This window comes from Oncorhynchus clarkii, chromosome 13 (genome assembly GCF_045791955.1).
Source record: "Oncorhynchus clarkii lewisi isolate Uvic-CL-2024 chromosome 13, UVic_Ocla_1.0, whole genome shotgun sequence".
In the NCBI taxonomy this organism is placed as follows: Eukaryota; Metazoa; Chordata; class Actinopteri; order Salmoniformes; family Salmonidae; genus Oncorhynchus; species Oncorhynchus clarkii.
In genome coordinates, this window is record NC_092159.1 from 36,830,321 (window position 1) to 36,945,736 (window position 115,416).

At 43.1% G+C, this 115,416-nt stretch overlaps 4 protein-coding genes across 9 annotated transcripts; 2 read left to right on the forward strand and 2 right to left on the reverse strand.

The window, feature by feature from the left end:
* The first annotated feature begins 19,496 nt into the window (after positions 1-19,496).
* LOC139364611 (syntaxin-1B-like) lies at positions 19,497-46,228 on the forward strand. Its single transcript, XM_071101496.1, has 9 exons — positions 19,497-19,565; positions 21,931-22,030; positions 26,364-26,438; positions 34,801-34,874; positions 41,406-41,514; positions 42,881-42,954; positions 43,226-43,363; positions 45,440-45,550; positions 46,103-46,228. Exons 1-9 carry the CDS (start codon positions 19,545-19,547, stop codon positions 46,181-46,183), a joined length of 783 nt encoding a protein of 260 aa, XP_070957597.1. The 5' UTR covers positions 19,497-19,544; the 3' UTR covers positions 46,184-46,228.
* Positions 46,229-56,011: 9,783 nt separating this feature from the next.
* LOC139364612 (zinc finger protein 208-like) lies at positions 56,012-80,773 on the reverse strand. Of its 5 annotated transcripts, none has more exons than XM_071101497.1 (7): positions 80,535-80,773; positions 68,976-71,759; positions 68,359-68,433; positions 67,052-68,170; positions 64,997-65,904; positions 59,928-60,314; positions 56,012-59,808 (listed from the first exon to the last, which is right to left on the reverse strand). In XM_071101497.1, the coding sequence occupies exons 2-7, from the start codon at positions 71,561-71,563 to the stop codon at positions 59,330-59,332; spliced, it is 5,556 nt and encodes a 1,851-aa protein (XP_070957598.1). In that variant the 5' UTR covers positions 71,564-71,759; positions 80,535-80,773; the 3' UTR covers positions 56,012-59,329. The 5 variants fall into 5 exon arrangements, 3 of the variants coding, with proteins under 3 accessions (XP_070957598.1, XP_070957599.1, XP_070957600.1); XR_011626487.1 differs by lacking the exons at positions 56,012-59,808; positions 59,928-60,314 and adding exons at positions 63,867-63,980; positions 64,197-64,298 and having other exon boundaries at positions 80,535-80,720; XM_071101498.1 differs by lacking the exons at positions 56,012-59,808; positions 59,928-60,314 and adding an exon at positions 61,349-64,298 and having other exon boundaries at positions 80,535-80,720.
* A 13,337-nt stretch (positions 80,774-94,110) lies between these two features.
* Positions 94,111-105,978, forward strand: LOC139364613 (MBT domain-containing protein 1-like). 2 transcript variants are annotated; one of them, XM_071101500.1, is made up of 17 exons: positions 94,111-94,288; positions 95,311-95,512; positions 95,734-95,867; positions 96,737-96,851; positions 97,079-97,161; positions 98,249-98,366; positions 98,663-98,797; positions 98,950-99,038; positions 99,274-99,508; positions 99,756-99,811; positions 99,914-100,018; positions 100,142-100,289; positions 100,463-100,545; positions 100,951-101,185; positions 101,644-101,715; positions 102,293-102,487; positions 102,731-105,978. In XM_071101500.1, the coding sequence occupies exons 1-17, from the start codon at positions 94,268-94,270 to the stop codon at positions 102,853-102,855; spliced, it is 2,151 nt and encodes a 716-aa protein (XP_070957601.1). In that variant the 5' UTR covers positions 94,111-94,267; the 3' UTR covers positions 102,856-105,978. The 2 variants fall into 2 exon arrangements, 1 of the variants encoding a protein (XP_070957601.1); XR_011626488.1 differs by having other exon boundaries at positions 94,112-94,288; positions 101,834-102,487.
* Positions 105,979-106,915: 937 nt separating this feature from the next.
* On the reverse strand, positions 106,916-109,656 carry LOC139364614 (nucleoside diphosphate kinase A-like). Its single transcript, XM_071101501.1, has 5 exons — positions 109,458-109,656; positions 107,915-108,044; positions 107,701-107,802; positions 107,410-107,522; positions 106,916-107,165 (listed from the first exon to the last, which is right to left on the reverse strand). Exons 2-5 carry the CDS (start codon positions 108,038-108,040, stop codon positions 107,048-107,050), a joined length of 459 nt encoding a protein of 152 aa, XP_070957602.1. The 5' UTR covers positions 108,041-108,044; positions 109,458-109,656; the 3' UTR covers positions 106,916-107,047.
* Positions 109,657-115,416: the final 5,760 nt, after the last annotated feature.

Below are 115,416 nucleotides of genomic sequence, written 5' to 3' on the forward strand. Positions count from 1 at the left end.
CTCTACCTGCTCCAACGCATAGTGCCAACTGTAAAGTTTGGTGGATAAGGAATAATGTTCTGTGGCTGTTTTCCATGGTTCAGGCTAGGCCCCTTAGTTCCAGTGAAGGGAAATCTTAACGCTACAGCATACAATGACATTCTAGATGATTATGTGGCAACAGTTTGGGGAAGGCCCTTTCCTGTTTCAGCATGACAATGCCCTCATGCACAAAGCAAGGTACGTACAGAAATGGTTTGTTGAGATTGGTGTGGAAGAACTTAACTTGGTTGCACAGAGTCCTGACCTCAACCCCATCAAACACCTTTGGGATGAATTGGAACGCAATATTGGAATGTTCTTGTGGCTAAATGGATCAAGTCCCTGCAGCAATGTTCCAACATCTAGTGGAAAGCCTTCCCAGAAGAGTGGAGGCTGTTATCGCAGCAAAGGGGGGACCATCTCCATTATAATGCCCATGATTTTGGAATGAGATGTTCGACGAGCAGGTGTCCATCTACTTTTGGTCATGTAGTGTAGCATCCTCAATCAAGGCTTTATTTACATCACTGGGCAAATCTAGCAGAAAAGTCTAAACGGAGTCCTTGGGATGTCCTAACTCTGAAGTCACCCCATTGAAATATACATTTTAAACGGTTAAGGTACGGTTTAAGGTTATGGTTAGGTAAGGATTATGGTTACGGTTAGGGTTAGGGTAAGGGTAGGGGTTAAGGTTAGGGTTAGGGTTTAGGGAAGGGAAGTGCCAAGGATACTTGATATCACTAACTCAAATCTAGCCATAGTAAATAACATGGTAACAATAGCTAATGGTAACAATAGCTAATGACTTTAATTAGATTGTGTAAAATACTGTGGATTAAGATGAAAATGTTATTGCATTGAAAGTGTAAAAGAGGGTGTTAATGTGCAATGTGCTACAGAATTGTCACGGGTGTCGTTGGAAGTAGACCAAAGTGCAGCGTGGTTAGCGTACATTTTCCTTTTATTTTATCTGGCCAAAACAAAGAAATACCAAAACATAGGAAATAGAACATAGACTGCCCACCCCACATCACACCCTGACCTAACCAAATAGAGAAATAAAATGTCTCTCTACGGTCAGGGTGTGACAGTACCCCCCCCCCCCCCCCCACCAAACCTGAACCTATAGGGGAGGGTCTGGGTGGGCATCTATCCACGATGGCGGCTCTGGTGCGGGACGTAGACCCCGCTCCACCTCTGGCTCACCCCACTTTGGTAGCGCCTCTGGTGTGGGGACCCTCGCCGCCAACCCCGGACTGGAGACCCTCTCTGCGGGCCCCGGACTGGGGACCATCTTTGCGGGCCCCGAACTGGGGACCCTCGCTGCGGGCCCTGGACTGGGCTCCCTCGTTGCGGGCCCCGGACTGGGCACCCTCGCTGCGGGCCCCGGACTGGAGACCGTCACTGGCTGCTCCGGACGGGAGGCTGTCGCTGGAGGCTTCGTGCCATGACTCCTCACTGGAGGCTTCGTGTCATGGATCATCACTGGAGGCTTCGTGTCATGGATCATTACTGGAGGCTTCTTGCCATGGATCATCACTGGAGGATTCTTGCCATGGATCATCACTGGAGGCCTCGTTCGTGCAGCAGGCACAGGACTCACCAGGCTGGGGAGAACCACAGGAAGACTGGTCCTTGAAGCAGGCACAGGACTCACAGGGCTGGGGAGACCCACAGGAGGCCTGGTCCTTGAAGCAGGCACAGGACTCACAGGGCTGGAGAGACACACAGAAGGCCTGGCGCGTGGGACGGGCATCGGATACACTGGACCGCACTGGCGGTCTCGAGCGCAGAGCTGGCACAACCCATTCTGGCTGGATGCCCACTTCCACCCTGCAAATGCGGGACGCTGGCACAGAGCACACCGGCCTGTGAATGCTCACTCGAGACACAGTGCGCATCACCCCATAACACGGTGCCTGACCAGTCACATGCTCCCCACGGTAAGCACGGGGAGTAGGCTCAGGTCTAAACTCCGACTCCGCCAATCTCCCTGTGTGCCCCCCCAATTTTTTTTTAAACTCCCTCTCGGGCTTCCATGACCGGGTCTTGTCCTCTGCCATTCTCTCCTCCCCGGTCCAGCTCGTCCTCCAGGTTGGAGCACGCTACTTGGTCTTTTGGTGGTGTGTAGTTCTGTCACAGGTTTTGTTGGAAGTAGACCAAAGTGCAGCGTGGGTAGGCGTACATTTTCCTTTTATTTTAAAATGTCGCCAACAAAACAACAAACGAAAGAAACAACCATGAAGCTTACAGGGCTAAGTGCCACTAACAAAGATAACTACCCACACTGAAAGGAGGGAAAAAGGGCTACGTAAGTATGATTCCCAATCAGAGACAACGTTAGACAGCTGTCCCTGATTGAGAACCATACCTGGCCAAAACAAAGAAATACTAAAACATAGAAAATAGAACATAGACTGCCCACCCCACATCACACCCTGACCTAACCAAATAGAGAAATAAAACGGCTCTCTACGGTCAAGGCGTGACAAGAATATGTTTTTTATTTCCACCAGTAGCTAGTGAAGTTAGCTAGCTAGTGCTAGCAGATTGCTAGATAGTAAGCTAGTTAGCCAGCTAGTTGGTCAACAAAATGTTGCAGTTGCAACATCAACTAATTAGCTAGCTAGCTAGATACCTGACTAACTAGCCATTGTTACTGTCTTCCTTTTTTCACAGCTGTCACAAATCCTGGTGTGCTCCAGAAACCTTTATGTTGTAAAATTCTATTTGCTTCCATTTTATTAGGACATTTTTGTGTTTTGGCAAGTTGTTGGTATTATAATGTTTCATTTTTATATCTGGAGTGCAGTTTTTCCAAAAAATCTACAATCCTAAACACGTCTGTGCTCCCATTTGCCACAAATTTCTTGGAGATCCTTTGAATGGTAACGTTGGGTGATTCTCAACTGATCCTGTGGAGCAACCACACCCATAACTGTTTTATAACACCTCAAATGAAGCTCACTTTACTTCCGGTTGTCTGTGCACACTCTATCACGGCATATGACACGGTTATGACGCCCGTCATTCCATTCAATGTAATAATGTGAAACAGAGGTTGGTAAATGACATAACACCCTGTAATATCATCTGGTCTGTAGACTCTTATGAAGCATGTAATAACACATGACAGAAGTGGTCATGCAGTTGTTATTAACAGTGGACATTAGAGCATATGACGACAGGATGAAGTATAATCTAGGTAGACACTAGTTGTAAGATGGAACACTCCTTCCTATAGGTTCCTAGGCTACGTGATGCAAGATATTTTAGAACAGGCATTTGTTAAACCCTCCCATCATTCACCATTTTACATATTGATTACATGGCTCAATGAATTCTGGGAATTGGTCATGTACAATGCCCCAAAAATGTCTTGGCAGCGTCACGAACCTGTCTCCATTTCTCAGCTGTAATCCCCTGAGGGAGACCACAGACTTGGTTAAAGTAAGTCTAAATGTATTTTGGGGGCTTTGCATGCAGTTCAGAGAAGGTCTAAATTGAGTTTTAACTTAGCACCATGCCACATGTTTCCAAAAACACCTCGGGCAATATTTCTACTCCTCTTATCATACTTGTTGATAACACACAAACTTCTGATAAAAACTGATAGTGATAGTCATTAAGTTTTTATTAATTCATTTAAAGGGTAATTTGAAGATTGTCATTTTGTGTTAGGGTTTTAGAGATATGGCTCAGCCGACACTCAACCTTTCGATTAGCCCTCTTTCATTAGTTACTTTAACCCCTAACCCGTTCCACAAAATTATAAATTATAAACTGGGTGGTTCGAGCCCTGAATGCTGATTGGCTGATAGCCGTGGTATATCAGACCGTAAACCACGGGTATGACAAAACGTTTATTTTTACTGTTCTAATTACATTGGTAACCAGTTTATACTAGCTGTAACGGCGTTCGTCTATAGGAGGAGAAGAAGCGGACCAAAGCGCAGCGTGGTGGTTACTCATGTTCTTTAATTAATGGAAACTGAACGATACATGAAATAACTTAACTCTACAAAACAACAAACGGAACGTGAAAACCTATACAGCCTATCCTGTGACAACACACACAGTGACAGGAACAATCACCCACAAACAAACAGTGAAACCCAGGCTACCTAAGTATGATTCTCAATCAGAGACAACTAATGACACCTGCCTCTGATTGAGAACCATACTAGGCCGAAAACATAGAACTGCCCCAAAACATAGAAAAACAAACATAGACTGCCCACCCAACTCACGCCCTGACCATACTAAATAAATACAAAAACAAAGGAAATAGAGGTCAGAACGTGACAGTACCCCCCCCCAAAGGTGCGGACTCCGGCCGCAAAACCTTGACCTATAGGGGAGGGTCTGGGTGGGCGTCTGTCCGCGGTGGCGGATCTGGCGCGGGACGCGGACCCCACTTCGCCATTGTCTCAGTCCGCCTTATTGTCCGCCTCCGTGGCTTACACACCATGCCCACCCCTCTCAATGACCCCACTGGACAGAGGGGCTGCTTGGGACAGAGGGGCAGCTGCTCGGGACAGAGGGGCAGCTGCTCGGGACAGAGGGGCAGCTGCTCGGGACAGAGGGGCAGCTGCTCGGGACAGAGGGACAGCTGCTCGGGACAGAGGGACAGCTGCTCGGGACAGAGGGACAGCTGCTCGGGACGGAGGGGCAGCTGCTCCGGGCGGAGGGGCTCTAGCGGCCCCTGGCTGACTGGCGGCACTGGCGGCCCCTGGCTGACTGGCGGCACTGGCGGCCCCTGGTTGACTGGCGGCACTGGCGGCCCCTGGCTGACTGGCGGCCCCTGGCTGACGGGCGGCACTGGCGGCCCCTGGCTGACTGGCGGCACTGGCGGCCCCTGGCTGACGGGCGGCACTGGCGGCCCCTGGCTGACGGGCGGCACTGGCGGCCCCTGGCTGACGGGCGGCATTGGCGGCTCCTGGCAGACGGGCGGCACTGGCGGCGCTGGGCAGACGGGCGGCGCTGGCGGCGCTGGGCAGACGGGCGGCGCTGGCGGCGCTGGGCAGACGGGCGGCGCTGGCGGCGCTGGGCAGACGGGCGGCGCTGGCGGCGCTGGGCAGACGGGCGGCGCTGGCGGCGTTGGGCAGACGGGCGGCGCTGGCGGCGTTGGGCAGACGGGCGGCGCTGGGCAGACGGGAGGCTCCGGCAGAGGCGCCGGACAGGCGGGAGGCTCCGGCAGAGGCGCCGGACAGGCGGGAGGCTCCGGCAGAGGCGCCGGACAGGCGGGAGGCTCCGGCAGAGGCGCCGGACAGGCGGGAGGCTCCGGCAGAGGCGCCGGACAGGCGGGAGGCTCCGGCAGAGGCGCCGGACAGGCGGGAGGCTCCGGCAGAGGCGCCGGACAGGCGGGAGGCTCCGGCCGAGGCGCCGGACAGGCGGGAGGCTCCGGCCGAGGCGCCGGACAGGCGGGAGGCTCCGGCCGAGGCGCCGGACAGGCGGGAGGCTCCGGCAGAGGCGCCGGACAGGCGGGAGGCTCCGGCAGAGGCGCCGGACAGGCGGGAGGCTCCGGCAGAGGCGCCGGACAGACGGGAGACTCCGGCAGCGCTGGAGAGGAGGAAGGCTCTGGTAGCGCCGGAGAGGCGGGAGACTCCGGCAGCGCTGGAGAGGAAGGCTCTGGTAGCGCCGGAGAGGCGGGAGACTCCGGCAGCGCTGGAGAGGAGGAAGGCTCTGGACGGATGGGCCGGAGAGACAGCCTGGTACGGGGAGCTGCCACCGGAGGGCTGGGGTGTGGAGGTGGTGACGGATAGACCGGGCCGTGCAGGCGCACTGGAGCTCTTGAGCACCGAGCCTGCCCAACCTTACCCGGTTGAATGGTCCCGGTCGCCCTGCCAGTGCGGCGAGGTGGAATAGCCCGCACTGGGCTATGCAGGCGAACCGGGGACACCGTGCGCAAGGCTGGTGCCATGTAAGCCGGCCCAAGGAGACGCACTGGAGACCAGATGCGTAGAGCCGGCTTCATGGCACTTGGCTCGATGCCCACTCTAGCCCGGCCGATACGCGGAGCTGGAATGTACCGCACCGGGCTGTGCACCCGCACTGGGGACACCGTGCGCTCCACAGCATAACACGGTGCCTGCCCGGTCTCTCTAGCCCCCCGGTAACCACAGGAAGTTGGCTCAGGTCTCCTACCTGGCGTAGCCATACTCCCTGTTAGCCCCCCCCCAAGAAATTTTTGGGGCTGACTCCCGGGCTTCCATCCACGACGCCGCGCTGCCTCCTCATACCAGCGCCTCTCCGCTTTCGCCGCCTCCCGTTCTTCCTTGGGGCGGCGATACTCTCCTGGCTGAGCCCAAGGTCCTTTACCGTCTAGTTCGTCCTCCCATGTCCATACCTCCTCGCGCTGCTCCTGCTGCTGCTTTCTCCTTTGCCCATTACCACACCGCTTGGTCCTGTTGTGGTGGGTGATTCTGTAACGGCGTTCGTCTATAGGAGGAGAAGAAGCGGACCAAAGCGCAGCGTGGTGGTTACTCATGTTCTTTAATTAATGGAAACTGAACGATACATGAAATAACTTAACTCTACAAAACAACAAACGGAACGTGAAAACCTATACAGCCTATCCTGTGACAACACACACAGTGACAGGAACAATCACCCACAAACAAACAGTGAAACCCAGGCTACCTAAGTATGATTCTCAATCAGAGACAACTAATGACACCTGCCTCTGATTGAGAACCATACTAGGCCGAAAACATAGAACTGCCCCAAAACATAGAAAAACAAACATAGACTGCCCACCCAACTCACGCCCTGACCATACTAAATAAATACAAAAACAAAGGAAATAGAGGTCAGAACGTGACACTAGCAATAAGGCACTTTGGGGATTTGTGGTACACTACATGACCAACAGTATGTGGACACATGTTCGTCGAACATCTCATTCCAAAATAATGGGCATTAATATGGAGTTGGTCCCCACTTTGCTGCTATAACAGCCTCCACTCTTCTGGGAAGGCTTTCCACTAGATGTTTGAACATTGCTGCAGGGACTTGATTCCATTCAGCCACAGTATTAGTGAGGTTGGGCACTGATGTTGGGCGATTAGGCCTGGCTTGCAGTTGGCGTTCCAATTTATCCCAAAGGTGTTCAATGGGGTTGATGAGGTCAGGACAGTCAAGTTATTCCACACAGATCTCAACAAACCATTTCTGTATGGACCTTGCTTTGTGCACAGGGGCATTGTCATGGTGAAACAGGAAAGGGGCTTCCCCAAACTGTTGCCTCAAAGTTGGAAGAACAGAATCGTCTAGAATTTCATTGTTTACAATAGAGTTAAGATTTCCCTTCACTGGAACTAAGGGGCCTAGACCGAACCATGAAAAACAGCCACCGACCATTATTCCTCCTCCACCAAACTTTACATTTGGCACTATGCATTGGGGCAGGTAGCATTCACCTAGTATCCGCCAAACCCAGATTCGTCCGTTGGACTGCCAGATGGTGAAGCTTGATACACCACTCCAGCCAACGCTTTGCATTGCGCATGGTGATCTTAGGCTTGTGTGCGGCTGCTTGGCCATGGAAACCTATTTCATGAAGCTCCCAGCTAACAGTTGTTGTGCTGACATTGCTTACAGATACAGTTTGGATCTCGGCAGTGAGTGGTGCCAACCAAGGACAGACCATTTTTATGCGCTACGCGCTTCTGCACTCGCCGGTCCCATTCTGTGAGTGTGTGTGGCCTACCACTTCGTGGCATAGCCATTGTTGCTCCTAGACGTTTCCACTTCATAATAACGTCACTTACAGTTGACCGGGGAAGTTTTAGCTGGGCAGAAATTTGACAAACTGACTTGATTGGAAAGGTGGCATCCTATGACAGTGCCATGTTGAACGTCACTGAGCTCTTCAGTAAGGCCATTCTACTGCCAATGTTTGTATATGGAGATTTCATGACTGTGTGCTCGATTGTATACACCTGTCAGCAACAGGTGTGGCTGATATAGCCCAATCCCCTAATTTGAAGGGCTGTCCACATACTTTTGTATATATAGTGTGTATTGCCAATATACCATGACTAATGGCTTTATCCAGGCACTCCACGTTGCGTCGTGAATAAGAACAGCCCTTAGCCATGATATGTTGGCCATATACCACACCCCCTCAAGCCTTATTGCTTAAATATAAGATTAATACTTTCCCATTTCTCACTAATTATATTTCAGGATTTTTGGGGGATGCACAGTGCAGTGCAGTGGATGAGTATCTTACAGTGTAAAATACTCTGGGAAGAGCGGTTGATATGACTGTGCATCGTATTGATGAATTAGTGAAGTGCGACCCGATTCTCCACACTTCTCCCAGCATGTGCACTTCATGTCATGGATTTAAAAGCATTGGAGTGGTGTAAGCGTAGACTGGAGGGAGTTTCCGCCATGGTGAGTGTGCAAGTGCACACTTCGGGAGAAGAGAGAAGAATCAGGTCGAAACCTGTGTCTCTCTACTGGAGCCTAGCCTCACGTCCGGACCTTGTTTGTTACTTCACTTAAGACACTCCCCTGAGTTTCTCGCTGAGTCAGTCTGGAAGCCACAGCATCTATTTCTATCTAAACATCCCCTCCTCCATCCTCCATCCATCCCCCTTCATTATGAGCCATATAAAAGATGGCTCGCTTCCATTTTCTCCCTTAGCCCCCTTAAAGCATCAGAATGACGGTTGATAAAGGAACATGGACAATCTATGCTTTTTGTAGCCCTGGAAGTGGAAAAGCGAACATGGATTGACAAAAGATGGACATGAAGTGGATGATGGTTGACGAGTGTATACATCAGGGCGTCTTTAGTTAATCTCTCCCCTCTCCATGCCCTCGACCTCTGCTGCCACCACTCAACCCCCCCCCCAAGTCTAACCCTAACCCCTGTGTACTACATTGGGACATTAGTTAATGTTGTTACCAGGCCCCAAAGACGGGCAGTAATGGCGGACAGGGGGTGTCTCTCTCTCTCTCCGATGGCTTCTTCCACTCTCAGCACAGATGGACTAAGGGTTGGGCAAGGCGCTCATGACATTTGTATTCACCCTCACACCTGAGGTCACCCAGGCTTATGTAACTCTCCCTGACAGAGAGTTGTGTGGCGTGGATGCAGAGGGATGGCGTTGGGGGTGGGGTGACATATGGAATGGGCGACCCCTGGTTGGGTCACAATGGCTGTTTGATCCACTGTGCTGGGAGCAATGAGATTTTTTTGTAGGTGGTGACAGATGCTGTTTAACCTGCATCATGTGTGTTAGCTAGCTACAGACTCTCTCCTCTTCCCCTCCCCCACCCTTTTCCAATTTCCCTCCCTCCCTCTCTCCATCTCCGTCTCCCTCTCCTTCTCTCTCTCCCTGGATCTCACCCTCCCTGTTCCTCCCATCCCCCACTCTCTCTCTCTCTCTCTCTCTCTCTCTCTCTCTCTCTCTCTCTCTCTCTCTCTCTCCTCTGTCCCCTCCCCCACAGCCGCTCTCTCTTTTCTCTTGACCCTTTCTCTCTATCTCTCTCTCATTCTGCCTCACTCTATCTCTCTCATGCCATCCCCTCTGCTCCTCCTCCTCCTCCTCCTCCACACTCACCATAGCTCCATCTTTGCCGCAGGGCTTTAGCTGTCAAAGTGCAGTCAGTCAAATTAATCCAATTAATATGCACATAAACACACTCCTATACACATGTGTACACATTTGCACAAATAGGTTTATAAGCTGTATGACCAAGCATCTGCACATACATGGGCCCGATCAATCCATCCAACCTCCCAGCAGCCCATTTGTTATAGCATCAGCAGCAGGGATCGCAGCAGTATGCATCCGTCCTCTGTGGTTGAACTGGTACACTGTTTGTTATAGCATCAGCAGCAGGGATCGCAGCAGTATGCATCCGTCCTCTGTGGTTGAACTGGTACACTGTTTGTTAGCTGTCTGGATGCTACTCACATTATTCCTGGTGGATCCAATGCTGTCCGCAGGCTAGCAGGCGATCACGGATGCTGTTTGCTGCAATATCTCCCATAAAACCTCAACTGGGTCTCAGTTGTTTTTTAAGCTGCTGAATGGATCAAATTTAATATGATTTACTCAGTATGATCATTTTGCGAGCCTTCAGTTTCAAATGGTTTTCAAGAACGTTGCAAGAATATAATTCTGCATTTCAAATGTGCTTTGGCTGTTTTCTCTAGGGTGTGTGTTTTTAGGAGATAATCAATACTTGTGTGTTTAGGCAATCTCAGAGATCCAGTTTTGTGAATAACACTTCACACAGATACACATCCACATAAATATTCACTTGCAAGACTACACATATACACACGTACATAATACTCACATCCTGTGCATCCATAATCTCTTCCCCCATCCATCCACTCAACCATCCGCTCATCCATCCACTCACAAAAGCAAAGCAGTGGGACATGTTATATTTTATGTAGACATTTTTACTGCAGGGCCAATGTCATAGCGTCATGTGATCCATGGACAATGGCATTGTAACTTCCCTACTCCTCTACCAATAAAACAAAATAAATAGAGGGAAGCTCCCCTGCCACATGATCCAAAACAGCTGGTTAGGCTGTCAACGGCTTGATGAATAAGCGATAAATGAAATATTTGCCTATGTAATAGCGAGTGAGAGGGTGTACATTGTTCAGCGTTTACGTACGGCCCAAATTTGTAGTGTTGTTCTAACGAGGCGAGGATCATTTAGTATGGGAGGTAATTAATTGCACTGTTTTAAAATGTTTTAGCGTACATTTCAGATGATTTGCCTTTCGTATCATTATAGTGCTCCGTAAGGGTAACATTGCCTGTAGTAAAACATACTGTACAGTACATAGTCATCTCTCGGGTGTGAGGGATTAGCCTATTGAAGGTTTTTAAATGAATACGTTTTCATCGATGGCTAGCTTTTTCTTCTTTCTTTTTTGTTACACGATATCCAGAGATACAACTTTAGAATGCATGCTTCCTTCCTAGCATTGCATCTCCATGACTATAATGAATGAACTACTTAAAAAGGCGCGTTACAGTCTGCGAGCAGATAACCCCCACGGCTAGCTCTGAGGTCGTTAATAGTTTTGTTGTGTCGCGAGTCTCTGGCATGCATCTGGAACGGGGGCTGGCTACTTAAAGGGGGTGAGTGGGACACAGACAGGGCGTCTTCATGTGGGTTACCCAGTTGAAATGCGATTATGTATGTCTTTGGATCACATGCAGAGTACACACACTTTTAACTAGGGCGACTTTTTAGATCCCTAAACAGTTTAGAACCGTGTACTGTTCTATATTCTATAGCCAGAATTACTGAGACTCACATGGCAGGTGTATTAGGCCTGCCCTACATTGCTCAGAGCGACACACCAGCATTTCCCTGTGGTGCCCTCAAGAGGATATTCTCCCAGATGTGCAACGCTTTATGTACTGCTCTGAACACTATGAGGTCGCATTCACACCTAGCAAAGAATGTGATTTTGAATGTTCTGGTATATCTGAAAGGAGGGAAATGGTGGAAGTACTGTGCATCCATTACATTACTGTCAAATCCTTTTTGCTGCTTGTTGTAAGTCAGAATAGTGTGTACAGTGAAGAGTAGGTTGCCTGGAGTTAGTTTGAGCTATAAGCTCTACATTAGCTATCGTCCCTACTTAACATTAGATGAAATATGATTTGGTTCGAACCCTGATTAACCAGTCTAGCAATTTAGCCTGTCCAGTGTAACGTGAGTGCTAGCGTGATGTTTTGTTTAGTCCAGCTGTTACAACAATTCAATGCCACAAGCAAGTGAGCGGTACACTAGGTAGGTACATTGGTTATGCTCAACTGTGTATGACATTTCTGTGGATTGTTCTGGAACCCCATCTGATTCCACCAACCATGTCCAACCGCATTCAACCATATCTTATCTCACAGCATCTTTTGATGTCTATTCTCTGCTAAATAATTAGCATTTAATTTCCTCAAAAACCTTTCAAACAAACCAGTGTCTACGTTGTACCATTGTTGACCATGTGAATTTGAACACTGGATTGATCTATCTGGTACCCGTTGTAACACAACCTAAAGATTTGAATTCTGATGTTACTGCAGCAAACCTTTCTCAAACCTTATCTCTGCAGCCCAGACATGCTGTGCACTATTGTAGTCGCATTCCTATCGTCAGTTGAATTCCACCTAAACCCCGTTCCATTAAACACATAGTCCTAGCAGATTTACCTGCTCATATATGCAACTATTCACACCTACCTACCACATACATGCCTTCTCTCCTCCTGGATATCTGTTGTCATGGAATAATTTGCCCCTTGTCCCCTTATCATTAGTGTGCACATGCCTCTCATATGGAAGACATGGGCTGTAAAACTAGCTTGTTTGCCCATTGGCAAGCAAGGGCTAGAGAGGCTGCCATTCCCCCGTCGGGTGAAACCGGATGCAGGTGGAGTGCTGGGAGGAGTAAAGGAAGAAAACAGCCAAATATAGCTACAGAGAGTAGACGACACACACGGAAATGTAAAAATGCTGACCAGTTCAAGATGAGATAGCCGTAGCCTAGCCGACCTAGCTGCAGCTTGTGATGAGGATCCCCTCAGAGGCATCTGGCAACAGAGCTAGCGACGAGTTAGCATTTAGCCCTGCTGCTCGTTTCACTACACATTTTAATTCACATGTTGGGTGATTTCTGTCTGACTTTAGGTAGGTGCCAAAAGTAGTGATTGCAGATAGATATCAGCATTTTTACCTTGTAGTGACACCAGGGGGTGAATGAGGTACATATGCCACTTACATCGTAACATAATACTTCTGCATAACATTTGCCATATTTAATTAATAATTGGTACGGGTTCAAACAGAGGTGCTGCCTGACCTCGAGTCATGAAGGGCTACAGTGGCTGCTGGTTTTCATTCTTGCTTTTTTTAATCAGTGGCTGATTTAGACCTGTGTTACTAGGTGTGTGGACTCTCTGGGCAATCAGTGACATTAGCTGATTAATTATGGGCAAGGGCGAAATGGAAAACCTGCGGCATTGCAGTCCTAGAGGACTGTTATACACCCCTGTGTCACGCCCTGACCATAGTTATCTTTGTTTTCTTTATTATTTTGGTTAGGTCAGGGAGTGACAAGGGTGGTAGGTTTAAGTTTTTGTATTGTCTAGGTGTTTTTGTCCAGTCTAGGGTTTTTTGTATATCTATGGGGTTTTAGTATGTCTAGGTATATGTAGGTCTATGGTGGCCTGAATTGGTTCCCAATCAGAGCCAGCTGTTTATCGTTGTCTCTGATTGGGGATCCTATTTAGGTTGCCTTTTTCAATTTGGGTCTTGTGGGTTATTATTCTATGTATTGCCTGTTTCGCACTAGTCGTATTGCGTCACGGTCCGTTTTGTTATTTTGTATAGTTTTGTTCAGTGTTGCATTTGTTTAATAAAGAGAATGTACGCTTATCACGGTCTCCTCCTTATGACGACCGTGACACCCTGGGTGAAAAGCATGATTGGTATCCTCCTCTTTTCTTGGCTAAACACATAGTATAAAGCCACCATGTATGCACGCACACATACTCAAACAATGAATAGTGGTGTAGGGTGATAGCTAGCAAACAAATGTAGCTATTCAAGCGCAGCTATTTACAGCTGTATTGATTTAGAAGGGGCCTGTGTTAGTGTGTAGGTAAGTGTGCTAATGTGATAAGAGATCCATATTGTAAGACAACACTAACACAGACCCCTATTTCTCCAACGTGTAATACAACACTGACATTGTGAAATATGAGAAGACATTGCCTCTCTGAAGAGGTGAGCTATCTTGGATATTCTGAATATCTTTGTTGTTACCTGACTCGTTTACAATCAAAGCTACTTGTAATATTAGATTTTTCTGCGATCACAATTTATATTTTTAAAGTCCGGAAATATATATTTCTCACTTAATCTCTGTAACATATCAGGATTAAGGTTCATTTATCCATTTATGTGTGTTTGCCTTTTCAAATAAAGCCAACATGCTTTTGTGTGATACTGCAAGTGTGTGTGCTTATGAATATTTGTTTGTGGTTTACCACATACAGTGCCTTGCGAAAGAATTCGGCCCCCTTGAACTTTGCGACCTTTTGCCACATTTCAGGCTTCAAACATAAATATATAAAACTGTATTTTTTTGTGAAGAATCAACAACAAGTGGGACACAATCATGAAGTGGAACGACATTTATTGGATATTTCAAACTTTTTTAACAAATCAAAAACTGAAAAATTGGGCGTGCAAAATTATTCAGCCCCTTTACTTTCAGTGCAGCAAACTCTCTCCAGAAGTTCAGTGAGGATCTCTGAATGATCCAATGTTGACCTAAATGACTAATGATGATAAATACAATCCACCTGTGTGTAATCAAGTCTCCATATAAATGCACCTGCACTGTGATAGTCTCAGAGGTCCGTTAAAAGCGCAGAGAGCATCATGAAGAACAAGGAACACACCAGGCAGGTCCGAGATACTGTTGTGAAGAAGTTTAAAGCCGGATTTGGATACAAAAAGATTTCCCAAGCTTTAAACATCCCAAGGAGCACTGTGCAAGCGATAATATTGAAATGGAAGGAGTATCAGACCACTGCAAATCTACCAAGACCTGGCCGTCCCTCTAAACTTTCAGCTCATACAAGGAGAAGACTGATCATAGATGCAGCCAAGAGGCCCATGATCACTCTGGATGAACTGCAGAGATCTACAGCTGAGGTGGGAGACTCTGTCCATAGGACAACAATCAGTCGTATATTGCACAAATCTGGCCTTTTTGGAAGAGTGGCAAGAAGAAAGCAATTTCTTAAAGATATCCATAAAAAGTGTTGTTTAAAGTTTCCCACAAGCCACCTGGGAGACACACCAAACATGTGGAAGAAGGTGCTCTGGTCATATGAAACCAAAATTGAACTTTTTGGCAACAATGCAAAACATTATGTTTGGCGTAAAAGCAACACAGCTGAACACACCATCCCCACTGTCAAACATGGTGGTGGCAGCATCATGGTTTGGGCCTGCTTTTCTTCAGCAGGGACAGGGAAGATGGTTAAAATTGATGGGAAGATGGATGGAGCCAAATACAGGACCATTCTGGAAGAAAACCTGATGGAGTCTGCAAAGGACCTGAGACTGGGACGGAGATTTGTCTTCCAACAAGACAATGATCCAAAACATAAAGCAAAATCTACAATGGAATGGTTCAAAAATAAACATATCCAGGTGTTAGAATGGCCAAGTCAAAGTCCAGACCTGAATCCAATCGAGAATCTGTGGAAAGAACTGAAAACTGCTGTTCACAAATGCTCTCCATCCAACCTCACTGAGCTCGAGCTGTTTTGGAGGAAGGAATGGGAAAACATTTCAGTCTCTCGATGTGCAAAACTGATAGAGACATACCCCAAGCAACTTACAGCTGTAATCGCAGCAAAAGGTGGCGCTACAAAGTATTAACTTAAGGGGGATGAATAATTTTGCACGCCCAATTTTTCAGTTTTTGATTTGTTAAAAAAGTTTGAAATATCCAATAAATGTCATTCCACTTCATGATTGTGTCCCACTTGTTGTTGATTCTTCACAAAAAATACAGTTTTATATCTTTATGTTTGAAACCTGAAATGTGGCAAAAGGTCGCAAAGTTCAAGGGGGCCGAATACTTTCGCAAGGCACTGTAGAGTGCATTCGGAAAGTATTCAGACCCCTTCCCTTTTTCCACATTTTGTTTTGTTACACCCTTATTCTACATTTTATTAAATAACCCTTTTCCCTCATCAATCTACTCAGAATAAGTAAAAACAGGTTTTTAGAAACTATGGTCGCTAAATTGAAAAACAGAAATTCCTTATTTACATACGTATTCAGACCCTTTGCTATGAGACTCAAAATGTAGCTCTTGTGCATCCTGTTTCCATTGATCATCCTTGAGATGTTTCTACAACTTGCTTGGAGTCTACCTGTGGTAAATTCAATTGATTGGACATGATTTGGAAAAGCAGACACCTGTCTATATAAGGTCCCACAGTTGACAGTACAGGTCAGAGCCAAAACCAAGCCATGAGGTTGAAGTAATTGTCCATACAGCTCCGAGACAGGATTGTGTCGAGGCACAGATCTGGGGAAGGGTACCAAAACATTTCTGAAGCATTGAAGGTCCCCAAGAACGCAGTGGCCTCCATCATTCTAAAATTGAAAAAGTTCAGAACCACCAAGACTCTTCCTAGAGCTGGCCAAACTGAGCAATCGGGGGAGAAGAGCCATGGTCAAATCTGCTATCTTAATTGGAAAGTATCTAGGAGTAGGCCACTCTCTTATCAAATAAATTATTTACTTGCAACACTGCAGTTATATCGCAAGCATAGTATATTACTATGTCTGCTATATGGTTTTTACTTGCTTCTTTACACCTATAAAAGCATCTACCGCATTATCCAGATTGGTGGTATCTGTATGCCTAATATTTTCAATACTTTGATTGTCTGTTGTAACCACACCCGTATCACATTTCAGGTAAGACCAAAATGCAGACTGTGTTGAAGTAAAAATGTTTATTACTGCAACAGGGGCAGGCAAATGACAGGTCAAGGCAGGCAGGGGTCGATAATCCAGAGTTGTGGGGGAGCGGTACAGGACGGCAGGCAGGCTCAGGGTCAGGTCAGGCAGAGTTCGGGAATCCAGAGTAGGGGCAAAGGAACAGGATGGCAGGCAGAGTGGTCAGGCAGACGGGCTCAGCGTCAGGACAGGCAAGGGTCAAACAGAGAGACTGGGGAAAAGCAGGAGCTGAGACAAAACGCTGGTTGACTTGACAAACAAGATGAACTGTCAACAGACAAACAGAGAACACAGGTATAAGTACCCAGTGGATAACGGGGAAGATAGGTGACACCTGGAGGGGGGTGGAGACAAGCACAAGGACAGGTGAAACAGATCAGGGCGTGACACTTTTACAATGAAAGCTTAGAGGACAACACAATGCGTGTATGACCACAGTCACTTGATTGTACACAGTCAGTCGTGTTCATATCTTACTCCAACATGCTCCGGTCCAAGGCCTTTTGAATGAAACGGACCACACAGATGAACCACAGTTCCAGATCTGTAGCCTTTGATAAAAACCAAGGGAACATAAACTGATTGTGACGAGTCTGTCAGAATCGCTGTTCTCTGTGGAAGCCTGTCGGTTGTTTATTCTGATTGAACATTCTATATATCTTTCTCTTTGGTGATCATTGGTCATTAACCCAAATTTGAGCAACATGTCATTTAATCAAATAACCGCAGCATATTTTTTTTTGCATAGCTATGGCCATTTAAATGGAGCTGGTACTAAATACTTCAGAAAATAATTGCTAGAAATTGATACGAATATGGTAGGTCATTGATATTGCCTGTGTGAATGTTAGCACAAATGTGAGTCACCGTTCGTTAGCCTGAACGCTACTGTGAAAACTCAACACATCATATTCTCTATTATGTGCTTAAATGGTGCAAGAAATTAACAAAATGGCATGTCATGACATGTTTTTCAGAAAAGCATTTAAATGACAAATCTATCCAACGAGGTAAGAGAAAAAAACATAACAACAACAAAGTGGCTAAATGGTGCCATGTCCTCCAAGAACTGCAGTGTGTATCAATATCAAAGCTCCATGCACTGAAGTCATATTAATCCTTTGTCACACACACCCCATATACACTAACATCACATTACATTGGACAGTGAGTGATCCAACCAGGAACCGTCTCTCAGCATACCATACAAGGCAGAGTGGGTGACTGTCATCTGAGGGCACAGAGGGCAGGAACATGAACTGCACAGCCTCGAGGTGGAGCTAGCTAGTTAGAGGTGGGCACTGGAGGGAAATGTTTCAAACCCTAACCAAGGCAAAGCCAGCCCCAACAGCTGGAGACATAGTTAACTGTCCGTTACAATCAGGGAGCCAGCGCTCAAGTTCAACACTCAGCAACTCGACTAGGCCTCCCAACGCATCCAGCCTCTCCCTTGGAGCTTTTTTTCCCTCCCATATGCGCCTATGAAAAAACGTTGTCTCCCCGACACACATGTCTCCTGCTGTATGTTTTGGCATGAGATGCGATTTAGAGGACTTACATCTCCTGTCTTTTTCTGGCCAGAAGACATACAGGAAGCAATGGAGAGTGAAGGGAAAAGGTTAACTAGAGTGTGCCCAAGTACAGGGCTGCCATTTTGTAGATTTCTCTGTTTGCCAACAGTTATAGATAGCTGTCCACTAGCTGTGTTTATGACTAAGCTGTTCAGCAATGACTGTTCTTCTGTTGTGGACTTCTTTAGAGGTCTTGTCGGTTTGTTATTTTTCCCCAGGTGAAATGGATTTGTCTACCCTTCTCCCCCTCACAATGTGATTCAACATGGCTGCCATTAGGTCACAAAACACTCTAGGGGCTCGATTCAATCCATATCGCTGAGGTTCAGCGTGATAGTGTAATTGAAATGTATAGGTAATTTCCGATTGAGCCGGCATATGTAGCGTTTACTGTGAATGCAGTCTCCGCTAACGCGGGAACATTGTCTTTTAATGTCTATCGCGCTATAGCACAGCTCTTCCGCACTACGGATTAAATAGAGCCCTAGATCTAACTGCTGCTTGCTGTTATTGCTTGTCTGTTTATTGAACATAAACACTATGCCCTTCTCTGGCGTAAATAGGCAAAATACCCATCAAGCTGTTGCCTAAACAGTTCATCAATTTGATCATACACACACGGTGATCTATCTCTGGCCTATCTATTGCCTTTTTTGTTGGGTGTATCATTTCTGGTGCCCCTAATATCAGCAACAGAATGAGCTGTGTGCTGCCCTATGGCAGACGGCCCACGCTCCACCTTGCCAACACTACACACCTCAGGCCCTCTCCATGGGCCTCTGGCAATTCATCAACGCTAAGCGCGACAAGAAGCCGAGGACACATCTTTATTATTTTAGCACAAATGTAAGGTGTTCCATCGATTCTCCTGCCATTTTCAACACCTTCGTATACAGCCTTTCTTTCTCACTGTCTCTTAGTCCTTGACCCTGTTGAGGTCAGTTTACACAGCCCGCATCGCTCTAAGCCGAGGAGGTTTTGTGTAAGACGCTGAGGGTCATTCCCTTCACTCCCGTCAAGGGTCATTCCTTTCATACCATGAACTGTTTGAAGTGACAGCGCAAATATAACACACATATTTCAAAGCCTTTTTTGTAGCTTTATCTAAAATGGTTGCCATGCAGGTCACCTAGCAGTATGGATACAAGGGTTTTCCTTTTTTTATTCTCTACCCCTTACCCTTCCATCCTTACTCCTTACCCTTCCAACAGTTAGGAGAGATCTATAGCCACGTGTGGTACTGTGTTATCTGCGGTTTGCACAAGTCACAAATACGCAATCAACAATAAATAGCAATATGCCAGTGTAGTGCATGGGGGACTGATTTTGTTTTTCATTTGTTCTGTTTTAGGCTAAGGATAGCGATGATGATGAAGAAGTTGTCCAGGTTGATCGTGATCACTTCATGGATGAGTTCTTCGAACAGGTCAGTGCAACAAAACAACTGTAATACATGCCATTTTTGGCATGCGAAATATCCTAATGACCATTATTACAAACTTAACCTGGTAGTTTCTTGTATCCACACGTCTGCAGGTCATATTTAATAAAAGGGTGCAAATTGACTAATTAAGGTCTATGCATAATGCCATGAGGTCATAATTGGCAATTAACTGGTAGTAAATGCCTTATAAGTGCCATATCTCTAAAGTTAAGGTGTTACTGTTTTACGTGTTACCCATTTACTAGTGTTTCCAAGTGCAGTGTTATTAATGCCATATTATAATGGGGGCCATCAGGCCACATAATGTAAACACACGAAAAGAAAATAGGCCTACTGGCGACATTACCTCCAGGTCATGTTCCCTTCAGCTTTATCTTTCAAAATTGAAAGTGCTTAAGCATAATTTCTTTCCACATTCATCCTATGCAACAAGGAACATGCCATGAGAGGAAAAAGAGAAGGGGCCGGATATGCAAATAGAGCAACATTATGATTGGTGTGTTCAAACACAAGAAATCGGAATGATTTGCATACTAACTGACGATCCAATGGTGGGGGAAAGCTACTAAAAGACCAACGTGTGGAGGATGCAACAGCTTTTAAGTCCCTCCCCCTGGGTTTCTTGTGATTTATTTTGCCTAATATGCCAAAATTGAGTGACCTTTCTCTTCTTCCTACCATAATAAGACTGCAGTCAATCCATCAACTCTATCAGTGGAGGTATATTTTATACTTGGGAGATGCTGCCAGAACTCTTTATCGCTGAGTGTTAAGTCTTAACGAAGACATTAACACCCTGGATGTTTGACAATATGGCTACAGAATGTCCCAGCATTTCTGGGAGTACAGACAATCTGTGGCTTAACATTTCCAGTAGTTCATTTTTTGTGTAAGACCGCTCCATTTTTTACACAGAGGAATTGTTTTCTCTCTTTGGAAAGGCTTTTAAAGCAAAAACCTTGAACAGATACCCAGTTATCTGCAATACAGCACCATGAATCGCAAACAAAATCCCCAACTCTGGTCCTTGTCTTTTGATAGGCATCTTATCAAGCCTGGAAGACCAGGTAGACACTGTTAGTGGGGCCCCGAGGGGCTAGCTGGGATTGAGGACACCTGCCTTTGAAGAGCTCTGCTGCTGCTGCAGGCAGGGTGCAGTCATTGAGCCTGGCTTAGCTGTGCTCCTCACTACCTTATGGGCCGTGGCTCAACTCCTCTGTCCTAATGAAAACGAATCTGTCTGCTTTACAAAGCTTTCCTCTAAAACTATTAAGTGAACACTATAGGGGAAGGGGAATTGGCTCAATCTGGGCTAAACAATGATTCACTATAAAGCATGAGTTTATTCGGTATGCCTTAGCTTCGTTGCGGAAGTAGCTCACAAGCCATTGTCGTTGAACTCTCTGTCCCATAGAAAGAACAATAGGAAGAGCTATTAATAATGGAGAAGAGAATGAATAGGAATGCAGAGCACATAGATGCTCATATCCATACAGTCATTGCAAAAGTATCTGCATTTCCACAAACAGTGCCAAGAATAGGGGGACTTTGACACGTCTGTATCTGCCTTTGACACATCTGTATTGGGAATTGGATTACATAACCCATTCAGATGGAGAGGTGGAATGAATGCAGAATGTGTGGTTAGGCTGCTGAGGCTGACTTTGCACAGGATTCCAGGGGATAGTCAGAAGTTCTTGGAAATGTATTATCTGCAGGCGCCTCTGCACATTCTGTGGGGTTTGGAGAAGTTTGAACACCCACCATTGAAACAGCGGCCGTCTTGTATCATACAAATGTTAGATAGAGATATTGATCCCCAACACGTGACGATACATAGCTAATACTGTAATAAGGTATTACAAATCAAATCAAATTTGATTTGTCACATGTACGTGTTTAGCAGATGTTATTGCCGGTGTATGTATGTATGTTAACAGGTTTCGCTGTGATGTCTCAGTATGAAAACCATTTAGACTAAATAACATTCCTAAATTCCCCCGACGATGGCTAAGAATCAAGCCTCCCAACCCTAAACCAGCAGATGGAGATGGCCCTGCTCTCCCACCCATCAGAAAAGTGCTTCCATTGAGTCGTCATGTCAGTCGATGATTGAGTGTGTGAGGCAATCCGGTCCATGATGAGGTTCAGAGGCCTCAGCTCTCCCACACCATACACACATCCTCTCCATGGGTGGCTGTGGTTGGTCAATTCCATAGAAATAGAATTACTAGAACGAAAAAGCCCCTTAGACCACGGCCATTTGACAGTACACTCATTTATAGAGTATAGGAATTAAGCCCTCGTGTATGTTGCCTCTGCCCCCTCCTTCTCCCTCCCTGTGCAGGTGGAAGAGATCCGAGTCTGTATAGATAAGCTGTCAGAAGATGTGGAGCAGGTCAAGAAGCAGCATAGCGCCATCCTGGCAGCGCCCAACCCTGACGAAAGTAAGTCTCGGTGGCCACGAGCCACATCCATGAGTTTGGAATGGATACTTTTAAGACGGGACCCAATTCCATACCAGTTCCATACGGCTTTCCCTCAGTCCTCATGGACTGCACTGACAGGACTGGATAGGTAGACGTAATATGCCAGAAAATTCAATATTGCTTTCCAGTTTAGTATTGGTGTCAAATCCTTTCAGGTCCCTGTGAGGGGGAGTAAGTAAGGGCCTGAGGATAGCGGAGACAGATTGGTTTAAGTGTGTGTGTGACCCTGGCTATATACCTGTGGGAGATACTCCACCCACGCACTCAGTGAATGTGACCCCACCCACTCATCTCTTACTGAGTCACACCCGGCCCACGCACGCACACCCGGCCAACACACACGACTCAAATGAATTTGCAAGGGTGGGACTCCACCCACTGGTTGACGAGGGTTCACCACCACACTCACTGAATACTCAATGAAACATTTTTTTTTGTGTGTGTTTATTGTGACAATATTATCATTATTATAACACATTTTAATCTTACGGCCAATGAAGACAACACATACATTTGCCCTAACATGAAATGAAGTTGTTTGGAGGCAGGCTTCAAAAAAAAAGAAGGGCACTAAAGTATTATCATGGATAACACTTATGAGTATGGTATAAAACAGACATGAAGATGTGTGTAAATATTTAAATACTATGGTATTTTCACCAATAATTTGATTGAAATCCAATCCTGTTAACCTTCAACCACTGCTTTTAGGCCCTTATGACTGTCTGGCATTTTGTCAAAACCTCAATAGGGCCCAAAAGATGCCACAATCAGTCAGCCAAGAACGTACAGTGAAAGACGTTTCAGTAAACGGCCCCTTCATTGTTGCCGTGATGCTGTAGGGCCGTGCGGTTGTTAGGAGATGAGTGTAGTATGTTCTTTAGAGTTCACAGTGACCCAGGCTGCTAGTGACTCAACTGGAGTGAATGAATGTTTCGTTGCTAATGTTTAGGCCTTGTCAGACAACCTCTAGTCTGGGTTAACCCAGAGTCTCAGGGCAGGCAGTGGCACAATACCTACTGTACCGCCCTCACGGAATCCTTCAGATTTCACTTCCTTTTCTCACACGTTCACATCACTTTTATTGTAGGTCCTCAATGTGTTTTTGCATAAAAATTAAAAAAAATTGCCTTATGATTTCAATATTGGATTTCAATTTCTACACGTGCATGTTTTATCTTATGTAATGTTGTTGGACTGTTTCTGTCTTTTTCTGGCTGTCTGTCTTTTCTTCCTTTCCCCCCCCCCATTTCCCCTCCTTTTTTTTCTTGTGATGCATGCTTCATGAAGGACTTGCTCCAGGGGACTTGTTGTTGGAGTTCAGTTTTTGTGAGTGAGCTAACTGGTTACTAGTTATCCACCCAGGTGGTTTAACTAGTAAGTATGTGGTTGCTATGCTATGTGTGTGTAGGTTGTCTGATTTCTTTATGTGATACATTTGGGGAATCTGGTCATTTGGAACATTTCTTTGTTACTAAAGCGTCTAAGTAGGAAGATCATTGCTTACATATATTCACATAAACATAATATCTTTAGATTCACTGTTATTATTGATTATATTACATTTTCCAGCTCAGACAGTAATGTACGTTGTCCCTACAGAATTGCCAGCATATTTCTGTTTCTGTTGTTTTTTATGATATTCATGCTAGCTTAATCTTACATTTATGTCCTCAAAATGAACCAAAAGCTTAAATTTGGCCTCTCCCTATGTCAAGCCAATCCAAATCGTTTGGTCGTCAAGCCATTCCAAATCATGTTTGGAAGTCAGTGGATGATACAAAATGCATTCCAGTGTACTTCCTTGAATAGTGCATGCTGGGAAGTGTAGTTGTTTACTGAAGAAATCTGTGTTGAAAAATCATCTTCAGTTATCATCACTTGGAAACTCAACGCTGTAGCCTGTAGTTATTCAGATTGCCCTGTCACACTTTGCTATTTTCAAATGAATTGTGAATCGTACAAGGAACAATCATTCTTGGACTTAGCAACGGAACATGTTTAAATCTCATGCCTCTCTCCAATCATGGCCGAAGGGCATCTCCATAATGTATAGTGAAATCCTGAGGAATCACTCCATTTCAGTTAGCACAGAATTCACTTATCACGTCACACACAGGGTGAACACAAGGACAGGGAGGACCTGTCAACAGAAGGCAATACAATACACGGCAGCCACGGCAGCCAACTTATTTAGTAAGCTATTTAGTTGTAGTATTTATGCATTTACACTTACACATATAAAATGCCTTATCGGTAAAGGCCTTATAGGAAAGGGCCTTTCAGGAAATGGTCTTAAAAGTAAAGGCCTTATAGGTAAGGGTTAGTTTTTTTTTCTTAGAGGCCAAAAGCGAAATCTTTCAACTGAAATGGCTTTGTGTTGTAGCCAGCTCTTGTGTCTTGAAATATAGATCACGGATGCTAGTCCCAGACAACAGTATTGACCCACAAAGAGGTGTCGTTGTGTGCAAATATGAGTTGCCAGTTCAGTGACATAGGACCCTTTTTGCTTTGGGAGAATCAATAGACAGGTCAAATGCAGAGGCGTGGAGTAGCTACCGGACACCTTAAATACACTAACATTTAGACATAATCTCAGAAAAAACAGCACAGTATTGAAAACACAACGCAACCCAACAATCAAGGCATCCAGTGTTAACCTATTAAGTAGCAGACAGGAGCTTGTTAGCATCTGATTGGTTTGTTGATAGCACCTAAAATGTGCCCAGTGATTACAGGTTCATTTGCACTAATTGACTCTAAATATACCCCAAACAAATATCACAAATCTACAATGGCTTTCCTTGCTGATACAGTACTTTGAAAGGTAATTGACCTATCTGTGTTGTCTGTATGCAAATGACTGGTTATCCTAATGTTCCTGTAAATATATCATTGACTTACTTGTGATGGACAGAACAGTCCCTACATTTCAATGCATATAATAACGCCGTAGAGCAGTTGTAGAATACTGTATCATTGTAGTAGCTTACTGTTGTGTATGATGAATATCCTTTTCTACCACAAAATTTGATTTTAAATGATATTATTTTAGTGTGTTGAATGATTTATTTTAAACCTTTCCGGATCTCAATAGTGCTAAACTACACTCTTATAAAAAAAAAAGCATTTCAAAATGGTTCTTCAGCTCTCCTCATAGGAGAACCCTTTTTGGTTACAAGTAGAACCCTTTTGGGTTCAATGTAGAGCCCTCTACATGGAACCAAAACGGTTCTATCTGGAACCAAAAAGGGTTATTCTATGGGGACAGCCGAAGAATCCTTTTAGGTTCTAGATTCTTTTAGGTTCTAGGTACTTCCTAGCGTCAGAATTAGATATGTTTCTTGATGATTCTTGAAGTACGAGGCACATGTTTTAAGATGAACCGGCGGATGTAGGTGCTGCACTCTTGTGAAAACTCTTATCTGAGGTAAAGCACAAACTATCTTAATGAGCCGACAGCCAAATTACAACACGAGAGAAACATGCCGGCAATTAACTCATTAGTTATCTATAATCATGGGTAGACGTTATACATTTGTTGTAGATAAACAAATTATGCATATGAGTTTCTATTACCAGTTAATGATGTGTTAGGAGATGGTCCTCTTGTTAGTGGAGTGCTCTGGAAAAACAGACTTTTGCACTAGACTAGATGAGAGTGTTGGGGTGTTTGCGGAGGTGGGCGAGAGAGAAGGGAGGGATTGAGGGAATTACAGGTGCGAAGGAAGGAGAGGATGAGGTTGGAAGTGAAGTATGTGGGAGGGAGGGAGGGAGGGAGGGAGGAGGGAGGGAGGGAGGGAGGGAGGGAGGGAGGGAGGGAGGGAGGGAGGGAGACAGAAAGGGCTGAGCTGGTTTCCAGTGACTGAATGAATGGCACTGCAGCGGTAATAAATCAGCCCAAACACTGCAGCTGAGTCCCACAAACACACACACACACACACACACACACAGGCTTAAACACTGTCACACACACTCATCCACTCCAACCTACACAATCCCATATTCTTTGTCTAGATAATAAACTGATGAATAAAACTGATTTTCACATACAATACCACTTTTCATTCACCCACTAGTATGTTTGCACACTGTTATACATACATGAGAACATTTGCAATATCACTCGCATACAATACATTCATCTACTGACAACCTAAGTTGTTTTACCAGTGGTATTGTGATTGACACAGGTTGGGAATTGTGATAACTGAATATTGTTGCCATAATGGTATAATAGGGAACACAATGTTGAGCATGGCATAATTTTGTCTCTCTTTCTGTATCTCAGAGACCAAGCAGGAGTTGGAGGACCTCACAGCTGACATCAAGAAGACAGCCAATAAAGTTCGCTCAAAATTAAAAGGTAATATAAAATGAAAATGGAAAATGTTGTGTGAAACACTGGAAAACACCATGTCAACCAACGCTGCACGGCGTTAAGTTGTCCACGCTAGATGTTGAACACAAGATTAGAACCTCTTGGCTACGAAGGAAATGATGTCAAACCTACCCTATTTATCCTTTCCATTTTCATACTGAACCCGCTACTTAAACACTTGCTCAGAGCCAGAACACTTGCTTCATTAGATTACCTGACTAGAACACTAATGGTCAGAAAAAGCCAATGAAGTCATTTATGTAAAGGCAACACAGCAGACTACTATAGCGCAAATAAAAACACAAGACAATGTTTAGTCTTTATCAGACCCTTAAATCCGAGAGTGTTTGTCCTCAATGGAGTCCCCATGATTTCAGGCCCAACATCCTAAAACAAAATGGTTACGATGAACAAAAATGACGATGTTTGCTACATCTAGTGGCCCCTTGCAATAACGTCAAATGAGCGTCTCAGGGACTTTTGTTAAGGACAAGAGTCAACTGGGGTCAGAGTATCATCTACAACAATTGTATTTTTAATGAGGGGAGAATTATAGCTAAGAGCAAAGCTTAGGCGGGCTAATGTTAACTGGATTGACAGGGAACAATTCAAGCCATGATGGTTCAAGGGCATTGCTGCATGAATGTGTGACGGTCGAGCAGTGAAACCATCTATCGGGGAGTTCCATCCGACCATTCGCCCCAACACACATCCCATTCACACTCGCATATGCAAATGCACGATGCAGACATGTTATAATTGTCCGTCCGTATCTCGAACATACGGACAAATATTTGCACGCGTTGAATACACGGATCACACTGCAGTCTTGCAAGTACGTGTTTGAAACGTATCTGTGATGTCGTTTGTTAATACAATCGTCTCTCTCTCGCGGGGTAGATTTATAATATAATTGAGTAGGACGTAAAGATCAAAACAGAGAGCATTCAAAAATCTTGGGTGCTCTTTGATTCGACGTTATACAGAAAAAACTGCAGAATTTGTCAGTTGACTCTCAAATGATATTTTTTTTTTTTTTACAGTAGCATTACTATACATTTCAACCCTACCCACTGTGAACACATGAATATATATAAATCATTTGGCATTTAAATCAGCTCGTCAGCTGCCTAGTTACGTGTACAGTGGAGAACAGAGAATATACTTCTGGGGGTTTTGCTGTAGAAAATAGGTTGTCTCTGGTGATCCCCCCAAGGGGCATATTGTAAAAAACAAAGCCGCAATGGAGCTGACATCACTATTGTCATCCAAACGCCTTCTGCCTCCAGCCTCTGCCCTCAGACTGGCAGCATGCCAGGTCGCATATCAGTTGACGCCTGGATCTAGGTGCAATATGTTGCTTTGCTCGCCATTTCCTAATAACTAATAAAGTGAGAATTGAAAAATGCCCTTTAAAAACTGTAATAGGACTTGATGGTGTAGCAATTTATATTTTAGGCTTTGCGTTCTTCTTAGGAATACTCTCTTGTGCCTCATATGATTCAATAGCATTTTATTGAAAATTATAATTTTACAATGGAAGAACTACCATTTACAGTTGCTCACCAGTCTAGTTTGTAAACTAAGAAGCTACCTCTTCAGCCTCCAAATACACTGAATAGTGCATTAAACCAGCAGCATCAGTACAGAAAAGGTAATCACATTCAGATGAGTTGAATGCCAAGTGCATTATACACTGTGCTCCAAAAATGCAACATTTTCCATCAGACCTCGTGTGAAAGATCGCCTCAGGTTTACAGGCGACCGCTACACTATGCTACGTTATGCTACTACTCTGCTTCCTTGTACAGTATGTCATGCGGTAGCTTTGCAGTCCAGGAGAGAGAAGCAGCTCCTGTCTCATCCAGTCAGACAAAGTGTTTAACCAACAGAACAACAATGATCAATGACCTTTCAACCAGCCATGTAGAGTGTTGATATTTACTGAAAGACAGGTAAACCCCTTGTTTAAGACCACATGAAGGAGACCCCCTTGGCATTATTATGCAAATCAGCTGAGTCATGACACAGTGAAAAATGAAAAGGCAGTAGGCAGCAAGCCAGAGGAAGTGCCTCCCTGGGGAGCGCTGCTATACTGTAGGTAGGTAGCCGACCAACCATAGATCCACCACTATAGATACAGTTGAAGTCAGAAGTTTACATACACCTCAGCCAAATACATTTAAACTCAGTTTTTCACAATTCCTGACAATTAATCATAGTAAAAATTCAGTTAGGATTACCACTTTATTTTAAGAATGTGAAATGTCAGAATAATAGTAGAGAGAATTATTTATTTCAGCTTTTATTTATTTCATCACATTCCCAGTGGGTCAGAAGTACACTCAATTAGTATTTGGTAGCATTGCCTTTAAATTGTTTAACTCGGGTCAAACATTTCGGGTAGGCTTCCACAAGCTTCCCACAATAAGTTGGGTGAATTTTGTCCCATTCCTCTTGACAGAGCTGGTGTAACGGAGTCAGGGCTTTGTGATGGCCACTCCAATACCTTGACTTTGTTGTCCTTAATAAGCCACTTTGCCACAACTTTGAAAGCATGCTTGGGGTCATTGTCCATTTGGAAGACCCATTTACTACCAAGCTTTAACTTTCTGACTGATGTCTTGAGATGTTGCTTCAATATATCCACATAATTTTCCATCCTCATGATACCATCTATTTTGTGAAGTGCACGAGTCCCTCCTGCAGCAAAGCACCCACACAACATGATGCTGCCACCCCCGTGCTTCACGGTTTGGATGGTGTTCTTCAGCTAGCAAGCCTCCCCCTTTTCCTCCAAACATAACGATGGTCATTATGGCCAAACAGTTCTATTTTTTGTTTCATCATACCAGAGGACATTTCTACAAAAGTACGATCTTTGTCCCCATGTGCAGTTGCAAACCGTAGTCTGGCTTTTTTATGCCGGATTTGGAGTAATGGCTTCTTCCTTTCTGAGTGGCCTTTCAGGTTATGTCGATATTGGACTCATTTTTACTGTGGATATAGATGCTTTTGTACCTGTTTCCTCCAGCATCTTCACAAGGTCCTTTGCTGTTGTTCTGGGTTTGATTTGCACTTTTCGCACCAAAGTATGTTCATCTCTAGGAGACAGAACGAACGCGTCTCCTTCCTGAGCGGTATGATGGCTGCGTGGTCCCATGTTATTTATACTTGCGTACTATTGTTTTAACAGATGAACATGGTACCTTCAGACGTTTGGAAATTGCTGCCAAGGATGAACCAGACTTGTGGAGGTCTACAATTGTTTTTCTGAAGTCTTGGCTGATTTCTTTTGATTTTCCCATGATGTAAAGCAAAGAGGCACTGCGTTTGAAGGTAGACCTTGAAATACATCCACAGGTACACCTCCAATTGACTCAAATGATGTCAATTAGCCTATCAGAAGCTTCTAAAGCCAGGATATCATTTTCTGGAATTTTCCAAGCTGTTTAAAGGCACAGTCAACTTAGTGTATGTAAACTTTTGACCCACTGGAATTGTGATACAGTGAATTATAAGCTAAATAATCTGTCTGTCAACAATTGTTGGAAAAATTACTTGTGTCATGCACAAAGTACATTGACTTGCTAAAAAAAAACAATAGTTTGTTAATAACAAGAAATTTGTGGAGTGGTTGATGAACTAGTTTTAATGACTCCAACCTAAGTGTATGTAAACTACCGACTTCAACTGTACGGTAGATTCTCTAGATTGATCAGGAAGTTATGCAACGATAGGGAAACCATCATGCATAGATATTGTATGACCTCGCAGATGCTGTGGGTAAATACGCTATAGATTCCCTGCATTATCCACATTACCACAGGTGCACTACACAAGATACAAGACCGCAGATAGGTCAAGAATACATAACATAAAATCGATCATTTCAGACACAAACTAAAACAAATCATACTTATTATATGTAGTTGATATCAAAATACCTGAAGCACCACGAGGCAAACATCTCAAACATCTCAAACATCTCAGTGTCCAACACACTCGCTGCTGATAGACCACCACTAAGATACTATACAAACGTGCACAAGAGGTCTGATTTTGGGGCGTGAATTCAAATACCAGTAGGAGTTTTAGACTAATCTCCTTTGAAGTATAAGCTCCCTCTGAAGCCAGATAGGAAACCACTCACTCGATGGCGCTGAGTCACATTCCTCTAGCTTCGTTCTTTATTTTAGTCCAATAATCTAGACGACTCCCACTCATCTGGTTGTTTCTTCTAAATTGCATTATAAAAGACTTTGCTGCCGAGAGAGGGCTTCCTCTATCAAAGGTAATGAACGGTGATGGGACATTGGGCACCATGCAGCAGCAACAAAACATCCAATCAGCAATATGGAAATCTCCTTTGCTTTTGATCTAAGGTGGGTCCAAAGTGGGCCTAGCTTATTGAGACACCAGCGGAGCACTGTGTCTTTCACCAGGGCGCACAGTAGTCATAAAGAAAAATTACAGGAAGAGTATGCGCAATATGGGAAGACAATTCATCTGGAATATTTATTTTAATTTGTTTCACCTTTATTTAACTAGGCAAGTCAGTTAAGAACAAATTCTTATTTTACAATGACGGCCTACCCCGGCCAAACCCTCCCCCTAACCCCAAACGATGCTGGGCCAATTGTGCACCACCCTATGATACAGCCCAGGATCAAACCAGGGTCTGTAGTGACGCCTCTAGCACTGAGATGCAGTGCCTTAAACCGCTGCGCCACTCGGGAGCCCAAAAGAGTTTGAGAGGAGGGAGATATTGTGAGGAGGGGTTGCGCAGTTACATTGACAATCTTATGAAGCTTAATGAAGCCCTTATAAAGCCTACATAGATGATTCACAAATGCAAATGTGCAGTTATAAATTTTTACACTTTGGATGGTGTTTCAATATATATATATATATATATGTTTTACCTTTATTTAACTAGGCAAGTCAGTTAAGAACAAATTCTTATTTTAATATACCCACTCACTACAAAGATAAAGGCACCCTTCCTAACTCAGTTGCCAGAGAGGGAGGATACCGCTCACGGATTTCACCTTGAAGCCAATGGTGATTTGAAAACAGTTACAGAGTTTAATTGCTGTGATAGGAGAGAACTGATGATGGCTCAACAACATTGTAGTTACTCCACAAAACTAACATAAATGACAGAGTGAAAAGAAGGAAGCCTGTACAGAACAAAAATATTCCAAAACATGCATCCTGTTTGCAATAAGGTACTAAAGTAATCCTGCAAAAAATGTGGCAAAGAAATGTACTTTTTGTCCTGAATACAAAGTATTATGTTTAGGGCAAATCTGAGTACAGTACCACACTTCATATTTTCAAGAATGGCGGTGGCTGCGTCACGTTATGGGTATGCTTGTCATCTGCAAGGACAAGGGATTTTTTTTAGGATAAAAAGAAACAGAATAGAGCTAAGCACATGCAAAATCATTGAAGAAACCTAATTAAGTCTCCTTTCCAACACCACTGTGAGATAAATGCACCTTTCAGCAGGATAATAACCTAAACATAAGGCCAAATCCACACTGGAGTTGCTTACCAAGAGGCTCTAACGGAAAAACCATGTACATTTCACGTGAACATACGTGAAGTGCTACAAAAACACATTTCCATGATCTTGTGGGAAGTTAATGTGATAACGTGACAACATGTAAAGCAGCCTGTGATACTCGTGAAAATGTGATCACAGGTGAAGTGTTCCATGAACACAGGTTTTCATATGATTTCACACATGAAATTTCCTGTGAAATCATGTGATTTTCCACATATTTTTTCTTCAAGGGCGACATTGAATGTTCTTCAGTTGCCTAGTTACAGTTTTGACTTAAATCGGCTTGAAAATCTGTGGCAAGACTTGAAAATGGTTGTATAGCAATGATCAACAACCAATTTGAGAGAGCTTGAATAATTTTGAAAAGAATAAGGTGCTTACATTGCACAATCCAGCTGTGGAAAGCTCTTAGAGACTTACCCAAAGGTGGTTCTACAAAGTATTGACTCAGCAGTGTGAATACTTACTGTATGTAAATTAGATATTTCATTATTTAATTTTAAATAAATGAGCAAAAATGTCTAAAAACATGATTTCACTTCATGTTTTCACTTCATTACGGGTACATTGTGTGAATTCAAGCTTGTAACACAACAAAATGTGGAATACTTCAAGGGGTGTGACCTCTTACTTCTACCCCCTCCTTTTTCGAACATTCTGTTAAAAATCGCGCAACTTTTCAGCGTCCTGCTGCTCATGCCAGGAATATAGTATATGCATATGATTAGAATGTGTGGATAGAAAACACTCTGAAGTTTCTAAAACTGGTTAAATCACGGCTGTGACTATAACAGATCGTGTGTTTCATTGAAAAACGCAAGAAAAACTGCTCTCTGAAAGCTAAAAATAATTTCCATAAGTCACTTCCATGGGTTGTTAAAAAGGGACAAGATTTAATATCGACCTGCATGCAATTCATACAAATTCCACACGATGTCGCCATTGTCGTCATTTTCAATTGAATTTTTTGTTGGAAAATCCAACTATCTGGCTTCCGTTTCTTCCAGTCTCCACCAGGATGCTGTAAATGTGGACATTGGCAGCCATTGATTTGCAGACGAGGAGCTATTGAATATACATCGCCCTGTAATCATTTTGATAGATTATAAACGTTTACTAATACCTAAAGTTGGATTACAAAAGGATTTCGAAGTGTTTTGTGAAAGTTTATCGTCAACTTTTTTAATTTTAAAAAATGACGCAGCGTTTAAAAACGATGTTTTTTTCTGAATGACACAGCTTCCATAGAAAGCTATTTTGGGTATATATGGACCGATTTAAACGAAAAAAATACCCAATAGTGATGTTTATGGGGCATATAGGAGTGCCAAGAAAGAAGCTCGTCAAAGGTAATGAATGTTTTATATTTTATTTCTGCGTTTTGTGCTGCGTCGGATAAGCAGAGTCTTTGTTTACGTCGCATTCAGGCATTGTGAGGTGTTGCATGCTATCAGATAATAGCTTCTCATGCTTTCGCCGAAAAGCATTTTAAAAATCTGACTTGTTGGCTAGGTTCACAACGAGTGTAGCTTTAATTCAATACCCTGCTTGTGAATTTTGATCAAGGTTTGAGTTGTATACAGTTGCACTGTATATTTATAATCCCCTAATCCAAACGGATGATTAATTTACCTAGGTCTTATCAATAGCTCTTATAAATTTCTAAGTGATAGTGCATGGAGATTGGTGTTATTTCTATTTGTAAAGTAGACATCTTTCCACTTGGAACAGACAGTTTGCTCGACCTTATTAATGATGTCTTTGCGCGTAAAGGTGGTGGAATCAAGTCAAGATCAGAATACAGCGTACCGGTAGACACACCTCTGCCACACCTCCAGTTCTTTGATCTCCACCCCAAACGAATAGCTGGCTGGCACATACTTTACCTCATACTTATGTTCAAGGTCACGATAACGCCTAGAGAGAAAGGTGCATAAAAAGGGATTCGGTTCCATTTACGCGCATAACTCGGGTCTGAATTCCCCTATCGGGTTTGGTACTGTATGATGACTCATTAAGTAAAATGCCCCTTTTTTTTTACAAATCTGTTGTAAAATAGTAGGATTGTATCATTAGGCCTGGGCCTATATGTAATTGTAGCATTAGCATATTGCACATGACATACAGTACTCGTTGCTCCACCCAAGATGACATAATGTTAGCATATTAGCATGCTAGCTATAGTACCAGCAGCATACCACCCTGCATACCACTGCTGGCTTGCTTCTGATGCTAAGCAGGGTTGGGTCCTGGTCAGTCCCTGGATGGGAGACCAGGTGCTGCTTGGAGTGGTGTTGGAGTGCCAGTAGGAGGCACTCTTTCCTCTGGTCTAAAAAAATATCCCAATTCCCCAGGGCAGTGATTGGGCACTGCCCTGTGTAGGGTGCTGTCTTTCAGATGGGACGTTAAACGGGTTTCCTGACTCTCTGAGGTCATTAAAGATCCCATGGCACTTGTCGTAGAGTAGGGGTGATAAACCCTGGTGTCCTGGCTAAATTCCCAATCTGGCCCTCAAACCATCATGGTCACCTAATAATCCCCAGTTTACAATTGGCTCTTTCATCCCCCTACTATTCCCCAGGTTGTTGTTGTAAACGAGAATTGTGTTCTCAGCCAAATTACCTGGTAAAATAACGGATAATAGAGAAAGAAAGTACCAGACTCCGGTGGAGAGGTTTACTGACTGAAGTTCAGTGGAAATTGGGGGAAATCTCCTTTCTGTTTGTTTGGTGGTTCCATTGTTTATTTCTCACAGTTTCTTGCCTCTTTCCCAAGCAATCGAGCAGAGCATTGAGCAGGAGGAGGGGCTGAACAGATCATCTGCAGACCTGCGAATTCGTAAGACACAGGTGAGTCACTCGCTCGTATCTTCTGCACATCCACTGAGGAGATGCCAAGTACCCAAAAGGTGTTGATCAAACACAAAGCTGCTGGTGTATCATAAAGACGGAGAATACATGGCTTCACCACCAGTTTAGCCTTCTGCCAACTACACTTTTGCAGACTTGGCTTTCAAAAAGAAACGAAAACAAATACTATTTGAATACAAGTCTGACATTTAAAGCTATATTGTTATTGTAACCATGTGGTCTGATGCCTACCCAGAATACCACCAATTAGGCGTAGAGTATAAATCTTTATATAGTAGGAGACTTAAGGGATACCCCTATGAAGCGGGAATTCCCAAGGCCTTCATGACCATGGACCGTCATGCACCATTGAATGTAAAAGCTCATTGACATACATTTGTCTTTTGACATGATAGAAAATGTGTTAGATTGATCATGTCATTTCAAGGATGAAGTAAGTAATTATGTAGCACCGAAGAATGAAGCTATGAAAGATATATTCAAATGTACTTTTAAGATTAAACAACTTGGCATATAGCATGAGTTTTAGAAAAGCCATGTGAGAAATGTGCTTAAAAACGAACAATTAAAGATTAGGATATATGTTCTGCTGGCTTGGGGTAGGTCCTCCCGCTTGGGTTGTAGCCAGTTCTCAAATTAACCGGGGATAGTGAATGAAGCTTCATTCTCAAATAAAGATTCATTAGGTTATGACGTCTGTATGAGGACTAATTATCTTTCCCCTAGGACCACATTTAAAAGCCTTGGTTAACCTTAGAGTAACACAAAAACCAAAGGTATGTTCTTTGAATATGAAGTGAAATTATGACGCCACCACATTCTCTGAATAGAATTGTGAAAGATTGTCAGTCTGCTCAATTACCAACCGTTATAAATTGTGGCACAAAGTGTTTGTTGGTAGTTAAAACAAATATACTTTGAAACCAAAGTATACACCTCACACACACATGGTTATGGGCTTTAAAAATGAAGACACTTGTACCATGTCAGATATAGAGTTGAAATGTATTACATTTTGAGTTTGCACCCCAATATTACACTTTATATACAGTTGAAGTCGGAAGTTTACATACACTTGGGTTGGAATCATTAAAACTCGTTTTTCAACTACTCCACAAATGTCTTGTCAACAAACTATAGTTTTGACAAGTACGTTAGGACGTCTACTTTGTGCATGACACAAGTACCCTAGCCAACCCTAGCCATGGGTCCCAAATGGACGGGAGATTCCGGCAGCGCCAGACAGGTGGGAGACTCCGACAGCTCCGGAGTGAAGGGCGATTCTGGCATCGCCTGGCTGACTGACGGCTCTGGCAGCTCCTGGCTGGCTGACGGCTCTGGCAGCTCCTGGCTGACTGGCGGCTCCTGGCTGACTGGCGGCTCTGGCAGCTCCTGGCTGGCTGGCGGCTCCAGGCTGGCTGACGGCTCATGCAGGTCCTGGCTGACAGACGGCTCTGGCGGCTCCTGGCTGGCTGATGGCTCTGGCAGGTCCTGGCTGACAGACATCTCTGGCGGCTCCTGGCTGACTGGCGGCTCTGGCGGCTCCTGGCTGACTGGCGGCTCTGGCGGCTCAGGACAGACGGGAGGCTCTGGCGGCTCACGACAGACGGGAGACTCTGGCGGCTCAGGACAGACGGGAGACTCTGGCAGTGCTGGAGAGGAGGAAGGCTCTAGCAGCGCTGGACAGGCGGGAACACCTGTAGGCAGAAGACAGAGAGACAGCCTGGTGCAGGGGACTGCCACTGGAGGGCTGGTGCGTGGAGGTGGCACTGGATAGACCGGACCGTGCAGGCACACTGGAGCTCTTGCGCACCGAGCCTGCCCAACCTTACCTGGTTGAATGCTCCCGGTAGCCAGGCCAGTGCGGCGAGGTGGAATAGCCCGCACTGGGCTGTGCTGGCGAACCGGGGACACAATGCGTAAGGCTGGTGCCATGTACGCCGGCCTGAGGAGACGCACTGGAGACCAGATGCGTAAAGCCGGCTTCATGGCACCTGGCTCGATGCCCCCTCTAGCCCGGCCGATACGAGGAGCTAGAATGTACCGCACCGGGCTATGCACACGCACTGGGGAGACTGTGCGCTCCACCGCATAACACAGTGCCTGCCCGGTCCCTCTCGCTCTCCGGTAAGCACAGGAAGTTAGTGCAGGTCTCCTACCTGGCTTCGCCACACTCCCCGTGTGCCCCCCCAAGACATTTTTTGGGGCTGCCTCTTGGTCTTCCAGCCGCTCTGCCGTGCTAGCTCCTCATAATGCCGCCTCTCTGCTTTCGCTGCCTCCAGCTCTGCTTTGGGGCGGCGATATTCCCCTTTGCCGACCAAAATCTCCTCCCAAGTCCATTTCTCAAAAATATCGCTGCCTCTCCTGCTGCTGCTGCTGTCCTTTACCACGCCGCTTGGTCCTCTGTTGGTGGGTGTTTCTGTAACGGCAGATCTCCTCTTCGTCAGAAGAGGAGTAAGGATTGGACCAAGATGCAGCATGGTAAGTGTCCATAATGTTTTTAATAAAGACAAATGAACACTCGAACAAAAACAATAAACGATAACGTGAAATCTACAAAAATCGAAACAGTACCGTGTGACGACAAACACACACACGGAAACAAACACCCACAAAACAACAGTGAAACCCAGGCTTCCTAAGTATGATTCTCAGTCAGAGACAACTAACGACACCTGCCTCTGATTGAGAACCATACTAGGCCGAAACAGAAACCAAACATAGAAAAACAAACATAGACTGCCCACCCCAACTAACACCCTGACCATACTAAATAAAGACGAAACAAAGGAAATAAAGGTCAGAATGTGACATGCAGACAGATTACTTCACTTATTATTCACTGTATCACAATTCCAGTGGGTCAGAAGTTTACATACACTAAATTGACTGTGCCTTTAAACAGCTTGGAAAATTCCAGAAAATTATGTCATGGCTTTAGAAGCTTCTGATATGCTAATTGACATAATTTGAGTCAATTGGGGGTGTACCTGTGAATATATTTCAACGCCTTCCTTCAAACTCAGTGCCTCTTTGCTTGACATCATGGGAAAATCTAAAGAAATCAGCCAAGACCTCAGAAAAAAATTGTAGACCTCCACAAGTCTGGTTCATCCTTGGGAGCAATTTCCAAATGCCTGAAGGTACCATGCCCATCTGTACAAACAATAGTACGCAAGTTTAAACACCATGGGACCGGTCAGGAAAGAGACGCGTTCTGTCTCCTAGAGATGAACATACTTTGGTGCGAAAAGTGCAACTCAATCCCAGAACAACAGCAAATGACCTTGTGAAGATGCTGGAGGAAACAGGTACAAAGAACTGTATCTATATCCACAGTAAAACGAGTCCTATATCGACATAACCTGAGAAAGGCCACTCAGCAAGGAAGAAGCCACTGCTCCAAAACTCCATGAAAAAGTCAGACAACGGTTTGCAACTGCACATGGGGACAAAGATCGTACTTATTGGAGAAATGTCCTCTGGTCTGATGAAACAAAAATAGAACTGTTTGGCCATAATGACCATCGTTATGTTTGGAGGAAAAAGGGGGAGGCTTGCAAGCTGAAGAACACCATCCCAACCGTGAAGCACGGGGTTGGCAGCATCATGTTGTGGGGGTGGTTTCTGCAGGAGGGACTGGTGCACTTCACAAAATAGAAGGCATCATGAGGGTGGAAAATTATGTGGATATATTGAAGCAACATCTCAAGACACCAGTCAGGAAGTTAAAGCTTGGTCGCAAATGGGTCTTCCAAATGAACAATGACCCCAAGCATACTTCCAAAGTTGTGGCAAAATGGCTTAAGGACAACAAAGTCAAGGTATTGGAGTGGTCATCACACAGTCCTGATCTCAATTCTGTAGAAGAAGTGTGCGCGAGCAAGGAGGCCTACAAACCTGACTCAGTTACACCAGCTCTGTCAGGAGGAATGGGCCCAAATTCACCCAACTTATTGTGGGAAGCTTGTGGAAGCCTACCCAAAATGTTTGACCCGAGTTAAACAATTTAAAGGCAATGCTACCAAATACTAATTGATTGTATGTAAACTTCTGACCCACTGGGAATGTGATGAAATAAATAAAAGCTGAAATAAATAATTCTCTCTACTATTATTCTGACATTTCACATTCTTAAAATAAATCGGTGGGGTACCTACATTTTTATGAGGATGAAATGTCAGGAATTGTGAAAAACTGAGTTTAATTATATTTGGCTAAGGTGTATGTAAACTTCCGACTTCAGCTGTATATATACTAATCAAAAATATAAACACAACATGCAACCATTTCAATAAAGTTGCTGAGTTACAGTTCATATAAGGAAATCAGTCAATTTAAATAAATTATTTAGGCCCTAATCTATGAATGGGCAGGGGCGCAGCCATTGGTAGGCCTGGGAGGGAGCCAAGCCCACCCAATGGTCAGCCAGGCCCAGCCAATCAGAATTAGTTTTTTCCTTCAAAAGGGATTTATCACAGACAAAAATACTCCTCAGCACCCATGCCCCTCCCCTCAGACGATCCCGCTTGTGAAGGACGCGAATGGGGAGGTCCTGGGCTGGCGAGGTTACACGTGGTCTGCAGTTGAGGCCTGTTAGACATATTGCCAAATTCTCTAAAACGACGTGGTAGAGAAATGAACATGGAATTCTCTAGGAACAGCTCTGGTGGATATTCCTGCAGTGTATCATGACAAATGCACGCTCCCTCAAAACTTGAGATATCTATAGCATTGTGTTGTGTGAATAAACTGCCCATTTTAGAGTGGCCTTTTATTGTCTTGTGTAATGTGTAATGATCATGCTGTTTAATCAGCTTCTTGATATGCCACACTTGTCAGGTGGATGGATTATCTTGACAAATGCTATAATGCTCACTAACAGGGGTGTAAACTAATTTATGCGTAACATTTGAGAAAAACAAGGCTTTTTGCGGATATGGAACATTTCTGGGACGTTTTATTTCAGCTCATGAAACACGGGACCAACACTTTACATGTTGTGTTTATATTTTTGTTCAGTGTACATCACAGAAGACTGAAAAATAACAAAACCATTTGACGTAGATTTTCAGCAGGTTTAAAAAATATATATGTTTAGGAATGATGAATTAATGAAAAATATGAATAACATTTCACCCATGAGGCCGCGAGTCACAAAAAAAAATACTTGTTGAACAAAATCATCTCTTTCGCTGAGCAATTGTATTAGTATAAAATAATACAATTCCCCCTATTTTTGAGCATATAATAGCTCAGTATTTGAATTATTATCAAATACTGAAATAATAATTCCCACCTAAACAGTGCACTGAATTGTGCCTTTTTCAAAATGACACTTTTCTTTTAAACCACCCAAATGTTCATTCATTTGAAATTCAGATAATCTCACTCTGAACCAATGTTCTTCAGAGGTGGCCAGAAAGGACATCTGTCATTTGAATATCTTGACTCTCTCAACCACCTGATCCTCTGACTCACTGCCACAAATTCCAGCCTCTCTTCCATCCTCACCATAGCTACACTTAGAAAAAACGGGTTCCAAAAGGGTTCTTTCGGCTGTCCCCTTAAGATAACCCTTTTTGGTTTGAGGTAGAACCTTTTTTTGTTCCAGGAAATGATAGTTACTGCTGATGCAGTGTGCAGTCTTCATTTGCACTGCAGATGAATTAACATATAAAAATGTGTTGTACAAAGAGTTGATAATAAAAAAGAAATGTAAAAAAGTATCATTTTAAGACAGCGGTTCTTACTTAAACTACTCAAGTAGTTTAAAACCTCTGTTTTGGTCCCCACCATGACCAGGTAATATGCAGAGTCGTTGATAGCAAACATTAGAACTATTTTTAACTAACCATCTGTGTAAAGGGAACTACATGGAACTTAAAAGTATTCTACCTGGAACCAAAAGAGTTCTACCTGGAACCAAAAAAGGTTCTTCAGAGGGTTCTCCTGTGGGGACTGTCAAAAGAACCGTTTTAAGTTCGAGATAGCACTTTTCTAGATAGCACTTTTCTAAGAGTGTACCTCTCCCTTATTCTCTTGCCCTGCATTGTTAGTGGGTTATTCAGGCAAGCCGAGCAGGAGACACAGCTTGGCTGAATATCAGGCCTTCCCTCCAGGACACAGAATTGAGCCATCCTTGCTTTGACCCCTGCCTGTATTATTTTCGGCAGTAATTCAATGCACAAGGCTCAGTGATACTCAATGATCCCCTCTGGTGGACGGAACGTTCAACTGCCACTGTCATTGACTTTGCAGCATCAGCAAAATCTCTAATGCAGCAGCCACTATTTGAATTCAGGTGCATGTGTGCATACATATGAAGGCGTTTCTGCCATTTTCATCAAGGCCATGATTGATGTGCACTGCAAATGGCCAATTAGGCATCATCACATTATCAGATGGTGTTGATTGACCTTATTTATAATTTTCTTTGCTCCAGTGGCCACTCCCTAACCCCCCCCCCCCCCCCCCCCCCATCTGATCTCCCTGTGTCTGTTCTTTTAGCACTCGACGCTGTCACGCAAGTTTGTAGAGGTGATGACCGAGTACAACACCACGCAGTCCAAATACAGGGACCGCTGCAAGGACCGTATCCAGAGACAGCTGGAGATCAGTGAGTATCTGTAGCCCACCACCATCATAGGGCACAGTTAATGCACCACTGACATTTGATACTATACTCTATATCATGGATCATTGGGGGGCCAAATGAAAAAAAATTGGGGGGGCCAAAATGATTCCACCCGCGGGCCAAATTCGGTCCGTGGGCCACCAGTTGGGGAACCCTGCTCTATATAGTATCTATGTATGGCAATACTTTTCAAGTACAGTACAGTTCGTAGAGCATAGAACCATCCAGTACACAGACATTACAGTATATTGACATTACCAACCTAGATTCTCTCTTTTAAGGTGGGTTAGACCCAGACTTCATTTAGCGTTCTTTGTCAATTACTTTGTCAAAAATGGCTGCACAAATATAATCCAATTGATTGATTGGATGATTGATTTTGTGATTGGTAATACATCAACAAGACTAATACCATGCACTCACAAGGAGGTACGGAGGTATCTTACACAAGAAATAGCCAGAGTTCTTACTAAATATACACTGATACCCAACAGCGCAGACACAAAAATGGGTTTTGCAGACGTAAGGATATTTTCAAGGCAGCCCCACTGACCTTCATATGAGACAGACTGTAATTCACAGACAGTGAGTATCCTTTTAATACTGAAGTATTAGATAATACTGAAGTACACAGATACAGACACTGGCAAGCGTTTCATACACAACTCACAGCCATAGTGACATCTGAGATCCGGACATCAACTAGTATTATGCACAGACGCAGTATTTTTCAAAGACTGGCGACAGACTAAGCAGTATAGATGCATTTTAAGTTTATTAAGACGATATTAAGTAGACAAGGGGGTTGAATGGCCACATATGACCACATATTAGCCAATGATAAGTTGTGTAGTCATGCAGTTTGCAAAAACAAAAGACTTTCCTTATAGTACAGTGATAGCTTGATTGTAATTCAGCTCACACATTTCATTTAAAAGCTGTGTTTTCTTTCATATTATTTCATTTTGAGTCATTTTTTAGGATACCTTAGAGCTTTAAATTGATCTAGATTATTCTAGACATCTGGTTAGAGATACATGGTCTTTTTTAATTACTACCCAGAATCTGTGTTGTGCCTCAAATTGGCACTAAAACAGTGGGAATGTATTGATTTAAATAACTAAACTTTAAGTGCATCAGGCAAAGCATTATGATCATTTGTTGCCAATATATTTCATTGCGCGCGCGTGTGTGTGTGTGTGTGTGTGTGTGTGTGTGTGTGTGTGTGTGTGTGTGTGTGTGTGTGTGTGTGTGTGTGTGTGTGTGTGTGTGTGTGTGTGTGTGTGTGTGTGTGTGTGTGTGTGTGTGTGTGTGTGCGTGCGTGCGTGTGCCTATGTGTGCTCGGCAGCTGGGAGAACAACCACCAACGAGGAGCTGGAGGATATGCTGGAGAGTGGCAAGCTTGCCATTTTCACCGATGACGTGAGTACAACACCTGAGCCAGGCCATTCCCCATGGCAGACATATATCCACAGTGAAGGCATGGGGACCACAGATGCTAATGACCTGTGTGGCTAGTCATAGCTAACTCGCTACATCTGTCATGTTTGCGTTCAATGAACTACCGCTATGTCCTGATATGAATTTTACCAGAAGAAGAATGTTGATTATTACAGGTGATAAAGGAACACATCGAATCCTCTTCTATCCTCATCCTCGGTCTCCTTCTCAACCCTCTGTTTTGGGTCCTTAGATCAAGATGGACTCTCAGATAGACAAGCAGGCCCTGAATGAGATTGAGACCCGACACACCGAGATCATCAAGCTGGAGAACAGCATCCGTGAGCTGCACGACATGTTTGTGGACATGGCCATGCTGGTCGAGAGCCAGGTAAAGTTGTGTTTGTATTTGAAATGTTTTTAAAAGATGAATGAATTCATGAAAGCCCAGTTTTATGCCATTAGCCTTGTGTTGAGCACAGATTACAATCAAATAGGTTACAATCGGGCCTACTCATGCCAATATCAAGGGTGTGGTTTAATTCTGCACCAATGGCATCAAGAGTCCTTTTGTGATGTTAAAATGAAAACATTGTAGATTCTATGTATCTTCAAACTGTGCCTCACGTCTTCCATAATGAAATCGGTCCAACTGTGATTTCGTTTTTGACACAATTGTCTGAGAACAGGGCAGATATTTGGAGCTGAACATATGAACGTATGACATTTAGCCTCAGGCGTGTGGGTTCAACAGGCATATTTGAGTGATTGTGCTTTGAGACAGGACAAATGTTGCATGCTGTTATCGTTCTATGTTTAGATTGAGACTGTGAGTAAAGACACGGTTACCTAAACTAGTTCCACGTCAATGAGCAACGCTGTGTAGCCATTCAGAAAAGCTCAGGCTACAACTGTAGCCTTTTTATATCCTGGTTTCATCAGTGTAGCCGGCTCTCTGCTTCTAGGTTTCAGTTATCTTAATTTGTCAGGTATCCCCAAGGAGACGTGGGCGTGGAGTCAGGCGCAGGAGAAACAAGTTCTGAATGAAAAGGGGCGTTTATTTAAACAAGTTCAAAATAACAGGACACCGGACTACAACAGTAGCCACAAAACCCCACTCAGACACAGTCCAAGGGAAAAAAACGCCTGTTAAAAATGAACTAAAGAAAACGCAACCCAAAACTCACTGACAGTCAAACGAAAACAATCCGCACAAAAACCCAAAGGAAATGGCGAGATTAAATACCCCCCCCCCCCCCCCCCCTCCCCTCCGTAATTAACCAAAATGAACCCAGGTGAAACACAAAACAGACATAACCAAAAGAAAAGGGATCAGTGGCAGCTAGTAGACCGGCGGCGACGACCGAACAGGGAGAGGAACAGCCGCCGAACAGGGAGAGGAACAGCCGCCGAACAGGGAGAGGAACGGCCGCCGAACAGGGAGAGGAACAGCCGCCGAACAGGGAGAGGAACGGCCGCCGAACAGGGAGAGGAACAGCCGCCGAACAGGGAGAGGAACGGCCGCCGAACAGGGAGAGGAACCACCTTCGGTGGAAGTCGTGACATAATTAATGAAGGGTTCTTGCAGTACGTTCAGGGTTCTGGCTGTACATTGTGGTTGCACTTAAGTTGAAATGGTATAGCAAATACTTGCACCTTAAAAATGCATGAGAAAAAACCTCACTTAAATACTGGATGATATTCTAGAATTGTTGTCTTACATGTGTCGTTAACATACTACAGTTTATTCCCAAAACTTACCTTAAGTAAGTTACATGATCAAATATTTTCATATTTACAGAACATTTATTAATATTACATCTCTATACATTATGTGAGATACAATATGAGAATACTATGATGCCAATTTCGATTCTCACTGTGAAGAAATGACCGTTGACATCCCAATAAGAGCCTATGAATCTCATCAGGACGACCTAAATTAGGAAATTGCTTCTGGGTAACAGGGAAATATGGTTTCTAAGTTTAGCTCATGCACTATAAACCGTTTGTGAGTTGGATTATTTCATCCAAAGTACAATAGGGGAGAAAAAGCTTTTGAGTGACAATTCTTCTCTTTCTCTTGAGGGCTTTTCCTCATTGTGTGTGATGAATAAACATAGGTACTTAGCTATGCTCATCTCATTTATGTATCAATACTTTTGTTAATATAAAAAAATCCATCCTTTGCATGGAAGACAACATTTAGATGCTAAGTGGCTGCATCAATATCACTTACAGTACTTTATAACTGGAATAAAAATGAATAGAAACAGCATATATTTGTGCTAGAAGCTTTGTTTGGATTCAAAATACCAGAAATACAATACCACACATGAGCCTTACACAAACATGGGGCAGAAACATATGCCTACAATGTGGTTGAGGCTGACTTTAAGTGATAATGGACAAGGTATTCTCCTCAGTCCCTTGGCATTTTGATGACGGTGCTTTTTGCTGTTTACAGGGAGAGATGATTGACAGAATTGAGTACAACGTGGAGCACTCCGTGGACTTTGTGGAGCGGGCGGTGTCTGACACCAAGAAGGCTGTCAAATACCAGAGCCAGGCTCGCAAGGTAAGTCACAGGCTCTCCGTAGAGCAGGGCTAACGCATGTATTGTGCATACACATGTTTTATCACTGTTACTTTGCTGTAACCCACATCCTCGACCTACATGAGGATGTATACATACATGTATACATTCTAATATACACACTATACGTATGACATCATATAAACAAACATAGGCACACATACTAAAATAGGCACAGCATCCTCCTACAATCAATCACACCACAAAAATGCCCACCACCCCCCCATACTATATTATTAAATAGTACACACACACACACACTCTTATAATAATAATATCCACCACCTCTTCATGTACAGTGCATTTCCTCTTGGGCATTCCACCCTCATTCACATAGTACCTCAGTGATTACCAAGCGACCAACCTCCTCAGGCGTGATAGCTTTGGACACAATGTACACACTAATGTGTTGTATAGATAAATGGCATTGTCCCTTACCGTAAAACTGTCCCGTAGCATGTATACAATCACAAGCCTCCCTGTGTCTCACTAACACCATCACCACCTTGCCCCCCCCCCCCCCCCCCCTTGCAGAAGAAGCTCATGATCATCGTCTGCTGTACTATTCTGGGAGTTGTCTTGGCGTCCACTATCGGCGGATACCTGGGCTTTTAATGACGACGACGACAACGATGAAAGACGGCCACAAGAGGAAAAAAACACAGAGAGAAAAATATCATATACAATATCAGATAAGGAAAACGTTCTAAAAGTGGTTGGGTGGGGTTGAAAAAACAAAGACAAAAAAAATATGACAACAAACATACAAATAAACATAATATTTGCAATGTACATGTAAATGTATTGAACATAAGAAACAGCACATGGGTTAGCTACCTGGAAAGAAATATGACGTAAAATATTTTTTGGGGGAACGTTTCATTCTTTTTTGGGGGATCTCCAGGACAGTGCCAATGACTGCTAAATTGTGTGTTGTTCCAGCAAAGGTAGTTGACTTGGAATGCGATTTTAGAACATAATGCACAAAACTGTAGAAGGGAATTGGGATGATCGGTGTACCTTATTTCATAGATACAATAATCACGTTTCGTTGGGAGACACTGACTTTGGTTTTGGTCTTTTAGAACCTTCTCATGGGTTGATTATTCCTGTCAATCAGGTTAAACAGCCAGTCAAATTAGTGTAGTCAACTTGAGTAACCTGCCAATGGGCTAATCAAATCTCCTAGATAGGCATTCATTTGCAACAATGTCTTTACTTCGACCAATAGGGACAGGAGCTTACACCCATGGAGCTGTTACAACGGCAGATGAAAGGCGTGGCACTGCAGTAGCAGAGTTTAAGAAAAACAACTGACAGTTTGCAGGTGCTCCATCAAAGCCCTTATCTGCTCTTATCCATACAGTAGGAGCATGGAGAGAGGAATGTCTCAGGGTCTTCAGCTAATTCGATATGCCTACGGCAGAAACCAAATTCAGAGAGACAGATTAGAGAGGTGATTAGAGAGGTGAGACGGGAGGGGGGGATGCAGTTTTGACAAAGAAAGCCGATCAGCTCGAGTTTTCCCAGGGATGTTAAAAGAGAACAGACAGAGTAAAGATACACCAGAGAGGGAAGGAAGAGAGGGAGGTGAAAGAAAGAGAGACCTATAGCCGTCACGCCTGTTCTACAGATTTTGCAAAAAAAATTGGAACATGTTAAAAAGTGAAGATGAAAATTGAACAACGGAATCTCAAAACTTGAAATGCTGGCTAGCCCTGGTGTCGAGTCTCATGTCTTGCTTTGGAAGTGGTTAGTTCTACTGTGGTCGTGTAGTGTGTGACGTGTCCTGTGACAAATAGTCTGGCCTCATATTTCCAATAATGGACCTTTAGCTATATTTAGCATTTTGCAGTTTGCTTTATTTTAAAAACATATAAGCAAATGGGTACTTTGAATGGAACGAGTTTGTGTGCCCCTCTATGTGAAATTGTATTTTTTTCTAAGCAAAGATATAATCTTAAAAAACACGCAACTATAGAATCGATTCATAAAACATGTTAGGTATTGATAATCTATCAATCGGTAGGTCATGTTGAGTTTTAAGGGTTTTAACCCTCCGCTTGAGTTGTTTGGGTGCCATTTCATAAAGATGGGCGTTTCCCTCTTAATAGCCCATTGGTGGTGCTGAACTAGTACCAGTTCAGAATGACAAGGTCAGGAGAGAATACTGTGCTCTATGATTGCACAATCTACAAACCAATGCCATTTGAGTTCAGGCTAAGAACAGATATGAATGCTGCTACATTTATCTGAAGGAGACAACTCTACCTTGCCAAGGAAATATGCATGGCAACATGACACGGATGTCACAGTGACTCTGTTGAAGCCAGCGCTGTAATGTCGCAGATTAAGATCCAAACTGCGGGAATGACTGGATCAAAATCATGACTCGTGAGCCTCTTGCCCTCGAAGTCCCAATTCCCTGGCATGCGTTGATGGTGTTGGCCCCCGACTAGATGAACTGAAGCGTTCTGACTGTTTGGGGTCACCTTCATGGAATTAGTGTCCCAGTGTAGTTCATATGACAAGGCCTTATACCCCTTGTGTTCTAGATTGGACATGGACCTAATCCGAGTGTAGAATATACTCTACGATCAATAGATATTGAAAAAAAAGCAACAACCTTATCGCTGGTGTATTGATTTGATTATAGCCAATTTAAAGAGTAACCCAATTATCCTTTGACGTTAGCTTCCTATATGTAGGAACGTCATAGGATATAAGTTGTAGCCTGGCGGTTAAGAGCGTTGGGCCAGTAACTGAAAGGTTGCCGGTTAAAATACCTGAGCTGACTGGGTGAACAATCTGTTTATGTGCAAGGGTACTTAACCCTAATTACTCCTGTACTACCCTCTGGATAAGAGCGTCAGCTAAATGACTTCAATGTAAGTCAGAAGTTGTACTTTTCTTCATTTCAAGTGCCCAACCAGACTATGTTGGCCACTACAAGATGAAACTGTGTTTTCTTGTAATTGATACTTTGACTGTATATGTAATAATTGTAAGGAAAAAACAATATGTTGTCAAATGTTTTCTTAAAATACTAATTTTGTGTTGAATATGTCCTTAATATTGTATATTCGAAGGGAGGAGCCAGCTTTCAGTTTTCTGAACTTGTATATTGGATTTTAAGAGTGCTACGGAAATGTAGCTAAATTCAACATTTCCAAATGCCAAATGCCAAAAGTGACTCTGTTCAGTGTAAAACCAAAGGCAGATGATTTTACTTCACGGGTGCCCCAACACAGAGAATCACGTTAGATTAACCTTCTGACACAGAATAGTCTATTAAAGCAAATCTCACAGGACATTGGATAGGATATTTCAGAGTTAGACCTAATTCATCTTACCTATTGGCTGCTACAAAATCAATACACACCCACTCACCCTTCACAGTTACATGGTCATTCCCCCATCATTGTGGGGCGACAGGGTAGCCTAGTGGTTAGAGCGTTGGACTAGTAACTTAAAGGTTGCAAGTTCAAATCCCCAAGCTGACAAGGTACAAATCTGTCGTTCTGCCCCTGAACAGGCAGTTAACCCACTGTTCCTAGGCCGTCATTGAAAATAAGAATTTGTTCTTAACTGACTTGCCTAGTTAAAAAATATATATATATATTGTCATCTGCGAGGAACGTTATTTTCTAAGTCGTCGGTTTCTTGGTGAGTTTCTAAGTCGAGCGATGGTGGTCATCCAGGGTTGAACTGTCTCTGTTGTTGTCCAAACTTGAAACTATAGTAACTACATTAAAGTTATGTTCCACTTTCAGCTCAGCGGCCAACCAAATCATGTCCCTTTCAAGTGCTAAGTAGTAGTTAGCTGATGCTTTGTGCTAAACTCTGCCATATCATCATAAGGGCAACACTTGCAATAAATAGGAAGCTGAAACCTTCAGTGAAAGGTTCAGTCATTTCACATATCCATGCAAACGGCTCTTTGGTTCTGAGTGTGAAACAGTGGCCTTTGATAGTGGGCTGTCCTTACAGAATGGGAGTTTGCGTTGTTGACTTTTTCCATAAACAACCACATAACATTGGGAGTTTGGCACTCACTTACAGCTTGGAACACATTGGAGCGAGAAACAACAACAAAAAATGGCCTCTATTTTAACATGATTTAACTTCAGGACTAACCCATGTCACTGTTTTCTACGTGCATACCGGTAACCACTTTTGAGTTCTGTACAATCTCGATCAACATATGAGCCGTGATATTTCAGTCCCACCGTGACTCAAAGACGCTTATGTTACTTTGGTGAGCCTCTGAAGTCCAATTTGTATCTTTCCATGGCAAGAACGTCTTTCTGCAGCAAGAGATATTGAGGGCATAGGAATGGCAAACGGGAAATGTAGGTTAATTCGACCAACATCTCCACCCACAGATCCAGGAGGGAATCTGACTGTAGTCCTCAAGTCATTCCAGCACTGGCCAGCATGTTCTTTTTAAGCTTCTGTGTATTTAATGTGTCCAACCACTTACATGTACAGTTAAAATGGGGTTATATTGATGTCGTTGTTGTTTTTTTTAAAGGAATATGGCTAGGGAGCCCTTATTCTTTAAGGCATGCAACTTTCGGCTTTGTGAGTTTGCATGGTGATTTCTGCTCTTGATCATGTGCGCACTTTACACTCTATAAGAAAACACTGTCTATCACATTCACGTTTTAATTTATCGATCGATTATTTATATTTACTCACTGGGGACGGGGTGAGGGCTTATAGTTATATCACTGCTGGTGTCTGTTTTATCGCAAGTCTACAGAGACACCATATTGACAGTGGTACGTCCAGAGAGGTGATCTACGTATGTACGAGTGTGTGTAAACCTCTGGGTACTGTTTGGTGCAAAATGTCCTCTCACCCTTCCTCCAGAGTACTGTAGTGTGCGGTTTTTCCCCACCATGGCAGAACCCCTAGTAGTAATTCTGATACATTCCATTCTGTACCCCTCTTTCTCTCCCATGGCATCTATCCCACTTTGCTCTGTGTGCTTCTATGGTGGCGTATGTGTCCTTTGTGAGGAAACGTTAATCGTGAGTCTTTAAGCTGCGACTGCAACTTGTGAGCTCCTAGGCCTTGTGTGCATGCCCCTCGTCCCTGGCACACAAAAAAAACGATGGTGCGTGTGTGTGATTGTGTGTGAGCATGAACGTTTGTTTGTGTACAGTATGTGTGTGCACGTTCTGTGATCGGCGCAGATCAGTTGCATCACACATTGAGCACGCGACTAGGCATAAGGGCTGTTTGGGTTTATCAGGTCCATGGGTTGTAGCTGTTGAGTTCCAGTTTTATGTTGAAAACAGAACAACAAAAATACACTATTTATATATGTTACCAAATTCAAACCAAAGCATTTTGCCCCACGTGTTCTCAGTCACCTGATCAAAGAGCACAAAGAAAGTCAAGTTTACAAAAAAAATGCGTAGAATATAATAATAGGAATCTAGAGTTATCATCCAGATCATTTCCCCCCCTTCAAATCATTGTATGTTGATCTGTCAGCTAATTGATTCAAACGTTTGAAATGACTTGTTGAATAGACTTCACAAATTGTCCTTTAATCCTTCGTAGTTTGTAGTCTTCATGGTTGCAACAGTGAGAAGAGATGGATAATCATATGATGTACATGCAGTCCTCTGACACTTGAGTCCAAAGGAGACAACAGTGACTACTATTATTTCTGTATAGTCTATACACCTATCTTTATGCACACAATATCGACATGTTTTTTTTGTTATGCCCTCTTTACCACCCAATTCAACGCCCACTTGCTTTGCTTTCTGTGTGCTGGCAACACACCTGAATGGAGTGTACCCAGATCAACTTTGGTGAATATAAGGGCACTGACCTGGATGAACCAAAGTATTCTATGTTTCTATTCCTGTATTGTTTTGAAGTGTGCGGCACATCGGAATGACCTCCAAGCGTAGTGAGCATAGAGAAAGCGTTCTGTAAAATGAGTGGAGAAGGAATGACGGTAATGACCTGGCCATCTAGCTTCTGTCAGTGCAAAGCCTTGTCAGTGCAGTCAATGGGAAAGACAAACGTTCTTCTGGAAAAGGGGTTTGAATATGGTCTTGAACTTCAATTATAACCAGTTAGATCTTTCAAAACGAAATATCATGTTTTATATTATCATGGTTCATATTTGGAGTTTCGCTGGCTATATATATGGGCACCCATACATATTTGCTTGTTGTAGCCACAAGAAATCCAAGGCCCTATGCAATGGCCCCTGGCTTTATCCTCACCGTTATGTCAATATTCAAACTGCTTTCACAGAAGAGGTTCATTTCAACAACCAACTAAGCCCTCTTCAGAGATGCTCATTTCTATTGTGGCTTGCTAATGTGCTACTGTTATTTGCCACGACGAAACCGTTTGTTGTTTTCTTTGCTCCGTGGTCCTATTCTGGAACATACTCACCATATCTCACAACAGTATTCCTTTGTATCAGTGTTCTAATTGGGAAGGGGGTTGGCGGTGTAGGAATGGTGCCCCGAAATTGTGACTTCAGAAAGTTGATCATTATCTGAATGGCTAACAGTAGGTTAGCAGAAAACTGAATAGATATTAAATATATGATTATAATGAGAAGAAAATGCAGTGACACGTGCAAACTGAGGGAGAACGAATGGCAAAGTGATCAAATGCTAAACTAAAAAAGTGAGTGATTATATTACAGCAAATGATTTAAATAAATAAAGGAGTTATGTTAACAAAAAATAATAGTAGTAATATTGAATGCTCGCAATTTTGTCCAACTGAACTGGATCTTTGTGTCTTGTAATTATTGTAAATACCTCAAAGAGAGAAAAAAAAATGACTTGCATGTCCATGTATAAATCTACTGAGAAACGTGTTCCGGTCAAAGTTGTGAAGTGGTTCGATCTCTGCCCTATACCCACTGTCCCCCCCTCTTAGGACTGACTGTCTGTACATATATGTTCTTTCAGTTTTAATGTGTGTTTGGAGTGTTTGGACAAAAGAAAGAATCATTTGTGTGACCAACCATATCAGTCAAAAAACCCACCCGTTTGATTTCGTTCAGAGGCAATCCGTTTCTGATGAATAGTGCTTCCCTCCATCCGTAGTAAGAAGGGAGTGGCAACGTACATGTTGCCATGTTGTCTCGGTTTCCTGCTTCCAGGCCAAATATGAACTCAAACACTCTCTTTGTCTCCAATTATTAGCTGGTAGTTAGCCAAAAACAGCCCTGTCATTGTGATTGGTATTGTCTTGTATACTGACAATGTCAACCTTGTCACTTGGCTTTGGGCTTCTTCTCATAGGTCCAGGGTCTCTCATCGCTGTGGAAGGTATACTGGGGTGAAAAAATAAGTCCTTCTCTTAATTGAACCCGCCATTACGTAGTGGTCATGACATTTAAAGTCATTAAGCGCTCATTTGTGTGATCTTTAATGTCTGGCAAGTGTTGCAACTCTCCTATGTTCATGGGAGAGAAATAGGAGAGAAAATTATTTATATTGTCAAAATTGTAAGAAGAATTTAAATTTTTGAAATGAGTTAGGCTCTGCGTTGACTTTTGTCCTCTTTTGTACTGATATCTTAGCGCGTCAGATGCAAACAACTGAGTTTGAGAGGATTTTGTCCCAATTGTGAGAGCAACCCAAGGAGGTCTGATCATCCTCAAAGGGAAAGTTGTGGATCATACTGAAAGATTGGCCTGTGACAATATAGAAATCCACTTTTATGTGCAATACAAAAGAAAAAGGGCTTTCTCTAACATGCAGAAGTGAGACAAAATTATTCCAGACTTCGTTCAACCACAACACAGTTTTGGTTGCAGATCGAAAAAGCCACAGTTGGTGGAAGTGATTTGAAATGTGTAACAACACAGGCAGAAGAGAACAACTCCATCATGTTCAGTGAAAGTCAGTTAGAGGGGGTTGTCAGGGTGGAAGAGATCGAGCGAAACAAGACAATTATACTGAGAGAGACTGAAAAAAAGAGGACAGTTGGATCGTTTGCTGCAACTTTGACTGGAAATGCAACTTGTGTCCCGTTTTTTTTGTGTGTGTGTATGTGTGCGTACCGTAATGTAAAAAACTATCTGTCCCTCTCTCTCCCTCTCTTGTACTGCTGTTTGCTGTTCTGTTTAGTTAGTGTGATGTGCCAGTATTTCCCTTCCCCAGCCCTCTTGCTCTCTCTCTCTCCTTTTTCTCCATGGATCTTTAAGATGACAACTCTATGCAGATGCTGTCTTTTATAAGTGTGTCAAATTTTAATTTAAAATAAAAACGATTTTAAAAAAACGAACCCGACAGACATATTGAAATGATAACAAAAAACGAATAAAGAAAAGGATTGTTCAGTGTACCCTCGCAGTGGTTGGTCTTCATTACTGTTTGTCAGTCTCCATCGCTATAGTACACAATGGTTCAAATTCAATTGTAATGTTTGTAAAGGATGTTCTTAGATCATAATCTACCAAACATATGGCAACGTAATGTTATTTCATGTTATTTTGATTCAGGAATATGGGATATTTTGTTTGTGTTAAGCATCCTCATGTTATCCTTTCAACACCTTGAGTGTGTCTGAAGTCCCTGGGGCCAATTCATTGAGTTGTGGATGAAGTCACAGGGAGTATCTCTGTAGACCCTGATCGCCCTCCACTGGGCTAGCAACATCTCAGACAACTCTCCACTGTGATATGCGAGACTTGGCAAGCATTCTGACACAAAAAAAATGGCTGCTGTGCATCACTCGGGTAAGTCAAGTGTTGCAAATTGGTAGTGGGCGAGGTGACGGAGTTCACTCCTTACAATTTAACATATTTTGACACCTCGTGAAACGAACAATAGAAATGTAATCCAGCATTATTGTATTATGTCAATGGTTTTCCTTAAAAGGACCCACTGTCATCCAGTGTGTTTTTAAAGGTGGACTAGGCCATATTGAAGAAGCATCTCAGAGCAGCAGTGCGGATCTGTCCATATATTATTCATTAATATCCAATAGACTAAACTGATCCTATATCAGCACTCCTACTCAGACCCTTTGAACAAAGGGCTTTGAACAGCTGCTCAGCCATGCTGTGTGGGTTAGCTCCTCCAGCACAGTGCCCATCATGTTCCCAGCCTCCCAAAAGGACCATTAGGAATCCATGACTCACGGTCCAGTCTACACATTATGACCTCGTCATTAAGGCATGCAAGACATCCCCACTTTGATCACTCACCCTGGTGCAAATTCTATCCCCATCACCTCATCATGGCTACTTACCATTGAGGTTTTATGATTGTTTTGTTTCATCTGTCCTCTGCTATGTGCTGATTCTAATTAGATAGTATGTTAAATGACACAGCACATATTTTAACATCTGAATGTACAATACTTTACACAAGGTTTCGGTGAAAGACTGACACAAAACCACAATGAAATGACCTGAATGGGGAATGTGGAGAAGTAGGAAATTCAAGATGGAGATAAAAAGGAAATGCAAACAAAAAGGCCTGTTTTTGATTAACTAAACCATTCCCATCTGTGTCAGCCATACTAATCTAGCTCCACCAATCAACAAACGAAAAGAACCAATTTGAACATTTCTGAAAGAACACCTAAATAAATACAGTACTCCATTTTGTGCAGGGATTCAATAGTCTGTTACCTCCACATCCACATGCTGTACTCCCCCACTACCCCCTCATGGCTGCACATCCAGACTCTGTCTATGTCCCAAATGGCACCCTATTCCCTACACACTGGGCAAAATCTGGTTGAGTCAATGTTGTTTCCACATCATTGAATTCCCGTTAGTTGACAACTCATCCAAATGTCAATCAAAACTGGATGTTGAACTGATGTCCGTGCCCAGTGGGATGGACCCTCGTCGAAAGTAGTGCACTGTAGGGAGTAGGGTGCCATTTGGGAATATGTAGTGGCCCCCTCACTGCCCCCTCATGGCATCAACAGAACACCAGGGTCACAAGCCCCCAGACAGTGATGAATGGCTTCCTCTTACTGGACTCTCAGGACAGTCACAGTCCTTGGCCCCAGGGGGATTTGCCTTGATGCTAGACTCCTCTGCTCTCCCATGGTACATGGGGCTTAGGTCACATTCATCATTCCGAATGGGCATGGACATTGGGAAACGGAAGTGGGATTAACTGCAGACCGCTCAGGTAAACTGTCTGAGAGAGCACAAATGAACAAAGCCTTATTGATCATGATGGTGAATATATTTGTTCTTTTTTCTATGACAGGCCTTCCTGACTGAAGGGAATGCACTGTCATAGAAAAGAGCCCCCAAAACAGGCCTACTTTAACCCTGCTTTTAACAGTTCATGATTATAGCAATGAAATACTGTAGGAGTCCTGGAAATATTGAAGCAACCTTCAAAGAAATTGTGACTGTTTAAAACTTAAATACATACAACGTGTGAGGAGCTGAAGGACAATTGCGATTCACAACACATTTTTCCAGCTTTTATTTTCAGTACTCCGCATTAGGGGTTATAATATGGACAAGTTTTGTTAAGAAATGTATAATCAAAACATAGTTTATAAAAGTGTATAGTAAGCATTACATATATACTACAAAAAGTAAGAACTTTAAATTAAAACTTGTTAAAAGCAATTATTTCTAAACTAGCTGTAATGAAGGTTCAAGTGTCCATTTTGTATACTATTTTCAGGTATAACTAAAATATACAGTTGTCCTCTGGTCTAGTTTTATCACATTACTCCTAAATCAATTCAGTGACTTTATATTTCACTTACTAGCAGTACTCCCAGTAAAATACGTTCACACAGAGCTTTGAATAGTTGAATATAATATTGTATATGGAAATACTAGCTAATGAATGAATACAAAGGTTCCAATACAAGAGTAACAATCTTAACATAATAAATGCACTAAACTTTTACAAAGTTATCCGTTTGTGTTTTTTTGTGTGTGTGTGTGAAACAGAAGTGTCCAGTCTGAGTTGAGGGAAGACAGACACATCACTCAAAAGGCAAACATGTCAGCAATAATCCTTAATCTTCCTTAAACTTCATACTGCAATCAAAACACACATAGCAGCTGCCTGTTTATTGTACAAGGGAAACTTAAGGAAGTACAGTCAATTTAAAATGTCAAAGAGTCCTTCATCCTTGAATCCATGTCAATTATACATACCGTTGAAGTAGGAAGTTTACATACACCTTAGCCAAATACATTTAAACTCAGTTTTTCACAATTCCTGACATTTAATCCAAGTAAAAATTCCTTGTTTTAGGTCAGTTAGGATCCCCACTTTATTTTAAGAATGTAAATTGTGAGAATAATAGTAGAGAGAATGATTTATTTCAGCTTTAATTTATTTAATCACATTCCCAGTGGGTCAGAAGTTAGTGTTTGGTAGCATTGCCTTTTAATTGTTTAACTCGGGTCAAACCTTTCGGGTAGCCTTCCACAAGCTTCCCACAATAAATTGGGTGAATTTTGGCCCATTTCTCCTGACAGAGCTGGTGTAACAGAGTCAGATTTGTAGGCGTCCTTGCTCGCACACACTTTTTCAGTTCTACCCACAAATGTTCTATAGGATTGAGATCAGAGCTTTGTGATGGCCACTCTAATACCTTGACTTTGTTGTCCTTAAGACATTTTGCCACAACTTTGGAAGTATGCTTGGGGTCATTGTCCATTTGGAAGACCCATTCGCGATCAAGCTTTAACTTCCTGACTGGTGTCTTGAGATGTTGCTTCAATATATCCACATAATTTTCCATCCTCATGATGTTATCTATTTTGTGAAGCACCCCCACAACATGATGCTACCACCCCCATGCTTCACGGTTGGGATGGTGTTCTTAGGCTTGCAAGCCTCCCCCTTTTTCCTCCAAACATAATGATGGTCATTATGGCCAAACGGTTCTATTTTTGTTTCATCAGACCAGAGGACATTTCTCCAATAAGTACGATCTTTGTCCCTATGTGCAGTTGCAAACCATAGTCTGGATTTTTTTATGGCGGTTTTGGAGCAATGGCTTCTTCCTTGCCGATGTCGATATAGGACTCGTTTTACTGTAGATATAGATACTTTTGTACCTGTTTCCTCCAGCATCTTCACAAGGTCCTTTGCTGTTGTTCTGGGATTGATTTGCACTTTTTGCACCAAAGTACATTCCTCTCTAGGAGACAGAACGCCTCTCCTTCCTGAGCAGTATGACGGCTGTGTGGTCCCATGGTGTTTATACTTGCATACTATTGTTTGTACAGATGAACGTGGTGTTTGGAAATTGCTCCCAAGGATGAACCCGACTTGTGGAGGTCTACAATTTTTTTTCTGAGGTCTTGGCTGATTTCTTTAGATTTTCCCATGATGTCAAGCAAAGAGGCACTGAGTTTGGTAGGCCTTGAAAGATAGGCCTTGACATACATCCACAGGTACACCTCCAATTGACTCAAATGATTTCAACTATCAGAAGCTTCTAAAGCCATGACACAATTTTCTGGAATTTTCCAAGCTGTCTAAAGGCACAGTCAACTTAGTGTATGTAAACGTCTGACCCACTGAAATTGTGATACAGTGAATTATAAGTGAAATAATCTGTCTGTAAAAAATTGTTGGAAAAATGACTACAAAGTAGATGTCCTAACCGACTGGGCCAAAACTATAGTTTGTTAACAAGAAATTTGTGGAGTGGTTGAAAAACGAGTTTTAATGACTCCAACCTAAGTGTATGTAAACTTTTAGACTACAACTGTACATGATGAATGGTCTGGAGTAAGTGTAAGGACAAGGGGTGGTTACAACACGTCTCCTAAACTGAGAGATCCTAAAGCATTCTATAATGAGTTATAAAAGCCATACCGTGAATAATACAGTAAGATGTATAATTATGATACATGTTAAAACCAAATGCTGGCACTGGCCCAACAATATACATTTCTTTATCCATGTTTTTTTATCATCTATACGCGCTTGCTGGCTAAGAGCAGTGTTTAAAATATTGGGGCCAAGAGCCATTTTGAAATAATGGGAGGAATACATAAATGTTATGTCAGACAGTAGCAACCCATTAAGAGCATTGTCGTCATCTGCAGAATAATACAAGTTTGAAGCTCAGCTTCGTGCTGCCAGAAACACACAAGCTAGAAAACGATTAGAGCCTCACAAGAGAGCAATACACCCTCAGGTCAGTTCTATATTCTATATTACAGGTCAGTTCTATATTCTATATCACAGGTTAGTTCTATATGACTACATTCACCATTAACACTCAATCTTTACAATGTAAAATGTCAAAGTACATCTCAACTCTTCAATCCAACATATTGCGCGCATATGTTTAAAATCCACGAGTTACTCTTCAATATCTTTTATGCTGTATGACACAACAAAAGCCGCAAGCAAAGGCTTCACTGAAGATTAACAGATGAGATGTTATGATGTGCAGCAGTCAAAAAGGAACAATCCCAAAACCTTAATATTGACTTTTTTATATACCAGTAATCCTGGTGTACCATTGCAGGCAGAAGGGTTGTTGTACACTAGCAAAGGCCAACGAGTGAATGCAGTAAGCACAGCTAACTGATTGGATGAGTGAAGATTTTGCAACCTGTATCATAACCAGTGTAGATAGTGTCCATGTCAAGTCCACTTTTTCCAATTGTCTGGGGTCGCATTGCCTTGTGCGTCTAAACCACATAAACCTGCTCTATCACAGTCTATAACAAAGGGGGGGATGGTGGTGAATGAGAAGGAGGGTGAAGAAGAGTTTTGGCACCTCCAGAACCTTGGCATTTCAATGCTTCCCAATTCCCCACCCCCACCCATACTTTGTATAGATATGGGTCTGAGGCAGAGCCAAGAGGGTGGCACTGGTAGCAGCCACAGACACATTGGTGCGCACAGGTCGCGCTGAGCTGCCCCAATGCAACTTCATGTGGTGACGCAGGTTGGAATTGCTGGAGAAGCGCTTGTCGCACTGCTGGCAGGAGAAGGGTTTCTCCTTGGTGTGGATGCGCCGGTGGATTATGAGCTGGGTGGACACACGGAAGGACTTTCCGCACTCCGGGCACTTGTAGCGCTTGGTCTCCGTATGGATGCGCCGGTGGTTCTTGAGGGCGTTCAGATTGTGAAACTCCTTTTGACAGTAGGTGCAGAAATAAACGCCTGTCTTGTGGATGGTCTTGTGGTTGAGGAGGGAGCTAGCGTGACGGTAAGCACGGCCACACTGGTCACAGACGTGCGATTTGGCCTCCACACCAATTACCGGTTTACCTGAAAATGTAAACGTTGAACTTGTATTAAACCACACTTCCAGAAACCTTGGCTTTTCAATGTATATCACAGTGGCACTTTCCCTTCCCCCACCTATAGAAATGGGCTTGAGCGCATACCCAGGAAACTGGAAGGAGCTGAGCCGCTCCAGTGCAACTTCATGTGGTGGCGTAGGTTGGACTTGCTGGAGAAGCGTTTGGCGCATTGCTGGCAGGAGAAGGGCTTCTCCTGGGTGTGAATGCGCTGGTGGACGATGAGTTGGCTAGGAGCACGAAAGGCCTTTCCACAATCTGAGCACCTGTGGCGTTTGACCTCAGTGTGGATGCGCCGATGGGTCTTGAGAGCCATCAGGTTGGAGAACTCCTTCTGACAAGAGCTGCAGAAATAGGCACCTGTCTTGTGGACGTTCTTGTGGTTCTGGAGGGATCCGGCATGGCGGTAACCACGGCCGCACTGGTCACAGACATGCGACTTGGGTGGTCTCCTTGCGCCAATTGGTGGATGACCTGAAAATGTAAAATGTAGGAATTGTGTCATGCCATAATTCTAATATTTCGTTTGTATAAACATTCATGCTGGCTTCACATGCTCGGGGAAAATGGCGAAACTGGGAAGTAATAAGCCCGACATGGTTGTGTTCAAGTTCTTTTGAAGTTGGAACAATTCTTAATGAAGTAAGCTAGCTTGCTTAACATCCACAATATGGTCAGACTAGCTACATTATACATAATGATACGGTTGTAATTATCAAAAACAGATTTGTGGTCAAAAGGAAAAAGTTCAGTGGATAAACGTCACAACTTAGGTAACAAAAATGTCTCTGTACTTGTAATTTCGACTTGGACAGTCCTTCAAGTGAAATTTTCCACTGGGAACTAATTTGAAAGCTGCATTAGAAACAGCTTCATCAATAATTCTTCAACAATTAAAGGTGCATTCCGTAACATTTCCACATGCACATAGATCTTAATATATCAGTAGTAATAAATTAATACTATTAATTGAGACAAAAACAAAAAGAACTGTCAGAGTGGCACGTCATGGCTACCCTCAGTTTATACAAAATGCAGCATCTTCTTGATTCAATATTGGTTCTACTTTTTAGAAGTTGAAAGCCCAACAATATTGCGTCTACAAAATAATATTTTGGACTTATGTCATATTCTTCAAAATCAGAGAGGGAGTCAAAAATATCACTGAAATGTTACAGAGAGCACCTTTAACAATAAATTGTTTTTCGGGCAATTCACCTGAGCCTTTTCAATATACAATCAAACCATTGGGCAAATCAAATTGGCCTTCCCTACACTAATGGCGTACTGAGCTTTGAGTCAAACGGTGAGGCTACATGTGTTGTAAATGTCCTTCTCCCACTGTACACTGCAGGTATATGGGTTATTTATGCATTTCCACTAGCAACCAGTATTTCATTTGGTCGTTTACAAAGCCTTGTAAACCTTTGAATTTGATGGAAGAATCTGATGTCTCAATTTGGGAACAAATGTATAGCTACAGTTAATTATATTCAACACGGGTGGATCTTTATTAAGCACAAACTATCATGCATATATAAAAGACGAAATGTACATGAAAACAAAACAAATATGGAACAGGTCAGAGTTACATGTGTAAGATTACGGGTGAGAGATTTGTGTCTTCAATATCTGGGCTAGTTTCATATTCATGGTGACAAATACACAAAAATTGCAATATTGCAATGTTGATTCTACAACCCTTAGGACAATTTACTCAAAAAACTATTTCATTTGGTTTCTCCAAATACTTGACTGTTCCTTAATCAACCCAGACAAAAATATTTTATTTCATTAATTTGAGCAGCCACTTGTTAGTTTAACATATTAATCTAAGAGCTTATAGGAAGCAATTGAACAAAAGTAGACATCCAAAAACACACTTCACCACCACGCAGACACTCCATCCAACGTGTATAGTGACCACACTCTTGAAAAACATGTAATAGAAATGCACTGTTGTTGCTAGACGTTGGCATCAGCTCAACAGATTCCATATGGACACTATGTTAGCGTGCTAAGCTAACTAGCGGCAAATATGCACACTCAGACTTGACTGGGTTGATAAAAAATGTAAAAAACCCTACGTGGAAAAATGAGGTTGGTCTAAACATCAGCTAAGTGGAAAAACTAAAGAAAGGAGTTTGAGGATATTCTTCTTCCAAGGATGAAAGAACTCTAAACGCATTTGGTTGATTATAAATTAAGGTCTATTTTCAACAACCACATTGTAAACTCAATATTGTGATTGTGTGTTGCATAAAACAAACAAATATTATAGCATCAAGATAATGGAATGCATTCAAAGATGGTACCTTAAAGATTCATATAGGTGTATTAGTGTCCATTTTCTTTTTTAATTGTTTGGACTAACATGAGCAAATTACTGAAAATGACAAGAGGTCAAATCCTCTAGGGCTGTGTTTATACAGGGAGCCTTATGCCAATCTTTTTTCTCCACTAATTGCCATTTTATCTAATATAGATCAGCTCTGAATAAGATCTGATGTGAAAAGATCTGATGTGATTGGTCAAAATAACATTTAGTGGAAAAAATATCAGCAACGGCCAAGGTGTATGATGAGGGCACCAGCCTTTCCAAAGGCAACAAGGTAAATAACATGATCAAACTTCATCCGCAGTCTACATCATTTGCTTAAAGATCTGCAATTGTTTACCCCCCTTCCTTACATATCCTCAAACAGGTCAATTATTTGGCCCCTCAACTAGACACATTTTAATTTGACCAATTCACTGAAGTGAAAATGTTCAAGCCAGGTCTTTAACAAGGTCGAGTTAACCCAGGTTGATTTCACCTTCACAGGTTAAAAATGGCCTGTGTGAAAACAAGTTGATTATTAAAACACAACCCTTTCCAAAGTACATTAAAAGCGTGGAGTTAAAGGACAATTGATTCACCACAATGTTCTTCACTTGTTTTCCAGCTATTTATTTTCAGTACTCCGCATTAAGGGTTATAATATGGACAGGTTTTGTTAAGAAATGAATTATGAAAACATAGTTTATAAAAGTGTGTAGTAGGCATTACATACATGTATGAAACAAAAAGTTAGAACTGAAAATTATTCATTATAGTTGTTCAAACCTAATCCTTTCTAATCTAACCGTAATGATGGTTGCAAGTGTCCACTTTTAACCAATTCTGGAGAAAACGCAAGAGTTCAATTAAAATATAGTTAGTTGTCCTGTGGTCTAGTTAGCACATTGCTCTTAAAAATCACTTCACTGTCACTTTATATTTCACTTACTAGCACCAGCGCTCCCAGTAAAAGGTGTTCACACAGAGCTTTGAATAGTCAAAACGCAATTAAATAAAAGAAATACTAATAAATACAAGGGTTACGATTAAGGTGTAACAAAAACTTGAGAATGAGGACTGAACGCACAAACAATTCACAAAGTCATCCCTTTTGAGTGTGAGCTTTTTGTGAAACAAAAGGAAGTCCAGTCTGACTTGAGGGGAGACGGTCACAACATCACTTCAGAAATAATTCCTTAAATCTTTGTACGGCAATCAAAAACACACATTATACAAGTTCCCCGTTTATTGTACAAGGGACTTTTTTCTTTTGTTTTTTAAAACCATAACAAATTGAGACAACATGGAGGAGTACTGTAACAAGTGTTCTTTGGGAGTCCTTCATACTTGACTCCATGTCAATTATACATACAAGATGAATAGTCAGGGGTAAGTGTAAGGAAAGGGGGTGGTTACAACACAGCTCCTAAACAGAGATCCTAAGACTAGCGTTTTCCATTACAAGTGTTAATATAAATAAATGCATTCTACAATGATCTGTTTTATAAAAGTCGAACTGTAAATAATACAGTCAGAAGTACGATTACGATACAGGATAAAACCAAATGCCGGCATGGGCCTAACAATATACATTTTCTTTACTTTTTTTTCCTTTTTTTTTTTTTTAAACCACAACTTATTGTCTATACATGTTTACTAGTTAGGCGCAGTGTTTAAAATATGGGTGCCCAGAAACATTTTTTTTTATTTTATTTTTTTTATATTAGGAGGAATACACAAATGTGATGCCAGAAAGAAGCAACCGATAAAGAGCATTGCTGTCATCTGCAGAATAATAAGGTTTGAAGCTCATCTTCGTGCTGCAAGAAACACACAAGTTAGAAAACGATTAGAACCTCACAAGAGAGCAATACACCCTCAGGTCAGTTCTATATTACAGAAATGTGACATCTCCATCCACTGCATTAATTCACCGTTAAAAGTACATTTTTACAATGCCAAAGTACATCTCCACTCTTGGTTCCAACATATTGCTCACCTCAGAGATACTGTTTGAAATAAAAAAAAAATCTTACTGTTTAAGATGTTTTGTAGAACAGGACAAAGGCCGCATGCAAAGGCTTTATCCAAAATCAACAGATATGGAATGGGATGTCGTGATGTGCAATGCATTCAAACTGCAAAGATGCCACAAAGAAAACCTTAACATTGGTCAAATTCATCAATGTGGTTGACTTGGTGAGCGTCACGCCACACTCTTGGCATGGCATAATAAGGATGTTCTTCCTAATGTGCCAGGTTTGCTGTAACTTTGACACTGGGGCTTAACTGTCAATAAAACACAGAGAAATCTACAATCATCTACTGTGCAACATGCAACAGGGGCTATGACAACAGTATATCATAAAGGTTTCTAAAGGGCCGAACAGAGAAGTCTAGCACGCATCCTACACTGAGTGAGCAGTAATCCTTGTGTACCATTACAGGCGAATGGGTTCTTGTCCCCTAGCAAAGGCCATCGAGTGAATGCAAGCAAGAGTAGCCATGCTGGTTGGGATGAAGCGGATGGGGGAAGCTTTTGCCACCAGACTGTCTTAACCAGTGTAGATGTTGTCCATGCCAAGTCAGTCCTCTCCCCCTCTACCCTCCCTGGTCTCAGGTTGCATGCAGGGCCTGGGTCTCTAAAACACATCATCTGTTCTGTGAAAATATACAGATATAAACCTCACACTATACAACAAGAGCGAGATGGTGGTGAATGAGAAGGAAGGGGACTAAGAGTTTTGGCACCTCTAAAACCTTGGCATTTCAATGCATCTCACACTAGCACCCCCACCCCCCACCCATACTTATAGAAATGGGCCTGAGGGCATACCCAAGAAGCTGGCAGCGCCCATGGCCATGGTGGGGGGCGCTGAGCTGCTCCAGTGCACCTTCTGATGGTGGCGCAGGTTGGACTTGCTGGAGAAGCGCTTGTCGCACTGCTGGCAGGAGAAGGGCTTTTCCTTGGTGTGGATGCGCCTGTGGCAGATGAGCTGGGTGGACACACGGAAGGACTTTCCACAGTCGGGGCACTGGAAACGTTTGGGCTCAGTGTGAATACGCCGGTGGTTCTTGAGGGACATCAGGTTGGGAAACTCCTTCTGACAGGAGTTACAGAAGTAGGCGCCTGTTTTGTGACTGTTTTTGTGGTTGAGGAGGGAGCTGGCGTGGAGGTAGGTGCGGCCGCACTGGTTGCAGACGTGCGACTTGGTCCCCGTCGCCCCACGGCTCCTGCTGCCACTGGGGCCTTGGAAGGACAGGGAGTTCATTTTGGGTAGTCCATTGGGGACCAGTCCTTGGGCCTGCAACAGCGTGAGATCCAGGCCGGAGTCCCAGTTAAGGCCTGAGCTCCCGCCCCCGGATGTGCCCCCAGAGGCTCCCCCAGCCCTGGCCTGTTTCTGCTGGGGGGGCCTGGGGGCTTGGCCGTGAGAGATCTCCTGGTGGAGCCGGAAGCTGGCCTGGCTGGGGAAGCTGCGCTGGCAGGGGCCACAAGTTAGCTCCCTCTCCTTTAGGTGGACGCGACGGTGGCTGTTGAGCTGGGAGGAGACACGGAAAGCCTTGCCGCATTCTGGGCAGCGGTGACGCCGAATCTCTGAATGGATGCGCCGGTGGTTCTTGAGGGCCAGGAGGTTGGAATAGGTCTTGAGGCACACAGCACAGTGGTAAATGCCGACGGTGTGGGTGTTTTTGTGGTTGAGGAGGGAGCTGGCATGGGCGTAGGAGCGGCCACACTGGTCACATCTGTGGAGAGAGAATAGAAAAAGAAGAAATTAGTAACTGCTTGCGGTCCATTTTTTACTAATCTAACAAAACTAAATTGGCTGGTTACCACTTTTCCATTAGATAAAACTTATATATCTCAAAATAATTTGTACAGGTATATGATCTGGAATCCGGCTTAAAGCTTTGGAGATGACTAAGTGGTTTACCATGTCCTGCAAGAAGAAATAGTCAATTTATACACATAGTAAAAAGGGGGACACATTTCGGTGGAAACAAGGGGGGGGGGGGGGGGAGAATATGGATCGTCATTAAATTAGTTTTCAATTATTTGATTGAGAGTCTTAGAAGGTATGTGTGGCTCCCTGCACTGCACATTTGGATACAACAATTCCATCCCACTTTCAAAGTTATTGAAACGATTCTGACTTTCTTATTGGCCGCAACTGTGGTGAAATATGGTGGCTTAGTGCAGATTGCCCCACCCCCATAAAATAACTAAATGACAACAAAGCATGTGCAGTGTAGCAAGCTCCAAATACTTACTGTGGATCTAAGGGTAGACCTATGCTCTTTATCAATGTAGTCTTTACTGTAATATCAGCAACAACAAAAAAAACAAACATACAAGAACCTTTTCACTTCTATGGTCTTTTACCATTTTAACCAGCTTTTGTGCCTTGACTTTGTCAAACAAAGAAACCCACTAAACTAGGTTTACACTACCAACAACCTAAAAATGTACAATGTACCTATTAAAAGAGACAGGGAAGGCACAAACAAAGGAGCACTACAATTCATAACAAGTACAAGGAACACACAAATCATACATCTTACTTATTATACTATGTCAGCTAGTTTGAATTGATATCAATTAATGGCAGTATTCTTTGTAAAAGCAGAAAATAAAACATCCAACTGAACAATCAAATCAAGTCTGATTCATAGTAGCCTAGGAAACGAATGTATATCTAACTGAAAGCAAACAGGGTGACTTATCTGGTCTCCACTAATCAATCTGTCCAAACTTCAGAAATATCCGAATTCCGGTGCACGTATGGTCCCAAGGAAGCCGGATTGGAGATCATATACCTGTAATAGACATGTAGAAACCTATGATCTTCACTATTTTCACTTCAAGAATCACAAACAACAGACGAAAACTCACGTGTACCGGCACTCTTCTCCCCCTGTCGTGCTTGCAGTGGCCATCCTCCTGCCCTCCTTGCCTACCTGGTTCTCCCCGCAGCGATGCCTCGCCAGGCCTGACCTCCCCTGGAAGCTCTTCCCGCAGCTGGTGCAGCCAAAGCGTGTGTGGCCCTCCTCATGGACCTTCTGGTGATTGCGGAGGAATCTGGCTAGCCGGAATGCTTTCCCACAGTGGTGGCAGATGTGCCTCTTCTTCTGCGTGTGAATGCGCATGTGGTTGCGCAGCGCCATGTAGTTGGAGTACGGCTTGTCGCAGTAGGTGCAAGTAAAAGTGCCCGTCTTGTGTGTGTGCTTGTGGTTCAGCAGGCTGCTGGCATGTTTGTAAGAGCAGTTGCAGATGTCACAGCTGTAGGGGCGTTCATCTGGCACAAGGTCAGCCCCATCGATGCTGAGGCTTGAGCTATTGAGGGAGGCAGAGGACGAAGGGAGCTGCTGAGCAGGGCAGTCATGTGCAGCCAGCTGGTCTGCAGTAGCGAAACCCTCACAGCACCCATCACACTCGTAATCCATTTGAGCAACAGCACCTGCAGCCCCCTTGCAGAGCTGTGCAGAGTGGTGGGTGGTCAGCTGCTTTTGGGTACGGAATCCTTTGCCGCACTCCTGGCAAGTGTGCTTCTTGAGGGCAAAATGAAGACGCAGATGGTTTTTCATGGCCAGGCGGTTCGGGTAAGTGGAGTTGCAGACATTGCAGTGATATTCGCCAATTTTGTGAAGATTCTTGTGATTGGCCAAGCTACCTGCATGACGATAGCTCCGTCCGCACTCATCACAGGCGAAGGGTCGTCGTCCCCCTTCTTGTAGATCAAAATTCTGAGCCCTTGAAGTGCCAGCCTCTGAGTAGGGTTGCTTGAAGCCTTGTTGTTGTTGTCCATACTTGACTTCCCCCATGCCAGGGTTCTGGGATTTGGACGATTCTCCTCTCATGGCCTGCATGCCAGAGGGTCCCCCTTGATACCTTCCATTGCCTAGTTTTGCGAGCTGGGCGTGAGCCTTTGCTCGGTGTTCTTCATGGAGCCGAAGGTGGTTTTCCAGCTGCTTCTGGATCTTGAAGGCCTTCCCACACTCCTCACACTTGTGCCTGCAAAAAAATTTTAGGACCAAATTAAAGATGAGTTAGGAATTGGTAAGCACTCCTTTTCCCTATTCCACGATCTGCCAGCCACTTAACTCGCTCCTAACATCATGAGTGGACAAGCCTACTGGCTGAATGGGCACTAGCTACGTTTAGTAATGATGATAAAAGCACATTTTGGGAAAGTTATTTACCATTCAAGTAAAGCCATCGTTTCGGAATCGGGTGCCACTTGGGGACCGCTTCTCCCTGTGCCAGCGGCAGCCTTGCTGTAGCAAGCCAATAAAGGGAAATCACCAGTCAGAAATACATTTTACGTTTAGAATGGATTCAAAAATGTCATGGCCTGGCCATTTCTTGGGTTCCTAGGGGTTGCTTAAGGGGAGTTTTGTTTTTAAATTAGCTTTACAGATTGGACTGTAGCACAGAGTAGACTCCTACATTAAAATGACAATGTTGTTAGTTTTTCAGCTGTGCCGCTGTACAGTGAGGGAAAAGCGGTGTGTTTTCTTCAACAAATCGAATGCCTATTTTTTTTACATCAATGCGGAGGCCCTTCAACAGGCAAATTGATTATTCTTACTCATCTAGTATTATTACAATGAAAAATACCACATCTCATTATTTCAGAGAAAATAAAAACCAATCTATGGAAGAGATACTGTACAATCCAGATTTTAGTGTAAACTGTCCTATTGATGTCAACTGGAAATTTGGACCAAATTCAGCTATGCAAACAGATCTTATGTTATTAATACGCCCACAAAGACAAACAAGTCTCAATGGGGAAAAACATCAAACAAAAGCTTACCTTTTTAAATCAAAGTGGGTCCTCTGGTGGTTCTTGAGGGCCAGCAGGTTGTAGTAGCGCTTCTGGCAGACAAGGCATCTGAAGACTCCGGTCTTGTGAGATTTCTTGTGGTTGAGCAGGGAGCAAGGGTGCCTGTAGCCCCTTCCACACTGGTCACATTTGTGGGGTCGATCCTCTGAATCTGGCATCTGTTGTCTACGGTCCTGTCCTCCCATATCACGACTGCCCCCAGGTCCTCCAACTCCGCCGCCACCAACTCCGTCTCCGCCAGTCATCCCTTTAGCGCCATTCAATCCTTCTTTGCTCAGCACTCCTCCTCTTCCCTTTCCAGGACACAGGTGAGTAATCAGGTGATGGCGATCAGCAAAGAACATGCCACAGTCAACGCAAATGTGATTCCTCCCATCACCATCCATTTTGCCATTAGTATTGGTGGGATCGGCCCCCATGCTCTGCGCTGCTGCATCGGACCTTTGTGGCCCATGAATCAGTTGGTGGTTTAACAGGTCTTGCTTTCTGGAGAAGCTCTGGCCACAGGTGCTGCAGATAATCCTCCAGTCTGCCTCACCGTTAGGCGAAAGTGCCGAAGTCCCAGGCCCTGTGGGATTGTTAGCATGGCTGCGCAGATGGCTCCTCAGAGCTCTGAGGCTGGCATAATGGTTTCCACACACCGAGCACTGGTACACTTCACCATCATCTTCATCTTCTTTATTCATCCTTTTCCCCCCTCCTTGGGCATGGGACTGAGAACCATACTGAGAGCGCTGTCCATTGCTCTCTTTCACATTTCCTCCACCTGAAGGGAGCGCAGCGCCTCCAGGACTGTTGTAGCCACTCATGTTTCCCATGAATCCATTGGACATCCCCTGGTTCTGTCGCCGTTGGGGGCACATGTGAGACTTGATGCCAGAGATGTCTCCATACATTTCTCCACAGTCAGTGCACATGTGTCTATCAGCCTGGCGGTGGTTCTGGGGAAGAGGGGAGTGCCCAGAGTTGCTCTGGGCAAGGGAGCCATCAAATCGATCATGGAACTCCAGTGAATCCAAACCACTGCTGTGTCCACCATCAGGTACAAAGTGAGCAGCGTCACCAAGATTTCCAGGGAGGGAGATAGGGGTGGTTGCGCCGCTCCCCTCCTGCACATAACTATTCTGAGAGTCAAGTGTCAGGGGTTCCGAGGAGAGCCAGTCACCTTCAGTGTTGAGGGATGATTGGTTGGATGTTCTTCCCTTATGGCTGCGGAGGTGGCTATGCAAGGCTGCCAAGTGCGGATACTGCTTGCAGCAGATGGTACACTGGTAGAGGCCAGTCTGGTGGGAGCGCTTGTGGTTGACCAGGCTTCCAGCATGGCGGTAGCTTTTCCCACAATCCTGACACTTGAAACGACGTTCGCCATCATCAGAAGAAGATTGCACTCTCTCTCCAGATGGTGATGGGTTAGAGTTAGAGCCAATCCCATCAGTGTTCAGGATACCATCCTGACCATGGGAGCCTGGGTGGGGGTCATGGGTCAGGTAATGAACTTTGAGGCTCTCCAGATCAGGATGCCCAGCCCCACAGTATGCACAAGTGTAAATGGGATTATTAACAGGAGGTCCAAGCATTGGGTCAAAGGGGCCACGTTTATCATTTGGCAAAGGAGGAAGCGGCAGAGGGTCACCCAGGGCAGGTGTGTATGCTGGGGAGCGGACAGTGCTGAGATTGTGCGCCATTATCCCAGGGAAACTACGGGAAAGACCCAGTGAAGAGGAGGCTGCATTATGCAACAGGATGTGCTCCTGGAAGTCACTCTTGTTGGGCAAAGCTACCTGGCACAGGTGGCAGAAGCAGTTAGCTGCATCATCGGTTTGGGGAGCAGACGAACGCTGATCAGTCACAGAGTCATGTATGTTGTTAACCATCGATGCTCCAGGAGTCTTAAACTTTGAGTGGGTTCGCTCATGACCATTGAGAGCAGCCAGGTTGTTGAACTGCTTGTAACAGACGGTGCACTTGAACGCCCCTTCCTGATGACATTTCTTGTGATTAACCAGGCTCCCATGGTGGCGGTAGGTCCTATCACACTGATCGCATTTGAATGGACGATCCCAGGCGTCATCGGTTACAGGTGACTTCTTATGATCATCTGGGTCATGTGACATCACACCATGACCCATTCCACTGCTGTTCAGGTGACTGCGGGCAAAGCCATCAGACAGGTCTTGTGCAAGACCATAGTTCCTCTCATCATGTCCGTCTTCAGCGCCTTCGTCACCGCCGTCTTCCTCTGCCTGGGCACTGCTTGGGGATAGGGTGTGGATACGGAGGTGGTTCTTCAGAGCCACAGCATTGGGCAGGGTTCTGGTGCAGACTGGGCACTGAAAGGAACCCACTTCATGGGATTTCTTATGGTTGGCCAGGCTGCCAGCATGCTTATAGATGCGGCCACATTGCTCACACTCAAACCTCCCATTTTCTTCTTGCTGGTAGTGAGCCTTCATGTGTTCTAATAGACTAGGGGTACTGGGGCAAACCATATCACACTCTTTACAGGGGAAACCCTTGACACGGCTCATATCATGCATTGCCATAGTAGGCGTATACATTTAAGGAAGGGGTATTCAAATCTCAAGATAATAAACAAAGTAGACAAGGGTAAAATAGAGTCTTAGCTCTTGGACTCTGTGGCGTCAGCCATTTTCTTCCCAGAGCTGAAGAAAGTCTTCTCTTTCAGCCATTCAATACCACCCCGTCAGGGCAGCACCGGAAGGATCTGGACACGGAGCAGGCACTGGAAGAGCACTGTTGAAATTGGAAAAACAAAGGAGGCATTAAATAATTTTGAAGAGACTCAAACCAGAAACGATTATACATACTGAACGTCTAGCCATTTGCACTGTCAACATGGAAAGGTTATCTATTCTATACTGCAAGAAATATGACAAAGAACACCTTCATTGGAATAGTAATTGTCTGGGAAAAGCAAACCAGTTGAAAATCCGCCGCATCAGTCATTCAGACCAATAAAATGTTTCCAACATTGAAACTCTACCTATCAAGGGTGCTGGGCAGGGTAAATCAAGCATACCTACATGTAAGAGCAGGAACACACACAGGATTGTTTACCGTATGCCAGCCAAGAGTAATTTGCACTTCTGAACAGAGTGTCGGGCAGTAAATCTCACAGCAAAGACCTTGAAGTCATCAGTCACAAATCCTTAAAATACTACAAACCAGAAGAAGGCAGTAGCGTTGTTTGGCAATGCATTTCCGTGTGTTTGGCTTAGTTTATGGTCTAGATTCCAACGTTAGCTAGCTAGCTAGTTGCGCTGATGTTGCTATTTTGTAGAATGGCCAGTATCAACTAGATAACTACCTAACAAGATGATGAAGAAACAATTCAATTCACTCTACATAATCCCAGTGCCAGCACATAGCCAAATGTTTAGCACAACATAGCTAGCTAGCTAGCTAAGGACACTGCATTAGCGCGGCAGCTAACACAGGAAGCTGTTTCATGGAAACTAATCCATTGTGATTTAATTAGAACATCAATACTAGCTATAGTGGTTAGCTAGCTTGGGGGAAGTATTTAGTGTTGTGTACATTGCGTCTGTGCACTTAGCTAGCTACCATCCCATAACCTAATGCATATGAAGTGTGACTGGCTTATCCGTGGAGAGAGAAAATGCCATTTTTGTCACTCTTGTTGGCTCCCCCACGTGGGGCATTGTGCTCTCTGATTGGCTCAAAGCCAAGTGAAATTTTATTGGTCACATACACGTGTTTAGCTGATGTAATTGCGGGTGTAGTGAAACACTTTTGCTTCTAGTTCCAACAGTGCAGAAATATCTAACCATTTGACAACATATACCCAATACACACAAATCTAAGTAAAGGAATGGAATTAAGAAAATATAAATATATATGGATGAACAATGTCAGAGCGGCACAGACTAAGATACAGTAGAATAGTATAGAATACAGTATATTCATAGGAGATGATTAATGCAAGATATGTAAACATTATTAAAGTGACAATATTAAAGTGACTAGTGTTTAATTTATTAAAGTGGCCAATGATTTGTGTGTATAGGCAGCAGCCTCTGTGTTAGTGATGGCTATTTAACAGTTTGATGACCTTGAGATAGAAGCTATTTTCAGTCTCTCGGTCCCAGCTTTGATGCACCTGTACTGACCTCACCTTCTGGATGATAGCGGGGTGAACAGGCAGTGGCTCTGGTGGTTGTTGTCCTTGATGATCATTTTGGCTGTAGGTGTCCTGGAGGGCAGGTAGTCTGCCCAGGGTGATGCGTCGTGCAGACCGCACCACCCTCTGGAGACCCAAGGTTGTGTGTGGTGCAGTTGCCATACCAGGCGGTGATAACCCACGACAGGATGCTCTCAATTGTGCATCTGTAAAAGTTCTAAGGTTTAAGGTGACGAGCCACATTTCTTCAGCCTCCTGAGGTTGAAGAGGCGCTGTTGCGCCTTCACCACACTGTGTGGGTGGACCATTTCAGTTTGTTCGTGAAGTGTACGCCGAGGAACTTAACATCCCACCTTCTCCAGTGCTGTCCCGTGACCAGGGGGTGCTCCCTCTGCTGTTTCCTGAAGTCCACGAGCATCTCCTTTGTTTTGAAGTTGAGTGAGAGGTTATTTTCCTGGCACCACTCCCAGAGCCCTCACCTCCTCCCTGTAGGCCGTCTCGTCATTGTTGGTAATCAAGCCTGCTACTGTTTGTCTGCAAATTTGATGATTGAATTGGATACGTGCTTGGCCACGCAGTCATGGGTAAAGAGGGAGTACAGGAGGGGGCTGAGCACACACCTTTGTGGGCCCCCAGTGTTGAGGATCAGTGAAGTGGAGGTGTTGTTTCCTACCTTCAACACCTGGGGGCGGCCCGTCAAGAAGTTCAGGACCCTATTGCACCGGGCGGGGTTGAGACCCAGGGCCTCAAGCTTATTGATGAGCTTGGAGGGTACAATGATGTTGAATGCTGAGCTATAGTCAATGACCAGCATTCTTAAATAGGTATTCATTCCTCTTGTCCAGATGAGATAGGGCAGTGTGCAGTGTGATGGCGATTGCATCGTCTGTGGACTTATTGGGGCGGTAAGCAAATTGAAGTGGGTCTAGGGTGACAGGTAAGGTGGAGGTGATATGATCCTTGACTAGTCTCTCAAAGCACTTCATGATGACAGAAGTGAGTGCTACAGGGCGATAGTCATTTAGTTCAGTTACCTTTGCATTCTTGGGTACAGGAACAATGGTGGCCATCTTGAAGCATGTGGGGACAGCAGATTGGGACAGGGAGATTGAATATGTCCGTAAACTGACCAGCCAGCTGGTATGCACATCTCTGATGACGCGGCTAAAGATGCAGTCTGGGCCGGCAACCTTGCAAGGGTTAACAAGTTTAAAATGTCTTACATCGGCCACGGAGAGCCCACAGTCCTTAGTAGCGGGCCGCACCGGTGGCACCGTGTTATCCTCAAAGCGGGCAAAAAACGTGTTTAGCTTGTCTGGAAGCAAGACGTCGGTGACCGCGACGTGGCTGGTTTTCCTTTTGTAGTCTGTGATTATCTATAGACCGTGCCACATACAGTACGTCTGAGCCATTGAATTAAGACTCACTTTGTCTCTATACTGACATTTTGCCTGTTTGATTGCCTTGCAGAGGGAAAAGACTACTCAGCTTTTATTCTGCCATATTCCCAGTCACCTTGCCATGGTTAAATGCAGTGGTTTGCACTTTCAGTTTTGTGCGAATGTTGTCATCTATCCACGGTTTCTGGTTAGGGTAGCTTTTAAAAAAGTTTTTGGCCACTGACGAGCACTGCGATTCTACAAGTAGAAACGGCATGCTCATCGCTACCAGGTCGGCAACACTTTTGTTCTAGCAAGAGAAGGAATGGACTCCCACTGTGATAAGTACCTATCGGCAGTCTGATTCTCTGCGTTTCATGCTTAATGGTCCTGAAATTGAGGCGATGTCCAGAAACAAAAGCCCAATCCCAAAATCGGCCCCTATAAACTTGTGGAGATCTGATAGGCGTACTTTAAGTAACATCGCAATAACTCTACCTTGTCCTCTGATAGGCCAGGGGGAAGTTGCACCATATTGCTTATACCAATCAAATCCTCTCAGATCTCCAGAAGTGCATTGGGCGAAAGGTTTAAGGTTCAATTTGGGATTGGGCCAACCCCTAGCCCCAAATCCCCTAGACCAGTGGTACTCAACTCTGACCATACGACAGGGTTTTCCAAGCTCGGTCCTCTGGACCGCAAGGGGTGCACGTTTTGGTTTTTGCCCTAGCACTACAGAGCTGATTCAAATAATCAACTAATCATCAAGCTTTGTAATTTTAAATCAGCTGTGTAGTGGTAGGGCAAAACCAAAACGTACTTCCCTTGGGTGCCCTAGGACAGAGTTTGGGAAATGCTGCCCTACAGGGTCTGGAGTAGAGGTCGACCGATTATGATTTTTCAACGCCGATGCCGATTATTGGAGGACCAAAAAAGCAGATACCGATTAATCAGACAATTTTAAAAATAAATAAATGTAATTTTAAAAATGTATTTGTAATAATGACAATTACAACAATACTGAATTAACACCCATTTTAACTTAATATAATACATCAATACAATCAATTTAGCCTCAAGTAAATAATGAAACATGTTCAATTTGGTTTAAATAATGCAAAAACAAAGTGTTGGAGAAGAACATAAACGTGCAATATGTGCTTGTAAGAAAGCTAACGTTTCAGTTCCTTGCTCAGAACATATGAAAGCTGGTGGTTCCTTTTAACATGAGTCTACAATATTCCCAGGTAAGAAGTTTTAGGTTGTGGTTATTATAGGACTATTTCCCTCTATACCATTTGTATTTCATTAACTTTTGACTATTGGATGTTCTTATAGGCACTTTAGTATTGCCAGTGTAACAGTATAGCTTCCATCCCTCTCCTTGCTCCTCCCTGGGCTCGAACTAGCAACACAACGACAACAGCCACCACATTGAAGCAGCGTTACCCATGCAGAGCAAGGGAAACAACCACCCCAAGGCTCAGAGCGAGTGAAGTTTGAAACACAATTAGCGCGCGCTAACTAGCCAGCCATTTCACTTCGGTTACACCAGCCTCATCTCGGGAGTTGATAGGTTGTAAGTCATAAACAGCGCAATGACACACAACAAAGAGCTGCTGGCAAAACGCACGAAAGTGCTGTTTGAATTCATGTTTATGTAACGGATGTGAAACGGCTAGCTTAGTTAGCGGTGCGCGCTAAATAGCGTTTCAATCGGTGACGTCACTTGCTCAGACCTTGAAGTAGTAGTTCCCCTTGCTCTGCAAGAGACGCGGCTTTTGTGGCGCGATGGGTAACGATGCTTCGTGGGTGACTGTTGTTGATGTGTGCAGAGGGTCCCTGGTTCGCGCCCGGGTATGGGCGAGGGGACGGTCTGAAGTTATACTGTTACATTTACGCGCCTGCTTCTGCCTGCCACCGCTCAGTCAGATACTTGTATGCTCAGTCAGATTATATGCAACACAGGACACGCTAGATAATATCTAGTAATATCATCAACCATGTGTAGTTAACTAGTTATGATTGATAGTTTTTTATAAGATAAATGTAATGCTAGCTAGCAACTTACCTTGGCTTACTGCATTTGCGTAACAGTCTCCTTGTGGAGTGCAACGAGAGAGAGAGGCAGGTCGTTATTGCGTTGGACTAGTTAACTGTAAGGTTGCAAGATTGGATCCCCCGAGCTGACAATGTGAAAATCTGTCTTTCTGCCCCTGAACGAGGCAGTTAACCCCCCCCCCCCCCGTTCCTAGGCCGTCATTGAAAATAAGAATGTGTTCTTAACTGATTTGCCTAGTTAAATAAAGAGTAAATAAAGGTGTAAAAAAAATAACATAATAAAATAAAAATTAGCGGCAAATCTGCGCCCAAAAATACCGATTTCCGATTGTTATGAAAACTTGAAATCGGCCCTAATTAATCGGCCATTCTGATTAAATCAGTCGACCTCTAGTCTGGAGGCTGCTGGTACTTAATTTATTACCAACACCTGGTGTCCCAAGTCAAAATCACTCCCTGATTAGAGGGGAACATGAAGAAAATTCAGTGGAACTGGCTTTGAAGGTCCAAAGCTTAGTTTGAGTGCCCTAGACCCTGCTTTTAAAAATTATTTCCCTCTAATCAGGGACTGATTTAGACATGGTACACCATGTGGGTGCAATTAATTATCAGGTCGAACAGAAAACCAGCAGTAGTCCTGACCTTGGGAGGGTAAAACGTTTATATCTCTGCCCTAGACACTTGGAGATCTAAGAGGCAATATGGTAAAATCTTTACCTTGCCCTCTGATAGACTTGGTGGAATTTTGACATATTTCCTCCACCTGTTCAATCTTCTCAGATCACCACAAGTGTCTAGGTCAGGGGTCGAAAACAGGTGGCCCGCGGGCCAAAAATCATCCCTGGTGGGCTAAATTATGGTCAATTTGCATTTAAAATTATTATGATCCGGCCCCCCAACAATCAGCTCCGCCAAAAACCCTCCAGCTGACTCTAGTTGCCTACCCCTGGTAAGAAGAACAGGCGAAGCGAGGCTCCACTCCTGTCAATTTGTCCACATGAGAATACAGCAATAAGCAGACCAAGTGGGGAGCTTATTTGATCAAATTGAAGTTTCATAAAGTTTAGGTTGTTACGAATTTAGTAATAAGTGAATGCAATTGTATAGTTGTTTGTTTTGAACACGCGTAGCTGCCCTCTCATTGGCTAGAATGTTCCCACCTGATCTTCCCCCTCCTGCCTGCCTTGCCGACAACTCCCACCGTTAGGGCAGACACAAATTAAAAGATTTTTACCTACACAGCCCTGAAAGGCTGGTCTAGAGCCCATCCACATCAGATGAACTGCCATTGGTCTATTATACTCAGATCACATTGTGACATGTTGTGGGCCAAAAGTTCCATCCCACCTGAACAGGCTGAAATTCCAGGATTTTTTAAAACAGCTCTTACACAAAAAGGGGCTTTATCATAATTTTCACAATTTCGGTGTGTTATTTTGACCTTTATGGAAACGTGAGATAAAAAAAACAAATTTTGAACTGCACTGCCCTTTTAACATTCAACACTTGTGCTTTATTGTGGGGTGAAAAAACATGATATCAGTTCACAAGCTCTTTGGACACCATAAAGGTTACTTTGGAGTCATTACAACTGTGAATATGCATCGACAAACTTAAAAAATATATGTTGTCTTACATTTATAGAATTCAATGCTTTATGTTTTGCCAATGTTTGAATAGGACATTTGTTCAAATTAGTCTATAGTTTATTTGTACATATGATTTATCATCTGACAGTTGTCAGTGTGGATTCAAAGTTTTACTGATTGTATTTAGGCATATGTGCTAACTAAGGACTTGTGTTGTGAGAACTTTTAGACATGGCATTTGTTTTATTGGATGTGGCACGTTTGCAGCTTGTGTTCGCTTCCGCCAGGCTGACCAATGTGTCGTGTGCCAAGTTCTTCCTGAAGGATCTTGGGAACCACACCTATAGTTTGCACATTTACAGCACAAAAGACAATACAAAGGTTTGTGGAATGCCTAATTTCACATTTTTCACAATCTATGTAAATTCTGTGATAATTCATCCAAATTTGAGATGTTGGACTAAAATATAAGCTAATGCAAGATTGATATTACAGTTGTACACACAATTCTCATTTAAAAAAATGGGTCAAATGCAACATTGGTCATTTTCAGTAACATAGGCCTAGTATTGACACAGGCTTACCAGTATTAGTTCCTGCAGTCAAGTGACCTCAACAGAACACACTTTATACCCTGCATGGTTTAGTCTTACAGTTCTCTTGTGAAAGTGAAAGCCCCATAACCTCTGGGATGGTACCCTGACCCAGGGCTCTGACGACAGGCCATCTGGATGTGCTAGGCTCATCAAGCCAATCAAGATCTGTGTAGCGAAATACCAGATGGGTAGCACTTTGTCTACAGTTTAGGTTGTCTGTCATCTGTTGTTTACACTTTGAAGCATATTCATTGCTGAGCTGAGCCCAGGTTGGAATAAAGGCATATGTCTATTCAAATGATAGCAAAAAAAAATCACAATGGGCCCATGGTGTAAAAAGTGACCCGATTTAAATCTCTGGCCTACAGAAGCCATAGTTTCTGTTCTCTTTGGGGAGGCTCGAGTGGCCATTATCAAACGTGGTGTGAATGATGCAAGTAGCAGAATTATTAAAACGTAAGAATGGGGAGGTGAAGCATAAACAACTTTGGAATACTGACCACTGACTAATTCCCATTTACAACTAAATGCAAACAAAACAAATACAATGTCTAAGAACTGTCAAATACAATTATGTAACTAGTTAGCCTAGAAAACAAGCGAAACTCATTTGATAGCAGAATAAACTATTTTAAACAGCGAAATCACAACCATCTTTACATTTAACGCGCAAATAGTTGTACATACACCGTTTGCTTTTGCTAATATCTTTACATTTACTTTGTGTGACTCGATGTTTACACGTGCATTGTTTTGGTTGAGAGCTCGGACGACTTGGGTCTGGAGCTACATTTCAACAAATACAATGTTTTTCTTTCATATTAAGGAGGCCCATGAAACTGTAATTCGAAATAATTTTTATAATGTATAATCTGATTTTGTGGTGGGCGGCGATTCTAACGCGATCCGTGACCTTGGCTTGAATTTTCTACATAGTTCACACAGCGTAACATTTTCAGGACAAAAGCAGGGCATCTTTACCACCGAGACATTCCGTGCTCTTTTCCATCGGACGACTCCCCAAATTAGGCAACGTCAAGGCCGGAGGACCGAGAAAGCATAAACTATGACATTTTGCTCATAAATGCATAGTTAACTGAAACAACGAATTATTAAAATGTTTAAATATAATGCGAATTCGCTTTACACAAAAATATAAGAGAACGACTAAATTTCCATCAAATTGCTTTCTAAGAAGCTATTTGCAATTAGCTAGTACGCTAGCCGCGTTTTAGCTAAGTTAGCTGTGCAAACATTAGCCTTTTAGCTAGGTCAAGTTGTGAAAGAGATGACTTCGGATCATATACATGCATATTAAATGTTATTATAATACAAGTGTAGCTAAATGTGAGACATTACTTCACCTCAAGGAGCAATTGACCTGGCAAACTAATGTAATAATCTGCAACGACCCGACAAACTAGCTAGCGCGGCCGCCTAGCTAAGTACCCCCCACGATGCTAAAAAAATACAAGGAAAACGGAAGTCGTTAACTCTACATTTTGCAAGCGCAAATAAATATAAGATGCACATTCTGCATACATGTATGTATATTCCCTTGTTATCTGCACAGAACATATTATTTCAATTAATGCCTTAGCAAGCCAAATAACCGTGGCACGCAAAGGTTAGCTTGCTGGCTAACGTGCGCTAGCCTAGAACCAACAAAGATCTCGACAAATACACTCTGGCCCATTGATGGAAAACATATATTTTTTATACGTTTTACGCACTCGACTTACCCGTTTAATGACGTTCTTTGCACCAGAGCGAATGATGCCGAATCTGAAAAACGCAGCATTTGCGTTCTCATTTAGGAGACTTGTTATTTTTTCAGATCAACAACCGACTTTGGTTCTTCGGTCATTTTTTTCTCCACGGATTCAACATACTTCCTGCTAGCTAGCCGTGTGAAGCGGAGACATACGTACTTTTGCGCGTCATCATGCGCAGAATAACATTTTAGTCTGCATCAAACACCTATATTTTTTAAAAACAGATTACTTTTTTTGCATGCTGTACTGTATTTTGCTCTCCAGAAACTGTAACTTGTCCATTTAGCTGATGCGCGCTCAATCATGTTGTTAATCCAAATCAGACAAACATTCACAGTTGGTGCAGGCGCTGCTCATAATAGATTCCCGTGAAAACAGCCTTTGCTTCGTGGATCATGAAGGAAATGACATTCCGAGGTCACTATGTCTGTCTATGGTATTGTAAATTACTGTCATTGTTTCTTTCATGGTTTGGGAGTGATAGTTTAATACTCCAAAATGATTTAGTTTATTAGATTGCAACACGAAATGACATTCTGAGGTCACTATGTCTGTTCATGGTATTGTACATTACAGTCATTGTTTCTTTCATGGTTTGGGAGTGATAGTATAATACTCCAAAATTATTTTGTTTATTAGATTGCAACACTTGATAACCTATAGTTGATTTTCTCAGGGTGTCCAATGTGCTTCACTGTGTTCTAATCTGTTTTCTATTAGCCTATTCCCAATTTAGTTTGAAGTGATCCACATGCACAAATATTGCTTGTGAAATAGAAATCAAGTGTATCAGTTGACAATTTCACAGCCATCGGATACATTTTATGCCATTGTGTTTGTGAATCTATTTATATTTCCAAGGCATATATGTTTCTTGGCACGCAGATGTAACCTTCCTAACCGTCATTCAAAGCTATTGTAATCATTTATGATAGTTCAATAAGTGACATTTCCATTTGATCCATGAGATTTCTGTTTTTGCTTTGGAAATGTATAGTTACCTAGGAGCCTGGAGGTAGTCACCTAACCCTGATTATAGGACACTGCATTTTAGTAAAATATTTATCATTTGTTTTATTATTATTATTATTGTATATCATTATCAGTATGACTATTGTATGAATATTTAATCATCTAAACCAGTTATTTTATATACAGTACCAGTCAAAATTTTGGACACCCCTACTCATTCAAGGGTTTTTCTTTATTTTGACTATTTTCTACATTTTTTTTATTAATAGTGAAGACATCAAAACTATGAAATAACACATATGGACTCATGTAGTAACCAAAAAAGTGTTTAACAAATCAAAATAGATTTTAGATTCTTCAAAGTAGCCACCCTTTGCCTTAATGACAGCTTTGACAATATTGACACTCTCTCAGTCAGCTTCATGATAGTCACCTGGAATGCATTTCAATTAACAGGTGTACCTTGTTAAAAGTGAATGCGTTTGAGCCAATCAGTTGTGACAACGTAGGGGTGGTATACGGAAGATATCCCTAACTGGTAAAATACCAAGTCCATATTATGGAAAGAACAGCTCAAATAATCAAAGGGAAACAACAGTCCATCATTACTTTAGGACATGAAGGTCAGTCAATCTGGAAAATTTGTGCAGTTGCAAAAACCATCAAGTGCTATGATGAAACTGGTTCTCATGAGGACCACCACAGGAAAGGAAGACCCAGAGTTACCTCTGCTGCAGAGGACAAGTTCATTAGAGTTAACAGCCTCGGAAATTGCAGCCCAAATAAAGGCTTCACAGAGTTCAAGTAACAGACACATCTCAGCATCAACTGTTCAGAGGAGAGTGAATCAGGCCTTCATGGTCAAATTGCTGCAAAGAAACCACTACTAAAGAACACCAATAATAAGAAGAGACTTGTTTGGGCCAAGAAGTACAAGCAATGGATATTAGACCGGTTGAAATCTGTCCTTTGGTCTGATGAGTCCAAATTTGAGATTTTTGGTTCAACTGCTGTGTCTTTGTGAGACGCAGAGTAGGTGAACAAATTATTTATTTAGAATTCAAGGCACACTTAACCAGCATGTCTACCACAGCATTCTGCAGCAATACGCTATCCCATCTGGTTTGCACTTAGTGGGACTATCATTTGTTTTTCAACAGGACAATGACCCAACACACCTCTAGGCTGTGTAAGGGCTATTTGACCAATATTTTTTTTTTCACCTTCATTTAACCAGGTTGGCTAGTTGAGAACAAGTTCTCATTTGTAACTGAGACCTGGCCAAGATAAAGCATAGCAGTGTGAACAGACAACAACACAGAGTTACACATGGAGCAAACAATAAACAAGTCAATAACATAGTAGAAAAAAAAGAATCTATATACATTGTGTGTAAAAGGCATGAGGAGGTAGGCAATAAATAGGCCATAGGAGTGAATAATTACAATTTAGCAGATTAACACGGGAGTGATAAATGATCAGATGAACATGTGCAGGTAGAGATACTGGTGTGCAAAAGAGCAGAAAAGTAAATAAAATAAAAACAATCGGGTTGAGGTAGGTAAATTGGGTGGGCTATATAACGATGGACTATGAACAGCTGCAGCGATCGGTTAGCTGCTCAGATAGCAGATGTTTAAAGTTGGCGAGGGAGATAAAAGTCTCCAACTGCAGAGATTTTTGCAATTCGTTCCAGTCGCAGGCAGCAGAGAACTGGAAGGAAAGGCGGACAAATGAGGTTTTGGCTTTAGGGATGATCAGTGAGATACACCTGCTGGAGCGTGTGCTACGGGTGGGTGTTGCCATCGTGACCAGTGAACTGAGGTAAGGCAGAGCTTTACCTAGCAGACTTGTAGATGACCTGGAGCCAGTGGGTCTGGCGACGAACATGTAGCGAAGGCCAGCCGACTAGAGCATACAGTTCGCAGTGGTGGGTGGTATAAGGTGCTTTAGTGACAAAACGGATGGCACTGTGATAAACTGCATCCAGTTTGCTGAGTAGAGTATTGGAAGCTATTTTGAAGATGACATCGCCGAAGTCGAGGATCGGTAGGATAGTCAGTTTTACTAGGGTAAGTTTTGCGGCGTGAGTGAAGGAGAGTGATGGAGCACTACATAAGATAAATTGTAATAGTGAAAAAAATAGATACTGTATATATATATATATATACACTGCTCAAAAACATAAAGGGAACACTAAAATAACACATCCTAGATCTGAATTAATGAAATATTCTTATTAAATACTTTTTTCTTTACATAGTTGAATGTGCTGACAACAAAATCACACAAAAATTATCAATGGAAATCAAATTTATCAACCCATGGAGGTCTGGATTTTGAGTTACACTCAAAATTAAAGTGGAAAACCACACTACAGGCTGATTCAACTTTGATGTAATGTCCTTAAAACAAGTCAAAATGAGGCTCAGTAGTGTGTGTGGCCTCCACGTGCCTGTATGACCTCCCTAATACGCCTGGGCATGCTCCTGATGAGGTGGCGGATGGTCTCCTGAGGGATCTCCTCCCAGACCTGGACTAAAGCATCCGCCAACTTCTGGACAGTCTGTGGTGCAACGTGGCGTTGGTGGATGGAGCGAGACATGATGTCCCAGATGTGCTCAATTGGATTCAGGTCTGGGGAACGGGCGGGCCAGTCCATAGCATCAATGCCTTCCTCTTGCAGGAACTGCTGACACACTCCAGCCACATGAGGTCTAGCATTGTCTTGCATTAGGAGGAACCCAGGGCCAACCGCACCAGCATATGGTCTCACAAGGGGTCTGAGGATCTCATCTCGGTACCTAATGGCAGTCAGGCTACCTCTGGCGAGCACATGAAGGGCTGTGCGGCCCCCCAAAGAAATCTCACCCCACACCATGACTGACCCACCGCCAAACCGGTCATGCTGGAGGATGTTGCAGGCAGCAGAACGTTCTCCACGGTGTCTCCAGACTCAGTCACACCTGTCACATGTGCTCAGTGTGAACCTGCTTTCATCTGTGGCGAATTTGCCAATCTTGGTGTTCTCTGGCAAATGCCAAACGTCCGGTGTTGGGCTGTAAGCAGGCCCTCATACGTCAGGCCCTCATACCACCCTCATGGAGTCTGTTTCTGACCGTTTGAGCAGACACATGCACATTTGTGGCCTGCTGGAGGTCATTTTGCAGGGCTCTGGCAGTGCTCCTCCTGCTCCTCTTTGCACAAAGGCGGAGGTAGCGGTCCTGCTGCTGGGTTATTGCCCTCCTACGGCCTCCTCCACGTCTCCTGATGTACTGACCTGTCTCCTGGTAGCGCCTCCATGCTCTGGACACTACGCTGACAGACACAGCAAACCTTCTTGCCACAGCTCGCATTGATGTGCCATCCTGGATGAGCTGCACTACCTGAGCCACTTGTGTGGGTTGTAGACTCCGTCTCATGCTAACACTAGAGTGAAAGCACCGCCAGCATTCAAAAGTGACCAAAACATCAGCCAGGAAGCATAGGAACTGAGAAGTGGTCACCACCGTGAGAACCACTCCTTTATTGGGGGTGTCTTGCTAATTGCCTATAATTTCCACCTGTTGTCTATTCCATTTGCACAACAACATGTGAAATTTATTGTCAATCAGTGTTGCTTCCTAAGTGTACAGTTTGATTTCACAGAAGTGTGATTGACTTGGAGTTACATTGTGTTGTTTAAGTGTTCCCTTTATTTTTTTGAGCAGTGTATATACAGTGGGGCAAAAAAGTATTTAGTCAGCCACCAATTGTGCAAGTTCTCCCACTTAAAAAGATGAGAGGCCTGTAATTTTCATCATAGGTACACTTCAACTATGACAGACAAAATTAGAAAAAAAATCCAGAAAATCACCTTTATAGGATTTTTAATGAATTTGCAAATTATGGTGGAAAATAAGTAATTGGTCAATAACAAAAGTTTATCTCAATACTTTGTTATATACCCTTTGTTGGCAATGACAGAGGTCAAACGTTTTCTGTAAGTTCACAAGGTTTTCACACACTGTTGCTGGTATTTTGGCCCATTCCTCCATGCAGATCTCCTCTAGAGCAGTTATGTTTTGGGGCTGTTGCTAGGCAACACGGACTTTCAACTCCCTCCAAAGATTTTCTATGGGGTTGAGATCTGGAGACTGGCTAGGCCACTCCAGGACCTTGAAATGCGTCTTACGAAGCCACTCCTTCGTTACCCGGGCGGTGTGTTTGGGATCATTGTCATGCTGAAAGACCCAGCCACGTTTCGTCTTCAATGCCCTTGCTGATGGAAGGAGGTTTTCACTCAAAATCTCACGATACATGGCCCCATTCATTCTTTCCTTTACACGGATCGGTCGTCCTGGTCCCTTTGCAGAAAAAAATCCCCAAAGCATGATGTTTCCACCCCCATGCTTCACAGTAGGTATGGTGTTCTTTGGATGCAACTCAGCATTCTTTGTCATCCACGACGAGTTGAGTTTTTACCAAAAAGTTATATTTTGGTTTCATCTGACCATATGACATTCTCCCAATTTTCTTCTGGATCATCCAAATGCTCTCTAGCAAACTTCAGACGGGCCTGGACATGTACTGGCTTAAGCAGGGGGACACGTCTGGCACTGCAGGATTTGAGTCCCTGGCGACGTAGTGTGTTACTGATGGTAGGCTTTGTTACTTTGGTCCCAGCTCTCTGCAGGTCATTCACTAGGTCCGCCCGTGTGGTTCTGGGATTTTTGCTCACCATTCTTGTGATCATTTTGACCCCACAGGGTGAGATCTTGCGTGGAGCCCCAGATCGAGGGAGATTATCAGTGGTCTTGTATGTCTTCCATTTCCTAATAATTACTCCCACAGTTGATTTCTTCAAACCAAGCTGCTTACCTATTGCAGATTCAGTCTTCCCAGCCTGGTGCAGGTCTACAATTTTGTTTCTGGTGTCCTTTGAAAGCTCTTTGGTCTTGGCCATAGTGGAGTTTGGAGTGTGACTGTTTGAGGTTGTGGACAGGTGTCTTTTATACTGATAACAAGTTCAAACAGGTGCCATTAATACAGGTAACGAGTGGAGGACAGAGGCGCCTCTTAAAGAAGAAGTTACAGGTCTGTGAGAGCCAGAAATCTTGCTTGTTTGTAGGTGACCAAATACTTATTTTCCACCATAATTTGCAAATAAATTCATTAAAAATCCTACAATGTGATTTTCTGGATTTTCTTTCCTCATTTTGTCTGTCATAGTTGAAGTGTACCTATGATGAAAATTACAGGCCTCTCTCATCTTTTTTAAGTGGGAGAAATTGCACAATTGGTGGCTGACTAAATACTTTTTTGCCCCACTGTAATTGTAATGAGTAAAAATGTGCTAGCAACAAACATATAACACACACACAGTGTATTCAGAAAGTATACAAGACCCCTTGACTTTTTCCACATTTTGTTATGTTACAGCCTTATTCTAAAATATTGTTTTAATCCCACAATCTGCACACAATACCACATAATGACAAAGCAAAAACAAGTTTAGACATTTTTGCAATACCAAACCCCCCCAGAATTACCATATTTACATAAGTAAAGGCACACACCTGTCTATATAATGTCCCACAGTTAACAGTGCATGTCAGAGCAAAAACCAAGCCATGATGCTGCAGACATTTTTTGGTACCCTCCCACAGAGCTGTGCCTCGACACAATCCTGTCTTGATGATCTACGGGCAATTCCTTCGACCTCACGGCTTGGGTTTTTTCTGACATGCACTGTCAACTGTGGGACCTTATATAGACAGGTGTGTGTCTTTCCAAATCATGTCCAATCAATTTAATTTACCACAGGGGGACGCCAATCAAGTTGTAGAACTGTCTCAAGGATGTTCAATGGAAACAGGATGCACCTGAGCTCAATTTCGAAAGGGTCTAAATACTTGTAAATGTAAATATGGTATTTTTTTATTTATTTTTTCTTCTCATTTTTAATACATTTTCTATAATTTCTAAAAACCTGTTTTCGCTTTGTCATTATGGGGTATTGTGTGTAGATTGAAGAGGGAAAACATGTATTTAATCCATTTTAGAATAAGACTGTAATGTAACACAATGGAAAAAGTCAAGGGGTCTGAATACTTTCCAAATGCACTGTAAGCTAATTTGCGGTTTGTGAGTAGCCTAGTTTTATAATGGCCCGGGACATTGTTTATTTATCAATTGCTTCCTGCGAATTCACGACAGAAAAAAAACACCCAATTTTGCTCCAGTAAAATGGATCATATCTTTTGAACGGTTTGGGCTAGGGATACACGGTTTTCAGTAAAGTAATGGTGAAACCATGACAGTCACGAAGCTGTGCTCAGTTTTCCTCTATGGCATACTACTTAGTGTGTAAGTGATGCACCGTTATGGGAACCAATTTCAGACATACAGCCTGAAATTGTGCAATTCTTAGACCATCAAAAGGTTTTGGGCTGGATCAAATACATTTGGGGCTGTATCCCTGGAAGCCCAGGCCTAATGATGCCATTGTCCACAATAAAGCTCCACATCCAATTAAACACACATGAGTTTCATTGTAAATGTAGGGGCTATCAGACAGACAATAATGGGTCAATTACTTAAAATGTATGGCTTTACATTTGAATAATTGGGAATGTTTTATTCTGAATTGCAACCTCATATGATGACCTATATGTTATGGCCAAATTTGGGCCACTTGGTATAACATACAAGGAGATATTTTCTGTGTGCAGAATAATGTGAATCAGGAGGAATACAGATATACAGTCTTGCGTTGCCAGGATGAGTAATGTGTTGTGTCTTCCCACTGGGCACACACTGGTTGAATCAATGTTGTTTCCAAGTCATTTCAATGAAATTACCTTAAACCAAAGTGGAATAGACATTGACTTGACGTCTGTGCCCAGTGGGTTAATTCACATGGCTACTGGAACAATCAAACAATGTGAGAAAGACAGAAATCAATGTATCCCATACCTGTGATCAGGTCATAATGAGGAGGCTATACCAGGCTCATGTGTAGGGTTTCACTGTGCACGGTCTCGTAGCTGTGTAGGGTCTCGCAGCTGTACTCGCATAGCCAGAGTGCCAGTCTTTTTCTGCTCTGTTGTTGTCATGATGAATAAGACAAAAACAGAATTACACCCAGGCTAGTACTCATGCATAGGTCAGACATTTCCACTAGAACACACCCCTCCCTTAAGTAAATAGTGCCCAAATTACATGTCAGGAAGCTGCAGACACTATTTTGGAGTGACCAGCAGAAACATGGGTCTTCAAATATTGCTAGGTGACCCTGCCATATGGGTTCAAATCAAATGCCATTTGTCAAATGTTTCGTAAACAACAGGCATAGTCTAACAGTGAAATGCTTACTTACGGGCCTTTCCCAACAATGCAGAGAGAAAATAGAGAATCAATTTTAAAATAATAACATGGGGAATAAATACACGAGTAAAGATAACTTGCCTATATACCAGTGGTGTAAAGTGCTTAAGTAAAAATACTTTAAAGTACTACTTAAGTAGTTTTTTGGGGTATCTGTACTTTACTATTGATATTTTTGAACATTCCTGAAGAAAATAATGTACTTTTTACTCCATACATTTTCCCTGACACCCCAAAATACTTGTTACATTTTGAATGCTTAGCAGGACAGGAAAATGGTTGAATTAACGCACTTAAAGTGAAAATCCCTGGTAATCCCTACTGCTTCTGATCTGGCAGAATCACTAAAAACAAATGCTTTGTTGTTTTTTGTTTGTTTGTTTTTTAAAAAGGGCCACACTTCAACACTCAGACATAATTATTAACTATACGTTTACATTTGGTACTCAAGTATATTTATAACCAAATACTTTTTTACTTTTACTCATGTAGGATTTTACTGGGTGACATTTTCTATTTTTGGTATCTGTACTTCTACACAAGTATGACAATTGGGTACTTTTTCCACCACTGCTATTTACACAGGGTATCAGTACCGAGTCGATGTGCAAGGGTACAAGGTAATTGGGGTAGATATGTACATATAATTAGGGATAATGTGACTGGGCAACAGGATAGATAATTGTCACGTTCTGACCTTAGTTCTTTTGTTATGTCTTTGTTTTAGTATGGTCAGGGCGTGAGTTGGGTGGGTTGTCTATGTTTCTTTTTCTATGTGGTGTTTTTGTGTTTGGCCTGGTATGGTTCTCAATCAGAGGAAGGTGTTGTTAGTTGTTTCTGATTGAGAATCATACTTAGGTAGCCTTTTCCCATCTGTGTGGGGTGGGTGATTCTTTTCTGTTCGGTGTTTTTTCAGCACCATACAGGACTGTTCGTTTGTCGTTTTATTTGTTTTGTTCAGTGTTCAATTACTTTATTAAAAATATATGAACACTTACCACGCTGCGCATTGGTCCTCACCTTCTTCCACCGACGACCGTGACAATAATAAAAAGTACCAGCAGGATAAATGCAGATAGTCCTGATAGCTATTGGTTAACTATTTAGTCGTTTTATGGCTTGGGGGTAGAAGCTGTTCAGGGTCTTATTGGTTCCAGACTATTGCACCTCTTGCCGTGCGATAGTAGAGAGAACAGTCTATTCCCAAGATAAAAACTGTAATATATACTTTTTGAAATGATTTTTGAAGTTCTAGCATTAGTGTAGCTTTGGGCATTTGCTTGTGTATTCATCCAGCAAGGCCAAAGGTAATCTTCTCTACAGTGGTAAGTTTTCCTCTGCCTGGCTAAAGCTGGTTATATAGGCCTATAGGTTTGCCGGTTCTTTGCTGCATCGGGCACTTCCTTATTACTTCACTACTCTGTTGCAAACTAAATGGAAAGTTTTGGCCACTGGGTGTTGAGCCATGCAACTCAGAAGGGTCAACACTGCAAATATTGACTCTTTGCATCAACTTCATGTCATTGTCAAAAATGCCTTTGACAATTATAAAATGCTTGTGATTATACTTCAGTATTCCATAGTAACATCTGACAAAAATATCTAAAGACACTGAAGCAGCAAACTTTGTGGAAATTAATATTTGTGTCATTCTCAAAACTTTTGGCCACGACTGTATATAGTGTATGTCTGTACTAGCATGGACATTTTGGTAATTATATGAAATGCAATATATTTCTGAATGATTACCCTGTGTATCCTATAAATCAATTCATAAAGAAATAAGGCAGAGATTGGGAGAGGGGTCTGAAAAAGTTGAAGACTTTAAGTATCCCTTTGAGAACAGTCAAGAATTAAGCAGTCTATCATCCTAGACACAGTAGATCATGCCAGCATCACTTTTTCAAGACCTCTGCAATCCGCTCTGGCAGGCTGTCAATTAACTTCTGGGCCACATCCTGACTGATGGTAAGCCAATTCTTGCAAAATCAATGCTTGGAGTTTGTCAGAATTTGTGGGTTTTTGTTTGTCCACCTGCTTATTGAGGATTGACCACAAGTTCTCAATGGGATCAAGGTCTGGGGAGTTTCCTGGCCATGGACCCAAAATATTGATATTTTGTTCCCCAAGCCACTTAGTTATCACTTTTGCCTTATGGCAAGGTGCTCCATCATGCTGGAAAAGGCATTGTTAGTCACCAAAGTGTTCTTGGATGGTTGGGAAAAGTTGCTCTCTGAGGATGTGTTGGTTCCATTCTTTAATCATGGCTATGTTCTTAGGCAAAATTGTGAGTGAGCCTACTCCCTTTGGCTGAGAAGCAACCCCACACATGAATGGTCTCAGGATGCTTTACTGTTGGCATGACACAGGACTGATGGTAGTGCTCACCTTGTCTTCTCCGGACAAGCTTTTTTCCAGATGCCCCAAACAATCAGAAAGGGGATTCATCAGAGAAAATGACTTTACCCCAGTCCTCAGCAGTCCAATCCCTGTACCTTTTGCAGAATATCACAGTCCGTGATGTTTTTCCTGGAGAGAAGTGGCTTCTTTGCTGCCCTTCTTGACACCAGGCCATCCTCCAAAAGTCTTTGCCTCACTGTGCGTTGTCGTGGAAATTTCTTGTATTTACCAAATCATGAGTCACACACAAGTCAGAGTTATCATAAATCTTTAATTATATGAGCTCCATCACAACCCTGTGACTCTCAGATCAATTCAGTGTCTATAAATGAATTCTCTGAGAGTCCTTACACATTGCAACTGAGATCCTTTATAGCAAAGACACACATAGCCAGACAGCATTGGCCATAAATTATCGTTCAGCTTTGTCTCCTAAACTATGTTATTTTCTCGCTCTCAGAACCATAAAACAAAACCTATTAACAGGCATATATCAAATACCCCCTCCTTGACAAGATCACATAGACACAGTGACTGGCACACAGACATTGTGGAGCCAAGAGATAATTGATTTAAAAGATATGTTTACATATGAACACAAGCTTGACCCCTCCCCTCTCTGCGGCCCAAATAACTTAGTCCTGACAGAGAACAGATAACTGCAAATGGCCACCACTATAGTACAACAAGATACATTCTGATGAGAAGTAACTCATAAGCATATCATGAAAATAAAACATCTTATCTATGTTACCCAACTAATTCTGATTATTCCCCAACAGCGTGCAGATGCACTCACACCTGCCTGCTGCCATTCCTAAGCAAGCTCTGTACTGGTGGTGCCCCAATCCCGCAGCTGAATCAACTTTCGGAGACGGTCCTGGCACTTGCTGGACTTTCTTGGGCAACCTGAAGCCTTCTTCACAACAATTGAACCGCTCTCCTTGAAGTTCTTGATGATCCGATTAATGATTGATTTAGGTGCAATCTTACTGGCAGCAATATCCTAGCCTGTGAAGCCCTTTTTGTGCAAAGCAATGATGATGGCATGTGTTTCCTTGCAGATGACCATGGTTGACAGAGGAAGAACAATGATTCCAAGCACCACCCTCCTTTTGAAGCTTCCAGTCTGTTATTCGAACTCAATCAGCATGACAGAGTGATCTCCAGCCTTGTCCTTGTCAACACTCACACCCGTGTTAATGAGAGAATCACTGACATGATGTCAGCTGGTCCTTTTGTGGTAGGGCTGAAATGCAGTGGAAATGTTTTTTGGGGATTCAGTTCATTTGCATGGCAAAGAGGGACTTTGCAATTAATTGCAATTAATTTGATCACTTTTCATAACATTCTGGAGTATATGCAAATTGCCATCATACAAACTGAGGCAGCAGACTTTGTGAAAATTAATATGTGTGTCATTCTCAAAACTTTTGGTCACGACTGTATACAAACATATGTGGACACCCCTTCAAATTAGTTTATTTGGCTATTTCAGCCACACTTGTTCCTGACAGGGATATAAAATTGAGCACACAGCCATGCAATCTCCAAGGACAAACATTGGCTGTAGAATGGCCCATACTGAAGAGTTCTGTGACTTTCAACATGGCACCGTCACAAAATGGCACCTTTCCTCCAAGTCAGTTTGTCAAATTTCTGCCCTGCTAGAGCTGCCCCGTTCAACTGTAAGTGCTGTTATTGTGAAGTGGAAACGTCTCGGAGCAACAATGGCTCAGCCAAAAAGTGGTAGGCTACACAAGCTCGCAGAACGGGACTGCCGAGTGCTGAAGTGTGCAGAACATAAAAATCGCCTGTCCTTGGTTACAACACTCACTACCGAGTTCCAAACTGCCTCTGGAAGCAACGTCAGCACAACTGTTCATTGGGAGCTTCATGAAATGGATTTCCATGGCCGAGCAGCCGCACACAAGCCTAAGATCACCATGCACAATGCCAAGCCTCAGCTCGAGTGGTGTAAAACTCGCCGCTATTGGACTCTGGAGCAGTGGGAACGCTTTTTCTGGAGTGATGAATCACGCTTCAACATCTGTCAGTCCGACAGATTAATCTGTTTGGAGGATTCCAGGAGAACGCTACCTTCCAAATACATATCGCCGACTATAAAGTTTGGTGGAGGAGGACTAATGGTCTGGGGCTGTTTTTCAATGTTCGGGCTAGGCCCCTTAGTTCCACTGAAGGGAATTTTTAACACGACAGTATAATATGACATTCTAGATTATTCTGTGCTTCTAATTTTGTGGCAACAGTTTGGGGGAGGCCCTTTCCTGTTTCAGCATGACAATGCCCCCATGCACAAGTGAGGTCCATACAGAAATGGTTTGTCGAGATCGGTTTGGAAGAACTTGACTGGCCCGCACAGAGCCCTGACCTCAACCCCATAGAAAACTTTTGGAATGAATTGGAACGCAGTCTGCGAGCCAGGCCTTATCGCCCAAAATCTGTGCCCAATCTCACTAATGCTCTTGTGGCTAAGTGGAAGCAAGTCCCTGCAGCTGTGTTCCAACATCTAGTGGAAAGCCTTCCCAGAAGAGTGGTGCTATAACAGCAGCAAAGTGGGGACCAACTCCATATTAATGCCCATAATTTTGGAATGAAATGTTCGACGAGCAGGTGTCGACATACTTTCAGCCATGTAGTGTATTTACTTTGATGCATTTTACTGTACGTATGTGCATACAGTACAGTAGATGGCGGTAAAATACTTTCACTTGGCTAAACCTGCATGCTAAATAGATGAAGAAGAATTTCTTGCCCAATTGGCAAAAATCGTCTGTACTCCGCGCCTGCGCGTTTGAAAAAATGATAATGTTGTTGATATGCTATGCTAGCTAGCTAGTGGAGTTGTTTTTGCATATTAGGTTACCATTAACTTTACTCTCTTCACTGTCTCGCCACTGTATCAAGATAAACCCGAAAACGCTCCGCATGAAGGGCTGATGGAAAACGCAAGAGATACGGTGAGCGCTATTATTGTGTTCTGTGTCAATCTCTGGTGTAGTCTTATTTCCCCTTTCTTTGTTGTGGTTGTCAGACTGCAGCAGCTAGTTTAGCTAGCTAGGCTAGGCAGTAGTAGTGCCAGATAGTTACTGTAGCTGCAGAAAATAAAACAGACAGCTTTATTCCAGCATTGCCTGCCTTTCAATTGTTTTATAAAGCTAGCCGTTGTTGGCATGCTGTTGTGCTGCTTCTTCAACAATCCTCCCAACATTCTAGGGCAGCTTGAATAACGGGCAAGATCCAGCAGCTACCATTAACGTTACGTTAGCTGGCGAGCAAACAATTGAAAGAAGGCAGGTCCGTCATATTAAATAGACCGCACTGCAGTGATTTTTGCCGCTGTATTGGGGCCTCTTGCAGACTTTAATTCCTGGGGATATCAGGTCATGAGCCAGTGCGTGCAGCTGTCATTTCAATGTTGTGCTTTGGCAACAGAGGTTTCTGAATAGAAAGGGGGCGGTGCACCATCGATGACATTAGCTATCTGTTACTGCAGTGCAAAGTGTTTGTCATGTAGCGTATGTTGTCGCTGTTTTGATCACTGAGAACAGACTTGTTTTAGTGTGGAAATGGTAAGTGAGCTACCACCAGATATGTGGTGGTGGGTGTTACAGGTTATAATTGGTTAACATGTTGAGCTCTGAGCAATTTCCATGTTGGTTCAAAATGCAATGCTATTCATAGATTCATTAATTGATATGTAGCTATTGAATTGACATGTTATACTTTCAAAGTCCCCTTCACTCTTCATTCTGTCCGTGTTGCATGGAGACATTGCACATAGGCTACATATGCTCTTGGACCTCTATATGTAGGCTTATCTAACAAGGTTTATGGATGCAGTGATTGCTTTTCCTTTATCAGAAAAAAATGATCAGCAGTAGGTTATCATGCAAAGCAACCACCTGTCGTGGCATGCGGGTAAGTGAGACTGCATTGACTGCGCTGTGCTAGCACTAGCTGACACAATCCTCTCCTATAGGCTGAACGGACTGTTCGTTCAGAAAGGAGGAGGCGGGACTCGTTTGGGATGTTCGATGGCTATGACAGCTGCAGTGAGGATTCCAGCAGTAGCTCGAGCTCAGAGGACAGTGATGAAGAGGTTCCCTCCCTCCCTGCCAGCCTGCCCATCATCAAGACCAACGGCCAGGTCTACACCTACCCCGATGGGAAGGCAGGAATGGGTTAGTAGTACTGTGACTGCCTCTGCCCATTGAACATAATTGCTGATGGTGTTATTACAGGGTTGAATTGAGATTTTAGCATTCTATTATATGGCCATCTCTTCGACTGAACAGTACTCACACCTCGGTATCCCTCCGTGTGTGTATATACATATATGTGTATATATGTGTGTGTGTGTGTGTGTGTGTGTGTGTGTGTGTGTGTGCTTCACTCTCCTCAGCCACCTGTGAGATGTGTGGGATGGTGGGAGTGAGAGATGCTTTCTACTCCAAAACCAAGCGCTTCTGCAGTGTATCCTGTTCAAGGAGTTACTCATCCAACTCTAAAAAAGCCAGCATACTGGCCAGATTGCAGGTAACATGCAAACTGCACTAAGTCTACTTCTATTGTCCTTGTATAACCATCTTTTTTTTTTTTAAGTTCAATTGACATTGAAAAGGTGTGAAAACGGGTTGTGTTTATTTAATTTGAATTGCTTCCTCTGTGTCATCCTCTATGTATCTATAAGTAGCTATGTTTTCATTAACTGGTCCAGTGATTTTTGTTGTTGTTGTTGACATTTAGAAAGTCTGTATAGAAAATAGATGCAACAGTTGCCTGCTACAGTTTCCATCTTGTCGGTTAAAAACGTCTGGACGTAATGACGTTACACCAAAAAAAGAATACAGATGAAGTGGTTAAAGTGTTAACATGAACCTTTTAGGCAAATAGAGCATTAATAAATTGCTGACAGGCTATATGCCCTCCCACCTATGTGTTTCATGTCTCAGGTATCCCGCGAAAGCCAGCATGGATATACTGCAATAATTTACTAATATTTGTCATATTCTAATAATTATCATGTTCCAATGTATTGCAACGGTGAACATTTTAATTTGTCAGCAATGGATATTTAGAATTAAATGTTGAGTGGATCGTTTTTGTTAGGGCTACGTGACGACATCATGTGCCCCACGAACATTCAAAATGATTTGGCAATCCTTTTTTCAAAAAACAGTTTCCATCATAATTTGTCACAATAAAGAAAGTTTAGACAACAAAAAAATCCATCCCAGTCGAACTGATACAAATGTCGTTGATCTTTAGAAAATGTATTCTATAATCTGCTGTTTCCTCTACACACATCGCAATGATTTCTTTTGTCGAATAAACCTTGGACAAGGGAAACCTGCCTGGCTTGTATGGTTCTTCTTCTCTCTCTCTCAATATTATTATTTTCAAAGGGTAAACCACCAACGAAGAAGGCTAAAGTATTACAGAAGCAGCCTCTCATGGCGAAGTTGGCTGCCTATGCCCAGTACCAAGCCAACCAACAGAATCAAGTCAAGTCAAAAACAGGTAAGTTCCACGCAAAAGTCCATGACACGTGAAATGCATTTATTACCAATTACAAATGACAACAATGACAAATGACTACAGTATAGGTGCAACAGTCTTTAAGGATGATTCTACTAGGACTAGATTGAGCTCATGTCTTTCTCACTGCAAACAAAGAAGGTGATGATAATAAGGTAGTCGACTTTTGTTATCTATATCTCCCATGACGATACTTGTGGTGGTTGCAGTGATTCCTGTGAAAGGCTTTGATTGGGGACGCTACATAGGCACCGGCGACATTAACGGGGCACCTGTCGGCTGTTTCAAACACGTAAGCAACGCTCAGCTCAAACACTCCAAGGGGTTGCTGATGAAAAGTGACAGTCAGAACATGTAGACACAGCCAATGTGGTATATCTTAACTGACATTGTACTTTTTAAAGTAGAGATCACGCTCAGTGGATGAAAGATGCAAGCGTCTATGGTTTCCTCTCATGATGAGTGCTTATTAAGGGACTAATATTACAATAAATACAAAGTAATTGAATTTCAGCTTGCGCCTTTCTTGTTTGCTATAAAGAAGTAGATTCTTCTAGATATTAGAATGTGTTGATTTGTAACCCTGTCAGACTTTTTTAATGCTCCAGTACAACGAAACTCAACAGCGCAAGTATGTTAGAATATACACTACCGTTCAAAAGTTTGGGGTCGCTTAGAAATGTCCTTGTTTTTGAAAGAAAAGCACTTTTTTAAATTGTTTTATTTAAAATAACATCAAATTGATCAGAAATACAGCGTAGACATTGTTAATGTTGTAAATGACTATTGTAGCTGGAAACGGGTGTTTTTGTAATGGAATATCTACATAGGCATACAGAGGCCCATTATCAGCAACCATCACTCCTGTGTTCCGATGCCACGTTGTGTTAGCCAATCCAACTTTATCATTTTAAAAGGCTAATTGATCATTAGGCAGTCTTTTAAAATGATAAAGTTGGATTGGCTAACACAACGTGCCATTGGAACACAGGAGTGACGGTTGCTGATAACGGGTCTCTGTATGCCAATGTTGATATTCCATAACAAAAACAGCCATTTTCAGCTACAATAGTCATTTACAACATTAACAATGTCTATGCTGTATTTCTGATCAATTTGATGTTATTTTAATGGACAAAAGAATAGTTTTTCTTTCAAAAACAAGGACATTTCTAAGTGACCCCCAAACTTTTGAATGGTAGTGTATCTCATCCCTATTGAGCCATCAAACAGTGAGATGAAAACAAAATAGTTTTTGTTGTTTTTTACATTATTGAAGCTGCACTAATTGTGAGGATAGGTGACAATGAAGAATATTAGCTTGCCATGATGAGTTTGGTTGTTTTAACAGCTGTCCTTTTGTCTTCTCTGCCTTTTAGGTTCCCATGGGAACTTCCTGGGGTGACCTTGCAGAAGGGGTGAGGGTAGAGGTGCCCAATACAGACAGCGGCCTGCCAATGAAGGTGTACTGGATAGCAGGAGTTATCAAATTAGCAGGTAACAAAGCAGTCCCAGAGAATCCTCTTCACTCTAAAATGCACCTGATTGGATTCATAGATGACGGTGTACTTTCTCTGCATTCATTGTTTTCATCAAACTCTGTTTACACACAGACATGTTACACATAGACGTAGCCTACACACAATGCTTGGAAACATAGATTCTTCTCTCAACCACAATACTCCTATGATTTAGATTTGTAATGGTATTTCAGGGAAAAAAAAAGAATCTGAAAATCACAAGTAAGGTTCAGTGGTTTCCCTCATTTTAAAACATTGTGTTTCTCTCTGAAGGCTTTAAGGCACTGCTACGGTACGAGGGGTTTGATGGTGACTCTGGCAGGGATTTCTGGTGTAACATCTGTGTCCCTGACATCCACCCGGTGGGGTGGTGTGCAGCAGGAGGAAAGCCCCTGGTTCCTCCCAAGTGTAAGACTAACAGAGGGAATAGTACTGTACTTTGTTTTGCCAAGATAAGGATGTAGGCTGTGCTGCAAGTGTTGAGTCATTTATCATTTCTGACCGGTTTGAGAGAATCATTTCTAATCTTTGCCAAATGTTGTCTGACTGTTTCACCTTAGCCATTCAGCACAAGTGCACCAACTGGAAAGCGTTTCTTGTGAAATGCCTAACAGGAGCAAAGACTCTACCTATTGATTTCTCCACCAAGGTGAGCTACAACTCTACATCACAAGACACTCCAACACCTCACTCATAGTACAAACATGCATCAAATATCAATGTGAGAAGATGAATATGCTTGTATTATTTCCACAAATGCAACACTAATAACCTTCTGGCACTACCAGTACAAACATGCGTTATTGTAGAGTGACATATTCTACAATGCCTAACAGGATTGTCAAATAACCTTGTAGAATCCTCACCTCCTCACCCTTCCCCAGGTGCAGCAGAGCATGCAGTTCCCTTTTAAGAAGCTGATGCGTGTGGAGGTGGTGGATAAGACTCACCTGTGCCGGACGCGGGTGGCCCTGGTAGAGCAGGTGATTGGAGGTCGGCTTCGGCTCGTCTACGAGGAGTGCGAGGACGGCTCGGACGACTTCTGGTGCCACATGTACAGCCCACTGATACACAGCATCGGCTGGTCCCGAGGCATCGGACACCGCTTCAAGAGATCTGGTCAGTGACATAGTGGGGAGGGCACACGGGACTAGGCACGTGGGACTTACACATAAGGGTAAAGATTTGCTCGGGGTCTAAGGATCCTGAAAAGTTCAACATGGATGAAACACTTACAGGCACTTTAAGATTCTAGTTGTTTCAGTATGATTTATATTGAGTTTTAGGGTTTGATTGTTGTCCATTAATGACGAATGCTCTTTCTTTATTTTGGTGTTTCAAACGCATGTTGATATTATTGTTTCAGATGTTTCAAAGAAACTTGATGGCCAAGTAGATGCCCCAGGACAGCTTTTTGTGAAGGTGAGTTCAAATAAAGGTTTCAATCTGCCACTTGACTCCGGTGATTCACAGATCTTTCTGGTCTCTGACATTTTGTTTGATACGTGGCACAATCTCTCTCAGGTGAAGGATGTTGACCAGAGCGGGGAGTGGTTTAAAGATGGCATGAAGCTGGAGGCTATTGACCCTCTGAATCTATCAGCTATTTGTGTTGCTACTGTCAGAAAGGTAAGCCTCATAATCGTGATGAGAAATATGACTGACAGAGAAATGAGGGAAATAAAAGACAAATGAGCTTGCACATGTAACAGATTTGTACACATTCACGCTCCCTGCCTTCTCTTCCTCCAGGTCTTGGCGGATGGATACCTCATGATTGGAATTGATGGTTCCGAGGCGACTGATGGTTCTGACTGGTTCTGCTATCACTCCACCTCTCCCTCTATCTTTCCTGCTGGATTCTGTGAAATCAACACAATTGAACTCACCCCTCCACGTGGTACATACTGAATTACATTACATTGTGTGGTAAAAGCATAATCACAATTGTCTATTTGAGTTTATTTGTAGTATCAAGAGAGTGCACACCACTGATTCTTACCTCAGTGGCTATTTCAATTGGCCAGCCAGTTGCTGTTACTTGTAGCCTCAATAAGTAAGTCTTTTCTGCAGGGTACACAAAACTCCCATTCAGATGGTTTGACTACCTCAGGGAAACGGGTTCAGTGGCAGCTCCGGTGAAGCTCTTTAACAAGGTAACCTTGTTCAGCTTTTGGTCTGCTAGCTATTTTGCCTGTTAGTTCGTTTTGGCTCTTTTACTTTTGTTCTCAGTCTGTTAGTTGGACTGAATTTGTTGTCAAAACCAACTACTTGCTTGTCTTGAGTAACACTTTACATTTTTTCACCTGCTGGATTTCATCTATTTGAAGTTTGATTGTTTTTGCACTTTGGCTTTTTTAAATTGCTTGATTTCTCTCAGTAGTGTAGGTGTCACAGGATATTCGTCCGAATAAGGATGACCAAGCGCATCTGAGTGCAGTGAAGTTGAGAAAGACTAGTAGCCCACCAATGTACAACGTCATATGCTTGTATTTGTAGTGTTATGAGAAATTCCCTGAGTCCACCAGCTGAATGTCCCCTTCTCTTTCTTGACTCTGAAGGAAGTTCCAAACCATGGGTTCCGCCCTGGCATGAAGCTGGAGGCTGTGGACCTGATGGAGCCCCGGCTGGTGTGTGTTGCCACAGTGACACGTATTGTACATAGACTGCTGCGCATCCATTTTGACGGCTGGGAGGACGAGTATGATCAGTGGGTGGACTGTGAATCACCTGACCTCTACCCTGTGGGCTGGTGTCAGCTGACTGGCTACCAGCTACAGCCACCAGCTGTGCTCGGTGAGTTTTATTGGGATTTTTCAGCGTTTATTCACAAAGATAAAGATGGACCAAAGATACATTTTCGTAGTGCAATGTCTGAACTCGTTCTAGTCTAGCCCCAAATAACCTTTTGGAAAACAAAGTCAGATTTTTCATTAGGGTCATCCAAATGACCTTGACTGTAATCTCCCAAATAGCCAAAACTACCAATACAGGTGGAACTGCTTTGACCCTGCCAATAAATGCAAAACAAAAACAACCAAGAGAAACAGTCAAAACATCAAACTTCATTTAACCAAAACACAGAAACCTTCAGATAACCAAAACACTGCGACTTTAACACAAACCTTTAATTTGAAACGTAATGTAGGACAAATGAGCTAAAGCATTGGCTTTTTTTGAACGAGTTGAGACGAGCTGTGCTGCACGAATGTATGAATGAATGAGTTGTTCTCCGGTTTGTGTTTTTTTTTCAGCCTCTAGAGAGCTCCCTCTGAGTGTGACAAAGCAGAAGAAGAAATCCCAGCAGTACAAAGGCCAAAAGAAAAGTAGGTCATCCATCCCCTCATTTTGCCCCCTCCCCCTCTCGTTACTGCCCCTGTGCTTCCCCTGTTACTACCTCCTCCCATGCACACTCCCCTTTCCCTCTTTCTTTCTCTATTTAAGGGCAAAGCTGCACTCGCCACGGCTCGTCACGATTCTTGCTCTGCGGGCATCTCTATTCACACCAACACAGAGCATTGAAACCAAGTCAAAACTCTCCTACACCGGATTAATTTTCACACCAGTGTGAAGCTGTTATTAGAGAATTAGACCTCAGGCTAAAGAAAAATCTTCATTGCCTGCAATAAAAGACAAATTATTTGATTATGTAGATATTTTTATGGTATGCTTGGTTTTTATATGTTCATTCAGTCTTTGTTAGTCATGCCGGACATTACATCAAGCTTTTCCTGAATAACTTAGATTTCTAAGACATTTTTACCTAGATTGGAATATTTAAATTTGACTTTATGGATGATTAGTAACACTTAAGTAGCCACACGTCAAAAGAGCAAAGGCATAAGAAACATGAAAGTAACAGAAGAGCTGATCAACCATTTTACCCTTTGTCTTGGTTTTTAGAGAGGAAGATCCCCATTGGTAAGAGACCAGTGAGTTTGTCGGGGGTGGTATTGAGTGGAGTGCCCCAGAGGAACCTATCTGGAGATGAGAACATGACCCCGCCAGACTACCCATCTCCTCCCACGCCAGCATCTGCCTCTGGGACTGCACAGCCTCCCTCGGCAGCCCAGGAACTCAGCCCCAATGGAAAGCCAGGTAACCTAAACCAACCCGCTAACTGAACTCAAATTAGAAACCCATGTTAAGCCTGGTAGTTGGGTAGGGATGTCCTCTACTGAAAGAGAATGGTGTAGTAGGTCAAGTACTCTACCCCATCTCAACATCAACAATCTTGAACAAGGCAACTTATTTTCTCCGTTATCTCCTGAGTTTTACAATTCATCCTCTCCTTCCTATTTATTTTCATACTTCTATACTGGCCCTCTTTCCTTTCCCAAGGGGTGACGCTGCAGCTGAAGGAGGAGGTTCAGGAGGCAGACGAGTTCACCTTCCCGCAGGGCACAGCCTCCGACCTGGAGAGCAATGGCTCCGGCGACAGCTACTACATCAAGCAGGAGACCTGAGCCTCCGTGGGGCACTGCTGCAGGAGAGCCAGTCCCCTCCCTCTCCCTCCACAGCACCAGAGACCATGGGCCCTGGGTGGCATCCCCACAACATTAACATGGAAGGTCACCAGGGGGCTTCAAGCTGTGCCCATAGAGACTTGGGACAGAGCGACTCAAAGACTAGTTCCAAACAGACAGCGCAAACGGGGAGAGGAGTGTAGAGAATAAAGGGAAAAAGAGAGGTGCGTGAACGACAATAACTTTATGTTTCAGTTCAGTTTTTTGTACTTCAACAAAAAAAAAAACTTTTTAACGATTTTTTTTCTAATCCGATATCTTTTTGTGCATCTCTCGTATTCGTTACATTGAGGTAGGGTAATCTTTCGATGGATAAACTGTGTGATGTTTGTGTATATATAACAGGGTGTATGTATGTATGTAGGTATTGAATGGACTAAACCTTACTGGTATAAAACAATCACTCAGATATAAAGTAGAAACACCACCAATCAGCTTCATACCAGTTCCGCACATTCAACTAAGATTTGAGCAGTTTACCACATTCTCTGGATCTTGCGTTCCATTTGTGTGATAGCCAATAATGACTTACAGCTATCACTGGGACATTAGTGGGAGAATGTGGGAGAGCCCCAAATCTTCAGTTGACCCTTTTCTATCACTATATTTACCATGCCTTATTTAAAATATGTTTACAAATATTACTCCTCTTGGCCAGCTGATTGCAGGCAATTTTTTTGTCAAATCTAAACAATTCTACTCTTATGAAAAACAGGTCATTCACTGTGGTAATATTTAGTTCTATCACAGTTTACTACACAATGATATGCAAACCTTGACTCTTGTGTCAAGTAATGGAGATCTATGTGAAATGTTTTATATCTAACATATAGCATTATTCTACATGAATTATGTCATAATTCAGAGCGATACTATAAATATGAGTAGAGGAAATATTCAAGTCACTGTAATATTCGGGCTGTGTTTCATCAGTACCATCAACAACATGAGAAACGTTTTATCTAAATAGAGAATTTACTGTCTTTGTAAAAGAAAAACTTCATAATAATGCTGTTTGCTCTACCTCTTTTAGAACTTTTAATGTAATCTCCTGTTGCAAGGTTTTCAGATTCTGGTCAAACCACACGTAAAGGTGACTTTTCATTACAATTTAAATCACTTTGACGGCTATGTGTGCATATTTCCTAGTAAGTGATTGGTAGGCCTGGGCTAAATTGTCATACTCACTGACTCATGATCATACATTTTATTCATAGGCCATCCTTTCATTGGGAGATATTAAATGAATGTCAATATTGATTTATAAAACAAAATATATCACATTAAATGTGTATTTATGAACAAAGTATGCAGTATATAACAGAGCCAATTTACAAACATGATATGGTGATTTATTTTGTGCCATATGAGAAATTAAAGAGGGATTATAATTTACATACTATATATACTAACGACTGCACTCCGTTGTCTTACTTTATATACCAGTAAGGTTGACAATTTACTCTCAGGAAATCTTAGCGTATTGTATTATAGGCTTCTTCTTCGTTGTTAAGGTTATTGAGAACGGTGTTGTCATTGGCTGTTGGCATGCTGAAATTAGACTTCAGAGATTGATGTGGTCAACATTATTAATAAAAATGTGTTTAGTCCAAGATCGGTCTTAAAGTAAATGTGTCACTTGGTAAACCATCTCACTAATGTAGAGAGACCTATTTGATTGTGATACAAGGTCCCATTTTAAGTGGATTTGTCATATATTCTGTCTCTAGAGGTAGGATTACCCTTCTGTGTGTCACTGTTTGATAATGTGTAGGTGTTTGGTTTGAACTTTTCTTTTTTTTGCAAAAATGTTCAGTTAAATGTTAGCTCTGTCGATTTGTCTTACTGTTGTTACTGTATGTTTCAATGTCTGGTCCTGAGTGAAACTCAAACTAGTATTACAGTCTCAATGAAAATGTACATTTTACTGGTGTAAACCAGCTCAGGTGACCTTGGTGATGCCAAAGATTGCCTAAGGTCACTGTCAAGCAATAACGTCTTATCACAGTACTCTCCTAACGTTACATTTTATCCTAATGTCATAATAATGAACAAGGTTTGACAGGCACACGGTAGCTAAATATATGGTACAGAGGCATATCTGTTGCAAATGCTCCCAATTTCACCCTACATTAGGTTTGGGAGACAGTGAGATCATAAGCTTTTAGCTGTACTTTCACTCAAACTTCAGACTGTGCATCAAAGACCGAATGGTGGAAATATACATGACATTATGTTAATATATGGCATGACTGTTTTGAGGCGACAAACATTGTCTCCGTCGTCCTTGTAACACAAATGTTAGACACGAGAATTCATGGTATTTGAATGAAGAAAATAATAAACGCACAAATGGACTCAATATAGGGCTACACTGTTCTGATCATGACGTTCATTCATTTCAAATGCATTATTTCATCAATATTATAATCAATATCAAAGAACAAGACTATAGGGTGTGTTTGTTAAAACCAAAATATGTGCATGCAGCAGTGTGAACATCATCTCCTGTGCTTAACTAGTTGGTCTTGGTTTATGTGTAACTGTTGGTCTTTGCACTAAAACAGGTCTGTGTGTGTGTGTATGTGTGCTTGTTTCTATTGTGAAACCTGTTCATCATATTGTCTTTGTATTCTGGTGCTATATACATATATTTGATAAAGTCATAACCTTTTAAGAATGAAATGATTTTCAGAAACTGTGACCATAGTGGAGAAATGCAGTTCTCTTCTCTTATTTTGGATACAACTATAATGAAAGATTTGTAATGAATTAACTGTCAAAACACAAAAATCTTCATCCAAGTATATAGTTTTTGTTCCTTGGTTTCCATGGTAAATGTGCTGTGAACAAAAGTTTAGAAAATATGTATTTGAAGATATTTAATGTTTACTTTCATTTAATATTTTTAATGAATCTTGCAGCATGTTTGTGGAAAAAGCATTAATGTAAAATAAATTATTCACAACTTTTTTTTACACTGCATAAAAGTACAGTATTGAGAAGCTAGTGTCCATTTTGTTAACCACACTATTAAATTTATACTTTGGGATTGATGTCCTTTATCTCCTTCCCCAGAGTCAGATGAACTCCTAGATACCATTTGTGTGTGTGTCCAGTAGGAAGGAAGTTACAGGTTGTTTTGTGAGCCAGCACTATGACTGGAAATCTATGGGATCTGCTAGCATGCTATGACTGGATGCTTTTACCACCAAGCCGTAAGAGTCCTGAACATCAAATCAAATGGCTACGCAGACTATTTGCATTAGTAGACAAAAGGGCCTCCCAAAATATTGTCAAGATGTAAAGTAGCGTTTCACAATGAATGCATTTAATCTGGATTTAAATGGAGTGCCCTCAAATCACAGATTCACACCTGAAACTCCAGGTGGGTGCAATTAAGGGAGAAGACCAAACCAGCAGGCTCCAAACCTCAGGGTGAGTTGAATACCCCTGCTGTAGTGAACGTTAAATGTTAACCAATGTAGCATAGGGCAACGGCCGGCGTCGACAACTGGTGTATTGTCAAGTAACATCCAGAACGCAGTTAATAGCTTACCATTTCAATACAAATATTTTCTGCACAACTGTTGCCCAAACAGGCCCAAGTTAATGTCTACCAAAACATCCCATCAGGCAAGCCCCACATTGACGCTTTCAGAACTTCCTACACGGTGAAATTGGGTTGACAAGTCAACCCACTGCTGCCACTGCCCACTTTTCCAATGCCCCCCCCCAATCACATGTACTCAAAGCTATAGGACACCCTGAAGGGTACTGCCTTAAACAGCATGTACATAACATCTAGCAAAGTTATTTATTGACATATTTCCCATAGCATGCCTTGCCATTTATGAATATATTGAAGCTCCTTCACTAGAGGTCCACATGCCCTGAACAGAAGCTAGGGGACATGCCCAATTAATGCTTTATCAAACTTTCCCAGTCCCCTACTGACAAAGCCCCTGAACAGTTTCAAAGTACACTAGGAAGCATCATGTATTCTACACCATGATTTTTATTGACATTTTTAAGTGCTCTGAAGTCACAAAGTACATAAACAAATTCCAGATAAACAGCATTCAGAATGGGTTTGATGGGTGAGGAGAAAACGATTCCAGTTCCATTTTATTTACTCATACAGGAAGCCATTTTGGCAGCTCTTGTACTCGACCATCTCCTCTGGCTTGAACCACAAGGCGATCTCCTTATTGGCACTGTCGAGGGAGTCACTGCCGTGGATGATGTTCCTTTAATGGCAAAATGAAACAAAATCAGCAACTCCGCATCATGGGCTTGAGGTTTATTGGAACTACAGTCAGCAGGGTACATTACATTTCTTAATACACAAGTTTTATTGTAGAAAATGCATTACAGCTTGATTGCATCAAATTCCTGTCCAATGATTCACTTTCAGGTTGCATCGCTTGTTGGTTGAGCACTTAATCTGCTTTGGCAAGTACTCTGTATAGACAGGCATCAGTGGACACATACCTTCCAAGCGTGATGCAGAAGTCTCCGCGGATGCTGCCGGGCTTGGAGTCAGCAGGGTTGGTCTCTCCCAGCATCAATCTACCGTTCTTCACAACGTTCAGGCCTTCCCAGATCTGAAAGCAAAGGTAAAATGGCGCATTGAGAGCAGAACGATTCATGTCACAACCACTGATCAAGAGTATTGGAAGTAATATGTTCTGGTGGCTTTAGAAGTGAACCACTATGCATCTAGCAATGAGCAAGCATTTTCAAAGGGGCTGTGTGTAGTGCACTTGTCAGAAGGATAGTTACCATGGCAACAACGGGACCGGAGTGCATAAAGGCGCAAAGGCCGCCATAGAAGGGCATGTCCTTCAGGTCAATGTAGTGCTGCTTGACGTGGTCCTCAGATGCCTGCAATCACCCCCCCCCCAAAAAAATTGTTCAAGGTCTCAAAATCAATAGTCACAGTTAAACGCTGTTAAACCTATTAGAAGCCCTGCTGAATAGACAGATGTTCACATACCTGGATCATCTTCATGGCCACAAGCCTGAAGCCCCTCTGCTCAAAGCGCTTAATGATATCTCCCACAAGTCCCCTCTGGACACCATCAGGCTTGATGGCAATGAAGGTACGTTCGGTGTTGGACATGGTGCTGCAACAAGAGGATATTAGATATTGAGTAACTGAAAGAGGCAGTGGGCTGTCAGTGAAACACATTAACAATGGACAAATTGCCTAGTTTGTTGTCTTGGAGATTAAAACATCCATTTAAAATGAAATTGCTGAATTAGCTGGAATAAGCCAGGCCACTGCACAACACCGCAACCTTTGAGCAATGTACAGCTCTTCAATGTCACCTAGAATGCTATGGAGTGAACAGATGTACTGTAGCTAGTGAATGTGGCAAGGACAGTACAAATCTATTCTCATCACCCGGAAAGTATTCCCACATTCCCATTCCACGCCTTTGGAGTATTTGGTATGAACAATTTGCTTTCGTTGCCAATGTGCAACTCATGTTTCATACAATGGCAAACGAGTTTGTTTTACTGGCATTGTAGCGTAGTTACTGTCGCGCAAAGTGACCCCATGCTTTAGTTGTGTTAGGTTGAGCTCTATTAAAAGTAACGTTACCTACATTCAACTGCAAACAGATGATGCAGCAGTGTGAATGCAGTGTTGAACTGTCCGCTGTAAAAGTCACTTCAATGACTTATTAAGACAACTTAATTCATGAACCTTTACCTGTATTAAAACAGTCATCTAAGATCACAACCACACCCTGCGACACCATACGAATTGTGCAGTTAATGTAATTGCGTCGCGATGGACTGATTGTTGAATAGGCCTAGCGTGACAGCAAAAGAAAAGTAGCTGGCTAACTGGCCACGTCCAGATTTAATACAGATCTGTGCGTTTCACCGGCATTAATATAACTTTCAAAAGCGAGCTAAGGACGCTAGCAGCGCCATGAACTTGAGCACATTCCATTGTTGAAAGCGGCCATATTTGGTACAGATGCCATGCCACATGGCCCGGCTTGCCACTGTCGTTACACGAAATAAAGTCCAAGTAGATTAAAGTCTAGCTTAATTGTAAAGCACTTCCCACCTACAACGGAGTTCGTAGTAACAGATCATTGGCTTACGGTAACCTGTAAGGCTAAGCTTATTAGCCATGTGAATAAGCAAATTTCACCCCGCAAATCAGTCACGTTGGGCGAAACTGAAATGCACAGCCCCGATGGTGTTACCTAACGCGTTGCATTTTCAATTCACTAGCTATAAACTGCAAGTCATTGGTTTACTATTAGGATGGAATTAACTGTCACTCGATGCATGTCAATTATCTGGCTAACTTAAGTTGGGTAGAAACGGGCGAAGAACCACGCCGTTGCGTGGCATGCTAGCTAGCTCGTCAATGCGAAAGGCAGAACACAAGCGACGTCCACCAACTTCCTAAAAAACATGAACGGAATAGAACGATAACGAGAAGCGTAAAAACACAACGCTGTGATTCAACGCAAAATGAAGGGCGTTGTGGCCCCACTATTCAAGCAGCATACCTTTAGAGTTGAGTTGTTGAGACTGAGAGAAGACCCTTGAGACAACCGTTCTGGGAAGGGAACAATCAGTGAGGATGAGAAGATGTTGAGAGCTAGTTTATAAAGGCTGCTGGGTGAACGGGTGGGGCTTGGATGAGGTCAAAAATTGATTGACATGTTGCGTGCCTTTTAATCATCCATGATCTTCTGCGCATTCTAGCGCAACACAACAGTTAATGGGTTGCGTGATATCCACATGTGCTGTCAAATATTCGAGTCTAGACAATGGTTGATATCAGCACACTAACCAAAACGGTATCTGTTGCAAGGGGTGGGTGGGTTTTGAAATGGGTGGACATGTTTTATTTTTATCAAAGAAACAGGTGTAGGTGTAAATATATCAGAGCCTCACATTTTACAAACACACTATGAAACAATTTTCCTTTACATATTTTGGATGAGGTCTGCTTGTGGTGGCCGAAACATATGTTTTATGCTTGTGACAACTCCCGACAAGGGCTGTTTTCATTGTAGATTTTGCCGCCACCTGCTGACTGTTGCCGCACAATGACGTCTGTGATGTATATCTATTGCGTCATAAGTGATCATGTTTGAAACAGATCAGATCACATTAGACCATTCGTTCAGACATCGGGTTGGTTTCGTTGGTGGTCGAAAATGTATTGCAATGTATTTATTTAACCTTTATTTAATTGTATCATAATTTTTTTTAAACATTCATTTGTGATACAACTGGAGAGAATATGGAGAAATAAGTTGAGGTAGGAATTGTTTTTTTATAGAGATGTATTTTTATATATTAAACATTTTGAAAGGTAAGATAAGGTTTGCCATCTGCCAAAGTCAGAAATAGTGAGTAATTGGGTAAAGGTGATCGCCAAGGTGACACTGTGCATAGAGGACTTTCTGATGACATTCCCGGGGTCAGAGGTCAAAGGTTATATAACCTATTGATAAATAATTTAGGCTAATTAATGAGTTTGTGAAAGGTGATATGTAAAATCTCAGTCACAGGAGACTGAAGCAGAGACAGAGATGCAGGAGGCTGATCCAGAGTCAGCCGCCCCATATCAGTCAGAGGAGACTGAAGCAGAGATAGAGATGGAGGAGGCTGATCCAGAATCAGCCGGCCCATCTCTGTCAGAGAAGACTGAAGCAGAGAGAGAGATGCAGGAGGCTGTTCCAGAGTCAGTCGGCCCATCTCAGTCAGAAGAGACTGAAGCAAAGAGAGAGAAGCAGGAGGCTGATCCAGAGTCAGCCGGCCCATCTCAGTCACAAGAGACTGAAGCGAAGAGAGAGAAGCAGGAGCCTGATCCAGAGTCAGCCGCCCCATATCAGTCAGAGGAGACTGAAGCAGAGATAGAGATGCAGGAGGCTGATCCAGAATCAGCCGGCCCATCTCAGTCAGAGAAGACTGAAGCAGAGAGAGAGATGCAGGAGGCTGTTCCAGAGTCAGTCGGCCCATCTCAGTCAGAAGAGACTGAAGCAAAGAGAGAGAAGCAGGAGGCTGATCCAGAGTCAGCCGGCCCATCTCAGTCACAAGAGACTGAAGCGAAGAGAGAGAAGCAGGAGCCTGATCCAGAGTCAGCCGCCCCATATCAGTCAGAGGAGACTGAAGCAGAGATAGAGATGCAGGAGGCTGATCCAGAATCAGCCGGCCCATCTCAGTCAGAGAAGACTGAAGCAGAGAGAGAGATGCAGGAGGCTGTTCCAGAGTCAGTCGGCCCATCTCAGTCAGAAGAGACTGAAGCAAAGAGAGAGAAGCAGGAGGCTGATCCAGAGTCAGCCGGCCCATCTCAGTCCCAAGAGACTGAAGCAGAGAGAGAGATGCAGAAGGCTGATCGGGACTTAGCCGGCCCATCTAACACATGGGAGCCACAGCAGACTTTTCATTACAACCTGTCCTTGGCCCGGAGAAGCTCCTCCTCAGAACTCAAATTCTCAGGGGAGGAGATGACTGAGAAGTAGGTTGCTCTTTGTCTTCCCCATACTTACCTCCTATTCTTTATGCTGTATGTTCTGCAACCGACCAAAGATCAAATTAGAGGGTGTGTTTGTGGTGTGCATGTATATAGGCTAGTCCTGTAGAGGTCAAGGGTTAGATAGTTCTAATAATTAACAGTACTCATCTATTTACCCCTTTTGCAGGCAATGGACTCTCTTGACTGAGAATATGCATGAAAGGGTGAGTTAGTGTTAGCTCTGGAATTTTTAACATCAGGAAGATGGTAAAATATGCTCTGGGTACATACCAAATGGTTCCATTTTACATATATAGTGCCCTACTTTTGACCAGAACCCTATGGGCCCTGGTCAAAAGCAGGGCACTATTTAAGGAGTAGGCTGCCATTTGGGACACAGTCTAGATCAGGGATGGGCAAGTAGTGGCCGCTGATCCTCTTTTGTAAGCCCATGGATCAATAATAAATAATAAAAATAGGAACTCAGTTGGGGTCTCAACTTATTGTTGAGAGTTCGAATAGTAGAATTCACAAGGTGCAATTACACATCGCAGGAAGGAACTCGAAAACTTCTCTCCACTGTCAAGAGGGGTTCCGCTAAAATCATTTGCTCGCAAAGTGGGGGGCAGGCCCAAACAAAATTTTACTTAGGGCCCCCAAAATGCAAGGGCCAACTCTGACTGCATGTGTGCGTATTAATGTGGGTATGCAGACCCGCGAGCCACTGCAGCCCCTCATGATGATTTCAGATTTTTTGTGGCCCCCTCCCCCATAAAAGTTGCCAATCCCTGGCCTAGATATTCTATTACAATACTACACAGTAAATGTACCAGGAGCTGGCGAATCAGCACTTTGAATCTAGACAATGGGAACCTGGTGAGCAGGCTTCAAATCTCAAAAACAAGGTGGGAGCAAGTTGAATAGAATAGAATAACTTTATTTAATCAATTCAGTTGTGGCATTCGGATTAGGTAATAAAGACATAGGCCTAACAACACAATGTAGACAGACTTAAGTGAATGTTAGATCTTGTTAGATTTTAGAACAACCTTTCCCTGCTATTCTTTTATTTTACAGTTGACCGTAGTTGAGGCCTATGCTAAGTGCAAGAACATCGTGTCATGGGTGAAGGAGGCCTCTTCAACAATGGTGATCCCTGCCCTTGATCTCAGCATGGATTTGCCCTGGACGCCATCATCATCATCATCATCATCATCATCATCATCATCATCATCATCATCATCAACTTCCTGCTCCTGGTCTTCAGTCGTAATCAATGTAGCAGATCTGACAGCAGCCTCCACATGCCGCAGTGTCAGATTCAGCCTTAGGCCAAGTCATGGGCCAAGCGAGGTCAATAGCCATAGAACTGGTGCCAGCACACGGAACCCAACTCCCTTCCCCTCCCCACTTTCGTATGTACCCCCCCAGAAGCTTATTTCTTCCCATAATGGTTGAAACCATTATTTTCTTCACTGTGTATAAATAATGACTTCTCTAAAAATGTTTTATTTCCACTGAATACAGATGTAGGATCTTAAGATTACTACAGCAGGAAAATAATCCTGCAGCAACAGGAAATGTGAATTATTGTCTGCATTATAATTAATAGACAGTTTTGTAGAGGTTGATACTTTTTTTGTCTGGGAAAATCAAGTCAGAAATTTCAAAGTGGAAATGACAAAATTCAGAAGCCTTTTTAAACCACAAATACACTATACGTTTTACATGTTCTACATTGCAGGAAGGTTCTCCTGCAATAGGGTGATCAAATTAAGATCCTACATCTGTGTGACTTTAGTTGGATTTTTTGATTCATTTGATTCCTTTGCTTCTTTCAAAAAACGTTTTAAAGCCGTGTTTGTGTCATAAATGTTTGTTACTGTCATTGTCACCATATCTCTGTTGTGGGGCCCTCTTCAGCTCAGAGGAGACTTTGGAAAATGAGGAAGAGGATGACAACCCAAGAAGACATTGTTCCACGTCTGAGGACGGAGATAGAGAGGATTGGGATAGACCCCGCTCAGACCCACTGAGGTCTGTGTTCGGACTGTCTCACAGCTTCATCTTCAGTCAGGTTCACAGAGACTCCCACAGGTCACTGAGTGAGGTCATACTGCCATCCATCCAGAGGAGACTGAAGAAGATGAGGCCTATTATTCTGTCTGCGGACACCAGGCTGATCATGGCCATTGTGGAGATCATTATCAAACAGATCAACGCCAGACTAGGCCAGCTCGCGCTGCAAGGAGGTGCCAGTCAGGGAGCCGAAGCTCCTTCAACGAGCATCAGCTCATCGAGCAGTCAGTTTGCTGAACAGATGCTGCGGACAATCACAACCACAATGAATGGCCATACCATGGGACAGATGGTGCTCACTCGGCTGTCTGGAAAGTCCCCTCTGGACATTGAGAGGAGGCTTGAGACCGAGTTAGGACCACTGGCAGGTCAGGTCATTGTTGCAACCATCAGCAGCATCCAGACGGCGAAGAGCAACGCTCAGACAGGACATGAGGTTCGGGTGTCCTCCCCTTTCACTTACTTCCTGTCAGCGGTGTCAGCCGAGGTGCAGAGTCTGGTGCTCCAGAGATCAGGGACCAGGATGTCAGCCAGACAGTCAGGCAGCGACCACCTGCTGAACCTGTCTCGTGCGAAGATCACCAGGGCCGTCGAGCTGAAAATGGCTGAAATGCACGGCGGATCCCTGTGGGATTGGTCCCTGACAGAACAGAATATCCAGCCACGTCATGACAGAATCACTGCCATGTCCAGTGATTTGGTGGATTTGGTGGTTGATGATACCCTGGAGGCCCTTGGATATCTAGAGAACCAGGCATTATCCGGGCCCCAGACCGCTGGCTCCCTGACAGGGATTGAAGGCCTCGACATTGATGGTGTGGCAAGGGACATGGTCCGGAAAGCTGCACAAAAACTCAAGGCCTCCATGTCTGAGTTTGAGCTGGAGCAGGGATCCAGATCCTCACAGGGCAGCAGTGGTCCCTCGAACCACTCACTTCTGTCTCGCTCCCACTCCGACCTAAGGATGCTGTGTGTCCGGTCAGCAGTGGCAGTCAGAACTGCCCTGCAAGTGATAAAAACAGAGCTTGACAGCAACTCAGAGGAGTTCTTTGATCCGTGCCAGATGGCTAGAAACCTTCTAGCACGTCTAGCGTTGAGTGTCGAGAGCATCGACAATCTGGAGATTGGTGAGCTGCTCCAGGGCCGCTCAGCAATCATGGAGCCGGAGGCTATGAGAGAACACCCAGACATATCTTCCACTGCCATCTACCATTCCCTGCTCATTGATTGTCCATTCCCACCATCAGAGAGGGTTCAGGAAACAATTATCCTAAGCCATTCACTCATTGCACAGGATGTGACCACACAGGGAGAAAAGCAGCATCCTGCTGACCTTCAGACCGACAGCCTAACGGCAGAATACCTTGCCAAGGCACAACAGGTAGTGACTCAGGTCATAAGAGATGCTTCTTTGACTGTGGACATCCTGTCAGCCCACGTCTCCTCAAGGAACATTGCTGAGGCCTCAACTAGCATTCTTGAGTCCCTTCTAGTGGACTTAAACGAGGCAGTTGAGGTGAGTAGGGCAGGGGGGAGCAAGTTCTGGGAACAGGTCCAGTTATCCTCCCAGAAACTTTACAGCACAGCTATGGACAAGCTAAAGAGTTTGTACACTGGTTGCCACCTCACCAACGAGCGAGACCACCAGGATACCCATGTAACCGCTGACAAAATCCAGGACATGGAAGTGTCTACCAACAATGACCTCAAAGACCCAACAGTTGCAGTCTGCCAGGTGTCAGTCAGACGCAGCGCCAAGAAGATCCTCACAAAGGTCCTGAATGTGATCAAGGCCGAAGTAGCTGGCTCAGAGCACTCATCTATGGGCGAGCAGATGGCCGAAAAGTGTCAACTGGCCACGGAGATGTTGGACTCCATTCTGAACAGACTAGAAGATGATGAGCCTGATGTGGGTGAAG

Coding starts and splice junctions, on each gene's coding strand:
- LOC139364611 (XM_071101496.1), top strand. CDS start 19,545: ATGGATGAGTTCTTCGAACAG. Junction 22,031..26,363: donor AGCGCCCAACCCTGACGAAA/GTAAGTCTCGGT, acceptor TCTGTATCTCAG/AGACCAAGCAGGAGTTGGAG. Junction 34,875..41,405: donor TGCGAATTCGTAAGACACAG/GTGAGTCACTCG, acceptor CTGTTCTTTTAG/CACTCGACGCTGTCACGCAA.
- LOC139364613 (XM_071101500.1), top strand. CDS start 94,268: ATGGAAAACGCAAGAGATACG. Junction 99,509..99,755: donor ACACCGCTTCAAGAGATCTG/GTCAGTGACATA, acceptor TTATTGTTTCAG/ATGTTTCAAAGAAACTTGAT. Junction 102,488..102,730: donor CAGCCCCAATGGAAAGCCAG/GTAACCTAAACC, acceptor TCCTTTCCCAAG/GGGTGACGCTGCAGCTGAAG.
- LOC139364614 (XM_071101501.1), bottom strand. CDS start 108,040: ATGTCCAACACCGAACGTACCTTCATTGCCATCAAGCCTGATGGTGTC. Junction 107,803..107,914: donor TGGCCATGAAGATGATCCAG/GTATGTGAACAT, acceptor GGGTGATTGCAG/GCATCTGAGGACCACGTCAA. Junction 107,166..107,409: donor TTCTGCATCACGCTTGGAAG/GTATGTGTCCAC, acceptor TTGCCATTAAAG/GAACATCATCCACGGCAGTG.
- LOC139364612 (XM_071101497.1), bottom strand. CDS start 71,563: ATGTATACGCCTACTATGGCAATGCATGATATGAGCCGTGTCAAGGGT. Junction 68,171..68,358: donor ACGATGGCTTTACTTGAATG/GTAAATAACTTT, acceptor ATTTTTTTGCAG/GCACAAGTGTGAGGAGTGTG. Junction 59,809..59,927: donor AGCTCCTTCCAGTTTCCTGG/GTATGCGCTCAA, acceptor TTACATTTTCAG/GTAAACCGGTAATTGGTGTG.